At 44.1% G+C, this 144179-nt stretch overlaps 1 protein-coding gene across 1 annotated transcript; it reads left to right on the top strand.

Annotated features, from left to right (window-relative positions):
• The first annotated feature begins 48845 nt into the window (after positions 1–48845).
• On the top strand, positions 48846–91069 carry LOC137571038 (vomeronasal type-2 receptor 26-like). Its single transcript, XM_068279730.1, has 5 exons — positions 48846–48978; positions 56279–56871; positions 57376–57600; positions 72594–72717; positions 90165–91069. The coding sequence occupies exons 1-5, from the start codon at positions 48846–48848 to the stop codon at positions 91067–91069; spliced, it is 1980 nt and encodes a 659-aa protein (XP_068135831.1).
• Positions 91070–144179: the final 53110 nt, after the last annotated feature.

The raw sequence follows: 144179 nt of genomic DNA on the forward strand, positions 1-144179 counted from the left end.
ATCAGCCCCTAACCTGCCCCTTGCGGGCAATCTGATCACCCACCCACACCAATAGATCGCCCGCAGATCCGACATCAGATCACCTCCCAAGCGCAGTGTTTACATCTGTTCTCTCCTCCAAACACCCACTAATTACCCATCAATCACCCCCTGTCACTGCTACCCATCAGATTAGACCCCTATCTGCCCCTAGGGCACACAATCACCTGCCCACACCCTCAGAACGCCCTCAGACCCCAGCCCTGATCACCTTGCCAGTGCATTGCTTGCATCTATTCCCCCCTCTAATCACACCTTGAGACACCCATCAATCACCTCCTGTCACCCCCTAGCACACCTACCCATCAGATCAGGCCCTAATTTGCCCCGTGTGGGCTCCTGATCACTCGGCCAAACCCTCAGATCCCCCTCAGACCCCCTTCCGATCACCTCCCCAGTGCATTGATTGCATCTATTTTCCCCTCTAACCACCCCCAGAGACACCCATCAATCACCTCCTGTCACCCCCTAGAACTCCTATCCATCAGATCAGGCCCAATACAACCTGTCATCTAAAAGGCCACCCTGCTTATGACCGGTTCCACAAAATTCGCCCCCTCATAGACCACCTGTCATCAAAATTTGCAGATGCTTATACTCCTGAACAGTCATTTTGAGACATTTGGTTTCCAGTCTACTCACGGTTTTGGGCCCGTAAAATGCCAGGGCTGTATAGGAACCCCACAAGTGACCCCATTTTAGAAAAAAAGACACCCCAAGGTATTCTGTTAGGTGTATGACGAGTTCATAGAAGATTTTATTTTTTGCCAAAAGTTCGCGGAAATTGATTTGTATTGTTTTTTTTTTTCACAAAGTGTCATTTTTCACTAACTTGTGGCAAAAAATAAAATCTTCTATGAACTCACCATACACCTACCGGAATACCTTGGGGTGTCTTCTTTCTAAAATGGGGTCACTTGTGGGGTTCCTATACTGCCCTGGCATTTTAGGGGCCCTAAACCGTGAGGAGTAGTCTACAAAACAAATGCCTCAAAATGACCTGTGAATAGGACGTTGGGCCCCTTAGCGCACCTAGGCTGCAAAAAAGTGTCACACATGTGGTATCGCCGTACTCAGGAGAAGTAGTATAATGTGTTTTTAGGTGTATTTTTACACATACCCATGCTGGGTGGGAGAAATATCTCTGTAAATGGACAATTGTGTGTAAAAAAATCTAAAGATTGTCATTTACAGAGATATTTCTCCCACCCAGCATGGGTATGTGTAAAAATACACCCCAAAACACATTATACTACTTCTCCTGAGTAAGGCGGTACCACATGTGTGGCACTTTTTTACACCCTAAGTGCGCTAAGGGGCCCAAAGTCCAATGAGTACCTTTAGGATTTCACAGGTCATTTTGCGACATTTGCTTTCAAGACTACTCCTCACGGTTTAGGGCCCCTAAAATGCCAGAGCAGTATAGGAACCCCACAAATGACCCCATTTTAGAAAGAAGACAGCCAAAGGTATTCTGTTAGGAGTATGGTGAGTTCATAGAAGATTTTATTTTTTGTCACAAGTTAGCGGAAAATGACACTTTGTGAAAAAAACCAATTAAAATCAATTTCCGCTAACTTGTGACGAAAATAAAATCTTCTATGAACTCACCATACTCCTAACGGAATACCTTGGGGTGTCTTCTTTCTAAAATGGGGTCATTAGTGGGGTTCCTATACTGCCCTGGCATTTTAGGGGCCCTAAACTGTGAGGAGTAGTCTTGAAACAAAAATGACCTGTGAAATCCTAAAGGTACTCATTGGACTTTGGGCCCCTTAGCGCAGTTAGGGTGCAAAAAAAGTGCCACACATGTGGTATCGCCGTACTCGGGAGAAGTAGTACAATGTGTTTTGGGGTGTATTTTTACACATACCCATGCTGGGTGGGAGAAATATCTCTGTAAATGGACAATTGTGTGTGAAACAAATCAAAAGATTGTCATTTACAGAGGTATTTCTCCCACCCAGCATGGGTATGTGTAAAAATACACCCCAAAACACATTATACTACTTCTCCCGAGTACGGCGATACCACATGTGTGGCACTTTTTTGCACCCTAACTGTGCTAAGGGGCCCAAAGTCCAAAGAGTACCTTTAGGATTTCACAGGTCATTTTGCGGCATTTGATTTCCAGACTACTCCTCACGGTTTAGGGCCCCTAAAATGCCAGGGCAGTATAGGAACCCCACAAATGACCCCATTTTAGAAAGAAGACACCCCAAGGTATTCTGTTAGGACTATGGTGAGTTCATAGAAGATTTTATTTTTTGTCACAAGTTAGTGGAAAGTGACACTTTGTGAAAAAAAAAACAATACAAATCAATTTCCGCTAACCTGTGACAAAAAATAAAATCTTCTATGAACTCACCATACTCCTAACAGAATACCTTGGGGTGTCTTCTTTCTAAAATGGGGTAATTTGTGGGGTTCCTATACTGCCCTGGCATTTTAGGGGCCCTAAACCGTGAGGAGTAGTCTTGAAACCAAATGTATCAAAATGACCTGTGAAATCCTAAAGGTACTCATTGGACTTTGGGCCCCTTAGCGCAGTTAGGGTGCAAAAAAGTGCCACACATGTGGTATCGCCGTACTCAGGAGAAGTAGTATAATGTGTTTTGGGGTGTATTTTTACACATACCCATGCTGAGTGGGAGAAAGATCTCTGTAAATGGACAATTGTGTGTAAAAAAAATTAACAAATTGTCATTTACAGAGATATTTCTCCCACCCAGCATGGGTATGTGTAAAAATACACCCCAAAACACATTATACTACTTCTCCTGAGTACGGCAATACCACATGTGTGGCACTTTTTTGCAGCCTAACTGCGCTAAGGGGTCCAAAGTCCAATGAGCACCTTTAGGCTTTACAGGGGTGCTTACAATTTAGCACCCCCAAAATGTCAGGACAGTAAACACACCCCACAAATGACCCCATTTTGGAAAGTAGACACTTCAAGGTATTCAGAGAGGGGCATGGTGAGTCCGTGGCAGATTTCATTTTTTTTTGTCGCAAGTTAGAAGAAATGGAAACTTTTTTTTTTTATTTGTCACAAAGTGTCATTCTCCGCTTACTTGTGACAAAAAATAATATCTTCTATGAACTCACTATGCCTCTCAGTGAATACTTTGGGATGTCTTCTTTCCAAAATGGGGTCATTTGGGGGGTATTTATACTATCCTGGAATTCTAGCCCATCATGAAACATGACAGGGGGTCAGAAAAGTCATAGATGCTTGAAAATGGGAAAATTCACTTTTTGCACCATAGTTTGTAAACGCTATAACTTTTACCCAAACCAATAAATATACACTGAATGGTTTTTTTTTATCAAAAACATGTTTGTCCACATTTTTCGCACTGCATGTATACAGAAATTTTACTTTATTTGAAAAATGTCAGCACAGAAAGTTAAAAAAATCATTTTTTTGCCAAAATTCATGTCTTTTTTGATGAATATAATAAAAAGTAAAAATCGCAGCAGCAATCAAATAGCACCAAAAGAAAGCTTTATTAGTGACAAGAAAAGGAGCCAAAATTCATTTAGGTGGTAGGTTGTATGAGTGAGCAATAAACCGTGAAAGCTGCAGTGGTCTGAATGGAAAAAAAGTGCCTGGTCCTTAAGGGGTGTAAAGCCCACGGTCCTCAAGTGGTTAAAGAGAAACTCCGACCAAAAATTGAACTTTATCCCAATCAGTAGCTGATACCCCACTTTACATGAGAAATCTACTCCTTTTCACTAACAGACCATCAGGGGGCGCTGTATGACTGATATTGTGGTGAAACCCCTCCCACAAGAAGCCCCTCCCACAAGAAAAGTACGTACTTTTTTTGGCAGTTTCCTGTCTGTGAACCTTGTTGCATTGTGGGAAATAGCTGTTACAGCTGTTTCCAACTGCCAAAAACCATGCAGCAGCGACATCACCTGCCAGCAGTAAAATGTTCACTGGAGTTCCTCTTTAGCATTTCAGAAAAAAAAACAAAAAAAAAACATTTTAGAATTTTATTTTATAAGAAGTATTTTTTTTTTCAATTTTCAAAATGTCAAACACACAAATATGTTATATACGTAAGTATTTTTCAAAAAGACCTTTGTCAAACAAGGTAAACTAAAAAAAAGGAGGGTGCCAGTTCACGCACAGCAGCCACCACCAGTTCATGGCGCACAGCAGCCAATGCCACCTAGGCCACCACACTTCCCTTCTCATTCTTGGTTCTTCAAACACCTTGAGGCCTTGAACCCACTACAAAACGCTATCGCTAATCGCAGCATTTTGTATGAGCTGTTTGTAAGCGATTTCATGAGCGTTTTAGGGAGAAATTTTTAAAAGTGTATCAATTTGTCAGCGTTTGTGTAGTGATTAGCGATGAGCGTTTATAAGTCTGATCGGTCCTTTCAAATAATTTTAATTTTGTTACAGTGTGCTGTAACTTAAAAACGCCAGCAAAATCGCTCCGAGCAGGTTTTGATGAGCGATTACGCCAGTGATTATATACTTAACATTGAAGCACAAACGCTAACAAAATGCTGCATGTCCTGCGTTTGCGATTTTGCTAATCGCAATCGCTCCTGTGGAATTTGCACCATCCATTTACATTGGCAGAGCGTTCAGGGAAATCGCTAGTGATTTATCAAGCTCCCTAAACGCTCAAAAAATCGCTCTAGTGGGTTCCAGCTCTGATGGAGTTTCAGGTAGCCTGCATTCCATTGCTTGCAAGCCTCCACTGCATGGCTCTGCATTGGAGTTAGTGGTAGCACCACCATCACGAATGGCAGGCAGTCCTGCAGCCAGCCTGGCTGACACCAGCTCCTGTCGTAACATTTCAGGAAAAAAAAAAAAAAAAACGTAGAATTTTATTTAATAAGAAGTTTTTGTTGTTTTTCCAATTTTCAAAATGTCAAAAACACATATATGTTATATATGCATGTATTTTTCAAAAATAACTTTGTCAAACAAGGTAAGCTAAAAAAAAAAAAAGGCGGGTGCCACACCAGCCACCACCCTCCCGTCTCATTCTTGGTTCTTCAGACACCATGATGGAGTTTCAGGTAGCCTGGATTTCATTGTTTCCAGGCCTCCACTGCGTGGCTCTGCAGTGGAATTGGTGGCACCACCCCCACGAATGGCAGGCAAAATTATCATTGAAATTATATAAATATTACCTTGAAATTTTATATTTTTTATAAATGAATTTGTATTTTTTAATTTGTTATAAAGAACAAATTATACATAACTTATTTTGAAAGTTATATTTAGTAATAACTTTCACAAATAAGCCTAAGAAAAAATTAAAATTCAGCAGCACCCTGAGCCAGTCTGCCTCAGTTGAGCGCACTTGCAGCACCCGCACACCTAAGGGCCTTACAGACCTGTTAGCACTCAATCTCGGTAAACGCAGCGTTTGGTCTGTCAGTGTGAAGCGGGCATAACCCTTACATTACCACTCTGGACATTTTAAAGCAGCCCTTTTCCTCAAATGTAGGAATGTTCTGTGATTTCTGCACTATAGGAATTAAAAGCCGACTCTGCGTCAACTACGTAACTTTTGGTGGGACTTTTGGCATGGATACCCCTCTGCCATGCCCCTGTTCAGGTGTTAGACTCCATGAAACTAGTTTTCCATCACTTTTGTGACCAGAAACAGGGAAAATAGCCTGCCCATTGAAGTCTATGGAGATCGTGTGTGTGTGTGTGCGCGCGCGGGTGCGTGCGTGTGTGTGTATATATATACACACAACACACAGGGGCATAACTTTAAGGCTACGTTCACATCATGAAACGCGGATGGCCGTGCGTTCGGAACGCAACGCGTACGAACGGACGCCATCTACATTTCTATGCATTGCGTGGCTGATCCCATTCACTGAAAGTGAAAACTGAAAATGCCTTTTGGTAAAAAATGTGTGCAGCATGCGTTCCCGGACTGCACTGGTCCGGAACGCATGCAGTGTGAACATCAGTCTATGCAATTTCTGATGTCGTGCGTGTCGGCCTCCTGGACGCGTTGCCAAAACGTGGATGGAAACGCGTGCAGTGTGAACTGGGCCCAAAAATTGGTGCCTTGCATGCACTGTGTCCCCTCCCATGTATGTGTGCAGCTCCTATCTCTGCATATATTGCAGAGCAGCAGCAGAGCTTCATACCTCGTTTTGGCGGCGGGGCAGGACCTCTTCACTTCCTCTTCAGTGTAGCTGCACCATGTAGCCTATCACCTTGTGGCTCCGGGAGTCGCATCGGGTGATAGGCTACATGGTGTAGCTACACTAAAGAGGAAGTGAAGCGGTCCTCTCCCGCAGCCAGAACGAGGTATGAAGCTCTGCTGTCGCGCTACACTGCAAGGCGGGGGGCTGTGGTCGTTCAGGGGGTTCTGAAGGGGGGGGGGGTGATGTGCAATTTCAGTGTTTTTTCCATGGGTGCTATTTTACCTAGATATGCCTCTGCAGCAAGTCACGTACCAACTTGATGATGTCATCAAGCTGGGACCCATATATAATGGTAAAACTGCTCTAGTCCATAAGGAATAAACAGGTCTAGGAGAGAAAAGTGGTTAAGTGATATGCCTAATTAATTTCTAATGTAATGAAAATCTTTACTCAAGACAGTCAAAGTACTTCTGAACCTGGGTAAAATATTTTAAATAAAGTGCATGGTGGGCTTGTTTACCTTTTAACAAGTGTCCTGGCTCTGGTCTTTGCCATTTCCTGTCACCGGTCCTCATTGCTCCTGTGTCACCTGGAAGGTCCAAGCGGTGCATAGCTAATGGCAAGTGCACAGTGAAAAAAAGTGAGTGCTTGCTTTGTCCATGCTCACGTGGCGAGGAACTTGCACCATCACAGGTCCAGACCACGCACCGTCACAGGTCCAAACCATGCACCATCACAGGTCGAAACTACGCACCGTCACAGGCACCATCACAGGTCCAAACCAAGCACCGTCACAGGTCCAAACCAAGCACCGTCACAGGCACCATCACAGGTCCAAACCAAGCACCGTCACAGGCACTATCACAGGTCCAAACCAAGCACCGTCACAGGTCCAAACCACGCACCGTCACAGGCACCATCACAGGTCCAAACCAAGCACCGTCACAGGTCCAAACCAAGCACCGTCACAGGCACCATTACAAGTCCAAACCAAGCACCGTCACAGGTCCAAACCACGCACCGTCACAGGCCCAAACCATGCACTGTCACTGGTCCAAACCATGCACTGTCACAGGTTCAAACCAGGCACTGTCACAGGTCTAAACCAAGCACTGTCACAGGTCCAAACCAGCCACTGTCACAGGTCCAAACCAGCCACTGTCACAGGTCCAAACTAGGCACTGTCACAGGTCCAAACCAGGCACTGTCACAGGTCCAAATCACACACCGTCACAGGCACCATCACAGGTCCAAACCAAGCACCGTCAAAAGGGGAAGTTTCCTTGATTTCATATTTGACTGGAGGATTCAGTCAAATATGAAAATGACTAAACACCGGGAAAGGGGAGGGTTGGGGAAAGGGGGGCAAGACATTAAAGGGAACCCGAGGTGAGAGGGATACGGAGGCTGCCATATTTATTTGCTTTAAACAATACCAGTTGCCTGGCAGTCATGCTGATCCTGTGTCTATAATATATTAAGATCCTTAAAGAGTAACTGTCAGGCTGCAAAAGCTAATTTAAACCTCTATTCTCCTGTGTTAAACAGTTTAGAAGGAAGCCAAAAAGGCAATACTGAAGTTCAAAATCTCTCTTACTTTGATGTTTGCTGAACAGCAAGCCTCTTTATTCCCAAGCTCCTTAGGAGGCCGGCAGGCCGCATAACAGATACTGCAAAGCATGCTGGGGCTGCTTCTTCTCCCCACTGCACTCCCTTGGTCCTCCCCTTCATTTCCCTGTCCCGCCCTAAGGCTGATTTCACAGTGAGAAGTTACAGGCTCGTGTTACAGCAGCTTGTAACAGCAGCCTAACTCACAGCACTGAAAAATCAATGTGCTGTTCACAGGGCACATGTTCTGTTAGAGTATAATGCATGAGTCCGCTATTGTTCCTAGCCACATGGCTAATTAATGTTCACTGCACAGTAGTGTTGTCTGGATCATGAACCATTAGGATCTTTGATCCTGATCTTTTTTGTGAGTCGAATAATCAGGAAGCAGGGTAAGGGAGGATATTACATCACAATTGGCTTCATACAAGACAGACAAACATGGAACCTGCCATGAGCTGTCAGGAGTATCATTCTCTGCATATACTATATAAAAATTCTGTGAAATCCAAACGTGGATAGTGAAATGCATATGTAATGTAAGTAGAGCCAATATTTAGCTACTGATATATGTGTTTTTTTTCTCTGAGACCCTATACCTAACAGCTCCTCTTTAACAAGCATGCAGCAGAGCAGGTACTCTGACTAAGCTGACTCAGCTTTTCCTGGATTAGCCATATGCTTGTTCCAGGGTTTTGACTCAGACACTACTTATGCCAGAAGATCAACAGTGCTGCCAGGCAACTGGCATTATTCACAAGGAAATAAATATGGCAGCCTCCATATCCCTCTCACCTCGGGTTCCCTTTAAGCGGTACACCACCATGTTGTCCTATAGGCGTGGCAAGCATTTGTAAGAATCTATATTTTGGTTGCTATTGGCAACAGCACAACACACCTTTTGCTCCGGCACCAGCAACTCATCAGAGCTGCAACTCACAGCGACAGCATACAGGAGATAGAGAGGAGACAACCACCCTCACCTTTCAAGGGGTTTATTCAGCAATCAGGCATCTTGTGTTACATGTTGATTCCTTCAGAGTATAGATATTCTTTCCAATGTCCTCTGTACATCACATATATTGACAGCATACAGACAGGAAGCTAGTATTCTAACTAGGAAGCGTAGAGAGCAGGATAGCTGGAAAGTAAAGTAAAGTATCTGCCATCCTGTCTCCCTATTTTATATGAACATCAAAGAGTTAAATTCTGACACCACCCGAGCCATACCCCCAAGCCTACAATTGGCGGACATGGGCATGTGACCCACATACACCATTGCTTTATAACCTAGTTGCAAAGAATGCAATGTTTTGTAAATATCGGCTTTGTTCCGTTCCCATTGTCTAACTGTCAGGGCAGTTAGACCTGATAATACATTATGTGGCCTTCCACAAGGAACATGTTCCTTGTAACTGACTGCATAATTTCTCTCAGAGAAACTCTGCTTAAAAAGACCCTGCATCTCAAGTCTTTACTAGACTTCAGTACCTGAGACTAGAATACAAGTATTCTAACAGCATTCTGACAGCATTCTACTAAATACATGGATCCAAGGGTGTAACAATAGCCCCGGCGGGATGGGGGCAGTATCTGGGGTGCGGGAGCCGGGGGGTACCTGTCCTGTATGCAGTTATTGCAGCAGTGTAGTTATCCATTACCTGCTCCTGGTGGTGGCAACAAAAGAAAAATAATACAGGAGCAACAAGCGTGCAAGATGCATAATAATACTGCATTTAATGAATCCTCTTAAAGGGAACCTAAAGCGAGCCTTGGATATGTAAATCCTTTTAAACAATGCTAGTTGTCTGGCTGTCCTGCTGATCCTCTGCCTCTAATACTTTCAGCCATAGGCCCTGAACAAGCATGCAGCAGATCAGGTGTTTCTGAAAAGCCCCTTGGCATGCCTAAAGAGACTTTGCGCGCTAATACACGTGCGCAAAATCTAGCGCGAAATGCCGCACCGGGTGTGACTATAACGTCGCACTGGGTGCCCCTAAAACGTTGCACCGGGTGCACCCAAAATGTTGCACCATGAGATGTTTTAGGGGCACCCAGTGTGACGTTATAGTTGCACCCGGTGCAACACTTTGTGCGCACCGCGCTAAACTTTGCGCGCAATCAATGAAAGCTTTGGGCGTGCTAACTGCTTAGCACCCTAGTTAGCACCCTTTTGTGGATCGAGCCCATTGTGTGTAGGATTTAGCTTTATTGGAACAAATCATTCGCTAAAGGGGTGTATGCTTCAATGCACAGCCAGTGTTGTTATTTTGCATATCAAACTGCAGAGTATTTTCTCTGAAAGCAAAAAAATTATATGAAAAGCTGTGGTGTCACAGACAATTACAAATGTTTATATCAAGTTACATTTCCTCTGCTCTCTGCAGACACTTCAGTCAGAGACACGGGACGCAGGACTTTCTCTCTCACACACACAGGGTTAACAGATGCACTGTGAGGGAATTCCCCTCCCCTCATGGCTCTCTCTCCCGTCAGATTAGAGCAGACTGCCGTCAGTTTAGAGTGAAAGGAATTTGATACAGTAAACAAAAGAAATAAGCAAGTGAATTATATACATCATTATTTACCAGCACTTCAGGAACTCTTTCAATCCCAGGTAAAAAAACAAAAAACATGTTAATCAATAGTGTTCCTTTTAGAGGATTGGCAGAATACTGCTTAGTGCTGGCGGGGTCAATCTCTCGCAAGCAGTGACTGTAGTGCTAGTGTAGTGCAGAGACAGTCTCTTAACAGCATACATTTACATATAGTCAGCAAGTACTCCCACAATTTCAAAACAAGTATTTTTTCTGTATTTCAGAGAAAAAATAATACTGAATGCTGCACAAGAGAAAGGGATGTGTGCTCTGACCAGTCAACTCCTGACTTAAATACTGGCTGTCTCAAGTCTATTGACTAATTAAAATAACAAAGCGTTTGCATATTGCATTCACCCACCAGAATATACAGGATCTAAACTATCCACCTGCACTTCCTGTAGGAGTTGGCCCACGCAATATACATTGCATCTCAACAGGGGTGCCGCGTGTAGGCCTCCTTGTACTCCCAAGAAATGAAGGGCAGCGCAGACACCCCCACAAGGCATCCATTGCCCGGGAGCGCTGCAACTGCCCCTCAGGGAGGGGGAAGTGAGAGAACATGGCCGGTACACTCCCCGGACATGGCAGGTGCCCAGGGGGGGACCACCCATGCTGCCCCCCCAAAGGATAGATTCCCCACCTTTGCAAATTTACTTACCTGTGGTGCAAATTGCATGTCCTTGGAGCAAACACACCGATAGTTGGGTGAGGGGGGGCAGGGCGCAGACAAGCCCCCCAGATGCTGCCACCGCTGGGCGAGCCCATCCGCACCCCCCCCCACAACACCCCCAGGAAGAAAGAAACACAATTGTATGCTGCACAAGAGAAAGGGATGTGTGCTCTGACCAGTCAACTCCTGACTTAAAAAATAATACTGAACTTACTGAATACATAATTTGTACTTATCTTGTAACTAAACTATTCTAGTATCACCTTTCCTAGAATTAGGTAACGTTTGTGATCACCACATCGCTGCTCCTCCTCATCACTGCCAGAGGTCACTGCTCCTCCTCATCACTGCCAGAGGTCGCTCGCCCCCTGCTATGTGTAGCCTAGAGACCATTGATGATGTCCCGCAAGTGACGGTGCCTGGAGACTTCATGCTGGGAGGAATCATACAGCTCGCTTCAGCTGTGAGTTATACTTTCTCTATAGACCACGGCTGGGCCTACCACCAGTGTGACAAGTAAGTAAGAACTTTATATAAACCTAACATTTGAGAGTTCGGGTGGAAAGGGGTGCTCCATTTGTCCACAAGAACCATTGGTGGTAATGGCACCCTGTAGGTTGGGCCTGGACAATGGCAGTAAGGGGGAAGAGGGCGTCTCTTTGGACTGCAGCCCAACACTCCAGTCTTGAGAAGTCACAAGATAAAGCTGGCACACCATCTGTTGTTTCCGGGTGCTTGGTAAAGTGGCATAGGCAGTGCCACCAATTAGTACAGTTCACAGATATTACCAGCACACCAGGGGTTATGAAACGCACTTTATTGTGCCAGTTTCCACAAGAAATCCAACAATTGTTTCGGGGGCCACACAGGGTCCCCCTTTATCAAGGCATGTGGTTACATGGCATGTTAAAATCCAAATACATATAAACCTAAGTAATCCCCAATACCACACCCCTACAAACTAGTGACCTCATCATCACATAACAATGATTGACAGTAGTAAACATACTAAATGATCTGCAAGTAACAGCAATCTAAGATTCATTATCGTAATGTAATGTCATCAGTGCACTCTGTGCTCCTGTAGCTTGTGACCATACCTTATGGAGATGCCCGCACTGTGCCAGGTTACACTTGTTGCCAATCCTTGAGAAACTTTTGAATATTATCCTGCCCCCTCCAGCCGTTAGCTGTCATGTGTCCCATAGGCAACAGGCAAATGATTCCGCCCGCTGTTGTCATGAGTGAGTGGGAATCGTAATCCTCGCCTCCTGATTGGTTAGTGTCATATTGACGCGACAATACTCCATGGTCATGCGAAATTCCAGTCACATGCCTATGATGCGCCACGCGTCCATGGAAACCGCATGGACGCGGACGTCCCCACCGGCATGCGTAATAGACGTCGCGTGCCAATGACGCCGAACACATTCCAGGCAACGAAATGCTAACGACGCACAATGCGTCCATAGCAACCAAAGGGAAAACACTCTTGAGAAGTGTCCTCTAAAAGGTTACAACTTGTGGCGAGATTACACTTTTCCATGGAAAGCCTTGACCTTCCTCCTCTACGCACCCTTTAACCACTTCCCTGCTAAGGTTTTTTTTTACCCTCTGGACCAGAGCAATTTTCCCATGTCAGCGCTCCTCCCATTCATTCGCTGATAATTTTATAGCTACTTATCACACTGAAATGATCTATAGCTTGTTTTTTTCAACAACAATTATATTTTTTTGGGGGGGTGGTACATTTTGATAAGAATTATTTTATTCTAAATGCATTTTAATTGGTATAATAAAAATTGAAAAAGTTGATTATCTCTCAGTTTTGAAAATTATAGTTTTAAAATAAAACGTTCTACTGTGGATAAAACCCACACATTTTATTTGCCCATTTGTCCCGGTTATTGCAACACTTAAAATATTTCCCTGGTACAATGTATAGTGACAATATTTGGAAATAAAGGTGTATATTTTCCTGTTTTTTTGCATCTGTCACTAATTACAAGCCCTTAATTGAAAAAATTACAGTAATATACCCTCAGGACATACATATTTTAAAAATGTCAGTAACTATTTATGTAATATATGTGTGTGTATATACAGTGGGATGCGGAAGTTTGGGCAACCTTGTTAATCGTCATGATTTTCCTGTATAAATCGTTGGTTGTTACGATACAAAATGTCAGTTAAATATATCATATAGGAGACACACACAATGATATTTGAGAAGTGAAATTAAGTTTATTGGATTTACAGAAAGAGCGCAATAATTGTTTAACCTCCCTGGCGTTCTATTAAGATCGCCAGGGGGCAGCGCAGCGCTATTTTTAAAATATTTTTTTTTTCAAACGTGTAGCTAGCTACATGATGCCCACCTCCCTTCTGCATCCCTCCCACCCCTACGGCACTGTTAGCCATAAGGAAATCCCGTTCTGAACGGGATTCCCTTTAGGGCTTCCCCCGTCGCCATTGCGACAATCGTGATGACGTCATCGACGTCGTGACGTCATCCGGAGTCCCGATCCACCCCTCAGCGCTGTCTGGCACTGATTGGCCAGGCTGCGCAGGGGTCTCGGGAGGGGGGGAGGCCCTTACGTGGCGGGTAGCGGCGCATCGGCGGCGATCGTATACAACACGCAGCAAGCACAGTGCTTGCTGCGTGTTTTTAAAAAAAAATTATGAAAATCGGCCCAGCGGGGCCTGAGCGGCGTCCTCCGGCGGTAATGGACGTAAAAACTCGTCCGTATGGCCAATCAGTGCCAGACAGCGCTGAGGGGTGGATCGGGACTCCGGATGACGTCACGACGTCGATGACGTCATCACGATTGTCGCAATGGCGACGGGGGAAGCCCTAAAGGGAATCCCGTTCAGAACGGGATTTCCTTATGGCTAACAGTGCCGTAGGGGTGGGAGGGATGCAGAAGGGAGGTGGGCATCATGTAGCTAGCTACACGTTTGAAAAAAAAATATTTTAAAAATAGCGCTGCGCTGCCCCCTGGCGATCTTAATAGAACGCCAGGGAGGTTAAACAATTATTGCGCTCTTTCTGTAAATCCAATAAACTTAATTTCACTTCTCAAATATCATTGTGTGTGTCTCCTATATGATATATTTAACTGACATTTTGTATCGTAACAACCAACGATTTATACAGGAAAATCATGACGATTAACAAGGTTGCCCAAACTTCCGCATCCCACTGTATATACACACACATATATTACATAAATAGTTACTGACATTTTTATTTAACCGCTAAGGAGGTTAAATAAAATTAGGCAGGTGCATACATTTGGACACTGTTGTCATTGTGTTGATTCCAAAACCTTTAGAGCTAATTATTGGAACTCAGATTGGCTTGGTAAGCTCAGTGACCCCTGACCTACATACACAGGTGAATCCAATTATGAGAAAGAGTATTTAAGGGGGTAAATTGTAAGTTTCCCTCTTCTTTTAATTTTCTCTAAAGAGTAGCAACATGGGGGTCTCAAAACAACTCTCAAATGACAAAGATTGTTCACCATCATGGTTTAGGTGAAGGATACAGAAAGCTGTCTCAGAGGTTTCAGCTGTCTATTTCTACAGTTAGGAACATATTGAGGAAATGGAAAACCATAGGCTCAATTCAAGTTAAGGCTCGAAGTGGCAGACCAATAAGAATCTCGGATAGACAGAAGCAACGAATGGTGAGAACAGTCACAGTCAACCCACAGACTAGCACAAAAGACCTACAACATCATCTTGCTGCATATGGAGTCACTGTGCATCATTCAAACATTCGGTGCACTTTACACAAGGAGATGCTGTATGCGAGAATGATGCAGAGGAAGCCCACAGCACAAACAGAGCTGCTTGAGGTATGCTAAAGCACATTTGGACAAGCCAGCTTCATCCTACTAATATAATAAATGGGAAAGTTTGGATGTTTGGATGTTTGTTACTCGATCACGCAAAAACGGCTGAATGGATTTGAATGAAATTTTGCACACACATAGTACATTACCTGGAATAAAGTATAGGATACTTTTTATTCTCATAACCAAAAAGAGACAAATACAAATTTCACTGGAAAAGGTAAACTGCAGCCACTCTTACACTGTTACACTGGAGGTGTGTTTAGCTTCTAAGTGCACAATGGTTAATTTGCATATATTCAGCAGTGATGCCCTGGGAGACATCTCAGGCTCACTCCAACCTGAATTATCGCAAATTCTTTCTGTTTTAAGAAAGCAAACGTTTGTTTTTCTTAACATCTTAGTAAGGGGGCTTTTAGGACCATTGTAGTCCCTTACACACTCCAATGAGTTCTGGGTCACCGTGAGCTTGCTGGTTAGTCTGTACCTCTCGGTGTTACAAGCCCTACAGCATAGAGGCAAATTAATCCATGCCATGCACTGATGAGGATCAAACAATCCAAAACAGTCTGCATGCATGTTGGATTATTATGGCTCTGTACAAATTAACAAACTGACACATCATTGCATTCCAGCAGTTCTGGAGGTGTGTTTAGCTTTTAAGGGTAACAATGGTTAATTTGCATATATTCAACAGTGATGCACTGGGAGACATTTTAAGCTCACTCCAACCTGAATTATCGCAAATCTGTTTTAAGAAAGCAAGCTTTTGTTTTTCTTACACTGTTAATGGTAGGGTTCTCAAACTTTGCACAGTTGGTTGATTTTCAAAGGGGAATATTTCTGCCATTCTTGCACTGTTAATGGCACAAGCCTCAAGCCTGCCATTCTTGCACTGTTAATGGCACAAGCCTCAAACCTGGTATAGTTGATCATTGGGTGACTGGAGTTCAATTTCAGAAAGGGGGTGGAGCCACAAATAGCCAATCAGATTTGTTTCATTCCAATGCAAATTATTGTTGCCAAACACCGCAAAGCTCACAAACTTGGTAATTGAGTAATTGATTAATTGTGTGTTAGGGTTAGGAAAGTGGGCACAGCCAACACCAGCCAAATACATAAGCGGGCAACGCAGGGTCATAAGTGGGCGGAGACAAATACAAATTTTACTGGGAAAATGTAAACAGCAGCCATTCTTACACTGTTAATGGTAGGGTTCTCAAACTTTGCACAGTTGGTTACTGGGTGACTGGGATTAATATTCAGAAAAGTGGGTGGAGCCTACAAAAAACAATCAAAAATTACCTATTGATTTTTCAGGGGAATATTTCATTGCTGCCATTCTTGCACTGTTAATGGCACAAGCCTCAAACCTGGTACAGTTGATCATTGCGTGACTGGGGTTTAAATTTATATAAGGGGGTGGAGCCCCAAACAGCCAATCTCATTTGTTTCACTTTAATGCAGGTTATTGATGCCAAAGACCGCAAAGCTTACAAACTTGGTCATTGAGTAATTGTGTGTTAGGGTTAGGAAAAGTGGGCGGAGCCAACACCAGCCAAATACATAATCGGTAGGCGGAAACAAATACAAATTTCACTGAGAAAATGTAAACTGACGCAATTCTTACACTATTAATGGCAGGGTTCTCAAACTTTGCACAGTTGGTCACTGGGTGACTGAGATTAATATTCAGAAAAGTGGGTGGAGCCTACAAAAGCCAATCAAAATCCACCTATTAATCTTTAAGGGGAATATTTAATTGATGCCATTCTTGCACTGTTAATGGCACAAGCCTCTTGCACTGTTAATCACCTGTACCTGGTACAGTTGGCCATTGGGTGATTGGGGTTTAAATTCAGAAAAGGGGTGGAGCCACAGCCAATCAGATTTATTTTATTTCAATGCAAATTATTGATGCCAAAGACCGCAAAGCTCACAAACTTGGTCATTAAGTAATTTTGTGTTAGGGTTAGAAAAAGTGGGCGGAGCCAACACCAGCCAAATACATACCTGGGCAATGCCAAGTCATCAGTGGGCGGAGACAAACACAAATTTCACTGGGAAAATGTAAACTGCAGCCATTCGTACACTATTAATTGTATGGTTCTAAAACTTTGCACAGTTGGTCACTGGGTGACTGGGATTAATATTCAGAAAAGTGGGTGGAGCCTACAAAAAACAATCACAATTCACCTATTGATTTTCAAGGCAAATATTTAATTGCTGCCATTTTTGCACTGTTAATGGCACAAGCCCCAAACCTGGTACAGTTGATCATTGGGTGACTGGGGTTAAATATTTAGAAAAGGGGTGGGGCCACAAACAGCGAATCAGATGTGTTTCATTTCAATGAAAATTATTCATGCCAAAGACCACAAATCTCACAAACTTGGTCATTGACTATTGACAATTGTGTGTTAGGGTTAGAAAAAGTGGCCACAGCCAACAGCAGCCAAATACATACCCGGGAAACATTAGGACATCAGTGGGTGGAGAAAAATACAAATTTCACTGCTAGAATGTAAACTGAAATTTGGCACACACATAGTACTTTACCTGGAATAAAGTATAGGATACTTTTTATTCCCATAACCAAAAAGGGGGCGGAGACAAATACAAATTTCACTGGAAAATGTAAACTGCAGCCATTCTTACACTGTTACACTGGAGGTGTGTTTAGCTTCTAAGTGCACAATGGGTAATTTGCATATATTCAGCAGTGTTGCACTGGGAGACATCTCAAGCTCACTCCAACCTGAATTATCACAAATTCTTGCTGTTTTAAGAAAGCAAACTTTTGTTTTTTTTAACATCTTAGTAAGGGGGCTTTTAGGACCATTGTAGTCCCTTACACACTCTAATGAGTTCGGGGTCACCATGAGCTTGCTGGTTAGTCTGTACCTCTCGGTGTTACAAGCCCTACAGCATAAAGCCAAATTAATCCATGCCATGCACTGAAGATGATCAAACAATCCAAAACAGTCTGTATGCATGTTGGATTATGATGGCTCTGTACAAATTAACAAACTGACACATCATTGCATACCAGCAGTTCTGGAGGTGTGTTAAGCTTTTAAGGGTAACAATGGTTAATTTGCATATATTCAACAGTAATGCACTGGGAGACATTTTAAGCTCACTCCAACCTGAATTATCGCAAATTCTTTCTGTTTTAAGAAAGCAAACTTTTGTTTTTCTTACTCTGTCAATGGCAGGGTTCTTAAACTTTGCACAGTTGGTCACTGGGTGACTGGGATTAATATTCAGAAAAGTGGGTGGAGCCTACAAAAGGTAATCGAAATTCACCTATTGATTTTCAAAGGAGTGGAGCCACAGCCAATTAGATTTATTTCATTTCAATGCCAATTATTGATGCCAAAGACCGCAAAGCTCACAAACTAGGTCATCCTTGAGTAATTGTGTGTTAGGATTAGAAAAAGTGGGCAGAGCTAACACTAGCCAATTACATACCCGGGCAACGCCGGGCGTCCAGCTGATATATATATATATATATATATATATATATATATATATATACATATACATATATATACGTACATCCTACTAATATAATAAATGGGAAAGTTCGGATGTTTGGATATTTGGATGTTTGTTACTCGATCACGCAAAAACGGCTGAACGGATTTGAATGAAATTTGGCACTTCTCATAACCAAAAAGAGACAAATACAAATTTCACTGGAAAATGTAAACTGCAGCCACTCTTACACTGTTACACTGGAGGTGTGTTTAGCTTCTAATGGTAGAATGGTTAATTTGCATATATTCAGCAGTAATGCCCTGAGAGACATCTCAAGCTCACTCCAACCTGAATTATCGCAAATTCTTTCTGTTTTAAGAAAGCAAACTTTTGTTTTTCTAACACTGTTAATGGTAGGGTGCTCAAACTTTGCACAGTTGGTTGATTTTCAAGGGGAATATTTCTGCCATTCTTGCACTGTTAATGGCACAAGCCTCAAACCTGCCATTCTTGCACTGTTAGTGGCACAAGCCTCAAACCTGGTATAGTTGATCATTGGGTGACTGGGGTTCAATTTCAGAAAGGGGGTGGAGCCACAAATAGCCAATCAGATTTGTTTCATTCCAATGCAAATTATTGTTGCCAAACACCGCAAAGCTCACAAACTTGGTGATTGAGTAATTGATTAATTGTGTGTTAGGGTTAGGAAAGTGGGCACAGCCAACACCAGCCAAATACATAAGCGGGCAACGCAGGGTCATAAGTGGGCGGAGACAAATACAAATTTTACTGGGAAAATGTAAACAGCAGCCATTCTTACACTGTTAATGGTAAGGTTCTCAAACTTTGCACAGTTGGTTACTGGGTGACTGGGATTAATGTTCAGAAAAGTGGGTGGAGCCTACAAAAAACAATCAAAAATTACCTATTGATTTTTCAGGGGAATATTTCATTGCTGCCATTCTTGCACTGTTAATGGCACAAGCCTCAAACCTGGTACAGTTGATCATTGCGTGACTGGGGTTTACATTTATATAAGGGGGTGGAGCCCCAAACAGCCAATCTGATTTGTTTCATTTTAATGCAGGTTATTGATGCCAAAGACCGCAAAGCTCACAAACTTGGTCATTGAGTAATTGTGTGTTAGGGTTAGGAAAAGTGGGCGCAGCCAACACCAGCCAAATACATAATCGGGCAATGCCGGGACATCAGTAGGCGGAGACAAATACAAATTTCACTGAGAAAATGTAAACTGCAGCAATTCTTACACTATTAATGGTAGGGTTCTCAAACTTTGCACAGTTGGTCACTGGGTGACTGAGATTAATATTCAGAAAAGTGGGTGGAGCCTACAAAAGCCAATCCAAATCCACCTATTAATCTTTAAGGGGAATATTTAATTGATGCCATTCTTGCACTGTTAATGCCACAAGCCTCTTGCACTGTTAATCACCTGTACCTGGTACAGTTGGCCATTGGGTGATTGGGGTTCAAATTCAGAAAAGGGGTGGAGCCACAGCAAATCAGATTTATTTTATTTCAATGCAAATTATTGATGCCAAAAACCGCAAAGCTCACAAACTTGGTCATTAAAGGATACCCCAACTGAAATGTGACATAATGAGATAGACATGTGTATGTACAGTGCCTAGCACACAGATAACTATGCTGTGTTCCTTTTTTTCTTTCTCTGCCTGAAAGAGTTAAATATCAGGTATGTAAGTGGCTGACTCAGTCCTGACTCAGACAGGAAGTGACTACAGTGTGACCCGTGACCCTCACTGATAAGAAATTCCCCTTTTTTACCTCTTTCTTGCTCTCAGAAGCCATTTTCTGCTAGGAAAGTGTTTTATAGTTGGAATCTCTTATCAGTGAGGGTCACACTGTAGTCACTTCCTGTCTGAGTCAGGACTGAGTCAGCCACTTGCATACCTTATATTTAACTCTTTCAGGCAGAAAAATAAAAAAAGAAACACAGCATAGTTATCTGTGTGCTAGGCACTGTACATACACATGTCTATCTCATTATGTCACATTTCAGTTGAGGTATCCTTTAAGTAATTTTGTGTTAGGGTTAGAAAAAGTGGGCGGAGCCCACACCAGCCAAATACATACCTGGGCAATGCCAAGTCATCAGTGGGTGGAGACAAACACAAATTTCACTGGGAAAATGTAAACTGCAGCCATTCTTATACTATAAATTGTAGGGTTCTAAAACTTTGCACAGTTGTTCACTGGGTGACTGAGATTAATATTCAGAAAAGTGGGTGGAGCCTACAAAAACCCATCACAATTCACCTATTGATTTTCAAGGCAAATATTTAATTGCTGCCATTTTTGCACTGTTAATGGCACAAACCTCAAACCTGGTACAGTTGATCATTGGGTGACTGGGGTTAAATATTTAGAAAAGGGGTGGGGCCACAAACAGCGAATCAGATGTGTTTCATTTCAATGAAAATTATTCATGCCAAAGACCACAAATCTCACAAACTTGGTCATTGACTATTGACAATTGTGTGTTAGGGTTAGAAAAAGTGGCCACAGCCAACAGCAGCCAAATACATACCCGGGAAACATTAGGACATCAGTGGGTGGAGAAAAATACAAATTTCACTGCTAGAATGTAAACTGAAATTTGGCACACACATAGTACTTTACCTGGAATAAAGTATAGGATACTTTTTATTCCCATAACCAAAAAGGGGGCGTAGACAAATACAATTTTCACTGGAAAATGTAAACTGCAGCCATTCTTACACTGTTACACTGGAGGTGTGTTTAGCTTCTAAGTGCACAATGGTTAATTTGCATATATTCAGCAGTGATGCACTGGGAGACATCTCAAGCTCACTCCAACCTGAATTATCGCAAATTCTTTCTGTTTTAAGAAAGCAAACTTTTGTTTTTTTTAACATCTTAGTAAGGGGGCTTTTAGGACCATTGTAGTCCCTTACACACTCTAATGAGTTCTGGGTCACCATGAGCTTGCTGGTTAGTCTGTACCTCTCGGTGTTACAAGCCCTACAGCATAGAGCCAAATTAATCCATGCCATGCACTGATGATGATGATGATGATGATCAAACAATCCAAAACAGTCTGTATGCACGTTGGCTTATGATGGCTCTGTACAAATTAACAAACTGACACATCATTGCATTCCAGCAGTTCTGGAGGTGTGTTAAGCTTTTAAGGGAAACAATGGTTAATTTGCATATGTTTAACAGTGATGCACTGGGAGACATTTTAAGCTCACTCCAACCTGAATTATCGCAAATTCTTTCTGTTTTAAGAAAGCAAACTTTTGTTTTTCTTACTCTGTCAATGGCAGGGTTCTTAAACTTTGCACAGTTGGTCACTGGGTGACTGGGATTAATATTCAGAAAAGTGGGTGGAGCCTACAAAAGGTAATCGAAATTCACCTATTGATTTTCAAAGGAGTGGAGCCACAGCCAATTAGATTTATTTCATTTCAATGCCAATTATTGATGCCAAAGACCGCAAAGCTCACAAACTAGGTCATCCTTGAGTAATTGTGTGTTAAGATTAGAAAAAGTGGGCAGAGCTAACACTAGCCAATTACATACCCGGGCAACGCCGGGCGTCCAGCTAGTTTTGGAATAAGGTGCTGTGGACTGATGAATTATTTGGGCATAACAAGGAGCGTTATACATGGAGGAAAAAGAACACAGCATTCCAAGAAAAACACCTGCTACCTACAGTAAAATATGATGGTGGATCCATCATGCTGTGGGGCTGTGTGGCCAGTGCAGGGTCTGGGAATCTTGTCAAAGTTGAGGGACGCATGAATTCCACTCAGTATCAGCAGATTAAGGAGACCTATGTCCAGGAATCAGTGACAAAGCTGAAGCTGCGCCGGGGCTGGATCTTTCAACAAGACAACGACCCTAAACACTGCTGAAAATCCACTAAGGCATTCATGCAGATGAACAAGTACAACATTCTGAAATGGCCATCTCAGTCCCCAGACCTGAATATAATTGAAAATCTGTGGTGTGAGTTAAAGAGAGCTGTCCATGCTCGGAAGCCAACAAACCTGAATGAACTAGAGATGTTTTGTGAAGGGGAATGGTCCAAAATACCTTCAACCAGAATCCAGACTCTCATTGGAACCTACAGGAAGCTTTTAGAGGCTGTAATTTCTGCAAAAGGAGGATCTACTAAATATTGATTTCTTTTTTTTTTTTTTTTTGTGTGGTGCCAAAATGTATGCACCTGCCTAATTTTGTTTAAACAATTATTGCACACTTTCTGTAAATCCAATAAACTTCATTTCACTTCTAAAATATTACTGTATGTATCTCCTATAAGATATATTTAACTGACATTTTTTTATCATAACAACCAACGATTTATACAGGAAAATCATGACAATTGACAAACTTTTGCATCCCACTGTGTATATATAATACAGTGCTGCCCGTAAATATTCATACCCCTGGCAAATTTTGACTCAAAGTTACTTTTATTCAACCAGCAAGTTCTTTTTTGATGGAAAATGACATAAAACAGTAGGTGTCTCCCAAAAGATAATAAGAGGATGTACAAGAGGCCTTATTGTGGAAAAAAAATCTCAGCTTTTATTTACATTTGAGCAAAAAATGTCTAGTCCAAAATCTATTCATACCCTTCACAAACTGTCACAGTCTATGGAAAAATCCAAAGTTCTATACCATTCCAAATAGTCCAAGCTGTTCTAAAGCATCCTAATCACCCCGATTAATTGGGGACAGCTGTTTTATTCACTCAACTGGTGAATAACAGCAGCTCTTTGCAGTTGGTTTGTAGACAGTCATGGCTAAGACAAAGGAGCTCAGTGAGGACCTTCGGCTGTGCATTGTGGCTGCTCACAAGTCAGAAAAGGGCTACAAGGCCATTCACACTTGCGTTTTGGAAACGGCTGCGATTTTTGCCGGCGTTTTGCAGGAGTTATTTTTACGCAATTTCACGCAGAAAAATCACTGAATACTGCAGCGATTTTTCCGCAATCGTGTTTATCGCTTCTATAGCACTGAAACGCGATCGCGAGAAATTGCCTGAAAATGGTGCAGGCGCCGTGTTTGCGTTTCTCCACGTTTTTGGGTGATTTGCGGCATTTAGCGCAAATCGCCCAAGTAAGAACGGGCCCATAGGTTGTATTACAATAGTGCGTTTAAAAAGCGCTAGCGTTTGAGCGTCTTGACGAAATCGCAGGAAAACGCTAAAGTGTAAATGGGCCCTTAATGTTTTCAAACTCTAGTGGCTACAGTGCAAAGTATTATTAAAAAATACAAGATGTTCCGTACTGTGGAAAATCTCAGAGGACGTGGTTGGAAGCCAAAAATGCACCTGTGCTGGCCAGGAGGATAGTGAGAGAGGTGAAAAAGAATCCAAGGATTCCCACCAAGGCCATCCTGGTGGATCTGGGCTCTGCTGGTGGCAATACCTTAAATTAGACAATTCAACAGACACTGCACACTGCTGCGTTCCACGGATGCAGACCAAGGAGGACGCCACTTCTCCAGATAAGGCACACACAAGCTTGCATGGCCTTTGCAAATGCTCATCTGGACAAAGAAGAAGACTTCTGGTCTTCTGTGTTATGGTCAAATGAAACAAAAATTGAATTGTTTGGCCATAATGATGTTTCCTTCATTTGGCGTAAAAAAAAAAAAAAAAAAAAAAAACCTTCAACCCAAAGATACCACCCCCACTGTCAAACATGGTGATGGGAACCTAATGCATTGGGGTTGTTTTTTCAGCCAATGGACCAAGGAACCTAATCACAGTAAACTGCATCATAAAAAAAGAGTAATACATGAGGATTCTCAACGACAACATCAGGTAGTCTGCAGGGAAATTTGGCCTTGGCCACCAATGGACATTTCAGCATGACTATGACCCAAAACACACAGCAAAATGGTTAGCAGACAACAACATTAACGTTTTGGAGTGGCCCAGCCAGAGTCCTGATTTGAATCCAATTGAGAATCTATGGAGGGAGCTAAAGATCAGGGTGATGGCAAGAAAACCCTCCAACTTGAAAGATTTGGAGTTCATTGCTAAAGATGATGGGCAAAAATACCTGTGGATATATGCAAAAAGCTGGTCTGCAATTATAGGAATGCTGTAATAGCCAATAAAGGTTTTTCTATTGATTATTGAGAAGGGTATGAATCATTTTGGACTGGACACTTTTTGCTCAAATGTAAATGTATAAACATCTTTTTTTTCCCCACAATAATGCCTCTTGTACATTGTCTTATTATATTTTGGGAGACACCTACTGTATGTCATTTCCCGTCAAAAAAGTACTAGTTGGTTGAATAAAAGTAATTTTAAGTAAAACTTTGCCAGGGGTATGAATAGTTATGGGCAGCACTGTATGTCATGAGGGTATATTATTGTTGTTTTAGTATGTAAAATCTAGTAATTATTGACTAGACACCAAAAACTTACACCTATATTTCCATAAAATATATTATTGCCATACCTTGTACTAGCAACATAATGTAAATGGTGTGATAGCCAGGACTAATTAGCAAATAAAATGGGCTCTATTCACAAAGGGCAGGTCGGTAAAATAATTGTCTTTGGTAAAATACCTCATCCGGTATTTTACACTTTTTCTCCAAATTCACTTTCCCTCATGAGGCATAAGTTCGGTAACAATCATGCCTCAATTCGCTAATCAATGCTAGGTAAGTGTGACTTACCAGCATGTAGCCGGTCAGCGGGCAGGCATGGAGCTGTGTGTAGGACTCGGAGGTTTTCCCTACAGTGCAACCCTGTTATCCCTTTAGGCCCCATTCACACTGCACGCGTTGCCATCCAGATTTTGGCAACGCATGCAGGAGGCAGACACGCACGACAGTGCATAGACTGCACTGTCTGATGTTCACACTGCATGCATTCCGGACCAGTGCGGTCTGGGAACGCATGCTGCACGAATTTTTTTCCCAAAATGTGCGGCTCACCCATTCACTTCAGTGAATGGAATCAGCCATGTAACGCATAGAACCGCAGAGGTCCTTTCTGCATCCCGTCATTCCACTGGTGTACACCATTCAAAATAGTACATCTGTAGGTGAGCGGCTCTGAACTGTGCATGTACGAGTCCACGATCAGGCTTGAGCAGTACAGAGCAACTCCTCTTTGGATGTACTCGGGGACTCAAGTACTTCCGAGCCTGCCCATAGAGGAATGAAGACAAGGTAGAACATGTTGATTGAATAACTTTGCCTGGTAGACAGAGGTGGAACGAGGACACAGAGAGAGGACCTGGAAGGCTCTATATGACATCTTTATAGAGTGGGGGAGAGTTAGGTTGAGTGCATGTCTGTTGCTGCGCACTGCCTTGCCGCATGTGAACGCACTGACACAACAATTGTATCATGGCTAAATGGTGTTTGGCAAGCTTTGGAATCCTAATTTTTAGTGATATGGTTTACTGTTCTCCAGGACTGCCAGTTTTCATAATTGTGCCAAGAAGCTTCTTGGATATCTTAGAGACAGGAAGCGAAAGGCCGTCCTAATCACTGATGACATGAACAACAATACAAATCCAAGCAGCTTGTAACTCTTTTCCACTCATTCCATAACTATAATAAATATTTTTTTTAATGCATAGCCCCAGGAAATTAGACAGCAGGTCACCAAGAAACTTCATCACATACAAAAAAACTCTTCCACTCAAGGCCAGATTTATACTCTTTGAGCCCCTGGGACAAGTATGTTTTGGCTCCCTCATGAGCTGCAGTACCCCTCCCGTTCCATGTACAGCCCCCTCTTCCATATGTATCATCCATGTACAGCAGCCCCAGGGTAGTTTCTAGGCTAAATCGCACCCAGGGCAAGGGTGAAAAATTGTGCCCCCCCACCCCACCCCGTGGACTCCCGAACCCTTATACTTTAGGGACAGTCACACAGCCACAGGTCACAAGTAGATCTGCTTACTTACTAGTGACCAACCGCTCATTCAGGAGGAAGCAGGGACCAGGAAAGCACACAGGCAAAGAGAGCCTGGAAAGCTGACTCCTTCATGGGCACCGCGCACTGACAGCCTGCAGTACCGCTACAGGACATCAGGTGTCATCACGCGGTGGTGACGTGATGATGACTTGACGTCAGACGCAGGCAGTCCAAGAGGAGTCAAGGAAGGTGATCGCACTGGTAATCTTTCTTCTTCCATTTGGCTGAACCGCGCGTCACCAGCTCCCTAGCGGTTATATCCTTCTGCCTGCGCCCCCTTCTTCTACTTGCTGGTCTGCGCCCAGAGCTCTGTTAGGGATCACTTTCCCTTTGTCATATGCTGTCCCCATTTTCAGCCCCCTCTTTCATATGTAGGAACCCTTTTTCAAGTTCAATCGCCCCCTTGGGCAGCATCCGCCCAATGCCTGGGCCTTTGGAGCCTTTCCAGAATCTGGCTGTGCTTCAACTAAAGGTGTTTTAAAACAAAAGCAAAACGAGCATGCATAATTGAGCAATTAATATTGCTTTTAACACCAATATTGTACAGGAAGGGGGGATTGGTCATAGACCTAAAGCAATGGCTGAAAACAGGAGAAAAGGAAAACAGGGACCCCCTTTTAAATACGTATATTTGCACATCTGAGAACAAAGTCATTGGTCAAAAGGTCAAGAGTAAATGCAAAAAGTCTTTATTAATGCCAACACCAAACATTAAAAACAATTAAAAACAAAACAGCCATGCCTAGGCCATAGGCCCCATAGGCCCCTAGTATAATCAGTGTGATGCCTGAGCCCTGCATGAATAAAGGTACAGAAAAAAATATTTCAATTGTTACGTTTCTCTCAGGAGATGGCGGTCTCAAAATCTTCCAGTGTCAGATAAGTGTAAGAAGACATATAATCAGGGGAGAAGCGCACAAAAACCTTCCTTACATATAATTACGTCTTTCAATCTTCCAGAGTCTGTACCCAAAAATAAGGTGCTAGTGCTATAAGTGCAACATCATTACCAAAATGAAGGGGGTAAACTTCAAAAACCGTGCTAAGCTGTGCTAAGACACATAAAGTTCTACCACAAGGGCAAGTGTGCAGTCAGGAAAGGGAGGTAGATAAGAAGCAGTGAGGTAAGTAACAGGCAGAGTAAGAAAGAAAGTAGCGCAAGGCTCACCTCAATGAATCAGTACAAAGACCTAGGAGCGGCTGCATCAGCGCTACCCGCGCCGTCCTGAGAGGAACGTAACAATTGAAATATGTATTTTTTGTACCTTTATTCATGCAGGGCTCAGGCATCACACTGATTATACTAGGGGCCTATGGCCTAGGCACAGCTGTTTTGTTTTTAATTGTTTTTTAATTTTTGTAGTTGGCATTAGTAAAGACTTTTTGCATTTACTCTTGACCAATGACTTTGTTCTCAGATAGTGCAAATATACGTATTTAAAGGGGGTCCCTGTTTTCCTTTTCTTCCACTGAAGGTGGCCAGACATTAATTTGTATTTCCCGCAGCAGATTTGATGCCTGTGATTAGATCTACCAGAGATTGATGCCCTCACATGGCTACCCATTTAAAATGTTGATCATTTTCCAGCCACAATCAATCAAAGTTATTGATTTGTTCAGAAGGTAGTTCTTGTTGATATGGGGGTTGAGGCGGGAGCTCGGATGTGTGTAAATGTCCCAGAGCTGGCTGATGGGCCCCACAGGTCTTTCCCCAATTAATAGTGATCCCCCTTGGGCCCCCGCAGAGAACTCACAGCAGAACGCACACTCCTGTCGGGTCTGTGCATTCTCTCCAGTCTTCCATCTTCAACTCCCCGACGCCCCTGTGGCAGGTGAGTATGCACATGCTGCGACATCATGGAGAAGAGGCATCGGGGAGGTGAAGGTGAAGTAACACAGGGTGGAGCATGCAGTCCGGACCAGTGGTGAGTATGCACATGCTGCGACATCATGGAGAAGAGGCATCGGGGAGGTGAAGGTGAAGTAACACAGGATGGAGCATGCAGTCCGGACCAGTGGTGAGTGTGCTCCGCTGTGAGTACTCTGCAGGGGCCCAAGGTTTACACTTTTAACCACTTCTGCTTTCAGTGTGTTTTCCTCTTCTGGACCAGAGCAATTTTCACATTTCAGCGCTCCTCCCATTCATTCACCAATAACTTACCCGTATTTCGCGCCGTATAAGACGCTCCGGAATATAAGACGCACCCAGGTTTAGAGGGCAAAAACCAGGGAAAAAAAAATACTAAACCTGGTGCGTCCATATTCCAGGAGCGTCTTGTACATAACCTTGTGTGTCCTCATGTGTGCTCCTGTGCCCCCCATATCCTCATGTGTCCTTCTGTGTGTCCTCCTGTGCCCCCATGTGTCCTCCTGTGCCCCCATGTGTCCTTCTGTACCTCCCATGTGTCCTCCTGTGTGTCCTAATGTGCCCCCCATGTGTCCTTCTGTGCCCCCCATGTGTCCTGTGTCCTCATGTGCCCCCCCACGTGTCCTTCTGTGCCCCCCCACGTGTCCTTCTGTGCCCCCCATGTGTCCTCCTGTGTGGACCAAATGGACCAAACAGAGAAGGCAGAAACAGCTCGGGAGTATTTGGCTAATCAGAGAATGCAAAAAATGACAAAAAACCCACTACTCGGTAATCGGAAATCCGAACTCGAAAATTGAGAAACCGATCGGAAATGTGTGAAATCGGTAATCGGCATTGGCAGAAATCGGAGTTTCTGCAGAATCAGTAATCGACATTTCCGACCATCCCTAGTCACCAATTAGGCTTTCTTTGGGTGGTAGATTATACTAAGAATTTTTTTAATGCATTTTAACAAGAATAATAAGAAAAAAATGGAAAAAAAAATAATGATTTCACAGTTTTTGACCATCATAGTTTTAAAATTATACATGCTACCATAATTAAAACCTACATATTTTATTTGACCATTTGTCCCGGTTATCATATCATTAAGGTGCATTTTTTCAGTTTTGCGTCCATCACTATTTACAAGCCCACAATTTAAAAAACAATAGTAGCAGTTGCAGCGATCTTATAGATTTTCAATAGATTTTTTTTGCTGAAATCTACTAAAAATCTATTTGCAGTGTGTGACAGTAATCGATCCTTATCTGGTCAGGTTTTGATCAAAGAGGGATCTTTTGGCTAAATTGGCTGTAGCGATTAATGTGTGAGCATTTTAAGTGCTACACAGGACTAGGGAGACATCTGTGTCTGCAGTGGGGCAATAAATTTAAAATAATCTGTGAATGGAAATGTAGGTGGGGTTTGAGACATACTGTATATACTCAAGCATAAGACTAGAAATTTAGGTCTGATTCACTTCATAAAAGTATAGGGGGGTCGGCTTATACGCGAGTCACAGGCAACACTGAGCACACTGAGTAATGTGTGTACTAATAGTGACATTCCCATTTGTAGCAATTTACCCTGTGGTCAGTGATACTTTGAGATAAGAAAATGCCAAGAAAACACAGGTCTGAAAGTCCTGGCCACAACAATTAACAAGGAAAGGGGCAGGAGGGAAATACTGGGCTGCAGAAAGGGAAGAGAATAATTGCAGCACTTGGGGGCCTGGAAGAGGTATTGGCTGCACTTGAGACAGGAGGGGTTAATGCTTGCAATACTGTATGCAGTGCAGTCATTATCCCCTCCTGAGCCCCAAGTGCAGCCATTAACTTTGCTGGGTAGACTTATACTTGAGTCAATAAAAAAATGTCCAGCTTAAGAGGGTTGAATATTCGAGTCGACTTATGTACGAAGTCGACTTGTACTTTCAGGCTAACTGCTCATTATCTGCGGCATCTCCTGGCCTTCATGTTTGCTGTAGAAGAAATAAACCGAAGATCTGACCTCCTGCCTAACATCACCCTCGGATACACAATATATGATGCCTGTATGAAGGAAGATAAAGCTGTGCATAGCGCCCTGAGTATATTATCTGGGGTGGAGGAGGCCGTGCCGAATTACAGCTGTAACCAGAAGAGCAAAGTGGTGGCTTTCGTTGGGCACTTGGAGTCTTCTCCAACACGCTCTATAGCTGAAGTAAGCGGGATCTACAAATATCCACAGGTAATAACACTGAATGTGTGACAATTCTGCTATAACAAACAGTTTTTTCTAAGAGAGCTTCACTTTTTATTTAGAAGTTGTTGTTTTATTTTTGGATGATAGAAGTAAAGGTAATGATGGATTAACTGTAGAGGAATAACAATTATTATTATTTATACAGCACCATCGTCTTTAATGGCTCTGTAAAGCGTAAGAAACAAACTTGGGTGCAAAGAGGACAGACACTGATACATAATACAGAATCAGAAGAAACTTAGACCTCTCTTCTTTCTCATGTTGGTGGTTGATACTTAAAAAACAGCCGCAGGAACCATTTTCTCCCAGTATTTTGGACCAGAGTTGTGATTTCACCCTATAACCTCTTTTTTCTGCAATATACCATAAGAATTTTGGGGTACATTTTTTAAAAGGTTCCACATTACCCATTGCCTTGGGACTAAAACTTACAAACTGGACCCTCTGTCCCACTCCTACCTCTCCCAATGATATTCTGTCAGCCCACAATGTCTTCCTTTTCCAGCCTGAACTGCTGCTCTATAGCAAAGCCCCCAATGCATCTCTCCTAAATTCCATTCCTGAACAGTTTAATCAAGATGGTCCCTTTTTTGCAAAAACACAAGATCTTTGTGATTGTTTGTGATAAACCTGGAGAACATGAATTTCAGTAGGTACAAGGAGACTGGTAATTTTGGCATTTCTAAAACTCTAAACCTGATCCTGAGGAATTGATGGACTGTAATAATTATGTTCTAGGCTGCACCATGTGTGGCTGTACCAAGTCCTTCATGTAATGGACTAACTCTCCGATCGTGCCCGCGATGTTCCCTGCACTTCCAGGTCTCAGCAGTCGCCCGCTCACAATGACACGCTCGCTGAGAATCAGCGGGCACGTGACGAGCCTGGTGGGCGGCACAACATTCCCTTAGGCAGCAATACTCCCTCCGGGCGGCGGCATGGATAGTTTCAGCTGACTATTCAGTCATTTCAGCTGACTATTCAGTCAGCTGACATGCTTCTGATGTTGTTGTCAGTCAGCTGACACATAGAACAGCTATTGCGGCATGTCAGCTGACCTCCTTAATCAGCTGACACTCAGGCAGGAATAATGTGAGCTGTGATTGGTTCCTGTGTGCATGTGGCTGGCCACTGATTGGTTGATTGGTATATTTAAGCCTGCTGAGTGCATTTTTGTCTTTGCCCAGGTTAGCGTTAGCTGTGGCTGATTGTTGCTTGCTCTCTGAACCTGTTGATAATTTTATGGACTTTGACCTTTGCCTGTTACTGGATTCTCCCTGATTGCTGCCTGGACCGACCTATTGCTTGTTCCTGGATTTACCCTGATTGCTGCCTGGACTAATCTATTGCTTGTTACTGACCAACCTGTTTGCTGCCTGGACCGACCTGTGGATTGCCTCTTGGACCTTGAATTCTGCCTAGCCCTCTGTACTTCGATATATCTTATTTCCCGTGTATGACTTTGGATTGTTTTCTAGACTTGCTGTACTTCCTCTAGTTTGTTTGGCTCTGGTGGGTTATTTTCTACGATCAGCTCCATAGCAGAGGAAGAGGAAACAAGCAATAGGTCAGTCCATCAGTCCAGACAGCAATCAGGGAGAATCCAGCAACAAGCAATAGGTCGGTCCAGGCAGCAACCAGCCTGTTTTTGGGCACAACAACAATATTTGTAGGGATGTAAAAATAATTTATCCTTGAATCCATATTTAACCAGTTCCCGCAAAGCAGATGCATTAACAATTTCTTGTTTGAGACACTTTGCTGCAAAGAGGACATACAATTGCATCTGTTAGATCTGCAGCCAGGCACTCCCGCTAGATATTGTGTGTCGTGATTGGCTCAGGGAACACATGTTCTCTCTCACCAAAGGGCCAGCGAATGAGTGATCATGGCTTCAAGCCAGAAGCTATGTTCATTCATTAAAATTAAAGTAAATTGTTTAGCAATACAGTCTAGGATCAATTTAGGCAGAAGCCAGTTAACTTATCTGTATGTTTCTGGCATGTGGGAGAAAACCGGAATGCCCAGAGGAAACCCACACAGACACATGTGAAATATACTGTAAATAGACAAATAGTTTACTTAGACACTCAGCCTTTAATATATGTGTCATAATGGTAATATGGTTATTTTTGCAAATTAGGGCTTGTAATTATTGATAGAGCACAGTGAGAAAACAAAAGAACACAAAACAGAAAAAAAGAATCCTCTATTTCCAATAATATATTGATGTCATACATTGTACGAGGCACATCATTTAAATATTGTGATAGCCAGGACAAATGGGTAAATGAAACGCGTGGGTTTTATCTACAGAAGCATTGTTTATTTTAAAACTATAGGTGGTGGGATTGAATAGTGTATTTTTTCCATTATGTTTCCTTGTTTTTCCCTTTACAATGCATAGAAAATAAAGTCATTACTGAAAACAAGTATCACACACAAAAAGCCTAATTTGTGGCAAAACAAACAAACAAAAAAGTGATCGATCATTTAGGTGTGATAAGCAGTGATAAAGATATGGCCAAATGAATGGGAGGAGCCAGTGCTGGGCCGAAATTACGCATGAGCATAATTACGCATCGTAATTCAATGTAAATTTACGCGTAACTTACGGTCTTACGCGTAATTATTTACGCGTAAGCAGTTAAGTGGTATCGTAATTACGCTTTCTACCGTAATTGCTAGGTATGCGTAATTTACGAAGACTTACGCGTAATTACTAACGTAAAAACTCCTCTTTTCTAAGAGTAGCCAATCAGCCAACATCCTAAGCAACCAATAGTATCTTCTCCCGCCCTTCAGTATATAAGCGTACGTTTTGACGCATACGAATGATGTGTACGCAATAGCTGTCACATTGACGGTTATTGCGTACACATCGTCCGTATGCGTCAAAAAATACACATTAATGGGTATTACGGCACTACGCGTAACATCGTAGTGTAAGCGCCTACATTACGGTATCCTTACGCGTAACTGCGTAAGTTAACGCGTAATTACAGTGATGAACCGTAGATGATTTCCTACGCCGTAACCGTAATGGCGTAAAATTACGCGTAATGATCCGTAAGCGTAGATTTTTCCATTACGACCAGCACTGGGAGGAGCACTGACGGGATAATGTCTCTTGGCGGGAAGGGTGAAAGTGGTTAATGTTAATAGCATGCAGCCTGAACTTTTTAAAGAAAACCTGTACTGAAAATAAAAGTCTAAATAAGCATACACAAGTCATACTTACCTTCCATGTAGTCTACTCCTCAGTGTCTTTCTCCTGTCCCGCGTCCTATTTGTTCACTATGATCAAGGGAATTTTCCGTCCTCCATTTTGAAAATAGCCATTACCCCATAACAGCTTTCTGGTCAGCACACAGTTAAACTTGAGCCATATAGAAACATGAACATTACCTGGTACATCCGTTTTCCTCTCAGCTATAACTGACAGCAACTGATATTTTACTGACAGCAACTGATCTATTTCAGATCTGACAAAATATTGTCAGAACTGGATGGGATTATTGTCAGAAGAAAATGGTGAGCTTCTGAGAGGAACTGATGGCAAGGTAACTATGCAATGTTCATTTGAAGTTACCTCATGTGTTTATTTTAAATATTTTTACTCAGTACAGGTTCTCTTTAAGTTGCATATTGCATACGTGCAATTTGTATTCAAGGAAAAAATGTCCACTTTCGCTCCACTCTGCCGGTCTCTCAAATGTTTTAAGCAGAACAGCATTCAAACACAGCACTTTGTTCTTTAGTGGAATGCTCCTTAAAGACTTACGCGATGAGATTAAAAAGCTATTTTTACTTAAAGAGACTCTGAAGCGAGAATAAATCTCGCTTCAGAGCTCATATTTAGCAGGGACACTTGTGCCCCTGCTAAACCGCCGCATACGCGCCGCTGAACGGGGGTCCCTTCACCCCCAAACGCGACACTTGGTCGCAGGCTTGGTCGCTCCTGGAGGCAGGGCTAACAGCTGCAGCCCTGCCTCCATTTGCGTCCATCAGCCGCGCATCGCCGCCTCTCCCCCGCCCCTCTCAGTGAAGGAAGACTGAGAGGGGCGGGGGAGAGGCGGAGATACGCGCTGACAGACGCGCGTGGGGCAGGGCTGCGGCGGTTAGCCCTGCCCCAATGCGGAAGCGCTCCCCCGCATTACGGAGGGGATTTGGGGGGACAGGGACCCCCGTTAAGCCGCGGGATAGCGGCGTTTTAGCAGGGGCACACGTGCCCCTGCTAGCTATGAGGTCTGAAGCGAGATCTATTCTCGCTTCAGACTCTCTTTAACTGTGGCTACTTTCAGCCTCTAGATGTCTTCTGAGTCCCTCGCTGCAGCTCTGGTGGTCCCCCCTGTCCCACTGGCCGGCCGTAAAGCTCACTGACCCATCGATCGGTGGGTATGTGCATGCTGCCAGCATTGCATGAGCGTGTCCACTTCATAGGGTGTGTACTGCACATGTGCAGTTAAGCTGTGCAGGCACAGTACGTGCCTGATGACGTGGGCGTACCTACGTAGGTGGCCAGTGGGACAGCGGGGACGACTGGAGCTGCGGCGAGGGAATCCCCAGGTGATTCAAGGCCCAGGTAATTCAACATTGCTTTTTAATCTCACATCGTGAGTCCTTTAAGCTCCTGGGTGCATCCAAAAAGGTGATAACATTATCTTTTGTTTACATTCCTTTGTTTGCTATAATTAGAATCCAGCCAGCAGCATGCTGACACTGAACTTCTCACATTGTAGAACCAGAGAGCTGAGGAGTGATCACTGGATACATTATAATATATAAATATAGCAATTATGCAGTACAGTTCAAAAGAAGCTTTCAGAGCAGATAAACTGTACTTTGGGAATGTGGATGTTTTCTTATATTTATTATTATATTATTATTATTATTATTTTTTAAACAACAGACAATATTACTTGTGCTCAAAAGCAAATATGATAGCTGTATGGGTAATAAAAAGTAAGAAAATTCATTTTTATTTAACATTTTGTCAGAGTTCTATGCCACTTTAATGTGTCTTTTAGTGTATACCAAGCTAAATGTTGGCATACAGAGGTGCTAAGACAACCAGGGCCGGTTCTCTCATGAAGCAAGGTGAAACATTTGCATCAGGCGGCAGAGATTACAGGAGCAGCATGTTTGTACTGTGTTTACACTAACAGCATGAAGTCAGAGTAGGAGGAGAAGCGAAAGGAGAGCGAGGTGAAGAGGTCATCATTAGGGAAAAGCAGCTTGTTGTGCTGTGTGAGGAGTCTGACAGTGAGTGAGGAGGGGGAGGCAGGAGAGCATCATTGGAGAAAAGCAGCTTGTTGTGCTGTGTGAGGAGTCTGACAGTGAGTGAGGAGGGGGGAGGCAGGAGAGCATCATTGGAGAAAAGCAGCTTGTTGTACAGTGTGAGGAGTCTGACAGTGAGTAAGGAGGGGGGAGGCAGAAGAGCAGCAATGTTTCATTTGACTTGTACAGCAGAAGACAGGCGGTGGCACTGCTGTCCTGACTGAGGAGGAATGGAGGATGGCTGAAGGTGAGCAGTTTGTTTGTCACAGACTCGCAGCCAGCCAGTGTGCTATTGTGTTGAGCTGCAGCATGTCATATGAGAACATTAAATTAAGCTGAGTAAAGTGTGGGGTCCTGTGTGATCATTCCAAATCAGGGGGTAGTAGGGCGGGCATCCTCACAAGTTTCCTAGGGCAGCAAAACAGTCTAGAATTGGCCCTTTAGGCAACCAACAAATGATATATCTGAAGCAATGATTGCCAATCGAGCCAATATTGTAACGTTATTCAGGGACTGTCTGGATGTTAAAGCTGAACTTGTGTGATGATTTGGACCACACTTCCATTACATAACTTCAATTGAGAATTTAACACCCAAATAAAAACCCACAAATCAAAGGGTGTTTGACATAGGTCTTGAAAGACATCCCAAGCAGCAGTTGGTGCTCTGTGCAACTTCCTGGATTGTTTATGCCTTTAAAAAGCCCTGGCTGGAATTCTCGGCATGCAAGACCAAGTGGATTTTCCCAATTATGGATATCTTTGATTAGAACTTCTCCCACGCTTTCTTGCTCTCTCCTCAGATCAGTTATGGAGCGAAGGACCCCATATTCAGTGACAAGCGTCTCTTCCCCTTCTTATACCGCACAGTTCCCGATGAGAGATCCCAGCATAGAGCCATTGTCCTCCTCCTGAAGCATTTTGGCTGGAGCTGGGTGGGGATTGTGGTGGCAAGTGATGACAGCAGCCAGAGGTCCATCACGGAGCTCCACAAGGAGATCATCCACAGCAAGATTTGTGTGGCTTTCATGAAAACTATTAAGAAAAATTACGACTTAAACACAGAAAACAAATTGCATTTAATGCTTAAAACCAGCTGCAATGTTGTTATATTTATTGGCAATTCTAGAGATGTCCTTGATCTGACAAAATTACTGTGGCTTAAAGAAGATTTCAGGAAGGTCATCATCATGCCAGCCATAAGCTTTTTAATTTATCTTGAATACATGCATTTCCTGAATAGATCACTGCTGATTTCTCCTCCCAGAAGAGATATCCCAGGGCTGAGGGAGTTCCTGCTCAGTGCTGGCCCTCACAAATACTCACATATACGGGTTATGGATGAGATATGGCACACGTATTTGAACTGTCATATTGGAAATACCTCAATTGTTTACAGACCCTGCAATGAAAAGGACCTTCTCAGTCAGGTGGACTCTTCTCTCTATGATGTAAACAACTTTGCTTACACCTTCAGCATCTACTCTGCAGTCTATGCTGTGGCCCATGCCCTACATGACTTGATTTCTTATGGAGGACCCAGGCAATTACAGAGCTTCAGGGGATCACATCACCCAGGGAAGGTAAATATAAAAGGTCCATCAGCAAGGGCATTGTTAGGATCCTAAGAGGTCAGGGGCACTTTTGGGCACTCCAGATGAAAAATGAGTGTGGCCATGCACATGAATGTGGGTGTGGTCATGGGTGGAGCCATATTTGCATGAACTTAACAGTGGTCTAAGTAGGCCTGCCCAGCAAAATGTTATATGAAGCTCCCTCTCCATTAATACAAACAAAAAGCAGTATATCACATAAATAGGCACTTAAACATAACTAGGCAGAGTTACCTGCCTTCTGTGCTGGCTGGTTTGGCTTTCTGCTGGGTGAGCTAGCCTGACGCCAAGTTGTCTGGCAGCCCCCCGCCCCCATAGCATTCCCTGACCTTCTAATGGACCCCCTCCCATGCTTCCGCCCCACCACAACTCCCAGCATGTCCCATAAAAGAACTACAGCTCCCTGCATGTCCCCATAAAGGCATCGTGCCATGCTTGGTGCTGTGGTGCTTCTGTGTTGTATGCTGGGTACTGCGTGATGCCATGATGGATGCTGTGGTGTCTCTACTCTGCCTGGGGGACATCCAGGGCACCCCAAAATAGATCCAGGGCATGTCCCACTGATCTTTGGGGCTAGCAATGCCCCTGTCCATCAGTAGAACTAGGTCTACCTGATTCCATCTACTTTTGTGTTTAACCACTTGCCGACCGCCCACTACCTATGGGCGGCAGCAAAGTGGAACCCGCAAGGACCACAATACGCCGATCGCTGGGATGCACGCGCGTCTGCCGGCAATAGGCTCCGCCCACCCACGCCGTCAACCAACCGCCCGTTCGGGAGTGCCGGCGGGTTGTTAACCCCCGATCTGCCGCATAGTAAGCGTATAATATGCTTTGTAATGTATACAAAGTGTATTATATAGGCTGCCTCCTGACCTGGTGGTCCCAGTGATTGAGGGACCACCAGGGCCGGAGGCAGCCCCCCTGGTAAGCACACACACACGCACACTGATCTGGCCCCCCCTGATCGCCCACAGCACCCCTCAGACCCCCCCCTGATCACCCCCTCAGACCCCTGTTTGCACCCAATCACCCCCATAATTACCCCCTGTCACTATCTGTCAATTTTCTATTTCTATTTTTTAGAATAGGTCCTAAACTGCCCCCTGGAGGCTCCTGATCACCCCCCACACCCTCAGATCCTCCCCAGACCCCTCCCCCTGTGTACTGTATACATTTATCCTCCCCTGTAATCACCCACTGATCACCTGTCAATCACCCATCAATCACCCCCTGTCACTGCCACCCATCAGATCAGACTCTAACCTGCCCCTTGCGGGCACCTGATCACCCGCCCACACCCTCAGATCGCCCGGAGACCCACCCTCAGATCACCTCCCAAGTGCATGGTTTACATCTGTTCTCCCCATCAATCACCCATCAATCACCCCCTGTCACTGCTACCCATCAGATCAGACCCTAACCTGCCCCTTGCGGGCACCCAATTACCCACCACACCCTCAGATTTCCCTCAGACCCCCCCCCCCCCTGATCACGTCGCCAGTGCATTGCTTGCATCTATTCTCCCCTCTAATCACACCCTGATCACTTATCAATCACCCCGTCACCCTCTGTCACCACCTTTCACCGCTACCCATCAGATCAGACCCTAATCTGCCCCTTGAGGGCACCCAAACACCCGCCCACACCATCAGATTGTCCTCAGACCCCCCCCCCCTTATCACCTCTCCAGTGCAATATTTACATCTGTTCCCCCCTCTAATCACCCATCAATCACCCCCTGTCACCACATGTCACTGCTACCCATCAGATCAGACCCTCATCTGCCCCTTGCGGGCACCCAATCACCCGCTCACACCCTCAGATCGCCCTAAGACCCCCTGATCACCTCACCGGTGCATTACTTGCATCTATTCTCCCCTCTAATCACACCCTGATCACCTATTAACCACTTCAGGACTCAGCCTTTACCCCCCCTTAAGGACCAGCGCTGATTTCTGAGATCTGTGCTGGGTGGGCTCTACAGCCCCAGCACAGATCAAATACCAGGCAGAGCGACCAGATCGCCCCCCTTTTTTCCCCACTAGGGGGATGATGTGCTGGGGGGGTCTGATCGCTCCTGCATGCGTGTGGGTGGCGGGGGGGGGCACCTCAAAGCCCCCTTCACCGCAGGATTCCCCCTCTCCCTCTTCTCCCTCCCTGCCCCGGAGATCGGAGGCTGCACAGGAACGGATCTGTCCTGTGCAGCCTCTAACAGGCTCCTGCCTGTCATGTGACAGCGATCCCCGGCCGCTGATTGGCCGGGGATCGCTGATCTAGTACAACACTGCTACTCGCGTTATGAGTGCGCGGTCGGCAAGTGGTTAATCACCCCGTCACCCCCTGTCACTGCTACCCATCAGATTAGACCCTAATCTGCCCCTTGCGGGCACTCGAACACCCGCCCACACCCTCAGATTGCCCTCAAACCCCCCTTATCACCTCCCAAGTGCATTATTTACATCTGTTCTCCCCTCTAATCACCCACTGATCACCCATCAATCACCCCCTGTCACTGCTACCTATCATACCCATCAGTTCAGACCCTCATCTGCCCCTTGCGGGCACCTAATCACCCGCCCACACCCTCAGACCCCCCCGCCCCCCAATCACCTCGCCAGTACATTGCTTGCATCTATTCTCCCCTCTAATGACACCCTGATCACCTATCAATCACCCCATCACCGCTACCCGTCACATAAGACCCTAATCTGCCCCTTGCGGGCACCCAAAGACCCGCCCACACCCTCAGATCGCCCTCAGACCCCCCTCCCCAATCACCTCCCCAGTGCATTATTTACATCTGTTCTCCCCTCTAATCACCCACTGATCACCCATCAATCACCCCCTGTCACCACCTGTCACTGCTTCCCATCAGATCAGACCCTAATCTGCCCCTTGCGGGCACCCAATTACCCCCTCACACCCTCAGATTGCCCTCAGACACCCCCCCTCCCTGATCACCTCCCCAGTGTATTGCTTGCATCTATTCCCCCCCTCTGATCGCACCCTGAGACACCCATCAATCACCTCCTGTCACCACCTGTCACCCCCTAGCACACCTACCCATCAGATCAGGCCCTAATGTGCCCCGTGTGGGCTACTGATCACTCAGCCAAACCCTCAGATCCCCCTCAGACCCCCTTCCGATCACCTCCCCAGTGCATTGATTGCATCTATTCTCCCCTCTAATCACCCCCTGAGACACCCATCAATCACCTCCTGTCACCACCTGTCACCCCCTAGCACTCCTATCCATCAGATCAGGCCCTAATCTGTCCCCTGTGGGCTTCTGATCACCCCGCCAAACCCTCACCCGCCCCACCGCAGTGACAGAATTTTTTTTTCTGATCACTGCTGGTCTCTACGACTTAATTGTGGCTGAGACCAACCGTTATGCCACACAATACGCAACCGCCAATCCAAGAAGCTACTATGCCCAACCTTTTCAGTGGAAACCACTCCAAGTTTCCGTACGTAACATTTTTTTCGGGCCTTCTCCTTAACATGGGTCTAGTCAAAAAGAATGTATTGCGGTCTTATTGGTCTACGCACCCAATACATCACATGCCCATGTTCTCTGCTGACATGTCCAGGTCACAATTTGAGAACATCCTGCACTTTCTGCACTTCAGTGCCAATACAACCTGTCATCTAAGAGGCCACCCTGCTTAAAAATTCGGCCCCTCATAGACCACCTGTAATCAAAATTTGCAGATGCTTATACCCCTGAACAGGCATTTTGAGGCATTTGGTTTCTAGACTACTCCTCACGGTTTTGGGCCCCTAAAATGCCAGGGCAGTATAGGAACCCCACAAGTGACCCCATTTTAGAAAGAAGACACCCCAAGGTATTCCGTTAGGTGTATGACGAGTTCATAGAAGATTTTATTTTTTGTCACAAGTTAGCGGATTGAGATACAATCGCTGGGAAAATGCTACATGTAACATATTTCTGGAAATCGCAAACGTGCCGCAATGCTGCAGTTAGAGTAATACAATGATACTACTTATGCAGCAACCCTTTTCTGATCGACCGAGGTCATCATATTGCAAAGCCAAAAACACTTTGTATATACATTTTATGGATAAGTGTCCCTCACAAGGACACTCGGTGCCACACATCATTTTAGTTTGCACAGCTCAAGCTTTATGGAGATAATAACTTTTTCACTGTAGATACAGTATCTACAAAGAAGAGGTGTGGGTGTCAGCAGTGGTAATTAATTGCTCCACCTTGATGTGACATTGAAGAGTTAACACAGTCAGGCCCCCTTTATACTTGGGCACTCTTTTTTTGCGTTGCATTACCCTTTCTGCACACAAGGCAATGCGAAAGCAAAGAAAGTGTATGGAGCCCAGGACACAAATCATGTCGGGTTACGCCAGAAGTATCCGATTCACATCCGACGCGTCTCAAAGCCATCAGCGTGTTACTGTGCGACTTCGGCAGCAAAGGAATGCATTGAAGTCAATGGGTTTAATTCGCTAAGACAAATAGCATGCCTTATCAGAGTTGGCATGCCTTATCAGAGTAGCATAGCGAGTGCTCACCCTACCCTGAGCCCCTGCGGGTCCAATCACTTTAAAAGGACATTATCCCCGTACTTTGATTGTCCCAACAGGATGCCTGTCACTTGACAGGAAACCTGAACGTTTATAGCGCTCGCTATGCTACTCTGAAAAGCATGTTATCTCTGATAAGGTGTGTTAACTCTGATAAGGCATGCCATTTGTCTAAGTGAATCAACCCCAATATGCAACACATAAATGTTAAACATAGCTCCCAACTGTCCCTCTTCTGGAGAGACAGTCCCTCTTTGGGGTCCCTGTCCCTCTGTCTTCCTCATTTGTCCCTCTTTCAGGACTGATGTACAGATCTATGTAAATATGTGTATTTTTCTACTGAAAAATGTGTTAAATTGATTCTAAACTTTATTTCCATCCTTTAAATTGATACATTCCTTATTTTCAAATGTTTTAATGAAGGAAAATGAACCAGCATAGAAAGGACCAATGTGGTTTGAATTATAAAATAACACATTTTTCTTATGAAATCTGTTATGCGTGACTAGGGGTGTGTCATGGGTGTGGTTAGGGGTGTGACAGGGGCGTGGTCTAATTGTCGTATATCACAATGTTGGGAGGCATGTGTTAAATTTGTTGGCGGTGGCAGTGTGGCGCGCATGTGCAGCATGACGCAAATACGGCGGAGAAGAAGAGAATCCCAGAGACGTACTTCATGTCCAGCAGGGGGTCACTGGGCGAGGGGCGGCAACAAACAGAGAAGGGGGTGCGGGAGGTTTGTGGGCGGGGCTATGCATATGACCCTTTCAGTGCACTCTGCTGCAGGGTTATATGAATCTTGTTTTCAGCAGTGCAGTGGGGGGCGGTGCCTCGAACTCGAAACGCTTCACTCAGGTATAAAACCGGCCTCTGTGTTTGGAACATGTACTTTGAATCTTAAAGAGAAACTCCAATCTAGAATTGAACTTTATACCAATCAGTAGCTGATACCCCCTTTTACATGAGAGATATAATGATTTTCACAAACAGACCATCAGGGGGCGCTGTATGACTGATTTTGTGCTGAAACCCCTCCCACAAGAAGCTCTGAGTACCGCGGTACCTTTGGCAGTTTGTTACAATGTAACAAGGCTCACAGACAGGAATTAGCTGTTTACAGCTGTCTCTAACAGCCAAAACAGCTAGGAGCAGCTACATAACCTGCCCTCAGTAACAATGTCACCATGTAATACATGTCAGAATGTAAATCGGGGAGAGGAAAGATTTTACAATGGGCCAACACTGACTAAATCATTTATACATAATTATTGTAAGAAATGAAGCACTTTTTTTACTACATTATTTTCACTGGAGTTCCTCTTTAAAGGACATATTTATTTCCTTTTAAACAATACCAGTTGCCTGGCAGCCCTGCTGATCTATTCGGCTGCAGAAGTGTCTGCATCACACACCTGAAACAAGCATGCAGCTAATTTAGTCAGATCTGACAATAATGTATTGGAACACCTGGTCTGAAAATGCTTGTTTAGGGTCTGTGGCTAAAAGGATTAGAGGCAGAGGCTCAGCAGGGCTGCCAGGCAACTGGTATTGTAGTCTATAATGTAGCGCTATGTAGACCAAGGGTAGCTCTCTTCAATGTCTCTCATGCAGGTCCACACTCCCCTTTGCTGTGGTGTAATTCCACCTGTATTTGCACTCGCGTGCAGAGGCACAAAAAGGGGAGGGATCCTCTCAGCGCAATATCCACAAGGTTTTAATGGAAGTAGTAAACAAATAAAAACGAGTACGGTCACTCACATAAAGAGGGTCCTATTCCAACTAGGACCCCTCTCGGCTGTAATGGCTTCCCACCTTAGTGGTACTCTGGACCTGTACTGTGCTGCGATCACGCTGCCCGCTCTCGGCCCGACTAGTTTTGTCATCACCATAAGAAACAAATTTCCGGCACTATCACCAGGCTAGTCTTCAATAGGTTTAATGGTATCAACAAATCTTCCATCCATTTCAAACATTGTAAGATACACTTCACATACCCATATGATCTTTCTACCGTGGGGCAATGTGGGAGCAGCGTTCCGCCTGACGACCGTTTCACTTGGTGTAAGCTTCCTCTGAGGCTCCGTGCGCTCTCACCGTCCTCAGGGGATACGAGAATGGGCGGGCAACGGTGGCATTATATAAGGACATTTTTTTTTACCTTCCCATGGCCGCAGGATCAATGATGCCGGCGCCTCCGGCGTTCGCAAGTGCCAAGACCTCACTTCCTGTTTGGTGGCCATCTTGTTTCCGGCCGGCGGTGGTTTGTTTGCGTTCCACCGCTGGTAAATGCCAGCACTAGAGGAATAAAGGAGATCCCGTTCACCTTTTATGTGCAAAAAGTAAGCGAAATTATTAAAGATTCATTGGGCTTCATTATCTTGAAGTAAACATTTTCAAAAAGGGGTTAGAAGTGTCTACAATATTGATACTTCGGAAAGCCATCAGCCGTGGGCAGTCCTTGACATAAATGAATAGCATAATTATATAAAAGGCATGATTTTATAAAAAGAAACAACACATAAAATATAAAAAATGAAAAGTAAATACAAATTGCTTCTCTACACAGTTAATATTAATAAAATTACAACCCAATAAAATTTGACAAATACATGTTTCTCTAGAGCAGCATAATCTAATATAGGAAAAAAGTGCATTGCTGCCATCTAGTGCAGACTTTAGTAAATAATCTTCAAGTATTTTTCACAAGGCAACTGGTATTGCTTAAAAAGGAAATAAATACAGCAGCCTCCATATTCCCTCTCGCTTCTGTTGCCCTTTAAGCACGTTTTCCACTATGGCCCCGATTCATAAACAGCAGTGCAATAAAAAAATCTTGTAGGAAGTGAGTTCCGCACAATGTAGGTAGAGTCGAAATACCTTTATTGGATCAAACACATGACAAGCTAAAATCCATCACCACACGCTGACATGTTTTGGGCGTTACACGCCCTTAATCATAGCATAGGTGCATGTGAACAGAGGTGACCTATATAAGGGATAGGACCACACCCAATATCACATGATCAGGCCCCACCCACAAAAAGGTGTATACATAAAACTTGAGGAACATCCTCAACAGTGTAATCAATACATAAAAACATATAACACAAAGATAAAATGTAAGTACACATGATTAGACACATTACAGTTTCACGCAGCAATTAAAGTACAAAAAATAAATATATATGAATCTGACAAGCAGTTACATACATAAATATGCACACCAGGGACAGTACACCCAAATTAAGTAATTGTATTGAGGTCCCATCTGGCGTTAAGGCCTCTTGGCGAACGCGTCCCTAATTGGAAAATCCAATAGGCCTCCCGAGTGAGGAGACGCTTATAAACGTCTCCCCCCCTGGGGGGCCTCTGGACACGCTCAATACCTTGAAATGAAAATGAAGCCATATCACCAGAATGGACCTCTCTAAAATGCTTGGCCACATTGGATACCTCCGTGGTCAACCATCCCGCTCCCCTATAATGCTCCCCTATACGCTGTCTGAGATGACGTGTAGTGCAACCCACATATTGAACATGACATGAGGAGCATGAAATGAAATAGACCACGAACTGTGTATGGCAATTAATGTACTGTTTCATAGGGAAAATGTTTCCATTTGAATAAGAAGTGACAGAACGGGCAGATTGATGTACAATACAATAATTACAAGTAGAAAAATTACATTTATATGAGCCACAAGTGGTTAACCAGCATGGACGCGAGGAACTGCTGGAAAACAAACTGGGAGATAGAATACTCCCTAGTGTAGGGGCCTTTCTACTAGCAAATTTGACACCCTGTTTAAGGATCACATTAAGGGTGTCATCAGCCTGCAGCACAGGTAAACATTTTCTTATGATCTGTGTAATCTGTGTGTATTCCTGGCTATAAGCAGTCACAAACACTGTGTCTCTTTTCGTCTGTGATGCCATCCTTCGAGAACCAGATGTCAGAAGGTCTTCTCTTGTTCTCAAAATGGCCTGCTTCCTTCCCCTCTCTATCATCCATTTTGGATATCCACGCTCCGCAAGACGAGCACCCACAGCGCCCAACTCCGCCCCAAGGGCCGCGGCGTCAGAACAATTCCGGCGCGCCCGAATAGCCTCCCCCACCGGGACCGCACGGATAGTGTGGGACGGGTGACAGCTATTGGCCCTCAGGGTGGAGTTGCCGCCGCAGGGCTTGCGGTACGTGCTGGAGACAACAGAGGCCGAGGAAGGATCTCCTCTAAGAGTAAGGTCAAGGTAATTGACCTCTAGGGGTGACCACTGGAAAGTGAACACAAGGTTCAAGTTGTTGACATTAAGAAACTCAACGAACTGCTGAGCTTCGTCACACGTGCCGTCCCAGACGACCAACAGATCGTCAATATATCTGCCATACCACACAACGTGGCTCGAAAAAATGTTAGAGTCACTGAACATGTGGAGCTCCTCCCACCAGCCCATATATAAGTTAGCTAGTGAGGGAGAAAATTTCGCTCCCATCGAAGCTCCACACAATTGTAAATAAAAATCAGAATCAAAAAGAAAATAGTTGTGGGTAAGCAGATAATGGACAGCACATGCGACGAAGAATTGGAGATCCGAAGAAAAGGCAGAATATCTGGCCATATGGTATTCTAAGGCTTCCAGAGCGAGAACATGGGGAATACATGAGTATAAAGATTTCACATCAATGGCAATCCAACTGTATTTTTCTTGCCATTGAAAATACTGTAAGCTGCTAAGCACATGTTTGGTGTCACGTATATAGCCCGGAAGTCGTCGTACTAAAGGCTGCAAGTGTTCATCCACCCAATTTCCCAGGCGCTCCCCCAGAGAGCCAATTCCAGCCACAATTGGCCTGCCCTCTGGGGGGAAGCCCTGCTTGTGGATCTTGGGTAGATGATGAAACACTGGCAGAACAGGAGAGGGAACGGCCAGATATTCTGCCAACCGTTTGGAAAGCACTCCTAGACTTTCGCCTAAAGACAAAAGTGCCTGAAGTTGTCTGCCAAAATCTATAGTGGGGTCATCTTTCAGAAGAGAATAGGTGGATATATCCTGGAGCTGCCTTAGTGCCTCAAAACGGTAAACTTCCGCATCTAACACAACCACTGCCCCACCTTTGTCAGCATTCCTGATAACAATCCGTGTATTGTCTTTAAGGGAGGAAATGGCCTGTTTCTCTGCAGAAGAAAGATTACCATGAATATCAGGAATACTGACAGAGGCAAGCTCAAGTAATTCTCTTTCTATGACCTCTTGAAAGGTATCGACAGGGGGGCTACGGGCAGCTGAAGGGTAAAATGCTTGATTGCGGATAGGCACAGGCCTGACTTCATTCTCCGAAACCAAAGGCACCGTCTCTGTAAGCAATTGCTCTAAGGACAAAAGAGACTTAATGTCTCTGAAATTCCCTATGTCAGGAAAGGCTAAGTCCCCATTACCCGCAATATCACCAGCAACACCATCCGCTGTCCTTTCATCCATAAAATGCTTTCTCAAAAGGATGGACCTAACAAATCTATTTACGTCCAAAAGTGTGGCAAACACATCAAAATGTGACGTGGGGGCAAAGGAAAGTCCCCGTGAAAGTAATGAGATCTCAGAGGAGCTCAAAATGGAGGCAGAAAGGTTAACAACAGTATGATTGTCAAATGCTGTTGGAACTGGGCTCTGTTTCTTATGCTTTATACCCCCTCTTCTCGTACGTTTCGACCTTTTTTCTTCCTGTATCTGTTGAACCTCTTGTGGTGGATGGGCAGAGAGAAAGAAGACTGCTGGTTTTTTGCCAGTGAGTCGCGGGAGGACGACCCCAGGGCAGGATGCATGACAGGATGTGTACCTCCCGCAGCTCCATGCATCAAAGCAGCAGAACCATCTGATAATTCTGACTGAGAGTCAGATGTGTCAGGCGAGCTAAATGTAACTTTCTTAGAAGGTTTAGTTCTAAGACGTCGAGTTGTAGGTCTAGGTGACCGGAAGGTGGCCTCCCACCGCCCCCACTCATAAACCACACCCTTTTTATAGTCATTAACGTCACGAAGGTACTTAACCCGTTTGGTATCAGTGATCAAAGACTCCAACCTTGCCACGTTATCTAAAAGCTTTTTATTCAAATCTTCATATTGCTGTAACTTGTCGAGTTTGGAAAGAGTCTGTTTGACCTCTGAGACCTGCAGCCTCAGATCTACCAAACGTTGCTCCTCATATACAATAATCAATTTCATCAATTTTATTGAACAATCACTCAAAATAGCATTCCACTCTAAGACAAAATTATCCGAATAAATAGTAGTGGGAACCTTCCTAATCCTCAAACCGCGAGGAATTATTTCATCTGCAACATACTGCTTGAGGCTGGTAAGGTCCCACCACACCTTAGTCTCTTTTAACATAAGGTCCTCCAATTGTGCAAAAGCAGATTTTAATGTTGCCTCCGAATTGGTATTAAGGGAGGCCCCCAGATGTCTGGAGAACACTGCTGCAAACTTAGAGGACCGTTCCGGATCATAGTCCAAGTCACCAAGGGAAATTAAGTGACTGTCCGAGGAGTCAGGGTTCGGTATTGAACAGGGCACAGTTGTAAGGCCATTAGGCAGTGAAAGCGGGGCAACCTGATCTAGATTGCTGTTAGATGGCAAATAGCTCCCCGTGTGAGAAACACTAATTCCTGAATGTGATGCAAGTAATGGATTGTGTGAACCAGCACTGGGCCCCAATTGACTGACCTGAGAGGTGGATGTGGCAGTCCCATGAGATGAATCCATCACAGCCTCAGGATCCTGCATATTGTTCAGAAGGCCCCGAACCAACTGCACACAATGTGGGCGAACCTCCAAAGAGGGTTCCTGTGCACCGGCGGAGGAGGGCGAGGTAGGCAGGCTGTCCAAAGGAAGGAATCTACCTGAAATGCGGCGAGGTGCGAGCGAGATGCTCTCTCCCAATGCCAGGGTTTCCAATGACAGCCTGCGGGAAGCAGTGAGCTTTGATCGTGCGCCCAGCTCTGATGTCATCACAGGCGCGCCGGAAGCCGGAAGGATCCGTCCAGCATCAGCTTCCTCCGGTATAGGAGACCAGCGCAACCCTCCAGCAAGAAGATCCCCACCCGGCAGGAGAGCCGCAGAGAGGCTCGAGGCACACTGAACAGCATCCACTGGAGGAGGAGCCGGTGTCAAACGCCGAGCAGGTAGATCCTCCACGCTAGCAGTAGATATAGGAGATGTCAATATATCGGAAGTCTGCATTGCCGCTGTTGCTTGCGCTGCTGCTATTTTGCGGACATTGTCCAGATTACGTTGCACAGCATGAATGGAGGATACTACCTTTCTGGAGGAGGTAGTGGTTGGCAACCCTTTGGTAGGTGCACTGTCTCTGGTTGAGGTGCATAAAGTAGCATTGCTGCGTAAAGCTCTTTGTTCCGGTTGAGCCATACCAAGTGGTGATGGTAGCTTCACTGTGTGCAATAAATCACATGGAGGGAGCGGAAGACAGGCAGAAAACTGAAGTGGGTGGAAATCCGCTCACAAACCTCCGTCCACCGACAGTGCAGGAAACTGGGTTGCTTGGACCCCAAGTACAGGTTTGTAGGAAGTGAGTTCCGCACAATGTAGGTAGAGTCGAAATACCTTTATTGGATCAAACACATGAAAAGCTAAAATCCATCACCACACGCTGACATGTTTCGGGCGTTACACGCCCTTAATCATAGCATAGGTGCATGTGAACAGAGGTGACCTATATAAGGGATAGGACCACACCCAATATCACATGATCAGGCCCCACCCACAAAAAGGTGTATACATAAAACTTGAGGAACATCCTCAACAGTGTAATCAATACATAAAAACATATAACACAAAGATAAAATGTAAGTACACATGATTAGACACATTACAGTTTCACGCAGCAATAAAAGTACAAAAAATAAATATATATGAATCTGACAAGCAGTTACATACATAAATATGCACACCAGGGACAGTACACCCAAATTAAGTAATTGTATTGAGGTCCCATCTGGCGTTAAGGCCTCTTGGCGAACACGTCCCTAATTGGAAAATCCAATAGGCCTCCCGAGTGAGGAGACGCTTATAAACGTCTCCCCCCCTGGGGGGCCTCTGGACACGCTCAATACCTTGAAATGAAAATTAAGCCATGTCACCAGAATGGACCACTCTAAAATGCTTGGCCACATTGGATACCTCCGTGGTCAACCATCCCGCTCCCCTATAATGCTCCCCTATACGCTGTCTGAGATGACGTGTAGTGCAACCCACATATTGAACATGAACATAACGTGGCGAGGTTGGAGTCTTTGATCACTGATACCAAACGGGTTAAGTACCTTCGTGACGTTAATGACTATAAAAAGGGTGTGGTTTATGAGTGGGGGCGGTGGGAGGCCACCTTCCGGTCACCTAGACCTACAACTCGACGTCTTAGAACTAAACCTTCTAAGAAAGTTACATTTAGCTCGCCTGACACATCTGACTCTCAGTCAGAATTATCAGATGGTTCTGCTGCTTTGATGCATGGAGCTGCGGGAGGTACACATCCTGTCATGCATCCTGCCCTGGGGTCGTCCTCCCGCGACTCACTGGCAAAAAAACAGCAGTCTTCTTTCTCTCTGCCCATCCACCACAAGAGGTTCAACAGATACAGGAAGAAAAAAGGTCGAAATCTTACGAGAAGAGGGGGTATAAAGCATAAGAAACAGAGCCCAGCTCCGACAGCATTTGACAATCATACTGTTGTTAACCTTTCTGCCTCCATTTTGAGCTCCTCTGAGATCTCATTACTTTCACGGGGACTTTCCTTTGCCCCCACGTCACATTTTGATGTGTTTGCCACACTTTTGGACGTAAATAGATTTGTTAGGTCCATCCTGTGAGAATCTGCTCAGCTGCCTGCGCAGGCAGGCAGCCTTTTGACCATTGTTTAGGTTTGCATGCTGCAGGACTCTGGAACAGAGACCCGTCTTTCCATTGCAAGTTCTGGTCTGTCCTCTTGCTGGGGAATTTGCATACATTCGTTATGCAAATCCCCTACCTGCCTTCTTTGATGACTGGCACTATAAGAGCTTTATGTTTCCCAGAAGGCTTGGCTGGTCATTTCCCTTCCATGGTCTGTTCCTGATGGACACTGCTGGAGTGTCAGCCATTGCTATCTAGTATAGTTAATTCCTGGGGGTTGCTTTAGGCTCCCCTTCTAGCCCAGTCAGGTTGTATTATCTGTATTGCCTGTTCTGTCTGTCTGTGGGGTGCTAACCAGGGCAGCGGTTGCTACTGGTAGGCCCTTCTGTTCTCTCTCCTGGGATCGCGCTAGCCACTTTTCGCTAGCGCTGTGGATCCTTCTGTTCTGTCTCCTGGGATCGCGCTAGCCACTTTTCGCTAGCGCTGTGGATCCTTCTGTTCTGTCTCCTGGGATCGCGCTAGCCACTTTTCGCTAGCGCTGTGGATCCTTCTGTTCTGCTACTCTGTCTTCCTGAATCGCACTAACCGCTAGCGGTAGCGGTTGTGGATCTTTCTGATCTGTGTTTCTGCTTGGATCACACTTGCTCTGACGGAAGAGCGGTGGTTCCTTTCTGCCCAGTTCCTGTTTCACGTGTGTCTGTCTTGTCTGATTCGAATGCTTGCTGTAGGCTCGGTGAGGTAACCGTTAAGCAAGCGCTCGCGTTCTCTGTTTCGTGTTTGTCTGTCCTTGGTTAGTTAGGCGTGCTTGTCTCTGTTGTGCGTAACACGCGGAGACCGCGCACGAACGCGTGCACTGTTGCGAATGAGTGCAGTGTTCGCGTTCAGCTAGCTTTGTTATTTTCTTTATCTTTCTCTTTGTATGATTTGCTGTGCCTTTGCTACCCTTGTGCTCTGTCCTGCTCAGTCTTGTGTCACTATTGGCAATCGGCATTCTTGCGATTGCGTTTCCTACTTCGTTTCCGCCGTTGTGTGTTCGCCGTCGCTGGGTGGCGACTAATTTGGTGGGCACACATTGGTTCTGTCCTTTTGCTCTGTTCCCTGTGGGCTATCCAGCCCTGCCTGATTGTACCTTGTCCCGGATCTGTACAATTCCCATTTGGCATCTGTGGCTGTGCAGCGGCTGTGTTCACCTGCACTCCACAGCGCCATCTGCCAGTGGGAATTGCCCTCTGCGGGTGCATAGCACCTAGCCTGGGTGTCCGCAATAATACGCTTGTGGAGGAAATCCGCCGCGTCAGCGCACGTCTGGTACGCTGATCACGGAGACGATTCCACAATCGTTACAGAATGACCAGCCCAACCAAAATTCCCAGGGCAGAGGGAACCTTTGATTTGCTTCAGATATCATTACCTGAGACAAAAGCGTATGTGGATCCTATTATAGGTAGGATCGCACACTATATTAAGGCAGTTAAAAAATCTGTTCTCGTTCCTGATCCCCACCCATATGGAGATTATCTAGACACCGGGTTGTTTGAACCACCATTCGCCTCATGGGAAATCGGGGCCTTGGTGGAAGAATTTGATTTTGATTGGAAAACTTTTTGCGATTTTTATATCGCAAAAAGCGCGGATGTCCTGAACAATTGTCTTGACTCTATGTACCTTTTGATTGACTCTGATGAATGTGATGAGTGTGTTGTGGATCTGGTGATGTTTGTATGGCAGACGATTTTGGATGAATTACACACACACCAATCAATTGATCCCAATAAAGAGGTAAAAGTTTCCCGTTCTGTTCCTGCTCCAGTTCCGTCTGTAGACTGTGCGCACTATGATTGTTCATCCTTTGTTAAGTGTGCATGGGAACCCCCGTTTGAGAAATGGGAGATCGAGCTCCTGGTCTATGAATTAGAATGTGATTGGAGATCGTTTTGCAATCATTACCTTTCTAAAAATGAAGCAGTTTTGTATGCGTGCATTGAGTCTGCGTGCACATTAATCAAGACTGGTGAATGTATCTCTGACTTTGTGACTCCGCTGTTTGACGTGTGGAGAATGATTTTGGATGAACTACATGCGCTTCAATCTGCTAATTCTTGTAAAAACACATTGTCAACGGACAATTGTTCCAATCCTCTGGATTTAAAGAAAGTGAGTTCTGAATGCATTTCCTTTCCCAAAGCTACTGAGTGTTTGAAGCCTGAGTGCAAGTCGTTCAGAGCAGTTGCTTGTGTGGAAGTTGAACCAGTGCGGTCTGATGTCGCCACCGCACGTATGGCTGCAAAAGGTCTGTGTGGGCCTTTGTCTAAGAAAGACAGATATTTTCCCTCAGGTTCTCTGAGATCGTCCATTTATGAACCTACTATGGGGAAAATTCCTAAGTTATGCAACTTTACGAAAATTATTGATGTGTCTAATAAAGTTTCTCCTGTTGTTGTCGCCACTTCTTTTGCAAATGAATCTATGTCTTATTCTGTTCATACCTGTGAAGACCTGTTGCCTAATGACAGTTGCTCCAGTGTTTCTGTCCTAGATGCCTTGCAGTCTGCTACGCAGATCGCGGAGGTTTGCGCTATGGAAGCATCAGTTTCGCAACCTAAAGCGATCTTGGATCCGCAAATTTTGCGTTCTGTCTCCTCGGATTCGACATCGTTAGCCGAGTCTAAGAGTGAGACAGCACTTTGGTTTTACGAATCTGACTCTGAAGCATTTTTGCTGGGTCCAGAGAAGGTTTCTCTGAGCCTGCCCTGTACCATGAATAACAATATGATGTCTAATCACACTGACATTTGGGAACCCCTTTCTTGCTTTGAAGAAAGTTCTGACTCTCCACCCTGTACTCTGGATGAGTCAATATTGCCTTGTACAATATCTCCTGCCCTGCCCCTAGAGGCTCGTCTAGGTATTGCTGCTATTTTTACCTGTCTTTCTGCAGTTTTGGAGTTGCAAGCTAGTTTGACTGCTACGCAGAATTCTGGGTGCAGCGAGATTAAAGTTAGGGAGTCAGTGTGTGGCCCAGTGAATATTCCTGTATGTTCCACTCATGATGATGAAATTCAATCTCAGTTTATGGTGGAACCTTCCTTGGGACATCTGCCCTGTCCACAAGATAAAGTTCCAGTTTTGCCCTGTAACATGGATAGTTCAGAATCCTTCCTAGAAAACTTGAAAAATGATGTTCCTGAGGTTTTGTTCGATGTTCTGGAGGTCTCTGAGTTCCTCCCAAAGGGTGCAGAACTTGTAGGAGATGTCTCCTGCCCCCCAAGTCCTTCTGAGGTGTTACCCTCTTCCGTAGGCATTGTTGCCTTGCTGGCTACCTTTTCAGCTCTGATGGAGCTTCACTCATATGTAGTCAATGATGATATTATTGTCACAGAAATTTCAGAAGTTGTATCCGAGTCTTCTTTTGAAAGTCTAGTGCCTGTGACCTCCACTCATGATGATTCTCTGCCCGGTACTGGTTTTGGTCTTGTCGTGCCGGACTCTGAGGTTGGCAGTTCCCCAACATGTCCTGAGGTTTCTCCTGTGCTGGTGTACCCCAGTGTGCTCTGTGACCCAGAAAGCCCAAGTGTGCCTCGGTTACCAGCGTACTCAGATGCTTCCTCGGTGGAGACATGCTCTGATATGGCCTGCCTGCTTGCATGCCCAGAAGTGGTCCCTGAAAGTCTTGATCTTGGTGGGTGTCCTCGTAATTCTGAACTCGGAATTGTCATTGGTTCCATGGGGGTTCTTGGTAATTCTCCATGTGAGCCTGGTGATTGTTCTGCCCTCTTGGGATCTCTGTGGAGCTTCAAAAGGTTCTGGGAGATTCCGGGAGAAATTTTGCTTGGTACCCTGGATAAGATCAACGGTGGCTTTTGTGTTGTAAGGGACACTTCGAACAGGTATTGCGGCAGGTTTGGTATTCTTGGACGCTCCTTGGAAGGTGGTGGGTATTGTCTGGAGGGTGTCGATGGCTTCTTCTCTGGTGTCCACAGTCCTGATGGGTGTTACGCTGAGACTTGTAGTGCTGATGGGCATGTTTCGGTGGCTTCTGCTTCCGATGAGGTCGGTTTCGGATGGACTGACTCTGGAATTGGGCCTTGTCGGGCTGCCCCGACCTTCATGAGTCTTCAGTTAGAGTTTTGTGATGATACCAGTTTTGAGGGATGTCTGGAATCCATCCCTAGAGGGGGGGGTACTGTGAGAATTTGCTCAGCTGCCTGCGCAGGCAGGCAGCCTTTTGATCATTGTTTAGGTTTGCATGCTGCAGGACTCTGGAACAGAGACCCGTCTTTCCATTGCAAGTTCTGGTCTGTCCTCTTGCTGGGGAATTTGCATACATTCGTTATGCAAATCCCCTACCTGCCTTCTTTGATGACTGGCACTATAAGAGCTTTATGTTTCCCAGAAGGCTTGGCTGGTCATTTCCCTTCCATGGTCTGTTCCTGATGGACACTGCTGGAGTGTCAGCCATTGCTATCTAGTATAGTTAATTCCTGGGGGTTGCTTTAGGCTCCCCTTCTAGCCCAAACCAAAGACCAGCTGTCTTTGGTTAGTTAGGCGTGCTTGTCTCTGTTGAGCGTAACACGCGGAGACCGCGCACGAACGCGTGCACTGTTGCGAATGAGTGCAGTGTTCGCGTTCAGCTAGCTTTGTTATTTTCTTTATCTTTCTCTTTGTATGATTTGCTGTGCCTTTGCTACCCTTGTGCTCTGTCCTGCTCAGTCTTGTGTCGCTATTGGCAATCGCCATTCTTGCGATTGCGTTTCCTACTTCGTTTCCGCCGTTGTGTGTTCGCCGTCGCTGGGTGGCGACTAATTTGGTGGGCACACATTGGTTCTGTCCTTTTGCTCTGTTCCCTGTGGGCTATCCAGCCCTGCCTGATTGTACCTTGTCCCGGATCTGTACAATTCCCATTTGGCATCTGTGGCTGTGCAGCGGCTGTGTTCGCCTGCACTCCACAGCACCATCTGCCAGTGGGAATTGCCCTCTGCGGGTGCATAGCACCTAGCCTGGGTGTCCGCAATAATACGCTTGTGGAGGAAATCCGCCGCGTCAGCGCACGTCTGGTACGCTGATCACGGAGACGATTCCACAATCGTTACAGAATGACCAGCCAAGCCTTCTGGGAAACATAAAGCTCTTATAGTGCCAGTCATCAAAGAAGGCAGGTAGGGGATTTGCATAACGAATGTATGCAAATTCCCCAGCAAGAGGACAGACCAGAACTTGCAATGGAAAGACGGGTCTCTGTTCCAGAGTCCTGCAGCATGCAAACCTAAACAATGGTCAAAAGGCTGCCTGCCTGCGCAGGCAGCTGAGCAGATTCTCACACATCCTTTTGAGAAAGCATTTCTATGGATGAACGGACAGCGGATGGTGTTGCTGGTGATATTGCGGGTAATGGGGACTTAGCCTTTCCTGACATAGGGAATTTCAGAGACATTAAGTCTCTTTTGTCCTTAGAGCAATTGCTTACAGAGACGGTGCCTTTGGTTTCGGAGAATGAAGTCAGGCCTGTGCCTATCCGCAATCCAGCATTTTACCCTTCAGCTGCCCGTAGCCCCCCTGTCGATACCTTTCAAGAGGTCATAGAAAGAGAATTACTTGAGCTTGCCTCTGTCAGTATTCCTGATATTCATGGTAATCTTTCTTCTGCAGAGAAACAGGCCATTTCCTCCCTTAAAGACAATACACGGATTGTTATCAGGAATGCTGACAAAGGTGGGGCAGTGGTTGTGTTAGATGCGGAAGTTTACCGTTTTGAGGCACTAAGGCAGCTCCAGGATATATCCACCTATTCTCTTCTGAAAAATGACCCCACTATAGATTTTGGCAGACAACTTCAGGCACTTTTGTCTTTAGGCGAAAGTCTAGGAGTGCGTTCCAAACGGTTGGCAGAATATCTGGCCGTTCCCTCTCCTGTTCTGCCAGTGTTTCATCATCTACCCAAGATCCACAAGCAGGGCTTCCCCCCAGAGGGCAGGCCAATTGTGGCTGGAATTGGCTCTCTGGGGGAGCGCCTGGGAAATTGGGTGGATGAACACTTGCAGCCTTTAGTACGACGACTTTCGGGCTATATACGTGACACCAAACATGTGCTTAGCAGCTTACAGTATTTTCAATGGCAAGAAAAATACAGTTGGATTGCCATTGATGTGAAATCTTTATACTCATGTATTCCCCATGTTCTCGCTCCGGAAGCCTTAGAATACCATATGGCCAGATATTCTGCCTTTTCTTCGGATCTCCAATTCTTCGTCGCATGTGCTGTCCATTATCTGCTTATCCACAACTATTTTCTTTTTGATTCTGATTTTTATTTACAATTGTGTGGAGCTTCGATGGGAGCGAAATTTTCTCCCTCACTAGCTAACTTATATATGGGCTGGTGGGAGGAGCTCCACATGTTCAGTGACTCTAACATTTTTTCGAGCCACGTTGTGTGGTATGGCAGATATATTGACGATCTGTTGGTCGTCTGGGACGGCACGTGTGACGAAGCTCAGCAGTTCGTTGAGTTTCTTAATGTCAACAACTTGAACCTTGTGTTCATTTTCCAGTGGTCACCCCTAGAGGTCAATTACCTTGACCTTACTCTTAGAGGAGATCCTTCCTCGGCCTCTGTTGTCTCCAGCACATACCGCAAGCCCTGCGGCGGCAACTCCACCCTGAGGGCCAATAGCTGTCACCCGTCGCACACTATCCGTGCGGTCCCGGTGGGGGAGGCTATTCAGGCGCGCCGGAATTGTTCTGACGCCGCGGCCCTTGGGGCGGAGTTGGGCGCTGTGGGTGCTCGTCTTGCGGAGCGTGGATATCCAAAATGGATGATAGAGAGGCCCTTTTGAGAACAAGAGAAGACCTTCTGACATCTGGTTCTCGAAGGATGGCATCACAGACGAAAAGAGACACAGTGTTTGTGACTGCTTATAGCCAGGAATACACACAGATTACACAGATCATAAGAAAATGTTTACCTGTGCAGCAGGCTGATGACACCCTTAATGTGATCCTTAAACAGGGTGTCAAATTCGCTAGTAGAAAGGCCCCTACACTAGGGAGTATTCTATCTCCCAGTTTGTTTTCCAGCAGTTCCTTGCGTCCATGCTGGTTAACCACTTGTGGCTCATATAAATGTAATTTTTCTACTTGTAATTATTGTATTGTACATCAATCTGCCCGTTCTGTCACTTCTTATTCAAATGGAAACATTTTCCCTATGAAACAGTACATTAATTGCCATACACAGTTCGTGGTCTATTTGATTTCATGCTCCTCATGTCATGTTCAATATGTGGGTTGCACTACACGTCATCTCAGACAGCGTATAGGGGAGCATTATAGGGGAGCGGGATGGTTGACCACGGAGGTATCCAATGTGGCCAAGCATTTTAGAGTGGTCCATTCTGGTGACATGGCTTCATTTTCATTTCAAGGTATTGAGCGTGTCCAGAGGCCCCCCAGGGGGGGAGACGTTTATAAGCGTCTCCTCACTCGGGAGGCCAATTGGATTTTCCAATTAGGGACGCGTTCGCCAAGAGGCCTTAACGCCAGATGGGACCTCAATACAATTACTTAATTTGGGTGTACTGTCCCTGGTGTGCATATTTATGTATGTAACTGCTTGTCAGATTCATATATATTTATTTTTTGTACTTTAATTGCTGCGTGAAACTGTAATGTGTCTAATCATGTGTACTTACATTTTATCTTTGTGTTATATGTTTTTATGTATTGATTACACTGTTGAGGATGTTCCTCAAGTTTTATGTATACACCTTTTTGTGGGTGGGGCCTGATCATGTGATATTGGGTGTGGTCCTATCCCTTATATAGGTCACCTCTGTTTACATGCACCTATGCTATGATTAAGGGCGTGTAACGCCCGAAACATGTCAGCGTGTGGTGATGGATTTTAGCTTGTCATGTGTTTGATCCAATAAAGGTATTTCGACTCTACCTACATTGTGCGGAACTCACTTCCTACAAACCTGTACTTGGGGTCCAAGCAACCCAGTTTCCTGCACTGTCGGTGGACGGAGGTTTGTGAGCGGATTTCCACCCACGTCAATAAAAAAATCTTGTCGGGAAAATACCGCACTCGGTATTTTCCCGGTCTGTGTGCTAATTCATAAAGATTTCCCCAGCTGCCCTTGGAGGTCGGTAAATTACCGCAGCCCATTGAGCGGTAGAGTAGAGAAGTGTCTGGATTCTCTCTTTGTCCTGCAGAAATGACTCACACAGCCGGCTCTCTCCACTGATGACTCAGACAGATGAGTCACACAGTCTTTCCCTGCCTGCAGAAATGACTCACACAGACGGCTCTTTCCACTGATTACTCAGACAGATGAGTCACACAGTCTTTCCATGCCTGCTGAAATTATTCACACAGAGGGCTCTCTGGCTCTCTCCACTGATGACTCAAACAGACTTCGGCTCTCTCCACTTTTGCATTCATCACAGCTGTCGGTAACTTGTTAAGACCTCACTAGAGGTGTCGGTAACTACCGCCAGGCTTACCGCTTGTTGAAGGCTTTATGAATTGACATTTGCTGACAATTTACTGACATGTGTTGTCGGTAACTGCAGCCAAGTCGGTGATTTATCTCCCTGGTCGGTAATGTCAGCTTTTCATGCGGTAACAGCCTTTATGAATTGACACTTTGCTAAGTGGTCGGGAAAGTCTGCTGTTTTCAGCATTACCGCATGAGGTAATGCTTTATGAATCGAGGCCTATGACAGAATACTGACATTTCTTATTGTCTGTTTTGCTGCAATTGGCAAACTGATCCGATCCACTTGTCACTTTGCAACAAATCTGCTGCAATTGGAACCCTTGCAGTAAGTGGAGTGCACACTGAAAAAAAGGGGAAAGATCCACTCAACTGGTCTATAAAAATCTGATATTTATTCAATCATGAAAACAATGAACAGGGCAATTCAGCTGAATTGTCTTGTCCAGTGTTTTCATGATTGTTTCATGATTGAATACAAATCAGACTTTAATGCTGGGCATACACGGCGTCGAACAAGGCTATTATCCGACGTGTCCGATCACCGCGGGATCGAGTCCGCGCTCGATACCCGCAGGCAGACAATAGCGGCGAATCGAGCGGAAGATAAGCGCCGGCGGGGACGAGCGGGAATCGATACGGCGGCTAATCGGTGGCCGGATCGACCCGTGTATGCCCAGCATTATGGACCAGTTGAGAGGATCTGTTCCCCTATTTTTCAGTGTGTTCATGGTCTGGCTGTCCTTGGTCCAGCTCCTGGCTATTCGGGTGGTTTGGTGAGCGGTGTTCTTTTTTATATATTGAAGTGGAATGCACTATTATTTATGTATTATTACTATTATTTAGTATTAGCTGATGGCCTGGTGTTGCCTGGGTATGCATTTGGCTGCTGCTGCTTTTCTAACCCCAACACACAAACAGTCAATGACCAAGTTTGTGAGCTTTGGGGTCTCTGGCATCAGTAATTTGTATTTTCCCATTGAAATGAAACAAATCTGATTGGCTGTTTATGGCTCCACCCTCTTTTCTGAATTTGAACCCCAGTCAACCAATGACTAACTGAGTCAGTTTTGAGGCTTGTACCATTAACTGTGCAAGAATGGCAGCAATTTAAATATTCCCCTTGAAAATCAATAGGTGAATTTGTATTGGCTTCTGTATGTTCCACCCACTTTTCTGAATATTTATACCAGTGATAAACTGTGCAAAGTTTGAGGACCCTGCCATTAACAGTGTAAGAATTTCTGCAGTTTACATTTTCCCAGTGAAATGTGTATTTGGCTCCGACCACTTTTTGTAACCTGGACACCCAGTCACTCAATGATAAATGCAATGTGATGTGTGGCAGAGGAGGGGATGAATGGACAGTGGCATGAAGAGGAGCAGGTAAGGGAGCCGTTTCTATAAGTCCTGGGCAAGAAATAAAACTTTACCAGACAGTTTATTCATCTTGCTTTTTTTCAGTGCAATTTGAAAGTCCATTTTCTTTTCCCTCTAGCTCCACCCATTTTTAAAGAACCTTTCCTTTAACACCAGCGGTGGTGACCTAATACACTTTGATGAGAAAAGGAATTCACCCGCACAATTTGATGTGCTGAACGTTATCACATTTCCTAATAAAACAATAAAAAAAATGAAAATTGGATATTTAGCTGGAGATCACAATGGTCATCGGCTTCTATGGACCAACTCAGCGATACACTGGGATCCCAAATTCAACCAGGTGATTATATCCAAGCAGCGTATGACACAACAAAACATGGCAGAGAGAAGGTCGAGCAAATTTAAAGGATACCCAAACTGACATGTGACATGATGAGATAGACATGTGTATGTACAGTGCCTAGCACGCAAATAACTATGCTGTGTTCCTTTTTTTCTTTCTCTGCCTGAAAGAGTTAAATATCAGGTATGTAAGTGGCTGACTCAATCCTGACTCAGACAGGAAGTGACTACAGTGTGACCCTCACTGATAAGAAATTCCAACTATAAAACACTTTCCTAGCAGAAAATGGCTTCTGAGGGCAAGAAAGAGGTAAAAAAGGGGAATGTCTTTTCAGTGAGGGTCACACTGTAGTCACTTCCTGTCTGAGTCAGGACTGAGTCAGCCACTTACATACCTGATATTTAACTCTTTCAGGCAGAGAAAGAAAAAAAGGAACACAGCATAGTTATTTGCGTGCTAGGCACTGTACATGCACATGTCTATCTCATCATGTCACATGATCCTTTAAGAGTGTGAAAAAAATATATCCTAATCAAGTCAGCTCTATAACAATCCCTTATTAAAGCGGAATATAACCCTGCATTTCAACTTTGCTCTAAAACATTACTTACAGTATATTATATGCAACCAGCATTTTTTTTTTACTAGACCAGCACTGGAAGGGTTACACAGTGCTTTAAAGTTCCTGGAGATTTCTGCAGACGCATCTGAAGCTGATATAGATACATTTTGTTTACATAAATGTATCTAAGTGTTGAATGTGACTCACTCTCTGACTGAGAAGGAGTTGGAGGACAGCCAAAGAGTGTGTAACATTTCTCAATAGATACATATAACTAAATAGAATGTAACAATCTGAACTTCTGCATATCTCTCCACGGAGCTTTAAACCTCTGTGTTTAACCCTTCCAATGCTGGTCTAGTTAAAAAAAAAAAAATGTTTTTTGCATATAATATGCTGTAAATAATGTTTTAGAGCAAAGTTGAAATGCAGGGTTATATTCCGCTTTAATATGTGCCTATGAAAAACACAACATCTCCAAACCTTCCTAACGAAAGATTTTCATGGATGTGTCGTCCTGCTGCAGCCTCCTAAATAGTTCAGTGGAACATAACGTGTTGGAACATGACTTCCTACTTTGTGCAGGAAGATGGGGGTTTGAAAGTGATCCACACACCAAGTAGCGACTTATGTAATAAAGTAGCGTGAAGTAGTACTAATAGATAAATAAAATAAAGCATCAATAGCTTAAAACAAAAAGTTCAAAAGGCGATAATACTATTTAGAACATACAAATAAGGAGTGTTTGTACCCCAGCTGAGAGTGGAGCTTAGTTGGGACAACTGATGTACAAAACTTTTTCATCTGTTTTGCTCTGTTTTCACCTTATCTGTTACTTTTTTAAAGTGGACCTGTACTCTTTCAAAGGACTGAAGGAACATATAGAGAAATACACCCTGTATGTATTTAGAGAGTTTAGCCTGTTTAATTCACCCTCATTTCTGTCTAATCACAAGTATAATTTGATCTCTCCCCGTGTCACGTGACTGCCATGGCAGAGATGGCAGATAAGCTCATTTGAAAGCACAGGCTGTTAACAATATGCCTGCTTCCATGAAAGCAGGAAGTAGACACACTGCAGATTTATTGCAGGATTAGTATCAGCTGTAACAAAAATGTTTTTTTTTTTTTTTTAAAGATCATTATTCTGTTGTGTATCTTTTAGAGCAGAGAGGACATTCTGAGTTCAGGTTTTCTTTAACCTCTTCACCTCAAAGGGTTTTTCTGCTCAAAAAAGCAGAGCAGTTTTCACCCGTCAGCGCTCCTTCCATTCATTCACCTATAACTTTATTACTACTTATTACAGTGAAACAATCTATATCTTGTTTTTTTTGCCACTGTGTAGGCTTTCTTTGGGGGGTACTTTTTGCTAAAAATTATTTTCTTCTAACTTAGTTTTAATAAGAAGAATAAGAAAAAAATTGAAAAAAAAACATTATTTCTCAGTTTTCAGCCATTATATTTTCAAAATAAAACATGCTATCGTAATTAAAACCCACACATTTTATTTTCCCGTTTGTATCGGTTATTGCAACGTTTAAACTTTTTCCGTAGTACAATGTATGGCGCCAATATTTCATTTGGAAATAAAGGTGCATTTTTTAAGTTTTGCGTCTATCCCCAATTACAGGCCCATAATTTATAAAGTAATTGTAGTATACAGTTTTTGTATACATATTAAAAAAGTTCAGTCCCTAAGGTAACTATTTATGTATTTTTTTTTAATTTTGTAATTTTTTTTTTAATAAAAAAAATAAATAAAAAAAAGGTAACTTTAGGGGAGTGTGGGAGGTCAGGGGTTAATAATAATAAAAAAGGTAACTAGGGATAATAAAATGAAAAAAAAAAAAAAGGGGGATGTAATATTACAATTTGGCCACAAGATGTCCTCAGTAGTGACTTCAGCTCCGTACTGTTTGTACGGAAACGGAAGCACTACGCGTCCGGAATGAATGAATGGCCGAGCCGTCTGTATAGACGGCTGCAGCCATTCACACGGGGAATTAGATCAATGAATGGGATTTGTTTTCTCATTCATTGATCTAGCGGCGGGCGATCGGCGGTAATGAGCGGCGGTACCAAGCGCGGGGGGGGCGAGCGGGGGGGGGGGGGGCGTGACGGGAGGGACGTAGTACCTACGTCCCTGCACAGTTTGCAGGGACGTTTGCAGGGACCTAGTTACTCGTCCCGGGGGAGGGGAAATGGTTAAAGTGGATCCGAGATAAACTTTGGCTCATTGCATAATTGTGTTCCTTTCCTATTGTTTATAGGGCATTCCTCAAGCCAAATACGTTTTTGTTTTAATGCTCTAATTCCCTATAGGCTAAATAAACCACGCCCACAGGTTTTCAGAGAGCCTTGGCAGTAGCAAGGGCTCATGGGAGCTCAGTCTGGGCAGGAGGTGGAGGTATTACTAGACAGAGATTTCAGAGGCAGAGGGGAGGAGGAGGGGGAATTAGTTTTCTTTGCTCAAGATGCAGATAAGCATGCCTCTGTGTAATGTTTACAAACAACATGGCTGCTGTCATTGTATCACAGGAAGAAATAATCATTTTCTATTAAAGCTGTTTGCAGCTAGATTTGCTGTGCAAACTATCTAAACTTTAGATAAGATATATAGACAAGTTACTTGTTATAGTTAGTTTTTCATCTCGGATCCGCTTTAAGCTCTCAAAGAGCAAAAAAAAAAAAAAAAAATTCAATTAAGGTAAGAAAAGTAATATTGAAATGAAGTTTATCAGGAACAACTTATTTGAGTGATTATTTTGCTTGTAAATGTGCTGAAATGTCATTTTTATTAATTAGGTGATACATAAGTCATGTATGAGAACTTTTGTTAACCTCCTTAGCGGTATGGACGAGCTCAGCTCGTCCATTACCGCCGGAGGGTGCCGCTCAGGCCCTGCTGGGCCGATTTAGTTCAAATAAAAAGGTGCACACGCAGACGGCACTTTGCCAGCCGCGTGTGCTACCTGATCGCCGCCGCAGTGGCGAAAGAGGGACCCCCCAGCCGCCCGAGCCCAGCGCAGCCGGAACAAACAGTTCCGGCCAGCGCTAAGGGCTGGATCGGAGGCGGCTGACGTCCATGACGTCACTCCGCTCGTCGCCATGGCAACGAGGAAAGCGAAACAAGGAAGGCCGCTCATTGCGGACTTCCTTGTTACTTCTGATCGCCGGAGGCGATCAGAAGTACGCATCGGGAGCGCCCTCTAGTGGGCATTCATGCAGCCCCTCCCGCAGCTGCCCTGGCGATCTTAATAGAACGCCAGGGAGGTTAATAGATCCCATAATACACTGCATAGGTCTCACAGAAAACCATAAGGCCCCCTTCACTCTACAGGGAAAGATGCAGCATTTTGTGGAACCCATGAGAACACAACATTGAAAAGTGACTGCATCCTATGTTATTAATAGGATGCATTCAGATTGTCCACCGTACTGTGAATCCAGCGTGCCCGGACTGGACAGCTTATGCAAAGTCCTGACCTGCTGTCCTGTGGATTCGGTACCGCCGCTGCCTTTCAGACCAATGCAGGGGATACCAGAAGAAACATTGGTTTGCAAAAGACCCATAGGGATCCTACTGCAACAGGGACAATTCTCATTGGTTCATGGTTGACCAATGCAAGTGGACCAATGAGAATCCTTCATTTCTAGGTATGATTCACATTGATTTTTTTACAATCCAACAAAGAGCCCCATGCTCTTGTGGCATCGAATCAGTTTTGGGACAGCATAATGCAAATGATGCAGCAGGAACGCAGTGCTGAGTGCCGCACTATTTCCGCATCCACTGCTCTTGCATCTGGACAGATAATGAGGCCTTTAGCTTGAAGTGTTGTCAACTTAAAGATCTAGTACATTTCTTCTGACTACAATTGTTTGCTAAATCCATAGCTTCTATGTCTTGTTCATGAAAGTTTTTTGAATGTTCTGATAGACCATGTGACTGGAAACCCTTTGACATGTTTCGTCTGTCAAGACATAATCGGGTTCTAAATGGCTGGGTGGTGCGGCCAACATACTGCATGCCACATGGACAAGTTATCAAATATGTACAAAAAGTACTGCATCTCCCAAGGGATCATTTCAGTTAGGAGGCAGGTAGAGGACACTGTAAGAATCTGCACAGTTCCTGCAATGTAAAACCTTAATTCACTTTAAGAACCACTGTTTTAGCAGAAACCTATATTCAGAGTTCTCCCTTAAGACATATAGAGAATCATAATTCTAATGATTTTAGCAAACATTTTGATATATATAGTGGCGGGATAGTGTACTGGTTCAAGAGAACCAGAGACGAAGCACCCGCATGTATTTTACCATATATATATCAGTGGGAACATGCCAGTAAACACCTACTCTGCGCTTTGTTTTTTTTTCACTTTTCACTGCTCAGTCTTCTTGTTAACAGCTCTGATAAGAATCCCGACTGAGCATTCAGTCTAGCTTTGCCCCGTAATGATTATAGCTGAGTCAGTCTTCTGTGATGTCTTTTCAAGCCCAAGTCTGCCCCCTCCTGGCTCAGCTTTCCTGCTAGGAGGATACATAACAGGAAATCAGAGCCACAAGGGGGCAGGCTTGGGCTTGAAAAGACATCAGAGAAGACGGACTCAGCTATAATCATTACGGGGAAAAGCTAGACTGAATGCTCAGTCGGAATTCTTATCAGAGCTGATAACAAGAAGACTGAGCAGTGAAAAGGGAAACAAAGAGCAGAGTAGGTGTTAATTGTTATGTTCCCACTGATATATATATGGTAAAATACATGAGGGTGCTTTGTCTCAAGGGCACTGCCTTTGACATGGGAGACTAAGGTTCGAATCCTGGCGAGGGTCAGTACCTATTCAGTAAGAAGTCCTTGGGCAAGACTTCCTAACACTGCGGTGGCCCCTGGAGCATGCCCTTAGTGGCTGCACCCATTGAGGAGAAAAGTGCTATACAATATTAGGATTAGGCTATATAAAATGGTCAACTATGGACTTTATATCTTCAGATAAACAATTCTACTTTCCAAAGCACTGATTCTGAGAAATCAGAGTACATGTTAGAGGAAGCTCCCAGTTTGGTCTGGAGCTTCCACAGCTATTCAGCTTGTGTCCTGTCAAGTCACTCAATCCTGGAAGCCAAAAGAAAGCTCCTAATTGACATGCATAACACACCCACGGCCCACCTAGAGTGGGAGGTTACTAGTTAACCCTTACAAAATGAAGTTTTTCTGTTTATAATAACAAGCCCTAGTTTCATGGGTACTTTTTACTTCACTTAAACTTTCTTTTCTTGCACTGTAGCCTAGTCCAGCTTACGTCTGATGATGGAACTTAAGGTGGCCACACACGATACAATAAAATGATCCGATTTTACGGCAATTCGATAAAAACGATCGGATCTCCCAAAAAAAAATCGAAAGCTTTTTTTTCAATCGACTGAAAAATCCAATCGGATTTCCCGTTTTCTTCGATTTTTATCGATCCGGAATGCCAGATGTTTTTCTTCAATCTTTCTAAAGATTGTATGGTGTGTGTTAGATTGTCAGTTTATTAATATACACACCCTAGCAATTTTGTCATAACTGGGGAAAAACTGGGGAAAAATCATTTTCATCATTTTTATCATAACTGGGGAAAAATTTAACATACGTGTGTGGTACATTGGTCAGATTTTTTTTAAATGTTACAATCAGTTAGAAAAATTGATTGCAATTCTTAAATTGAACAGATATTTAAAAAATTGTATGGTGTGTAGCCACCTTTAGCCTAGTTTAGTAATGTTGACTTCTGATTGCACAGCCACGATCTGCAATGATATTTATATTCCTGCTGTAATGAAGAGTGCTGACAACATGAGCACCTTGTGTTTCTGATTGAAGCCAATACATTATCTAAACTGCTTGCAAAGCGTCCATGGTCTACATTGATATATCTGCTAACAGCAGGGTGAATGTCAAGCTGATACAAGACTAAGTGTGGTCATTGGATCGCTGGGGCTGATGTGGTAACCACCAACCACTACACCAAATATTACAGGCAGCACCACTTTTATCTCAGTGATGGATAATGGAGTGAGGGATCAATTATTTTACCTGGAATAATTGCCAGTAAACATACAGCCTTTTTTTTAACAGATTTCGGACTGCAGGCTCTGGTCTCTAAGGAGCAGAGCCTTTTGTTTGTTTGTTTACTTCCTGATCACCTGTCTATGAATGGGCCTGTGAACTGCACCACCGGATGTTGGTATAGCACTACCCCCAAACACTCAGAATTTTCAAGATTTTTACATGTAATGTCTTTAAAGTGAACCTGAAATGAAAATAAACGGAGGAGATGAACAATTGTAACTATCCTCCTACTTTTTATTTCGATATGCCAGTTTGTTATATTGTTTTGTCTCTGCTTAATAATAATAATAATAATAATAATAGTAATTGCAGTATTTGGATTTGGGGGCAATCAGGAGCACACGCAGGTTCTTGGCAGCTTACAACCGTGTGAATTGCCCAAGTAATAAAAAAAAAAGGAAAAGTATAATCTCACCTGGCTTTCAAATATGTTAAAATGTGTATACGGTTAGAAGGAATTATATGTGAGCTTCCTGAGGTGTGTGCAAGCTGATGCATATATAGCCTTTATTAAACTTGGCTTCAACCTTTCTATCTTCTGATCTTATGCTGTACACATGATTAACTTTGCTGGGTAGACTTATACTTCAGTTAATAAATTCCAACTTAAGTCGGTCAAATATTGGAGTGGACTTATACACGAGGTAGACTTATATTCAATGATTTACGGTAATCTCATGGGGAGTTATAGAGTGTGTACATATCCACACTGCTCCTGATCAATAATGGGATCAATTTTCCCATGATAACTCTGCAAAATTGATCCTGTTATCAATTGGGATCAGATCGGGCATGTCGAAAATAATTGACCAATCCCATCAATTGGATGGGAAATTGCTTTATGTGTACTTAGCATTAAAGTGAGATGAAAAAAAAAGATAATTAAATCATGCAATTAGAAATTACTTATTTAGCTTACCTATCCTGTTTCTTGGGTTCACTGTCAGATTTAGCGGAAATCTGTACTCTAAAATTCTTACAATAAAAAGCATACCATTCTATTCCTTATGTTCTCCTGGGACCCTCTGTGCTGTTTCTGCCACTCCCTGCTGCAATCCTGGCTTGTAATTTCCAGTTTTAGGCAGTGTTTACAAACAAAAGACATGGCTGCTAACCAGCATGTGATAGGCTGAGAGAAGCTCAGTCTGTGACTCATACAGAGCCTGGAAGGGGCGTGGCGAGGGTGTGTATAGCTTATTCCTATCACAAGCAGAGCAGCACATTCCTGCTTGAGCCGACAAAGCTGGCAAAGGAAAGAAGATTAGATTATATAACAGAGATAATACAGCCACTGTGCACCTTGGAAAGGCTGCAGTAAGACAGACCACATTAGAACAGGTATAGGAACTTATAGGATAGAAGAAATGAAGCTGAAAATTTTGTTACAGAGTCTCTTTAAAGAATATTTCTGCTAGTTTCCCTATTAACCTTGCCTCTGAGATACCAAACTGACATCCCTGTTCTTTTTCAACTCAGTTCAGCGACTCCTTCCCTAGCGCCACAGCTTACTGTTCCTCCCATGGCAAACATCACCTAGGCAACAGACATAATACAATACAATAACATTTGTAAAGCGCTTTTCTCCCATAGGACTCAAAGCGCATAGTTGTGTCTCAGATTAATACAGGGTTGCAGGCTGGATTGTGTTACAGAGGAGATAGTCAGATGTTCATGAATGCCAGACTAAAGAGGTAGGTTTTCAGTTTAGACTTAAATGCTTCCAGGAATGGAGCTGTCCTGATTGGGTGTGGCAGGGAGTTCCAAAATGTAGGGGCAGCATGACAAAAGGCTCTGTCTCCAAAGGTTTTGAGGTGGACTCTGGGGGTGACCATGGTGTTACGTCCTTTTGATCTAAGATTGTGGGGGGTGTGATGCAGTTGCAACAAGTCCTTCAGGTATTTAGGGCCCAGATTGTGCAAGGGTTTGAATGTCAGTAAGCCGATCTTGAACAGAATTCTCCATTTTATCAGTAGCCAGTGGAGTGAGCTCAGGGTTGGTGTTATGTGGCAATGGCGGGGTTGGCTCGTTAACAGCCTTGCGGCGGCATTCTGTACTAATTGCAGGCGGCGTAAGTCTTTCTTATGCAGGCCTGTGTAGAGGGCGTTGCAGTAGTCTAACCTTGATGTGACGAAGGCATGGACTAGGGTTGGAAGATCCTCTGAAGGAATTAGGTGTTTAATCTTTGCAATATTCCTTAGATGAAAGAAGGAATGTTTCACAACTGCTGAGATTTGATTCCTGAAGTTTAATTTCCCATCAATCTGTACTCCCAGGCTGCGCACACAGTCTGAGTTTTTCAGGTCTGAGTTCCCTATCCTTAGCGGATTTGGTTGAGACTGGGGCTGCTTTGCTGTTGAGCCCTGGCCCTCGATAACAAGAACCTCAGTTTTGTCAGCATTAAGTTTTAGCCAATTAATATTCATCCACTCCTGAAGCTCAGCTAAGCATGAGTTTAGTTGTGGAGTAGGGTCTGTGATGCCAGGTTTGAATGACAAATATAGCTGGGTGTCATCAGCATAGCAATGATATGTCAGGTCATGTTTTTGTATGATTTCTCCAAGTGGCAGCATGTATATGGTGAAAAGTAAAGGGGATAATATTGCGCCCTGAGGTACACCGTATTTTAGTGGTACAGGGTTGGAGAGGAAGGGCCCTAAGGCTACCCTTTGTGTTCTGCCAGCCAGGAAGGAGTTGAACCACTGGAGAACAACACCATCTATGCCACAGTACTCTTGTAGCCTGTTGAGCAAGATTTCATGATCGACTGTGTCAAAAGCCGTTGACAGGTCGGGCAAAATCAGGATGGAACATTGACCCTTGTCTCTTGCAATAAGCAGATCATTGCAAATCTGGGTGAGGGCTGTTTCACAGCTGTGATATTTCCTGAAGCCAGATTGAAGAGGGTCAAGGATGTTGTTTCTGGAGAGCCTGGCTTCAAGTTGGAGGTAGACAGCCTTTTCAATAACTTTTCCCAGAAAGGGGAGGTTAGAGACAGGTCTGTAGCTGTTTAGAGCATCTGGGTCTAAGGATGGTTTCTTGAGTAGTGGCCTGACGATTGCTTCTTTCAGAGTAGAGGGAAACCACCCTTCTTGTAAGGCACTGTTGACTATTTTCTGGAATGCCAGTGTAAATAGTTCAGGGCATTTCAACATGAACTTAGTGGGGCCAGGGTCCAGATTGCAGGTAGTCTGGTGAAGGTTTGAGAGGATATCCAAGATGTCTTTTTCAGTGATTACCTTAAAATCAGACCATGGTGGTAGGCTATTTTTACATCTGTTATATGGCTCTGCATGGGTTTCTGGGGCTGTGAATTGAATGGCAGATCGTATGGAGGAGACTTTGTCTGAGAAGAAGTGGGCAAATTTCTTGCACAGTTCCTGTGAAGGTCTGATGCTGGATTTCCTGCAAGATGGATTGCAGAGACTGTCAACCGTGCGGAATAGTTGGGCAGGTCTGTTGGCTGCATTTGCAATTTCGTGAGACAGGAATAAGGACTTCTTTTTGTGAATCGCCATTTGATATTTTTTCAGGTGAGCAATTAGGGAAAGTTTGTCATCAGGGGACTGGTGTTTGTGCCACCTTCGTTCCAGTTTGCGTCCCTGTTTCTTTAGTTCCTTTATAGAGTTGTCAAACCAGCGAGTGTGATGTAATGGTGCGAAACGTTTAATCTTTAAGGGAGCTATGGCGTCAAAAGGGGCTGAGACATCGTGGTTATATTTAAGGACCATGGATTCAAGGCCTAAGTTGTGATCTGTCAGTCCGCCTAGATTGAGGCTGTTCTGAAGGTGTTGGGGTGTCAAACCTTTCAAGGAACGATATTTTATTAGTTCTTTCACTTGGTGTTTTGTAGCCGGTGCTGTAAAGGAGAAGTGGACAGTGTGGTGGTCTGACCAAACTACTGGATCAATTTCAACATTGGATATTCGGAGTTCTGAATGGAAAATGGGGTCCAAAGTGTGTCCTTTTTTGTGGGTAGGGAGGTTGATGGCTTGAGAGAAGTCCAGTTCATTCATGGAGAGAAGTAGCTTAGATCCTAATTGGGAAGAGTGTGTATCGACCCATGCGTTAAAGTCTCCCAGAATTATCCACCTAGGTTGTTTCAGTGTTATGCAAGATACAAGTTCTGCTATTTCCTTGAGAAAAGCTGAGCCGCCATCAGGGGGTCGGTAGACAAGCAGTATGTTTATTTTTTTCCCAACTGAGAGTTCGGCTGCCAGACATTCAAAAGAGTGGGTGGGGGGTACAGCGAGGGCTTTAATATTCAAACTGGATTTGAAGCACAGAGCTAATCCTCCTCCCTTGCGGTTTTGTCTTTCGCAGTGTAAAACTAAGTAATTGTCTGGTACCGCAGCCGCAAGAGTGGGTCCTGAGTTCTGATCCAACCATGTCTTTCAGTGACTCACATCACTGTGTAAACTCCTCAAGGGGAGGAGGGATTCCATTACCTACTCCTCATAGCATCCTTATCTAATTTGAAATAGGAAGCTTTCCGTTATTTACATTCTGAGATAAGCTTGTTAATGTAGCTAAATAAAAAAAAAAAATTCTCAACAATTCCACTGGCACTGCATAGTTCATGCAGTTAGGCAAAGACACACTGGCCAAGTGTACCTAGAAAACAAAATGGAAGGACATATATGGATCCATTTTTTTACTTTTGAATATTACAATCCGCTTTAACTAAATACCCAGAAATATGATGAGAAAGAAGGGTGAAGCCAAGCCAAACTTCATCTAAAAAGTCAACATTTCCATCAGAGTTTTCCAGATTTCTGGGGGAAAAGAAAAATAGAAGCAGTATTTGGTAGCTACTTATCTCCCACAGATTAGATTTATCTTGAAGCATTTTTACTTTTCCACAGATGCCCTCTTCAGTGTGCACTCCCAGCTGCTTCCCCGGATACAGGAAGGTCCCTCAGGAAGGACAACAGAGGTGCTGCTACAACTGTGTGCCCTGTGCAGAGGGCGAGATCTCCAACCAGACGGGTGAGGAACATCTGTGTCAATGTCTGTAAATTCTCAGTCAATGGACATCAGAATATTAAAGGGGAAGAGAATTAAAAGAAAGCCTTTTTTTTTCTACTTGGCAATTTTTGATTTATATATTGGAACTTGAGCAACTCAAAGCAATGGAAGTTAATCTATGTTGTCCTTCAAATGTAGGACAATTAATTTTAATGTGGAAATAGAAATGTAGTGACTAGGGATGAGCTTACGAGTTCCACAGGATTTCAATTTCCTGGTTTCCTATCAGATATCAGCTATTTGAGGCGGAAATCAGAGTGCAAAAATGTTTAGGCTTATCACAAGACTCCAAAATATTAGGCCAATCAAAAAAAATTGGAAGTGTACCGTGGTTGCTAATCGAAAATGCAGATTACACATATCATACATTTGGAAAAAAAAATAGCAGAAAAAAAACTGACTAAAATAGCAAACACAAAGACACTTTTCGGATTACAAAATTTAATTGGCAATCAACATTTCGAACCCATCCCTAGTAATGACCCCCTAAGCATAAGTTATTCATTGCTACTCCTGGGGAAATCAACACATGAAACACCAGTGCTGTGGATCCCTTCTCAGACATGTTCTTTCTCAGGCTTGTTGGTCATTTGGGTTTATTTCTAGATTTTTTCTATGGGGATCCCAGAAAAACAGGATTGTTTCTATTGATCAGAAACCTGAACGCTTATAAATTATGGTCCAATATTTCTCCATTTGCATGTGTTTTTTACTAAGTGGACAGAAATAACATGTTTTTTTTACTCTCACTGAGTTTATTAAAGTAAGTTAACAACTTACATCAATAAGCAGTATAATTGATAATATAAAAAAGACTATCAAAAAATGTGCATGGAGAACATATTGACCAATGATCTGTTAACAAACCAAAACCAAAAGAAACATAACAAGCAGTTATATAGGCATTACAATTTAGACATGTACATAATGAAAGAAGTTACATGTAGAGTAGATTCAGTGGAAGAGCCACCTAAGGTATTTCAGTAGTACATTTTGAGTTGGGATCAGCTTACTATGCTGATACAAGAGGTTGAGGTGCAAGGCTGAGACACCAAAGTGCGCCCCTCCATCCCTCCCACCCCAGCTGTCACACACTGATTGCTATTAGACTAAGAGGTGCCTTAGGGCCCCCAACCCCCCAAATAACTTAATCTTTAGCTATCTGGCTTGAAGTCACTGCCATGTATGCCCTTTTCTTATATCTCTCTGCTTCAAACAAAATAGGGGAATAATAGCTCAGTGAGTTGGGCGCCCCCTCCTACACTGCACCCTGAGGCTGGAGCCTCTCTTGCCTCTGCCTTGGCCCGGCCCTGTTGAGGTGCGGGCCACACTTAGAAATAATCCAGCAGGAACATAATTTGTAAAAGGAAGAATAAGTGTCCTTGAGAAGGCTTGTAAGACACTCGTCAATACAAAAACAAATTGCCTGATTCAATTTACTTCTCCTAAGTTTTCTCCTAGGAGATCATTTTTTATTTTCTGTTTAAAATCACTTTTGCACTCTGCATGCAATTGAAAAACTACTAAAAAGCAGGTGAAAAAGTACTGGCAACATTATTCTGAGTATTTTATTGCTTGCTTCCTGTTAACTTAAAGTGGTCTGAAACTCCGACATAACATTCAATAAAAATGTGTTTTCCTACTTTTTATTACTCACACAGTTATCATATTTGCTTTTGTGCACAAGGAATACTGTCTGTCTACAAATTACAAGTTTCCAAAGTGTAGTTTATTGTACCCTGAAAGCTGACATTGCATTTTATCCAAACTGCTTTTTATTATGTATTTGTAACGGTCATGTGACTTGTCTTGTCTTCCTAAATCTTGTCTTCCTATACTATGTCTATGCCATGTGTACCACAAATAATTCCGAATACAGCTCTTGCTGTATTTGGCGAAATAAATTTGATTCTGATTCTGACGTCACAAATGACACTACTTTACTGCCCTAGTAATGCAGGGGAAGTAGAGAGTTGGGACTCCCTGAGAGTGTATTACTGAATACAGCAGAGTACGGGATTCAGGCTGTGGGCACTCACACAATATATGAAAAGAACGGATCTTGCAGGCACCACCAGTATAATTATAGCTTTTTTATTGGTCACATCAGACTGCGCAGAAGATACAACGACAGACCGCTGTTTCGAGCAACATAGCTCTTTATCAAGTTGTCAAATACTGCATAAAATCATCATACAACATACAAACTTATATAGTGTCTATAAACCAATCACAGTGTAGCACCAAAATCCTCCAATCAAAGAGCGCCATGTCAAAGGTGGACCTGATGGAAGACTGAACAGAGAAGGAAAAAACCTCCCCTTTTAGCAATAAAAACAACTTTATATGGATGTAAACAATACGTGCGCATGGCATAGGCGGTATACAACGCCGCCCATCAGCACTATCTCACCTCCCTTGTTGCTATAGAGACAGGAGCGTCGTAATAGACTATACGAATGTGATGGCATATATCCTTACTGCCGCAAACTGCAGGGGCACATCCGTCCCCCCAGTATACCACATCCAGATATATATACTGGCATGAACCCGGCAACAATAGAGATTAAATCCAAAATAATTATAGACCTTTCTTTATTGGAAAAAATCACTAAAATTAGCCCAATCGACGCTTGTTCAAGATTAGAGTAATTCCAGTGATACACTTATATTAAAATAATAATTAAAATCAACAAGCCTCCCATAAGAACACCTGCACTTTCAACCAATAGAGAACGACAAATCATAATCCAAATTGAGACCCCCAGTTCCCAATACCCCCAATTGGTAGGTAGGGAGAAAGAACTTTCTAGACCAGAAGCCTTCTGGATCCGTAAATTGGGGGTATTGGGAACTGGGGGTCTCAATTTGGATTATGATTTGTCGTTCTCTATTGGTCGAAAGTGCAGGTGTTCTTATGGGAGGCTTGTTGATTTTAATTATTATTTTAATATAAGTGTATCACTGGAATTACTCTAATCTTGAACAAGCGTCGATTGGGCTAATTTTAGTGATTTTTTCCAATAAAGAAAGGTCTATAATTATTTTGGATTTAATCTCTATTGTTGCCGGGTTCATGCCAGTATATATATCTGGATGTGGTATACTGGGGGGACGGATGTGCCCCTGCAGTCTGCGGCAGTAAGGATATATGCCATCACATTCGTATAGTCTATTAGGACGCTCCTGTCTCTATAGCAACAAGGGAGGTGAGATAGTGCTGATGGGCGGCGGTGTATACCGCCTATGCCATGCGCACGTATTGTTTACATCCGCCTGAAGGCGGACTCTCCCTTTGCTGAGGTGCGCATGACTATGCGGATATCCTTCCGCATACGTCACGAGGGAGCGTCAGAGGACGCCTGACGCTCTGATTGGTCGGCGGCTTTGCGGAAGCGACGGGCTACTCCCGTCCGTAGGACGTGTGGCAGGGAGGCGGACCCTCCTGTGATGCGGCCTGCGGATTGGTTACTTTTGGCTACAGGCTTTTTAGCCTGCTACGAAGCAGATATGTGGCGACAATGGAGATATATATACAGGTACAAGTAGCGCTATTGAATTCTATATGCGCACCTTATATTAAGTAATAGTACTCTGTATAAAGTTGGTTTTATTGCTAAAAGGGGAGGTTTTTTCCTTCTCTGTTCAGTCTTCCATCAGGTCCACCTTTGACATGGCGCTCTTTGATTGGAGGATTTTGGTGCTACACTGTGATTGGTTTATAGACACTATATAAGTTTGTATGTTGTATGATGATTTTATGCAGTATTTGACAACTTGATAAAGAGCTATGTTGCTCGAAACAGCGGTCTGTCATTGTATCTTCTGCACAGTCTGATGTGACCAATAAAGAAGCTATAATTATACCGGTGGTGCCTGCAAGATCCATTCTCTGCATTTGACGGCTCTGGTGGTGTGGAGGGCCGACTGCTTGGGCACACCATCTCTTATACATGGGTGCTGTCTCAAACTTCAATTCTGCCTACACAATATATGAAAGGATGATACAGGAGGATAGTCAGATTTTACGCCAGGTCATACAAAATATATCGATAACAGGTTTGCTAGGATGAGACAGACGGATAGTCGAGAGTTCAGGCCGGGTCATACACAGATTATCAATAACAGGATTGTAGGTTAAGGCAAACGGATAGTCTAGAGAGCAGGCCCGTCATACACAGATATCACTAACAGGATTGTAGGATACGGCAAACGGATAGTCTAATATTCAAGCTGGGTCATACACAAATATCAATACAATACAAAGTTCTGTGCAACTACAGTCACTAGAGCCTAGTAGCGGCAAAGCTCACGCTATAACAGGCATGGAGCCGCGTACCGGAAGTTTATATACACACCGGCCGCGTCACTTCCGGTACGCCTGCCGCCTGGTCGCATAGGGAGGACGCGTACTCTGACGCGTCTGTCCCGTGCAACCCTTGGAACGCATGCGCCTTCGCAGAGCTGCCAGATGAGACGCCATGGGACGCAAGCCAGCGCCCGGATCGTCGCAGGCGTGCGGACCAGGTAGTATCATTACATTTATTTATATGGATATCTGGTATATCAATTTGCTTAACATAAATTCCCACACTCACATATCCAACAAAATTCAAAAAATTTAACAAGTATCTCAAAGGACTTGAAGCACTAGTCCTAAAATTCAACCATCAATTGCAAAAAGTCCCACTACATCAATCCTCACACCTAGCTTCAATGTATAACGCAATGATTAGTGAGTGATTAAGTCCATCAATAAACAGTTGTCTAATGACCTAGGTGCTCAAGTCCTAGAACAGGAACGCAACCTTATGGCACTGTTTCAGAGGAGCCCTCTTAATTCCTACTTGGGAGTATGATTCTGCATACATTCCTATAGACACATTCTCCATAACAATCCAAAGACAAAAGTCCTGGTTTACAAGTCCTAAATTCAAAAACGTCCTAAAATTGCAAATTCGTGTGTTCTTATTGCACCAGCAAGTATTATCCTTATTGAGAAAACGATTATGCTCACCAAACTCTAGTGGCAATCATAACAGTTGGCAATCAGCGTGTGTGGCCCAGCCAGTAAATCTCATCCGATCCTCCTGTGTCTCCAACCGTGTTCCAGCCGTGCATGAAAGGGAAAAGAACTCTATGGCGTAGTATGTTTATGATTTCTCACCACAAAGTGCTCATCACACACCACCTCATATAGCGTGACCCAGCACCTTAAACTTCTCCACATGCAGGCGCTCCCATAGCGATACACTAACCTCTTACCAAATACTGTGGCTGACCCAGTGCGACCAGCATAAGCGTTTGTTCAGCAGCTTAGATCCCCTTCTACAGTACACGTAGTCCCACAGCACCGTAAACTCAGACAAATGCTTGCATAGCGTGATACCGTTTATTCCAAGTAAAAATAATATAAAGTTGTACTCACAATGCTTGAATAAAAATGCGCATCGCAATAAAATCCACGTGGTTAGCACCTCCTACCGTGGTGATGGTTCCGCCCAACTAGTTTCGTCACGGATGACTCATCAGGCGCCCCTAGCATTTGTCTGAGTTCCAGGTGCTGTGGGACTACATGTACTGTAGAAGGGGATCTAAGCTGCTGAAAAAACGCTTACGCTGGTCGGATCAGCCAATTTTTTTGCTGAATGTAGTTTATTTAAAGGAATGAAATGGGCCATTTTGCTAAATCGGTCTACCACGACCCAAATGACCGTATACCCTTTGGAGGCTGGTAAGTCCACAATAAAGTCCTTGGACACATTTGTCCAAGGTTTGGATGGGATAGGTAAGGGCTGGAGTGAACCACTTGGCGCAGTGCGAGAAACCTTACTGCGAGCACAGGTGGAGCATGCGCTGACATATGCCTTGAAATCTCGTGTCAGAGATGGCCACCACACCCATAGAGATAGGAGCTCCAGTGTCTTGGTTTCTCCGGGGTGGCCTGCTGACTTGTCATCATGGAAGTGTTGCAAGACTTTGAGCCTCCATTGAGGGGGAACAAAAATGCAGTCGGCAGGTTTTCCCGGGGGAGCATCACCTTGAAAAGAAGAAAGAATGTCCATTAAATCTTTGTCTGGCACAGGGGTAGTCACAGCTGCAATTATGCATTATGTAGGCACAATAGGTTCAGAAGCTTGAATTTCAGCGGAATCTGGACCCAGGTTTATACGTAGTTGTAAACTTAAATCTGGAGAAAAACATAGCCCATCGAGCCTGCCTAGGATTCAACCTCTTAGCAGACTTGATGTACTCCAGATTCTTGTGGTCGGTGAACACCGTGACTGGATATGCTTCACCCTCCAGCCATTGTCTCCATTCCTCAAATGCCCACTTTATCCCCAACAACTCAGTTTCCGATGTCATAATTCCGCTCTGCGGAAGAAAATTTCTTAGAGAGGAAGGCGCATGGGTGCAACCTCTTGGGAGTCCCAGCGTATTGAGAGAGGACAGCTCCTACCCCAAGCTCGGAAGCGTCAACCTCAACAATAAAGAGCCGTGAAACATCTGGGTGCACCAGGACGGGTGCTGAGCAAAAGGCTTCCTTCAGTGCTTTAAAAGCGAAGTGAGCCTAAGTGGACCACTGACTAGGATCAGCACCCTTTTTGGTCAAGTCAGTTAACGGTGCCACTTTAAGAGAGAACCCTTTAATAAATTTCCTGTAGAAATTTGCGAGCCCTAAGAACCTCTGTAGTGACTTCAAATTAACAGGTCGCGGCCAATTGAGAACTGCTGAGACTTTTGCTGGGTCCATGGTTAGACCTGAATCTGAGATGATGTACCCCAGAAAAGGAACCCGATGGGTCTCAAATGTGCACTTCTCAAGCTTGGCATATAAATGGTGCTCTCTCAATTTTTGCAACACTGCCCGGACATGATCCCATTGTTCTGAGAGGGAAGAGGAGTAAATTAAAATGTCATCCAAATAGACGATGAAAAATCTTCCCAGAAAGTCTCTGAAGACGTCATTGACGAATTCTTGGAAGACTGCAGGGGCATTGCAGAGTCCAAAGGGCATCACCAAATACTCATAATGCCCGTCATGAGTATTGAATGCAATCTTCCATTCATCCCCTTGACGGATTTGAATGAGATTATAGGCCCCCTGAGATCTAATTTGGTGAACACCTGAGACCTGTCCAAACAGATCATCAATTAGTGGAAGAGGGTAACTTTTTTATGCTGATCTTGTTCAGACATCTGTAATCAATACAGGGTCTGAGACCACCATCTTTCTTCTCCACGAAGAAAAACCCAGCCCCTGCAGGAGAATATGAAGGGCGGATAAACCCCTTCTCCAAGTTCTCCTTGATGTATTCCCTCATAGCCGACCTTTCAGGAGCTGACAAACTATACAAATGACCCAGAGGAAGCATAGTTCCTGGCAACAGGTCGATGGGGCAGTCATGTGGGGGTAACTCATCTGCTGCACGGGCGAGAACACATCAGAAAAGGCCCTGTAAACTTCTAGTATCTGCTGGGAGATTAGTACTGAGAAGAGGTAAAATGCTGAGACGGTTCTTTTGACAGAACCCAGACCAGCTAACAAGTTGTCCCGAGTGCCAATCCAGGACTGGGTTGTGTCGTCTCAAACTGGGCAAACCTAGTACTAATGGAGTAGAGGGCACATTCAGCAGGAAGAAAATGATTCTTTACGAATGTAAAGCCCCAACTTTGAGGTGCAATTCTGGGGTTACAGCCATGGGAGAAGCTAACTGTAAGGGTGAGTCATCAATGGCTGTAATTTGTATGTGTATGCACAAGAAAAAGAGTTGACTCTTGGGTGCATGTGAGGTAGAAAATTCCGTACTTTATTATAACACTAAATAATAATAATAAAAAGCATTAGAGCATCAATAACCACATACAATGACATATAACATAAACATATTAAAAAATGGAGGCAAGGAAAGTGCTGTGCATAATGGGAAATAAATGGAGAAGGGCCTGCAGTCCCCAAACTCCACAGGACCAAATGACCCAAGGCCTGTATTGACAAAAGGCTTGTTGAGACCTGCTTCAATATGGCGTCTGGACCTGATGGCAGGTATATATATATCAGATAATGCAATTCAACCAGCCCAGCAGGCTAATAACACTTTTGAGCTGAACACAAGGCTCCCAAGCTAGGCAGTTCATGAATGATTCCCACTCGCAGAATCTCCAAAAGTAGCAGAAGCCAATGGGGAGTCCAGTTCAGTGCAGCATGCTGGAGCAAGCAATAGATTTAGCATATTAGCATGGTAAGCAGAAGCAAGTTCATTATTAAGCCAGCATTTTATATTGCTTAAACATAGTTCATAACTTCAGTGCAAGCGATATTGCCAGACATAGGTTACCCGTCCTGGGATGAAGTCAGGTCATGTAGTTTGAAGTGATGACACAAAAAGCACAAAAGGCGCTTGAGAGTCCGTCCTAGCACAGCAACAATCAAACCTCCATATAGGGGGGAGGCCTGTAGCTCGACATGTTTCGCTGCTATAAACAAAGCAGCCTCATCAGGAGCAAGCGAACCCCGAGGAAAAATGGTAGATACTGGATAGTGAACAACTCACCCTTAAATCCATTACAGCTCCGTGAAAATCCACCTCCCAAAACGCCGCCGTCAGGTCACACCCACCTCCGTAAAGCACGTCTTCCGTGCTCAGTCATTGGCTGACGCTCGGTGACAGTGCTGTGCGTGCCAGCGCCAGGAAGAAGTCCAAGCGTGCGCTCCACGCTGTGCACACGCCTCCAGACCATCCCAGGGGCGGCATTCCGCACATTGGAGGAGGCAGAAATCCATACACGGCGGCAGGGGGCGGAATCCGGAAAAAACACACACACAATGAAACACACATATATATAGACCCTACCAACCCACCAATCTATAATGTTGCATTACATATAGTCCAAATGCTGGCAAACCGTCACTCCAACGCCAGAATAACTGAACAAAACAGCAAGGGGAGGCCAGCAAGTGACTACAACAGAGAAGGAAAAGAGGGGATGTTGGCCAAACAACAAATAATACAAGATAAATGGGGATATAGACAGGTACAGGGCCACGTAAAAATGGACTCTTAAAGGCACAAGTGCAGACACGCACACCTATGCTAGAACCTAGGGGCATGTAAATCAGCAGGAGGAAAGGGCACACCAGGGCACGAAGGTAAGCACAAATACAGGTACATAGGCATAACCAGGAACATGACAGTGAAAAATAAACCCGCGCAATTACCGACAGTGGACCGCACGGTCCCACTATCTCGGCAAAAACGCACGATAATTGACGCTATCATTTAAACCCATTCCCTTGGTAGCATTAAGGTTATATATCCAACGCGACTCCAATTGGAGTAGCTTTTGATCTATGTCTCCTCCCCTGTTTTGTCTATGGATTCTATCCAGACCCACAAAATGTACGAAACTAGGATCTCCTCTGTGATCCAAGTTTACATGACGTGAGATGGGGGATTTGAAATTACAGCATCCAATATCACCAATGTGATCTTTAATTCGCTCTTTAAACGCTCTATGCGTCTTGCCGATATAGAAACGGCCACACCTGCAAAATAGCAAATAAATTACACAAGTGGTGTTGCAGTTGACAAAATGGCGCAAAACCCAGCGTCTCCCGCCAGGCAGGACTACCTCAGAACCGACCAGTAAATACCGACAGTACACACAGCCTCCACAACTAAAGGTCCCTCTAGTCGTGCAGTGTTGGAATCGAGATTTGCGTACAAAATGGCTAGACGTTATGTTTTCCTTTATCGTTCTGGCACGTCTAAAGGTTAACTGTGGCCTGGCCGACACGAATTCCTTTGCCAAGGCATCCCCATGTAGGATATGCCAATGGCGTCGGAGTATACGGTCCAACTGGTCTACCTGGTCGTTGTACCTGGTGACCAGTCGCACCTCACCCCCAGAGTCTATTCTACATTCCCCAGTGGAATGTTTTTTGTTCCTAATCAGCTGACCACGATCTGAAGATTTAGCCCGTTTGTAGGCCTTTTTAAGCCATCTATCTTTATAACCTTTTGCCCGAAACCGATCACGTAAAAGTTTAGCTTCTTTTTCAAAAACGTCATCCTCCGTGCAGTTCCTTCGAAGGCGGAGGTACTGCCCGGTCGGTATTCCCCGTATGACATGTTCAGGATGTGAGCTATCTGCTCTTAGGAAAGCATTGGTCGCAGTACTTTTCCTATACAATTGGGTAGTAATATAACCGTCCTTGTTGATATTAATGCGAATATCCAAAAATGGAATTGTCTCTTTATTGAACTCAAAAGTAAATTTCAGATTGCGGTCATTTTGATTAAGCAAAGCTACGAATTCTTTTAATAGATCCTCGCCCCCTAGGATCTATTAAAAGAATTCGTAGCTTTGCTTAATCAAAATGACCGCAATCTGAAATTTACTTTTGAGTTCTATAAAGAGACAATTCCATTTTTGGATATTCGCATTAATATCAACAAGGACGGTTATATTACTACCCAATTGTATAGGAAAAGTACTGCGACCAATGCTTTCCTAAGAGCAGATAGCTCACATCCTGAACATGTCATACGGGGAATACCGACCGGGCAGTACCTCCGCCTTCGAAGGAACTGCACGGAGGATGACGTTTTTGAAAAAGAAGCTAAACTTTTACGTGATCGGTTTCGGGCAAAAGGTTATAAAGATAGATGGCTTAAAAAGGCCTACAAACGGGCTAAATCTTCAGATCGTGGTCAGCTGATTAGGAACAAAAAACATTCCACTGGGGAATGTAGAATAGACTCTGGGGGTGAGGTGCGACTGGTCACCAGGTACAACGACCAGGTAGACCAGTTGGACCGTATACTCCGACGCCATTGGCATATCCTACATGGGGATGCCTTGGCAAAGGAATTCGTGTCGGCCAGGCCACAGTTAACCTTTAGACGTGCCAGAACGATAAAGGAAAACATAACGTCTAGCCATTTTGTACGCAAATCTCGATTCCAACACTGCACGACTAGAGGGACCTTTAGTTGTGGAGGCTGTGTGTACTGTCGGTATTTACTGGTCGGTTCTGAGGTAGTCCTGCCTGGCGGGAGACGCTGAGTTTTGCGCCATTTTGTCAACTGCAACACCACTTGTGTAATTTATTTGCTATTTTGCAGGTGTGGCCGTTTCTATGTTGGCAAGACGCATAGAGCGTTTAAAGAGCGAATTAAAGATCACATTGGTGATATTGGATGCTGTAATTTCAAATCCCCCATCTCACGTCATGTAAACTTGGATCACAGAGGAGATCCTAGTTTCGTACATTTTGTGGGTCTGGATAGAATCCATAGACAAAACAGGGGAGGAGACATAGATCAAAAGCTACTCCAATTGGAGTCGCGTTGGATATATAACCTTAATGCTACCAAGGGAATGGGTTTAAATGATAGCGTCAATTATCGTGCGTTTTTGCCGAGATAGTGGGACCGTGCGGTCCACTGTCGGTAATTGCGCGGGTTTATTTTTCACTGTCATGTTCCTGGTTATGCCTATGTACCTGTATTTGTGCTTACCTTCGTGCCCTGGTGTGCCCTTTCCTCCTGCTGATTTACATGCCCCTAGGTTCTAGCATAGGTGTGCGTGTCTGCACTTGTGCCTTTAAGAGTCCATTTTTACGTGGCCCTGTACCTGTCTATATCCCCATTTATCTTGTATTATTTGTTGTTTGGCCAACATCCCCTCTTTTCCTTCTCTGTTGTAGTCACTTGCTGGCCTCCCCTTGCTGTTTTGTTCAGTTATTCTGGCGTTGGAGTGACGGTTTGCCAGCATTTGGACTATATGTAATGCAACATTATAGATTGGTGGGTTGGTAGGGTCTATATATATGTGTGTTTCATTGTGTGTGTGTTTTTTCCGGATTCCGCCCCCTGCCGCCGTGTATGGATTTCTGCCTCCTCCAATGTGCGGAATGCCGCCCCTGGGATGGTCTGGAGGCGTGTGCACAGCGTGGAGCGCACGCTTGGACTTCTTCCTGGCGCTGGCACGCACAGCACTGTCACCGAGCGTCAGCCAATGACTGAGCACGGAAGACGTGCTTTACGGAGGTGGGTGTGACCTGACGGCGGCGTTTTGGGAGGTGGATTTTCACGGAGCTGTAATGGATTTAAGGGTGAGTTGTTCACTATCCAGTATCTACCATTTTTCCTCGGGGTTCGCTTGCTCCTGATGAGGCTGCTTTGTTTATAGCAGCGAAACATGTCGAGCTACAGGCCTCCCCCCTATATGGAGGTTTGATTGTTGCTGTGCTAGGACGGACTCTCAAGCGCCTTTTGTGCTTTTTGTGTCATCACTTCAAACTACATGACCTGACTTCATCCCAGGACGGGTAACCTATGTCTGGCAATATCGCTTGCACTGAAGTTATGAACTATGTTTAAGCAATATAAAATGCTGGCTTAATAATGAACTTGCTTCTGCTTACCATGCTAATATGCTAAATCTATTGCTTGCTCCAGCATGCTGCACTGAACTGGACTCCCCATTGGCTTCTGCTACTTTTGGAGATTCTGCGAGTGGGAATCATTCATGAACTGCCTAGCTTGGGAGCCTTGTGTTCAGCTCAAAAGTGTTATTAGCCTGCTGGGCTGGTTGAATTGCATTATCTGATATATATATACCTGCCATCAGGTCCAGACGCCATATTGAAGCAGGTCTCAACAAGCCTTTTGTCAATACAGGCCTTGGGTCATTTGGTCCTGTGGAGTTTGGGGACTGCAGCCCCTTCTCCATTTATTTCCCATTATGCACAGCACTTTCCTTGCCTCCATTTTTTAATATGTTTATGTTATATGTCATTGTATGTGGTTATTGATGCTCTAATGCTTTTTATTATTATTATTTAGTGTTATAATAAAGTACGGAATTTTCTACCTCACATGCACCCAAGAGTCAACTCTTTTTCTTGTGCATACACATTGTCTAATGTTGACATGGTGCATGTGAGATGTCTATAAGGGCCTAATTCTCTTTCTCTTTTTAAGTTTAAAGGGGTATTCTGCCTACCTTATTAAAGCAATTACTTTTCACGGCTGTAATTTGTAGTGGACTACATAAGGGTAGTGATGGGATGTTTAATTGTTTGGCCAGAGATACATCCAAGAAATTCCCTGCAGCCCCACTGTCAATAAAAGCTTGCCCTGTTATCCCCTTCTCCTGCCAATCAAGACAAAAAGGTAACAAAAATCATTGTTCTTTAAGAGGAATTACCTGCCCGCGTAGGTGAACTTCCTGAAATCCACCTAGGCACTGGAGTTTCCCGACTTCTTCTCGGGACAGGTACGGACCATATGACCGGCACCTCTGCAGTTAAGACACAGGCGCTGGGATCTTCTCTGTGTCTTTTCGGCCGAAGAGAGTTTGGAAGACCTGATTTGCATGGGTTCTTCCATTGCCACAGGAGGGATTGTGGTACCAGTGACTATCGGACTGACATTTCCAGCTACAGATTGTTCCAGACATCTTTGACGTAGCCGACGATCCACCCTGATAGCTAGAGTAATGGCTTCGTCAAGTGACAGAGGTGGTGGATAATTAACTAAATGATCCTTGACTGTCTCTGTCAGCCCAAAAATGAATTAATCCAGTAGGGCAGGATACTAACCACCTTCTGAATTCTGAGGCGTAAATTTCAGCTGTATTTTTTCCCTGCTTCAGACCCCTAATTTTATGTGAAGCAGTGGCGGTGACATCTGGGTTAGAATACAACACGCTCATGGCCTTAAAGAACTCCTCTACAGAGGAAAGAGCTGGATGTCCCAGCGGGAGACTGAAAGCCCATGCTTGTGGATCTCCCTGCAACAAGGAAATGACCAGGGCCACCTTTTGAGTTTCAGTTCCCGAGGCTCTGGGCCTTACAAAGAAATACACCATACATGAGTTCATGAAGTTACTGAAAGCACTATGATCCCCTGAAAACTTTTCTGGAAGGGGGAGTTTAGGCTCTGGCGCTTGAATTAATGGAGGAGGTGCTGCTGGCTCCTCAGGAGGTGCGGGTGGAGCATTATCATCAGCCTCATGATTTACATCAACAGCCACAGTACATGTGCCAGAGGGGTCACCATATCAGTGAGACCCTTGACCACCTCTGTCAATTGGTCTATCTGTTGCCGTAGATCCTCCATATATAATTATATTTTGGGCCTGTTATAATGTAACGGTCGTCTGACCGTGACGTCACAAATGACACTACTTTACTGCCCTAGTAATGCAGGGGCAGTAGAGAGTTAAGACTCCCTGAGAGTGTATTATTGTATACAGCAGAGTACGGGATTCAGGTCGTGGGCACTCACACAATATATGAAACAATGATGATACAGGAGGATAGTCAGATTTTACGCCAGGTCATACACAATATATCATAACAGGTTTGCTAGGATGAGACAGGCGGATAGTCGAGAGTTCAGGCTGGGTCATACACAGATTATCAATAACAGGATTGCTAGGATAAGGCAAATGGACAGTCAAGAGTTCAGGCTGGGTCATGCACAGATTATCAATAACAGGATTGCTGGGATGAGGCAAACAAATAGTCTAGAGATCAGGCCGGGTCATACACAGATATCAATAACAGGATTGTAGGATAAGGCATACGGATAGTCAGGAGATCAGGCCGGATCATGCACAGATATCACTAACAGGATTGTAGGATAAGGCAAACGGATAGTCTAATATTCAAGCCGGGTCACACACAAATATCAGTACAATACAATGTTTTGTGCAACTACAGTCACTAGAGCCTAGTAGCGGCAAAGCTCATGCTATAAACAGGCGTGGAGCCATGTACCGGAAGGTGTTTATATGCACACCGGCCGCGTCACTTCCGGTACGCCTGCCGCCTGGTCGCATGTGGAGGACGCGTACTCTGATGCGTCTGTCCTGTGTGACCCCTGGAATGCACGCGCCTGCGGAGAGCTGCCGGAGGAGACGCCGTTGGATGCAAGCCGGAAGTGCCTGGATCTTCGCAGGCGCGCGGACCAGGTAGTATCATTACAATATTAACATCTTCTAATGAGCTTTTCTGAACTGTGTGTATGTGTCTGAAACACAGAGAGCTCCTTTCGACTTGTTACACTGTGTTTACACACATTGTAACAACATTGGAATGTAAACAAAGATACTGTTATCTCTAGTTTGGATGCGGATTGAAGCTGAATAGCAGGACAAAGTGCTTTTGTTTAACCATTTCAGGGATGTTTTGCTAAAAAAAAATCTGGGATAGTAGCTTTCAAGCTATGAGGAATCTTTTAGAGCAAAGTCGAAATTTATAATGTGAAGATATCACCTAGTGGGCTCTTTTACACTACCTGTGATTCCGATTTGCAATTTTACATGCAATTCAGACTGCTGCGTTTTGGATGCGATTGAGCTCTACTATAATGAGTATAGTAGCCTGACCCCACCTGCTCCAAATCCATTAGTAAAGCTGATCTTCCAAAGAACCAATGAAGATGATTTCAAACATACTTAAATGTTAGCACTAATGTATGCAAATTGTTTAAAGCAAATAAAAAGCAAACCTAAAAAGTCTCTGGATGCTATAGATCGTCCTGCTCCTCTCTCCATGAACTCGGTTCACTGCTGTCCCCTTTGAAATTCCAAATCTTCGGGAGTATTCAGAGGGTTTTGGAAGCACTTGTGTCCTTAAAGGGAAGGTCCAAGCAAAAAAAAAAAATTAGTTTCTCTTACCTGGGGCTTCTACCAGCCCCATGTAGCCATCCTGTGCCCTCGTAGTCACTCACTGCTGCTCCAGTCCCCCGCTGGCAGCTTTCTGACCTCGGAGGTCAGGGCCACATTGCGTACATTTTTACGCATTCCAGCTAGTGCAGGAACAAAAATTTACGCGTTGCACCACTAACGCGTAAAAATGTATGCGTTAATGTTCCTGCACTAGCGGGAATGTGTAAAAATGTACGCAATTTGGCCCTGACCTCCGAGGTCAGAAAGCTGCCAGCGGGGGACTGGAGCAGCAGTGAGTGACTACGAGGGCACAGGATGGCTGCATGGGGCTGGTAGAAGCCCCAGGTAAGTGAAACTCATTTTTTTTTTTTTGCTTGAACCTTCCCTTTAAAGCGGACCTGAGATAAAAAACTGACTATAACAAGTAACTTGTCTATATATCTTATCTAAAGTTTATATAGTTTACACAGCAAATATAGCTGCAAACAGCTTTAATAGAAAATGATTATTTCTTCCTGTGATACAATGACAGCAGCCATGTTGTATGTAAACATTACACAGAGGCAGGCTTATCTGTATCTTGATCACTAAAACTGTGAAAAAAAACCTAATCCCACCTCCTCCCTCCTCCCCTCTGCCTCTGAAATCAATGGCTAGTAACACCACCTCCTCCTCCTCCTCCTCCTGCCCAGACTGAGCTCCCATGAGCCCTTGCTACTGCCAAAGCTCTCTGAAAACCTGTGGGCGTGGTTTATTTAGTTTATAGGGAATTAGAGTATTAAAACAAAAAAGTATTTGGCTTGAGGAATGCCCTATAAACAATAGGAAAGGAACACACTTATGCAATGAGTAAAAATTCACCTCGGATCCACTTTAAGTGCTTTTACAGATGGGTGTTTTTTTTTGTGTGTGTTTGTGTCTAATTTTCTTTTTAGGTTCGCTTTAGTATTACTTTTAGTGTTTTATGCAAACATGTACACACATTCTGTGTTTTCAGACCTGAGACACACTATGAGTGGCAAAATCGCCACAATCATGATTTTATAAAATCGTAATCTTGGCGATTTTGCTCAGATTTTACAGTGATTTTAATGCATGGGAGTGGGTTTTTTTTATTTTTTTATTCTGTTTTAAGTCGACAGTGATGACTGTCAGAAAATTGTTCACGGTGTGTGTCAGACCTAAGTCAGCCAATAGCACACAAGGGGCTTAATTCACAAAAGGGTGCTAAGTGTTAGCACGCCTGTGAAAAGCCCCTTAGCGCACGCAAAGTACCTTTGCGCGCACTAATGTTCGGACAAAAATTATCGCTCACAAAAAGTAAGTCGGTGCACTGAAAATGTCGCACAGTGCACACAAAAAGTCGCATCGCCCGCGTGCATAAGCTCTTTTGCCCGCGGGCGATGCGACTTTTCGCGCGCACGATGCGAAGATTCACACGCACCGGTGCGACGTTACCAGTGCACCGACTTAGCGCAAATTTTTGTGCACGATAACTTCTTAGCGTCCTTGTTTGGACGTCTTAAGCCTTAAGACGTCCTACCTGACTTAGCGCCGGTTAGTGAATCGAGGCCAATATAGGCAACACATACAATGTCTGTATAACGCACTTTAAGTCTAATAGGTTAGAACGTTTGATAGAATTTGCCTATTAAAGCAATGCAAATGTTAGTGAATATGCCCATTATGTGATAACTCTAGGATGTGTCACTTCTATACAGATATGGAAAAATGCATGAGATGCACAGAAGATCACTGGCCCAATGAAGTAAGAGACACCTGCATTCCAAGACCAGTTGAGTTTTTATCCTATGGAGATGGACTGGCCGTGTGTTTTCTTGTGTTTTCTCTCTTCTTCTGTTTTTTAGCAGGTGTTGTGTTAGCGATATTCATCACCCACAAAGACACTGCAATAATAAAAGCCAATAACCAGAACCTCAGCTTCATCCTCCTCCTCTCGCTGGTCTTCTCCTTTCTGTGTCCTCTGCTGTTCATTGGACATCCCACCAAGATTTCCTGTCTCCTCCGACAAGTGACCTTTGGAAATATCTTTACCCTGGCCGTCTCTTCCATCTTAGCCAAAACAGTCACCGTTCTCTTGGCCTTTAATACCATCAAACCAAACAGAAGAAGAAGTAGCATGTTAGGAAAATATTTCCCTGCTTTTTTCCTGATCCTTGGCTCTTTTGGACAGTCAGTGATATGTGTCTTCTGGTTAAACTTCTCTCCACCATTCCCAGAATATAACTCCCATGTGGAGGTTGGCAAGATTATATTACAGTGTAACGAGGGTTCTGTCACTGCTTTCTATACTGTGATTGGCTACATGGGATGTCTGGCAATGATAAGCTTCATTGTAGCATTTTTAGCCAGAAACCTTCCAGATACCTTCAATGAAGCTCAGTACATCACATTCAGCATGCTAGTCTTCTGCAGTGTTTGGATTGCGTTCATACCAGCCTATCTCAGCACCAAAGGGAAATACATGGTGGCTGTGGAGGTCTTCTCCATCTTGGCCTCCAGTGCTGGACTCCTGAGCTGCATCTTCATCCCCAAATGCTACATCATCCTGATGAGACCAAAGCTGAACACTAAGACTGGTGTAACGGTCAGAAGAACATTATAAATAAATAAGCTGGAATTGTGCACTGAGTAAATAAATGCCTAAATACAGTGCTGCCCAAAATTATTCATACCCCTGCCAAGTGTTGACTTAAAGTTACTTTGATTCAACCAGCAAGTACATTTTTGATGGGAAATGACATAGATAGATGTCGTTGAGCAAAAGTGTCCAGTTCAAAATTATTCATACCCTTCTCAATAATCAATAGAAAAGCCTCAATTGGCTATTACAGCAATCAAACACTTCCTATAATTGCAGACCAGCTTTTTGCATGTCCCCACAGGTATTTTTGCCCATTCATCTTTAGCAATGAGCTCCAAATCTTTCAGGTTGGAGGATCTTCTTGCCATCACCCTGATCTTTAGCTCCCTCCACATATTCTCAATTGGATTCAAGTCAGGACTCTGGCTGGGCCTCTCTAAAACGTTAATGTTGTCTGCTAAACATATCTTCACCATTTTTGCTGTGTGTTTTGGGTCATTGTCATGCTGAAATGTCCACTGGTGGCCAAGGCCAAGTTTCTCTGCAGATTGCCTGATATTGTCATTGAGAATACTCATGCATTGCACTTTTTTCATGGTGCCTTTTACTGTGATTAGGTTCCCTGATCCACTGGCTAGAAAACACCCCCAAAGCATTAGGTTCCCACCACGTTTGACAGTGGGGATGGTGTTCTCTGGGTTGAAGTCTTCTCCTTTTTTTGCCAAATGAAGGAGCCACATTGTGACCAAGCAATTCAATTTTTGTTTCATCTGACCATAACACAGAAGACCAGAAGTCTTCTTTTTTGTCCAGATGAGCATTTGCAAAGGCCAAGTGAGCTTTTGTGTGCCTTATCTTGGGAAGTAGCGTCCTTCTTGGTCTGCATCCATGGAACCCAGCCGTGTGCAGTGTCCGTTGGATTGTTTGCCTTGAGAAATTGCCAGCAGCAGAGCCCAGATTCACCAGAATGGCCTCTCTCACTATCCTCCTGGTCAGCACAGGTGTCTTTTTTGGCTTCCAATCACACCCTCTGAGAATGTCCACAGTGTGGAAAATGTATTTTTTAATAATACTTTGCACTGTAGCCACTGGAACTTGAACACGTTTAGAAATGGCCTTGTAGCCCTTTCCTGACTTGTGAGCAACCACAATACACAGCCGCAGGTCCTCACTGAGCTGCTTTGCCTTAGCCATGACTGTTCACAAACTAACATTAAATGAATGTAGGTATGCAAACCTTCCAACACAGCAGAGAACAATGAACATGTGGGTGCTACAGTCAGTAAACCAGACCTACTTGAGGTCTTACAAAATCATAAATATACAAGAAATGACCGGCACACCAAGCTGTTGTATTGCTTAAATCTTGTATTGTATAATATGATCACAAAAAACACAGATTTGTCACAAAATACAATGGGCTGTGGACAGCAGATCACAGCCCAGTAAGTGTGTACAATGATAGTGGTTACAATGATAGTACAAAGCTGAACAACAAAGGCAAGTACAATCCGTGGATCATTACATGTAGAACATACAATCACTGCATCAAGCTAGCAGCAGCTAGAAAACGTGCAGGGAGCATGTGCAAGGAGCAAACACTGAATCTAATCTGACTAGTGACACAATAAGCTCTGGCAGCGTTCAAATAATCATGCAGTGATCGTCAGAAGGAATGTCCATATTTACCCTTTGGACATTCCTTCTGACGATCACTGCATGATTGTTTGATCGCTGCCAGAGCTTATTGTGTCACTAGTCAGATTAGATTCAGTGTTTGCTCCTTGCACATGCTCCCTGCACGTTTTCTAGCTGCTGCTAGCTTGATGCAGTGATTGTATGTTCTACATGTAATGATCCACGGATTGTACTTGCCTTTGTTGTTCAGCTTTGTACTATCATTGTAACCACTATCATTGTACACACTTACTGGGCTGTGATCTGCTGTCCACAGCCCATTGTATTTTGTGACAAATCTGTGTTTTTGTGATCACATTATACAATACAAGATTTAAGCAATACAACACCTTTTTGCGACGGTCATTTCTTGTATATTTATGTTCACAAACTAACTGCAGAGAGCTGCTGTTTTTCACCTGTTGAGTTGATTAAAACAGCTGTTCCTAACTAATCAGGGTAATTATGATACTTTAGAACAGCTTGGACTATTTGGAATGGTATATAACTTTGAATTTTCCCACAGATTGTGACAGTTTGTGAAGGGTATGAATAATTTTGGACTGGACACTTTCAGCTCAAGTGTAAATAAAAGCTGAGAAATGTTTTTATTTCACAATAATGCCTCTTGTATATCGTTGCATTAAAGGGGAACTTCAGCCTAAACAAACATACTGTCATCAAGTTACATTAGTTATGTTAATTAGAATAGATAATAGGTAATATAATCTCTTACCCACCCTGTTTTAATAGAACAGGCAAATGTTTGTGATTCATGGGGGCTGCCATCTTTGTCATGGGGGCAGTCATCTTTTTGGTTGAAAGGAGGTGACAGGGAGCAGTAGACACAGTTCCAACTGTCCTGTGTCCTGATAACCCCTCCCAGCTGCACACGTTAGGCTTTAAATGTCAAATTCAAAATGTAAAAAAAAAATTGCACCAAAACAGCAGAACGAGAACAACAACATCAGAAATCCCATCATGCTTTGCACAGCATCAGGTGAAAAAAGCCCGGGCAGTTTTCTTCTGTGCAGCTAAAAATGAGGCTTGGATAAGAGAAAGAAAGTTCTGATGCTGTGAAACTGTTGAAGAAACACCAAGCCTTTTCAGTGCTGCTGAGTCGATTTTTAGTCCGGAGGTTCACTTTAATCTTTTGGGATAACTTTAAGTCAAAATTTGCCAGTGGTATGAATAGATATGGGCAGCACTGTACGTAAACAGATTAGTTACTTGCTACTAAATTTACAATTCTTATTGAACTGATTTATGTTTTATAAGCAAACAAAAATATTTAAGAGGTCCCTATGTTATTAATTGCAGCATATATTACAAGTGTTTAGGACCCCCTATGCTAGTGTGATTATTCTAAAGCTATACAATCAAAACAAATGTTAAATGTTCATCATTATTGTTTGCTTCTGGCTATGGGGTGGAATTTTCAAGAGCAGTTTTAGGCAGTGAAAAAAAGAAATCAATGTGCACAAACTTTTTGGTGATTATTTTGTGTACATATTTACATAGTTATTTGTGGTCAAAAAAAGACATACGTCCATCGAGTGTAAATAAAAAATAGAGATTGGTAAAAAGGGCCTGTCGATTTAGCCATTATTCTAATATTGAGGTTATTATGGCTGGTAAGATAAGAGCCAGGAAATGCTGATAATAGAACCTCGAAAATGTACCAATATCCTACTATTTCCAATACCACATAGTAGAATATCCATAATGTTACCAATATTCTGTTATCCTCCACTGTAACCTAATGCTCACACTAACCCTCCCCTACTCCTAACAGTAACCTTCCCTCTATATAACAACAATAACAATAACATTTCTGTAGCGCTTTTCTCCCATAGGACTCAAAGCGCTTAGGCTCTCTCAGATTCAGTGATTGGCAGTAGGGTGAAGTATTCACACAACAAAAATTATACTTCTGCAAATGCCAAACTGAACAGGTGGGGTTTCAGTCTGGATTTAAACACATCCAGATATGGAGCTGTCCTGATCTGCTGAGGTAGGGAGTTCCATAATGTAGGGGCAGCATGACAGAAGGCTCTGGGACCAAAAGTTTTCAGGTGACTCTGGGTATGACTAGATTATTAGAACCTGTGGATCTGAGATTGCAGGGTTTGCTAGGCAGCTGCTACATTTCTTTCATGTATCCAGGGCCCAGATTATTCAGTGATTTAATTGTCAGTAGGCCGATCTTGAATAGGACCCTCCATTTTATAGGTAGCCAGTGAGGGGAGTGCAGGACTGGCGTTATGTGGCAGTGACTGGGGTTGGTTGGTTAACAGTCTGGCAGCAGTGTTCTGTATCAGCTGTAGGCGGTACAAGTCCTTGTGTAGAAGGCTTGTGTAGAAAGCATTGCAGAAGTCCAGTTGGGATGTAATGAAGGCATAGACTAAGGTTGGCAGATCTTCTGGGGGGGTGAGGTGCTTGATTTTTGTGATGTTCTTCAGGTGAAAATAGGATGATTTCACCACAGCAGAGATGTGAGTTCTAAAGTTTAGATCAATTAGAACTCCCAGGCTACGCACATGATCAGAGCTGCGTAGATCCGTGCCTCCTATTCCCAGTGGTGAAGACTGCAAGTTAAGTTGTTTTGTTGTCATGTGCTGCCCAACGATCAGGAGGACTTCAGTTTTGTCTACATTTAGTCACAGCCAGTTGTCACTCATCCATTGCTGTGGTTAGGCTAAACAGGCATTTATAGTAGGAGTTGGGTCTGTCACACCAGGCTTGAATTATAATGCCTACAGAGGCTCTAAGTTTGGTCAGACCATCACAATATCCATTTCTCCATTACAAAACCAGTTTCAAAACGACAAGCAAAAGATCTCACAAAACACCTTTTTTTTTTGTCCACCCCGGCATGTTCAGAACAACCTAAATCTGGATGGACTAACAGAACGCAGCCTAGACCTGGACTCCATGGTCCATAAATAACTGCGGTGTATCATTGCTGCTGACACTATTGCTCCCTTATGCATCAAACGTTCCACACCATTACCTCATGCACGATGGTTCGACAACCTATTAAAGGAACTAAAGAGGGACGCAGCCTGAAAGGACAACGGCACAAACATCAGTGCTCAAATGAAAAACACTCCTTAAGGGCCCATTCCCACTACAAGCACTTTTCTGAGCGCCTTGTGATTAGAGCTTTTTAAAAATCGCTTTCATTAAACTCGCAGTAAAAATCACGTAAAAATCACCACGCTTTTGCGATCGTGTATGTGAAAATTGCAGCGATTTTTAGAGCGATTTTAATGAAAGTGAATGGGAGTGATTTTCAAAAAGCGCTAATCAATCACAAAGCGCTCAGAAAAGCGCTTATAGTGTGGATGGGCCCTTTTTCTTTATTTTAAGCGGAATATAACCCTGCATTTAAACTTTGCTCTAAAACATTATTTACAGTATATTATATGCAACCAGCATTTTTTTTTTTTTTTACTAGATCAGCATTGGAAGGGTTACACAGGGCTTTTAAGTTTCTTTAGATTTCTGCAGACGCATCCGAAGCTGAAAGATACATTTTGTTTACATAAATGTATCTAAGTCTTGAATGTGACTCACTCTCTCTGACTGAGCTGGAGGACAGCCAAAGTGTGTAACATTCAACACTTAGATACATTTATGTAAACAAAATGTAACTATCTGAGCTTCGGATGCATCTGCAGAAATCTCCAGGAACTTTAAAGCACTGTGTAACCCTTCCAATGCTGGTCTATTAAAAAAAAAATGCTGGTTGCATATAATATAATGTAAATAATGTTTTAGAGCAAAGTTGAAATGCAGGGTTATATTCCGCTTTAAAGAATTACCAGGCAATACTCAACAAGAAAAAATCCTACTTTCTATCACAGGAATTTGCAAAAGCAGCCAGTAAACCTGCCCAGCTATTCCGCACAGTTGACAGTCTATGCAATCCATTGTACCTAATATCACATCCACAAAGGACCTATGTGAGAAATGTGCCCTTTTCTGTACAAAATCTCATCTATTCGGTCTGCTATTAAATCCATAACGCCGAAAACCTACACAGAGCCTCATAATCACTATTAACCAGTTCCCCACCACAGGTTATTTGCCACTAAAAACCAGAGCAATTGTCACACATCACACTCCTCCCATTCATTTGCCAATAACTTTATTGCTGCTTATCACACCAAAATAATATATATAGTTTTGTTTGTTTTTCGGCACAACTTAGGCTTTCTTTGGGCAGTACTTTTTGCTAAAAATTATGGGGGCGGGTCAAATAGTACCATGTGCTCGCCACTCCGGACGAGAGCAAATACCCGATCTTCGCCAAATACTGCTCGCCGGCAAAGCGTTCGGGCCTTCTCTAAAATACAGGTGTATTTTTCCGTTTTATTTTTTTTTCGTACTATATCAATAATTACAAGCCCTAATTTACAAAAATAATAATGATATACCCTAATGACATAAAACAGAGTCTCTAAAGTAACTATTTATGGATTTTTTTAATGTTTTTAATCAGTGTTTTACTTTGATAATTATAGGGGAAATGTATGTTTCTCTTCTGGGGGGAGGTTTTCATCCATCTCCTCCAAGATTGCAAGGCATAAGAACAGCTTCTTCCCCTCAACTGTCAACTCACTTCATGCACCCTTCCCCCCCCTCCCCCCTATGCTGTTACTGACAATCATGTTTGCACTGCTGAACTTTTCACATAGTAGTGGTTAGTTTCTGTGGTAAATGCTATGTTTGTGTATTATGCTACTGATTTCTCTGTATGTGAAGCAGTGTTTTATATTTGTCTCCTTTTCTGCTCTTAACCACTTCAGCCTACAGCTCATTTTAACTTAAAGGATACCCGAAGTGACATGTGACATGATGGGATAGACATGTGTATGTACAGTGCCTAACAAACAAATACCTAGGCTGTGTTATTTTTTTTTTTCTTGCCCTGCCTGAAAGAGGTAAATATTAGGTATGTAAGTGGCTGACTCAGTCCTGACTCAGACAGGAAGTGACTACAGTGTGACCCTCACTGATAAGAAATTCCCCTTTTTATCTCTTTCCTGCTGTCAGAAGCCATTTTCTGCTAGGAAAGTGTTTTATAGTTGGAATTTCTTATCAGTGAGGGTCACACTGTAGTCACTTCCTGTCTGAGTCAGGACTGAGTCAGCCACTTACATACCTGATATGTAACTTTTTCAGGCAGAGAAAGACAAAAAGGAACACTGCCTAGTTATTTGTGTGCTAGGCACTGTACATACACATGTCTATCTCATCATGTCACATGTCACTTCGGGTATCCTTTAACACCAAAAGCCATGTTTACCTGTCAGCACTCCTTCCATTCATTTGGCCATAACTTTATCCCTGATTCTCACACACGAATGATCTATATCTATTTTTTTTTTTTTTTTGCCACAAATTAGGCTTTTTGTTGGCAATACTTGTTTTCAGTTATTACTTTATTGTCTATGCATTTTATAGGCAAAACAAGAAAAGAAAAAAAAAGGAAGATAAAATATTCTAGTTCTCAAATTCCATCCTCTATAGTTTTAAAATAAGCAATGATACTACAATAAAAAAAAACATTTTATTTGCCCATTAATCCTGGTTATCAAAACATTTACATTACATTCATAGTACAATGTATGGTGGCAATATAATATTTGGAAGTATTGGTGTATTTTTCATTTTTCTTTTCTGTTCGTGTCCTGGCAATTGCAAGCCCTTAGGTAACTGAAATAACAGTAATGTAATAGGCAACTAGTAATAATATTAGGCAACTAATAATGTGTGTATATATATAGTGATATATATATATATATATATATATATATATATGCGCAAAAAAAGTGGGATCAGCGCATCACCAGGCCGCCTCTGAATGGCCTCTGCTCAGAGATGCGCTGAGCCCCCCCAGAAACTGCAAACGCACCTTGAACCCAACCAGAGGCTCTGCATATACACCAAAGGAAAACTATTAAGTGGGAGCAGCTGACCAGAAATAAATCAATCAAACATAGCAAAGAAATGAACAGCGCTACTTAAAAACAGATGAGTGCTTACCTGCAAAAAAGTGCACACCCCACTCATGGGATTCAAATACACAATGAGCATACACATGACCTGTCTACCACTTGGAGGATGTTAGTTTCACTAACAATTTGCAATTTGTTAGGTACTTGTCCCTCCCACTGTCGAAGAAGTCTTTCCTCCATGTTTTTAAGTAGCGCTGCTCAGCTCTTTACTATGTTTTAATTTATTTCCGGCCAGCTGCTCCCACTTAACAGTTTTGCTTTGGTGTATATGCAGAGCCTCTGTTTGGTTCAAGGTGCGTTTGCAGTCCCTGGGGGGGCTCAGCGCATCTCTGAGTTGAGGCCAATCGGTGGCGGCCTGGTGATGCGCTGATCCCACTTTTTTTTTTTCTACGCAATTTTCAATTTTACTTGATAGCGCGCCCAGGCTATGCATATGCATAGGTATAATTTAGTTAGTGTTAGGTCCCCTCCCATGGAGGAAAGACTTCTACGACAGTGGGAGGGACGAGTACCTAACAAGTTGCATGCAAGCTGTTAGAGGAAACCAACATCCTCCAAGCGGTAGACAGGTCATGTGTGTGCTCAGTGTGTACTTTATCCCATTAGTGGGGCTTGCACACTTTTGCAGGTAAGCATTCATCTGTTTTTAAGTAGCGCTGCTCAGCTCTTTACTATGTTTTAATTTATTTCCGGCCAGCTGCTCCCACTTAACAGTTTTGCTTTTGGTGTATATGCAGAGCCTCTGTTTGGTTCAAGGTGCGTTTGCAGTCCCTGGGGGGGCTCAGCGCATCTCTGAGTTGAGGCCAATCGGTGGCGGCCTGGTGATGCGCTGATCCCACTTTTTTTTTTCTACGCAATTTTCAATTTTACTTGATAGCGCGCCCAGGCTATGCATATGCATAGGTATAATTTAGTTAGTGTTAGGTCCCCTCCCATGGAGGAAAGACTTCTACGACAGTGGGAGGGACGAGTACCTAACAAGTTGCATGCAAGCTGTTAGAGGAAACCAACATCCTCCAAGCGGTAGACAGGTCATGTGTGTGCTCAGTGTGTACTTTATCCCATTAGTGGGGCTTGCACACGTTTGCAGGTAAGCATTCATCTGTTTTTAAGTAGCGCTGCTCAGCTCTTTACTATGTTTTAATTTATTTCCGGCCAGCTGCTCCCACTTAACAGTTTTGCTTTTGGTGTATATGCAGAGCCTCTGTTTGGTTCAAGGTGCGTTTGCAGTCCCTGGGGGGGCTCAGCGCATCTCTGAGTTGAGGCCAATCGGTGGCGGCCTGGTGATGCGCTGATCCCACTTTTTTTTTCTACGCAATTTTCAATTTTACTTGATAGCGCGCCCAGGCTATGCATATGCATAGGTATAATTTAGTTAGTGTTAGGTCCCCTCCCATGGAGGAAAGACTTCTACGACAGTGGGAGGGACGAGTACCTAACAAGTTGCATGCAAGCTGTTAGAGGAAACCAACATCCTCCAAGCGGTAGACAGGTCATGTGTGTGCTCAGTGTGTACTTTATCCCATTAGTGGGGCTTGCACACTTTTGCAGGTAAGCATTCATCTGTTTTTAAGTAGCGCTGCTCAGCTCTTTACTAGAATTTAGTTAGTGTTAGGTCCCCTCCCATGGAGGAAAGACTTCTTCGACAGTGGGAGGGACAAGTACCTAACAAATTGCAAATTGTTAGTGAAACGAACATCCTCCAAGTGGTAGACAGGTCATGTGTATGCTCATTGTGTATTTGAATCCCATGAGTGGGGTGTGCACTTTTTTGCAGGTAAGCACTCATCTGTTTTTAAGTAGCGCTGTTCATTTCTTTGCTATGTTTGATTGATTTATTTCTGGTCAGCTGCTCCCACTTAATAGTTTTCCTTTGGTGTATATGCAGAGCCTCTGGTTGGGTTCAAGGTGCGTTTGCAGTTTCTGGGGGGGCTCAGCGCATCTCTGAGCAGAGGCCATTCAGAGGCGGCCTGGTGATGCGCTGATCCCACTTTTTTTGCGCAATTCTCAATTTTACTGGTAGCGCGCCCAGGCTATGCATATGCATAGGTAGAATTTAGTTAGTGTTAGGTCCCCTCCCATGGAGGAAAGACTTCTTCGACAGTGGGAGGGACAAGTACCTAACAAATTGCAAATTGTTAGTGAAACTAACATCCTCCAAGTGGTAGACAGGTCATGTGTATGCTCATTGTGTATTTGAATCCCATGAGTGGGGTGTGCACTTTTTTGCAGGTAAGCACTCATCTGTTTATAAGTAGCGCTGTTCATATATATATATATATATATATATATATATATATATATATATATATATATATATATATATATATATATATATATATATATAGTGATTATTTGCTAGCTGGGGTGGGGGGAGGGTTTTTTGGAAAGGATTCATTGTATTATTTTTATTAATAAAAATGTTTGGTGTGTGCAATTTTTTCACCACTAGATGGCACTAGAAACTCTAGCCTGTTTTTTTTTTAACTTTACTTTTAACTTTGCGTCTTTATGAATTGACATGGCCCCTGATCGAGGTCATGTCCATTCACTACAGACACTGCGATTGGTTCAGGGAACCCTCAGTTCCCTTACCTAATCGCCGCTACAGAAACGCCGCCGGGTAATAGTAGGGGTCGCGCACACTCGCCACCATAACATTGGATGAGAATACGCATCCAGATCCAGTTCTGTCTATCTGGACAACTATAGTTGTTTTTTTCGCACAGCCTTTTATGAATTGACCCCTATGTGGATCACACATCTCTCACCGAGAGCAAACCATTTCTGTCCATACAATAGTTAATTGCTTTGGATTCTTGCAGAACTATTTTGGTGTACATTATTCTAGTAGTTTGACAGGTGTATGTTCTCTGTTCTACGTTAGTGATTTGTTTGTACTGATGTCATGTTTTTATGCTTTTTTGACTAAAAATAAATAAATAATTGGACTGCTTGCTGCACATTTTTGCACCACGCATGCATTAAAATTGCACACAACATTGTGAAAATTCACATAGGTAAAAGCACAAGCAACATTTTAAATTGCTGTGGAAATGGGGCCTAAAGCTTTTGTCCCCTTTGGGGCATTGCAACAGTGGATTGCAGTGGAGGGTTAAAGTAGCATTTCATATGTTATGTGAAGCATACAGTACATGAAAGGTAAGCTTCACTGCAACTGCAAATAAGCACATTGGTTTCAATCCACTAAGGGCGCTGACACACCAAAAAGCGTTTTGAGGGTCGTTTTTATTAAAAAAAACAAAAACACAAAAACACGATTGTGGCTATTTTGCCGTGATTTTATTGTAAGCCAATAGAGGAGTTTAAATCGAAAACGCCTTTTTCTGTGTCAGGGTTTTTCAGAATCCACTTAGATTTTTACATATGCAGTGATAGTTTGGTAATTTGCATAGCAATTCGCTAAAATTTTTACCCCAAGTGGAATTTAACCACTTCACCCCGCAGGCTATTTTACCCTTCCCACTAAGAACTAATATAATTGGTTCGTTTTAAAATAAACAATGCTACTGTAGGTGAAACACACATATTTGTATTTGCCGATTTGTCCTGGCTATCACAACATTTAAATTATGCCCCTAGTGCAATGTATGGCAACAACATGCGGTCTTTGGAAATTAAGGTTTTATTTCTGTCGTGTTTTTGTACCCTATCAATATTTACAAACCCTTATTTGCTAAATTAACAGTAATATACCCTCAATATAATATATTCTCACGTTTTTTAATATGTGTGTTATATACATAATAAAAACTTGAGTCCCAAAGTAACTATTCATGTTTTTTTTTTTTTTTTAAATGTTGGCTTTTTTTTTGCATGTGTTATTTTGGTATCTATGGGGGAGGAACAGGAGACACATGGGTTAATAGATATGGGGGGGGGGGGGGTATGCTGTAATGTATGAATGTAATTTTTATTTCTGTTCAATAGATGTGCTTTACAGGATTAACCGTGTTTTTTTATCTTTTAACTTTCATTTTAATGAAGATGTCTCCTGATTAGATCCATGTTTGTTCATTTCGTTTTAAAAGAGCTTTATTGAAAAATAAATCAACATGTTGACAGTCAGAAAATTGCATATACAATCAAGTAACTAAACCTGTTTGTGACATAAACAAGTGAAAACATCAACTGATATTTCAGTCATAATATCAAAATAGTATTATAAAACACTAAAATGCATGTCAGTCAGGTTTGGAGAGTACCCCCGTGAGACTAAGTAATCTACAAGATAAGTATAGCAACCCCCAAGTTAAAAAAAATGTTATAATACATTTCGTCTAGAGTATATTTAGTACTGCACATTCAAAGCACCACCATTTTAATTTTTTTGACCTATGGAGGATGCACGTGAAATGAGTCTTGTGTAATAAAATGCTGAGTGAATTCTAGAGGGCTTTCCCAAATTCAAAGTTCAATGCCCGAGGCCATATCAACACTGTCAGCCACATCAAGATAGGGTTGCCAGGGTTTTGTAAAATGATGTTCAGTATCAGATAAGCAAGCATTGATTTTCATCTGTATGCTATGTGGATTTTGACGAAGGCTACTATATGTTGTATCAACTTACGGGTGGCCATTGTTTTGGTTTAAAGAGACTCAGATGAGTCATGTTGCCATTTTTTTAGTTACCTGGGGCTTCCTTCAGCCCCATAAGCATGGATGTGTCCCTCGCAGTCCTCCTTAGCGCCTTCGTTGAGCTGCAATCTTCTCCGGTAAGCGGCTCAGTGACGTCAGCGGGGGGCCTGAGCTGCGTATCGGGGGTTGATTGAGGCTGGAGGATTCTGTGAGGACTGCGGAAGGACTGCGAGGGACGCATCCATGTTTATGGAGGAAGCCCCGGGTAAGTAAAAAAACGGCAACATGATTAATCTCTGAGTCTCTTTAAGTCTCAGGAGGAAGACCTTACCATCTTTATATATTGTGGTCTTGAATATTCGAGAGAGAAATTTGGCAGTTTTCTGCCATATATGGGAGGCTTTGAGACATTTCCACCAGATATGCAACATTGTACCAGGCAGTAAGCACCTTCTAAGGCCTAGTGCACACCGATGTGGAAACGCTTGGGTAATGTATTTCAGTGGGCTGGTGCACACCAGAGCGGATACTCCCGGGCTGCAGCATTTTTTGGATTTCGGAGGCATTTCTGCCTCCAATGTTAAGTATAGGAAAAACGCAAAACGCTTGATAAAACGCCAGATCAGAGCGGTTTTCCAGGCGTTTTTGTTACAGTAGCTGTTCAGTAACAGCTTTACTGTAACAATATCTGTTATCTGCTACACAAACAAAACGCTACACAAAACCGCAAAACGCTAGCAAAACACTTCATAATAAGAAAAAAACGCTTCAAAAACCGCTGGCGTTTTGCGGATCTGCTAGCGGTTTTTGGTGTGCACTAGGCCTAAAGCAGGATTTAGAAACATGATAGTAAATTCTATGAAGAATGGAAGGAACCCAATAGCTTCAACTCCATCGCAGTAGTCTACCAGATACCCTTTTGTGACCGTGACCAAACACTGAGATCACTGGGCCATCTGAATATCCAGGTCCTACTCCCACCTATGTATAATAGTCTATAATTCCCCAGGGGCTGGTTAAAGGACACCCAAGCCGAAAACAAACAAATGAAATAAAACGATTGTATCATCTTCTTTTTCCTAAAAATGACTTTTTAAGATATTCCAGTTTTCTTTTTTGTTTAAATATACTTTGTAAGTTTTAACTGTTTTATTGTTTTGCGCAATTACACATTTATTGACGTATGCCAGAGCTAAAATCTATGAACTAGTGATCCTTTTTATCTCTTTCCTGCTCTCAGAAGCCATTTTCTGCTAAGAAAGTGTTTTCTAGTTGGAATTTCGTATCAGTGAGGGTCACACCGTAGTCACTTCCTGTCAGGACTGAGTCAGCCACTTACATACCTGAAATGTAACTCTTTCAGGCAGAGAAAGAAAAAAAAAGAACACAGCATAGTTATTTGTGTGCTAGGCACTGTACATACACATGTCTATCTCATCATGTCACCTCGGGTATCCTTTAAAAAAACCCTTATAGCCAAAAGATAACACCCTTCCTCAGTGAGTCCTGGCCACATATCTGTTTGTAAACTGAGGGTAGACAGTCACCTCCTATTGTGGAAGTGGAAGATCTGGATTGTTCTGAAATGTTCAGATGGTGGAGGTGTAGTAAATGCTGCCTGTGTTAGCTATTGTCCACTATTCAAAAGGTTGTGGAACTTCTGGACAGGGAGAAGGCCTCTGTTTTTCCATCACACAAAACCCAAAGGATCAGCTCCGATAGGAAAGTCGGATTCGTGAAAAGCTCTGTCAATGGGGAAAGAGTGGTCTGAAGTCTATCTAAACCTAGCTTGGTGCCACATTTTAAGGCCCCGTTCACACTTGCGGTTTTTTAAAAACCGGAACGGATGTCCGAACCGCACCGGATCCGGACCTGATCCGTACGGTTCCTATCCGGATCCGGTCTGTTTGCATCCGTTTTCCGTGCGGTATGAACACGGTTGTGGTCCGGATCCGTTTGAGATAACAAGCTGTATAATAATACCTGGGGTCTGGGAGGTCGGCAGAAGCTCTGGGGTCGTTGTAGGGCCTCACCTCCTCGTTATCAGACGTATCGGACATGTTGCTGCCGGGGAGCTCCAGCGTGAGGTCACTGCTGCTCCACTCTGTGGGCGCTGGGCCCATGTGTCCCCGTCCAGGATGGCCGCTGTAGCATGGAGGAAGCATGGGAGGTGGGGTGGAGCGTCCGTTTTTTACGGCCAGTGTGTTGTGCGCTCTCCGGTTCTCATTACTTTGTATTGGCCGGATGCAACAGTCCGGCTCCGCTCCGGATACGTCTGCCGGAGGAGCCGGGCCAAAAAATAGCGCATGTTGGATCTTACGCCGGATCCGGTCCGGCTCCGGACGGAACGGACGCATGTGAACTGACGCATAGACTTTAATTGCTGTGCCGTGCATCCGTTCCGTCCGTTCCGCATGCGGTCCGGCTCCGGCACGGCGATTCCGGACGGCGACCGCCAATGTGAACCGGGCCTTAGAGAATGGGCTGTGATTGGAGACATTTTCTTGATAGATTAATAACAGTGGTCAGATGCCCATAAAATCCCCTTCCATGTTTATGGGGAGAGCATACAATAAGGGGAGCTGAGCCAATTGAAAGGCCCTGTAGTAATGCAAAATGTTAGGATGCAATATTTCCTCATCTGCCTTGTACCACTGAATTACTTTCCTGGCGATATGATGTCTTTTATAGGCCCAGATTAACTGAAATATATGTCGTTAAAGTTTATATTTATCACTCAACTTAATTTGTTTAGGTAACACTAAAAAAATATGTAAGCTTGGGCAGGAGGGTCTTCTTAATTGAGGCAACACTACCTGCCCAAGGAATTGTAGGGAATTCCGAGGAGATGATGTCCCTATGGAGACTCTCCAGAGTAGCAGTGCAGTTCCACCTATTGAGTGTGTGTTTATCATTACTACATTTAATTCCTAGGTAAGTGCAATCTTTTAAATTCGGGCACTGCTCGGGGTCCCTTTAAAGGCTTCCTGTGTATAATGGCATACTGTATCAGCAACAGGGTTTTTCTAATGCTATCAGAAGCCTGTCGATAGGGTACAAACCCTACCTGTTTTCAAGCAGCCAAGGCTGCTTGAAAACAGGTAGGGTTTGTACCCTATCGACCTGATTCAGCCTGATTCAGCCTCTAGGCTAGTATTGCCGTTTATAACTTATAATGAAGATTAAAGAGACTCTGTAACAAAATTTTCAGCCTCATTTCTTCTATCCTACAAGTTCCTATACTTGTTCTAATGTGGTCTGTCTTACTGCAGCCTTTCCTAGTTGCACAGTGGCTGTATTATCTCTTGTATTATCTCTGTTATATAATCTAATCTTCTTTCCTTTGTCAGCTTTGTCGGCTCAGGCTGGAATGTGCTGCTCTGCTTGTGATAGGAAGAAGCTATACACACCCTCTCCACACCCCCTCCAGGCTCTGTATGAATCACAGACTGAGCTTCTCTCAGCCTATCACATGCTGATTAGCAGCCATGACTTTTGTTTGTAAACACTGCCAGGATTGCAGCAGGGAGTGGCAGAAACAGCACAGAGGGGCCCAGGAGAACATAATGAATAGAATGGTATGCTTTTTATTGCAAGAATTTTAGAGTACAGATTCTCTTTAAGAAGTGAAATAAGCCTGTAATTTTTAAAGTTTAGCGCATCCTTCCCCGGTTTGGGTATAAGGTTATATATGCAGAGAGGAACTCTTCAAGCGACTAGTTACCCTTCCTAATATAACTGAAGCAGTAAGTCAAGTGGGGATAAGGAGGCCTGCTACTTTTTATAGTGAATAGCCGAGAGGCCGTAAGGCCATCGGGCTTTTACCCGCTTAAGCTTCTTAAAGAGAACCAGAGATCCTGTAAAGAAAAGAAGTTATAAATACCTTGGGCTTCCTCCAGCCCCATAAGCGCTTATCGATCCCACGCCGCCGTCCAGCGCTTCCCGCAGCTAAGCCGCCAGTCGGAGCCAGTCTAGCGTAGCAGAGGTGCGCTCTTTGCGTATCTCTGCAGCACTGTATGGAGAGATACGTAGAGGGCGCACTTCTCCTGCGTAGCCCGGCTCTGATGATGTCACTGACGGGAGCCGGTTCTCGTAGTTGCGGGCAGCGGTGGATGGCGGCGTGGGATCGATCAGCGCGTATGGGGCTGGAGGAAGCCCCAGGTCTGTATAACTTCTTTTCTTTACAGGATCTCTGGTTCCCTTTAAATCGCTTTTGCTACCTTCTCCTGATCCATGGGTTCATTGAGCTGTTTCCTAGCATCATCTGATAACCTGGGAAGGTGCAGCTTTGACAAAAAGTTTCAGGTTTGTTGAGAAGGTTGGGCCTCAGTAGTAGCATATAAGGTGGAATAGTACTTCCCAAACACATTGTGGAATTCTTGGGGGTTTCTATTGATCATCCCTTCCTGGGATCTGATCTGGTAGTGTTGATCTTTTGTTTATGTCTCAACTTCCGAGCTAACCAGGTGTCTGGCTGATTTGCTTTTTTATAGTACTGGGCTCGGGTCCAAGTCACAGCCCTCTCCACCTGTTCAGACAGTACTATATCTAACTTTAATTTGATAACTTTGGTTAGATGAATAGTGGGTTGTTGCTGGTTGTGGACAACTAGGCCTCGGAGTCTATGTGACAGGGCATTATAGGCTTTGGAATGGCTTTTTTCTTATTTGGGAAACCTTGGCTAGAAGTCTATCTCTATTGGTTGCCTTACGGGCCAAACAAATAGTATGTTTAGATATATTATCTATGTCAGGGTTGGGCAAACTTTAAGTGTGCCGGGCCGCATGCTGCGGACTACATTCCTTGATTACCAACCCCTCCCTGCAGAGTTGCGAGCGGGCGGTGGGGGACTTGAAACTCACCTTGATCACTGATTCCTGTGCCAAAACTCCATAGCAACAGGGCGTCACATGAGAAAAAGAGAGACCACCAAGAGCCCAATATAGTGTAGTATGTCCTGGTAATGTATAAATGGAAGAGTAATAATATTAATTTAATACTCACAAACCAGGGTTACCAATTAGGCAACCACTGTCAAAGCAGGTGGGGAGATTGTCCTGACCCCACTCAGGATTAAAAAGTCGCTCTCTGTAGAAGAAGGAAGGGTACAAACCTCCACCAAGGGTGGGCTAGATGTAGATAAGACAACAGAGGAGTTGCTGGTTGTGGACAACTAGGAGTAAACAGCATCTGCCAGTATCATCAACACTGATACTGGCAGATGCTGTTTACTCCTATCTGTTATTGCCTGATGAAGCGGGTCTGTAACCCAAGAAACGCATTGCACTTTATTTGGAGTATCCAATAAAATTGTTTTGACTGAAAATCCACAGTCGTATGTTCTGCTTGGAGGAGGTAAGTCCACCACTACCTCCTCTTTTACCAAGATGAGTTTTTAAGTTCTTTTAGTGTTTTTTATCCTGTTGTCGCCTCTGTTGTCTTATTATCTAGGCATGAAGTGACATTGGGACGTGACGACCGCCTAACGCCTCTCGCAAGATTAGCAGGGAGTGAGCACTCGCTCGAACGCACGTTCCCTGCTGTAAACAAAGCGGGGCCACGCAATCAGCCTGCCAGCCGCGATTGGAGCTGGCAGGCTGAAATAAAGAAACAAAAACAATAAACATTTGTACAGCGATGCGATCAATTTTAATTAATAAAACAAAATTCTGCAGCAATCAGAGACCACCAAAAGAAAGCTTTATTAGTGGCAAGAAAAGGAGGTAAAATTAATTTGGGTGCTAAGTTGTATGGCCATGCAATAAACTGTTTAAGTTTAAATGCTGAAGTTTCAAGTGCTGAAAAAAAAAAAAAAAACTGCCTGGTCACTAGAGGGTATAACTCTGGTTCTCAAGAGATTAAACACTCCAGTCCATATCAGTCAACATTGGTTGAAGTGTGAGATTTTCTAATATATAATTTTAAAGGTCGGAAAGGTCTGATCAGGATGAGTAGATACTGTATGTACAGGGATGATCTCCGAATAGATATTAGAGTAGCTACCTACTCAAAATCATTTGAAATTGAAACCTTAATTACTGCAGGTGTGGGGGCAGGTGAGAGATGGTTAACTTACCCAGGATGCCGTCTTCTTGTACATCTTTCAAATGCGTCCCACGCCAATTCCCGTTCACGTGACTACCACACTTTCTTCTTCTGGTTTGAAGGAGGAAGTGTGGTAGTCACGTGAACGGGAATTGGAGCGCGGCATGGGACACATTTGAAAGGCGTACAAGAAGACAGCATCCTGGGTAAGTTAACCATCTCTCACCTGCCCCCACACCTGCAGTAATTAAGGTTTAAATTCCAAATTATTTCGAGTAGGTAGCTACTTGAATATTTATTCGGAGCTCATCCCTGGATATGTATAATTATTAGAAGCTTGTTCGGGATAGATCCAACCAAAAATAATATAGCTGCCAGCATTATCAGAGATTTGAGTCTTAAAGAGTACCTGAGATGAAAGAAAGCAAAAGATGTATACATACCTGGGGCTTTGTCCAGCCCCGTCAACTCAGATCACTCCCTTTCCGCCGTCTGAAGCCTCCTAGATCCTCTGGTAGCGGCCTCGTTATCTTCGGCCAATCAGAGCAAGTTGGCGCAGGCACAGTACGACCAAGCACGCTCCCCCGTCTCTCTCCCGGCGACGAGAGCACATTGGTGTGGGCGCACGTGGCCGGATTGCGTATGCACAGTATGCCCAACTGGTCGCCGAGGACGGGGCTGCTACAAGAAGATACAGGAAGCTTTAAATGGTGGCGAGGGAGCGACCCGAATGGAGGGGGCTAGAGGAAGCCCTAGGTATGTAGAAAACATTTCCTTCCTTTGGTACACTTTAAAGAGAACCTGTAACAATGAAAAGTTCCCCTGGGGGGATACTCACCTCGGGGGGGGGGGGGGGGGGGGGAAGCCTCAAGGTCCCAATGAGGCTTCCCCCTCCCCTGTAGCTGCAGGCAGTCCAGCACTGGCTCCCCCGAAGTGTCCCGGAATCCTCCCTCGACAAGCCTGACAAGCACTTATTTATTTACCTTTCCTGGCTCCAGCGGGGGCGCTGTTGTGGCTCTCCGCACGGAGATAGGCGAAAATAGCCAATCTCTGCCAGGTCTGCTCTACTGCGCAGGTGCAGGAGACTTGCACCTGCGCAGTAGAGCGGCCTGGCAGCGATCGGCTATTTCCGCAGAGCGGAGAGCCGATACTGTTCCTGCTCTGGAGCCGGGAAGGTAAATACTTACATCCCCGCTGTTCGGGGAGCTTTATCGCTGCCGCCGTGGGACCGAGGAGGACGGGGGAAGCCTAAATAGGATCCGGAAGTTTCCCCCACCCGAGGCGAGTACCCCCCATGGGTGGTTTTTTTCATTACAGGTTTTCTTTAAGTACAACAGGGAAAAGGTCCTTTAAAGGGACACTTAAAGATAATCTGTATTGTTAAAATTGCACAAAAGTAAACATACCAGTGCGTTAGGGGACATCTCCTATTACCCTCTGTCACAATTTTGCCGCTCCTCGCCGCATTAAAAGTGTTTAAAAACTGTTTTAAAAAGTTTGTTTATAAACAAACAAAATGGCCACCAAAACAGGAAGTAGGTTGATGTACAGTATGTCCACACATAGAAAATACATCCATACACAAGCAGGCTGTATACACCCTTCCTTTTGAATCTCAAGAGATCATTTGTGTGTTTCTTTCCCCCTGCAGCTATCTTCCACTGAAGTGTCAGGCTGTTTCTTCCTGCAGAGTGCAGACAGCTGTGCCTGTATGTAATTCCTCAGTATGTGAAAGCCCAGCCAGCTCAGAGGAGGATTTATCCAGCTTGTAAAAGATAAGAGAGAAGCTGCCCTAATCTAAATAATACACAGGCAGTGTGCAGAGAGGGGCCTGGAGGGGGGAGATGCATCACAGAACCACAACACTGAAGAACTTGGCAGCCTTCCAGACACAGGCCGACAAGTCTGACAAGAGAGAGATAAGTTGATTTATTAAAGAGATGGTGATAGTAGAACGTGCTGCAGTAAGCCAGAACACATTAGAATAGCTTTTGGAACTTATAGGAGGATAAAAAACAGGATGCAATTTTTGTTACGGAGTCTCTTTAAGTCAAACAAAAAAAATTAGTTTTACTCACCTGGGGCTTCCAATAGCCCCCTGCAGCTGTCTGGTGCCCTCGCCGTCTCCCTCCGATCCTCCTGGCCCCGCCGGCAGCCACTTCCTGTTTCGGTGACAGGAGCTGACAGGCTGGGGACGCGAGTGATTCTTCGCGTTCCTGGCCACAATAGCGCCATCTATGCTGCTATAGCATATATCATATACCATATAGCAGCATAGAGGGTGCTAATGTGTCTGGGAACGCGAAGAATCACTCGCGTCCCCAGCCTGTCAGCTCCTGTCACCGAAACAGGAAGTGGCAGCCGGCGGGGCCAGGAGGATCGGAGGGAGACGGCGAGGGCACCGGACAGCTGCAGGGGGCTATTGGAAGCCCCAGGTGAGTAAAACTCATTTTTTTTGTTTGACTTAAGTGTCCCTTTAATCAGGATCATAACCGCTTTGTGTTTTTTTTTTAAGGGGCACAAAAATTGTAAAAGGTGGTATAATTTTTGTGGAAGTACCGTGGAGACAAACTTTGCAAGAAATGGGATTCTTGCAGTGATACAATGTCAGCTGAGAGTCTGCAATAGTCCATGAGGACTCTTCTTTTAACTGGGGGATTAAAGCCTGTGAGACAGTACTTTCATAGAGGGCCATCTACAGTATAAGCAGGATGCTGTGGTCTGGCCAATCTAAGCTGGGGTAAACACTAACACTAGAGTACTTCAACTGCTTCTCACAACCTGACTGATGATAAATATGTATAGGAGAGACATCTATCGGGAGAGTCAAGCTCTAATGGTGTTTATTAGCTATTGCGATAGGAATGATAAACACACCACTAACCTTTATAACTATAAGGAGGCAACAATATAACCTGTGCGGACGAGGGTACTATCATATACAACTATCTAGCGATTCCCACATTAGTGAAAAGATTGGGAAGAGCTAATCATGGTTCCGCAACTCTGGCATGTTATACTGTTGTTATACCCAACAAACACACAGTCTCAGAAGCTGCCATCCCATCCCATCAACTTTCCCCCTCATCTCCCATAGCAATTCAGAAGGGCACCCAAGGTGACTTGCAACGGCATATATAGCTAGAAAAATAAAGTCATGCCACATGCAAGAGACAATATGCAGGTAGTTAGTGCCGCTGATACAACACCTATGTTATCGCTAGATATGGAAAAAGCAAGCAAAAAACCCTGGCCATGGAGAGACATCCATGGCTACCATAATAATAATATGAAAATACCAGTATGCAGGTCCAAACACAATATAATGCAACAAATCTTTATTAGGGGCATATCCACCATAAAAACAATGAAAAAAGAGAGTAACGGAAAGCACACAGGTGTGACAAGTAATGAATAAATGAAAGTCAGTAATACTAAAACCTAGTATAGCGCACCACCACTAAATACTAATATGCAATGCAAATATCTTCCCTGAAACCACACTCGTAAATGCTGCAGCATCACTGGAATGAAGGGGTGTTCAATGAGCAGAGCCGGAACAAGGTCCTCCAATACCCAACGCTGAGACACCAAAGTGCGCCCCTCCATCCCTCCCACTCCAGCCGTCACACACTGACTAAGAGGCGCCACAGGGCCTCCAATCCTCCCATCACCTTAATCTCTAAATTATCTGGCTTGCAGCCACTGCCATGTATCCCCTTTTCTTTTTTTCTCTCTGCTTCATACACAATTAGGGGAATGGTCGCTGAGTGAGTTTTGCGCCCCCTCCTACACTGCACCCTGAGGCTGGAGCCTCTCTCACCTCTGCCTCGGCCCTGGCAATGAGAAACAAATGAACAAGTGGATATCAACGGTCACTCACCCAGAAATCAGCCAAGTCACACTTCGCGCACCTGCTCACGCGTATCGCACTACAAGTGCTTCTGCAGCACAGCAGAGGTGAGACACAGCATTTTCTGCTATTTTTATTATACACAGTGCAAGTTCAACATGCCCAAAAAAAAAAAAAAAGACATCAGCTCAAACTCACAAGTATGTCGTGAAAATGACCACTATCATGAAATATTTCATTTTTAATACCCCCACAGTAGTTACACCAAGCATACAGAAGATTCCCTGTGTCATTTATTTCAATATCTAGTATAGTCCTTTAACCACTTGAGGACCGTAGGCTTACACCCCCCTAGTGACCAGGGTATTTTTTACAATTCAGGCGACTGCAGCTTTAAGAGCTTGCTGCAGGGCCATACGAATTAGTACACAAATGAATCACCCTGCCCTTTTCTGCCCACCAACAGAGGTTTATGTTGGTGGTCTCTGATCACTGCTTTAATGTTTATTTATTTGTTGTTATTTTTTTTAATAAATTTGGCTGATTTTCTCTCCCCACGCCAGCCAATCACAGCGATTGGCTCTCATAGACATCAGCCTATGAGAGTCGATCGCTCTCTGAGCCTCCCAGAGGGACAGCCGAGTGACACGGCTGTCCCCAGTACAATGCTGCTGTAGATCGCAGAGCTGTACAGTGTAAATAGACGACGGTTTCCCCATCTAACAGTCTGTTAGCGACAATCGCCGCTGGCAGACTGATACGGGGATGCGTGGGCAATCCCCTGCAATCTCCTCTCCCCAGGACTTGACGCTAATTGGCATTAGGCAGTCCTGGGGAGCCGCCTCGTTCACGCCAATTGGCGTTAGATAGTTAAACAATCACACGTCACTGTATCCTATATATGTCAGTGCCAGCACTTGTGCTGATGGACTTCTGTAACTATGATCCCTTCATAGGGGTAACCTTGTCAGGCGTTGTAAATAACAGATAGCCAAATCCCTGTGAAAACTCACCCGCCTAACCGCTATTCCTCCTTCTCCGATACTAGAGAAAGGTCCCCGCACTCTCCCTGTGCCCTGCAGGCATTCGGGGAGGCAGCTCTCTGTGCAGCGCGGACACTGCTACGTAATGACAAGCTGGAGGATACAGTGACATGGTAATGTTTAAAGGACAATACTAGAAATTGAAATACATGACACAGGGAATCTTGTGTGCTTTCTGTAACTACTGAGGGAGTATTAAAAAAATGAAATGTTTTGCGATAGTGGTCCTTTTAAGGATACCAGAGATGGGGCCACAGGAATAAAATATACATACCCGGGGCTTCCTCCAGTCTGATCGTTCCCACGCTGTCTTCTTCTGACTGCCGGTTCACCCACTAAAGGCCCTGGAAAATCCGTCAAGCGGGGGCCAGGTGGTGCATGTGCAGTCCGGCCGGGCGTGCAACCGTCTTGCTCCAGTCGACCTGGAGCGTTTTCCACTCCTGACAATGTGAATGAGGCTGGCCTGCACAGTCGGCCCCAGAACCAGAGGCCAGTAGTGAGCGAACCGGCGGTCAGAAGGATGGCATGGGAACAATCAAGCCAGAGGAAGCCTTAGGTACGTATATTTTATTCCTCTAGCCCCATCTCAGGGTCACTTTAACCATGTGCAATGGTTGTACCCACTTCCCCACCCCCAACACAAAATGGGAGTTTAGAGGAGTCATCAGCCATAATTTACTTCCCCCCCTCTACTTACCCGGGGCTTCCTCCAGCCGACATGCCCCACACTGCAGCTCCGTTCTCAGCCGTTGGTCTGGGGTCCCCGCCAGTGCAGAAGGCAACCTCGAGGTCGTCTGTACTGCGCCAGCACGAGTGCCACTATCAATCAAGCCCACGTTGTCCGCGGTGTACTGCACAGTTGCATAACCATTGCACCTGCACAGTACACAGCAGACGTGGACTTGATTGACAGCGGCGATCGCACAGGCGCACTAGAGGATGCCCTCTGCACCAGCGGGTCAGGCGGCTGCGAGCGGAGCTGCAGCGCGGGACATCAACTGCAAGGGGCTGGAGGAAGCCCGGGTGAGTAGAGCGGGAGAGGTGGAGCTATTTATGGCTGATGACTCCTTTAAAGGAGTCATCAGGCAAACTGTAAACCCCCCCCCCCCCCACACACACACACACACACTTACCCGGGGCTTCCTCCAGCCCATTGCAGATGACACATCCGATGCTGCTCCACTCTCAGCCGTTTGACCCAGGGTCCCTGCCCATGCAGAGGCTGTCTCTACTGCACCTGCGCTGATGTCAATCTAGCCCACGGTGTACGGCGCAGTACACTGTGGACATGATTGACAGCAGCGCTTGCGCAGGCATACTAGAGGAAGTTGCCCTCTTCATCGGCGGGTACCCCGGGCCAAACAGCTGAGAGCAGAGCTGCGGCATCGGATGTGTCATCTACAATGGGCTAGAGCAGGCATGGGCAAACTCGGCCCTCCAGCTGTTACGGAACTACAAGTCCCACAATGCATTTGCCTTTATGAGTCATGACTGTGGCTGTCAGACTCCTGCAATGCATTGTGGGATTTGTAGTCCCTTAACAGCTGGAGGGCCAAGTTTGCCCATGCCTGGGCTAGAGGAAACCCCAGGTAAGTAGAGGGGGGGGGGCTTCACAATGACTTAGTTTGCTTGATAACTCCTGTAAAGGGAACCTTAACCTTGGGATAGAAAAAAAAAAGTTTCCCTTACCTGGGGCTTTCCAAAGCCCCCTGCAGCCATCCTGTGCCCTCACAGCTCCCCGAGTGTCCTCCGGTCCCCCACCGTGGCTTAGTTTAGTTTTCGGCCGACTGACAGTCGGTTCCCGGCAACGCGTTCTCTTCTTCGCCTTCCCCGCGGTCAGGTGCAAGTGTATTGCGCATCACATGCTTGACAGCGGGGAAAGCGAAGAAGAGGACGGTAGGGGGGAGCGCTCTCCACCGGGGGCCTCCTCTGCTTTTACCATCTGCCGCCAATAAATGTTCTTAAGGTAAAACGAGCACCAGTGCCCGCCTTCTTTCTTATCTTTTGGATGAAGAAGAGGACGCGTTGCCGGGAACCGACTGTCAGTCGGCCGAAAACTAAACTAAGCCACGGTGGGGGACCGGAGGACACTGGAGGAGCTGCGAGGGCCAGGGCCGGGCCAAGGCTGGAGAGGCTCCAGCCTCAGGGCGCAGTGTAGGAGGGGGCTCACAATTCATTCAGTTGTCATTCCCAATTGTGTTTGAAGCAGAAAGAAATAAGAAAAGGGGATACATGACAGTGACTGCAAGCCAGATAACTAGAGATTACGGTGTTGGGGAGGTTGGGGGCCCTGGGGCACTTATTAGTCTAATAGCAATCAGTGTGTGACGACTGGGGTGGGAGGGATGGAGGGGCGCACTTTACTGTCTCAGCCTTGGGTGCTGAAGGACCTTGTCCCGCCTCTGGCGAGGGCACTGGACGGCTGCAGGGGGCTTTGGAGAGCCCCAGGTAAGGGAAACTTTTTTTTATCCCAGAGTTAAGGTTCCCTTTAAGGTCTGGCAGAGATCTTGTATATTATGACAGCAGGTTATACAGTGATAGGCTGCAGCTATACACAGCCTGGCATACATAGGTACAATGTCTCATAAACAGGCACACTGCTGTCACCATATCTCTGTCCACACATTATTACAGGAATCAGCCTGCGGTAATATATATATATATATATATATATATATATATATATATATATATATATATATATATATATATATATATTCCCCTCTGCACACACAGCCGCCTCACTCTCTCCCCGCACCGAGGAGCAGCAGAGCAGTGATATCTGCATATAACCCCATCTAGAAATAGAGGGGTCCCCGCACAGCCCCTCACCCCGCAGCGTCAAACAAGCAGAAGCGCAGCCGCCATAACCACCCTCTCCCGCCCCAACCACGTGGCCACCGCGATTTGCCGCCAGAAAGTTAGAGGATCAACCAGCTCCGCCCACACTACACGCGGCTATCCCCGCCTCTGCTCGCTCAAACCCGGACGGCTCCGCCCCCCTTCCCACTGAAACTAGGCTGAGGCTGACTTAGGGCCGGTTCACACTTGCGGTTTTGCAAAAACCGCACCGGATGTCCGGACCGCACCGGAGCCGGATCGGACCTGAACCGTACGGTTCCTGTCCGGATCCGGTCCGGTTGCATACGGTTTCCGTGCGGTATGAACACGGTTGCGGTCCGGATCCGGATTCTTAAAGAGTACAACCTGTATAAAAAAAAAAAAAAATTTTGGGGTCTGGGAGGTCAGCAGAAGGGGGACCTGTGGAATCAGGCCCTCTGCTGTTTAGCACTCACCTCCACCTCCGACATGCTGCCAACATCTCTGGATCCGGATCCAGCTGTGCTGCTCCACTCCAAAATGCTTGCCCATGTGTCCCCAGCCAATATCGCCGCAAAAATCCGCATAGGAAGTGGGGTAGAACATCCGGATTTTTTGCCAGTGTGTTGTGCGCTCTCCGGTTCTCATTGGTTTCCATTGGCCGGATGGTGCAGTCCGGCTCCGCCCCGGATACGGCTGCCGGAGGAGCCGGACCAAAAAATAGCGCATGTTGGAACGGACACCGGAGCCTGGATCCGGTCCGGCTCCGGTCCGGACGAAACGGACACATGTGAACCCTGGCATAGACTTAACATTGCTATGCCGTGCGTCCGTTTCGTCCGGCCAGCATGCGGTGCAGCTCCGGCACGGCTATTCCGGATAGCCACCGCTAATGTGAACCGGGCCTTACGTCACCGTCCGCCCGCCCATCTCTGCAGTTCCCCCCCCTGTCCCGTCACGTGCTCGGCTGTAGGGCGCGCGGTCACATGCTTGCTCAGCTCGTCCTCGCGCGCTGCATGGCGGATCACGCTCATCTATAGCAGTCTATAATTATCAGTGCTGGGCGCAGCGCATTGTGTGCGGGGGAAGTGCAGCTGCTCGTGCTGTGTAATGATGAGCCGGGGGAGCGTGCGTGCTGCTCACATGGGGGAGAGGTGGCCATGTAGTGCCCGGCCTGGGGAGGGGAGACTCCATCCAGCCTGTGCTTCCATGGGGGAGAGGGATGTTTTGTATACTGCCAGCCTGAGAAGGAGAGATCTGCCTGGCTGTATACTGCAGACCGCACTCCACGCAGTATGTGCTTCCATGGGGGAGAGGGGGTGTATAGTGACAGCTGTAATCTCTGCACAGTGCCCTGAGCTGTTGTCCTCACATGTTGCACACATTACAGGTGCTGCTGCTGGCCACCCTGTCCCCCAATGTGGCTCCTGCAGAGCACAGACAGCTTGGAGATATAGGGGAGCATGCAGGGGCGATACAGCACTACCCTGCCCCCCAATGTGGCTGCATGTAGCCTGGAGATAGGGAGGGGTGTGCAGAGGAGATGAAGCGCTGCATAGACTGCACATGCATGCACAGAGTGCTGCACAGACTACCTATCCCCCAATGTGGACGCATGCTGTGACCTCCTGCAGAGCACAGGCAGGCTGGAGATATAGGGGGACGTGCAGGGGATAGAACCCTGTCCCCCAACGTGGCCACATCTACAGAGGGGAGCGTGCTGGGGCGATAGAGTGCTGTACAGACATCCATGTACCCCAGAGCGCTGTACAGACATCCAGAGCGTGCTGGGGCGATAGAGCGCTGTACAGACATCCATGTCCCCCAATGTGGCCACAAGTAGAAAATGTTCAGCAGGAGGCACAGATAGCCTGGAGATATGGGGTGTGGGGCATGCAGGAATAATAGAGCACTGTACAGACCCTCCCATGTGGCCACATGGAGTTACGTCATGCATGTAGAGAGCATACAGCAGGATGCACAGCCTGGAGATTGGGAGATGTGCAGGAGTGATAGGGTACTGTACAGTCCTCCAGCTGCGGCATAAAAGGCCTCACGTTATATATGCAAATGGGATGATTTCCTGTAAGTTTAATGGCTTACTCCACCCATAACTGTATTTGGTGTTTATACACAGCAGGTTATTTTTGTGGTCTGAGAAATTTGATCCCCTAATTTAGTGTTGCCTTTATGGGAGTTGGGAGTAGCAAAAAAAGCAGGAAAATGTATTCCAGCGAATACCGCTTAATGTAAAGTGGTGAGAGTTTAACAGCAGCTTTTGTTAAGTGAACAAATATTAATTCACCAATTAATCTCTAGGATTATTATTATGTATTTATATAGCAGTGACATCTTCTGCAGCACTGTACAGAGTACATAGTCATGTCACCGACTGTTCTCAGAGGAGCTCACACTCTAATCCTACCATAGTCATAGTCTAATGTCCTACCATATTATTATGTATTTATAGAGCACTGACATCTTCTGCAGCACATTACAGAGTACATAGTCATGTCACTGACTGTCCTCAGAGGAGCTCACTATCTAATCCTACCATAGCCATAGTCTAATGTCCTCCATATTATTATTATGTATTTATATGGCACTGGCATCTCCTGCAGTACTTTACAGAGTGCAGAGTCATGTCACTGACTGTCCTCAGTGGAGCTCACAATCTAATCCTGTCATAGTCTAATGTCCTATCATATTGTTATTATGTATTTATATAGCAGTGACATCTTCTGCAGCGCTGTACAGAGTACATAGTCATGTCACTGACTGTCCTCAGAGGAGCTCACATTCTAATCCTGCCATAGTCACAGTCTAATGTCCTACCACTATTATTATTATTAAGTACTTTTATAGCACTGACATCTTCTGCAGCACTTTACAAAGTACATAGTCATGTCACTGACTGTCCTCGGAGCTCACAATCTAATCCTACCATAGTCTAATGGTTTACCATAATATTATTCTGTGTTTATATAGAACTGACATATTCTGCAGCACTTAACAGTTTACATAGTCATGTCACTGACTGTCCTCAGAAGAGCTCACAATCTAATCTCACCATAGTCTAATGTCCTACCATATTATTATATTATGTATTTATATAGCACTGACATCTTCTGCAGCACATTACAGAGTACATAGTCATGTCACTGACTGTCCTCAGAGGAGATCACAATCTAATCCTAACATAGTCTAATGTCCTACTATATTATTATTGTGTTTATATAGCACAGACATTTTCATTAATTCATTTTTAATGCATATATTTTATTTGGGTAACTATAGGAGTGTGGGAGGTAAGGGGTTACATTTATGTATGTGTATTTATATAAAAAAAAAAAAAAAGTGTATTATCTGGCCACAAGATGTCCTCACGCATAATTTTCTGGTGCATTATTATTTAGTATTTATATACCGCCATCATCTTCTGCAGCGCTCTACAGAGTATATTGACTTGTCACTTAACTGTCCCTCAGAGGGGCTTACAATCTAAATCCCTATCATAGTCATATGTATAGCTCACTCCACTGGCTACCGATAAAATGGAGAATTCAGTTTAAGATTGGCTTGCTGACATTGAAATCCTTGCACAATCTGGGCCCTGGATACCTGAAGGACTTGTTGCAACTGCATCACACCCCCCACAATCTTAGATCACAAGGACGTAACACCATGGTCACCCCCAGAGTCCACCTCAAAACCTTTGGAGACAGAGCCTTTTGTCATGCTGCCCCTACACTTTGGAACTCCCTGCCACACCCAATCAGGACAGCTCCATCCCTGGAAGCATTTAAGTCTAAACTGAAAACCTACCTCTTCAGTCTGGCATTCATGAACATCTGACTATCTCCTCTGTAACACAACCCAGCCTGCAACCCTGTATTAATCTGAGATACAACTATGCGCTTTGAGTCCTAGGGGAGAAAAGCTCTTTACAAATGTTATTGTATTGTATAGTAGACTAGGGTCTAGGTTCTCAATGTGTGGTACTTCTGATGGTTCCAGGGGGTACTAAGGCTTGGTATACTGAAGCAAGAATAACAAATTTAGCATTTTAGAAAATGATAAATCTTACTTAAACAAATTAGTGTTTTAGCTAATTAAAGCAATAGTAGATGATTGGAAAATGTTTAGAACCAATTATCATGTACTACAATTAAATATACATTTGTCAAGGAGTACTTGTGTTAATGTTTACTATGCTTGGGGGTACTTGGTGAGTACAGGGTTTTAAAAGGGGTACATACCAATAAAATGTTGAGAAACACTGGTCTAGGGCTAATTTAGGGGGAAGCCAGTTAATTTATTTGTATGTGTTTGGTAATTGGGAGCAAATCAGAGTGCCTGGAGGAAACCCACACAAACACGAGTGCCCAGAGAAAACCCACGCAAACATATGGAGAACATACAAACTGCTTGCAGACTTTGTCCTGGCTAGGAAACGAACCAAGAATCCAGTGCTGCAAGGCGAGATTGTGTGCTGCCTACAAAGCATATGTGTGGAGGATGCGGGCAGCATTCCCGCTGCCTCGTGTACTATCAGTACGCTAATAGGAAGTATTGCGTGCACATGTTACTTTTACTATTACAATTACTGCAGCCATCTCATTGATGCCAGCCATCACTGATTCCGGCACTTAGATTGGTGAAAGGGAACACAGTTCCCATTCATTGATTTCAGGGTTAGCGGGCGTCGACACGTACCCACGTGCAATGTACTTTTCATAAAAAAAAAATGCTTTGTGCGTGTGTGATAAAATCAATATACTGCACTGATAACCTTACATAGACCATTAGGTCGTAAATTATTAAAATGGATTGTGAAAACAAACAAAAAAAAATCTCTTAATCCAGGAGCTGCAAGGATTGAGGGTCATGGTCATCTTCTTGATTTAGCCGCTGCTCCTATCATAGGTACAAGGTACGGCTTTACCTACTTGCTGGTAAAAATGTACTTTTACTGAGGGTTGTGGTCATCTTCTTGACTTAGCCGCTGCTCTTCTCATAGCTACAAGGTATGACTTTGCCTACTTACTGCCAAAATGTACTTTAACTGGGGGTCATTTTGAAAGTTGTGAATACTGTCTTTAAAGAGAACCCGAGGTGGGAATTACTTTTACTATTGGGGCACAGAGGCTGGTTGTGCGCACTAAGACCAGCCTCTGTTGCCCCATCGTGTGCCTCCATGTCCCCCCTGCTCGCCGCTATACCCCCCGCATTGCTGGCTGTGTCGCCAGCTCAATGTTTACCTTGCGCTGTCAGTCAGCGCCGCTCCCCCGCCTCCTCCGCATCGGCGCCACCCGCCGCGTCACTTCCCTCCTATCAGCGGGAGGGAAGGGACACGGGCGGGTGCGCCGATGCGGAGGAGGCAGGGGAGCAGCGCTGACTGACAGCGCAAGGTAAACATTGAGCTGGCGACACGCTGCGTGTCGCCAGCAATGCGGGGGGTATAGCGGCGAGCAGGGGGGACATGGAGGCACACGATGGGGCAACAGAGGCTGGTCTTAGTGCGCACAACCAGCCTCTGTGCCCCAATAGTAAAAGTAATTCCCACCTCGGGACCTCTTTAAGTTTAGCAATTATTAATTCTGAAATCATCACATCTGTGAGTTTCTAAAAAAAAACCTGTCTTATGGAAGGTGTGGAGACCTCCAGTTCCTGGAAAGGTGACATTTTGCTAGTGAAGCCACATATAGCATACATTTTTATTAAGCGTAATTTACACCCTTTGGTTGATTTCCTAGATGAAATACTGTTGGGTCAGGATCAAGCTCTAAAGATACAACCTCTTGTTGATGTTAGCTGAAATATTGGACCAAAAGCTTTGTGCTAATGGACAGGCCCACCAAATGTTCCATGTGTTTCCCTCTAAATAGCATCCTCTAAAACGGGTGTCAAACTCATATACAAAGTGGGCCGAAATTGTACACTGGGACCTAGTTGCGGGCCAACCTCAATGCTTACTGGCCACCATCATCATTTATAAAGTTCCCAGGTGTCTAATGGCTCCCCTCCAACATCTATACACTTCCCTGGTGCCTAGAAGCCTCCACCCTCCCTATACAGTGCTTTAGTTTTTAGTGCTTTCCAACCAATATGGCTTCCCTGGTGTTCTAGGGCTTCACCTCCATTATAGTTTCTTTGGTGGTCCAGAGTGGGCCAAACATAATGCAAAGTGGGGAAACCACTTGAGGGACAAATTTAATAGCTCTGAGGGCCAGATTTGTCCCACGGGCCGGAGTTTGACATGCATGCTCTAAAACAATATTTACAATGATTTGGGTTAAACCTGGATGACACTGATGGGGTGATATGTGACCTGTGTAATAACCTATAAGATGTTTCTTACATCTAATAATATACGTTATATTTAGGGTGGTAAGACAATGAGTCCATCTAGCATCTGAAAGCATTTTGTTCATGTCTGATTCCCATCCTAAGATAAAACCTGGTTTAGTGCGTTTGGAGGCACAGAACAGAAGCCAATACACATACGACTTTGATCGCGAAAGTAGAGAAAACTAAAAGGCGTAGGGTGACGATTTAGGTGTCACCAGAAAGAGGAGAAAGAGAGCTTTAAAATGATATCCATCTTTCCATAGTTATATTGTATTACACAGGGCGACTTTTTCTCAAAGTCAGCAGCTCCATTCAGCAGGAAAAAGTCGCCCTGTGTAATACAATATAACTATGGGAAGATGGGTATCATGTTAAAGCTCTCTTTCTCCTCTTTCTGACGACCCCTAAATTGTCGCCCTACGCCTTTTAGTTTTCTCTATTTTTGCACTAGAAGTCACGGCCGCGGCAATTTCGATCGCGAAAACTAAAAGGCGTAGGGCGGTGGTTTATATATCATTGGAAAGAGAGCTTTAAAATGATATGCATCTTTCCATAGTTTCTGCACTGCTCGGAGTCCCTTTAAGTTAAAATGAAATACTTGCCTTGTTTTATAAGCTTCACGGGGGGGGGGGGGGGGGGGTCGGGGATACAATTATCTCTTTTCATTTGGTCAAATATTAGTTTGGCTGCCTTGGTGAATTTCCCTATGGTGGTAAAATCATGTGAAATCCACCATTTAAAAGCTTCTAGGTCAAGTCTCAGGGGGGGAAGTCTAGGTTGCCTATAAGGCTTGTAAGAGTGGTGGGACTGTAGTTTATATACAAACCTCACGGTTTTCCACATTTTAAATGAATGGGCCGTATATGAGGAGGAGGAACAGAGTTTTGTGAGATTGTTCAAAGAGGACCAAAGTAATCCTTAAAATGGTACAGGGCTTCAGTAGATCAGATTCTAATTTAACCCAAAATGGTGCCAAGTTACCGGCATAAATGGCTGGAATTTGCGCCAATTGAGTAGCCTTATAGTTTGAGTTTAGGGACTCCCAGACCTCCCTCAGAGTGTGAGACTGTCTTTGACCCTAGGGCGCTTATAGGCCTACACAAATTTCAGACGTTGTTGAAGTTTAGCAATGTGTTTACCATTAACAGCTATAGGGAGTACTCTAAAAAGTATAGTAGCTTAGGGAATAGGGGCGTTTTGATCCCAGTGATTCTCCCCTAAAGAAGAGGTGAACAGTGCCACCTAGTGAGATCCTGGTCTAGCTGGTGCAACAGGGGAGGAGCTCTTTACAAAGGATATTGAGGCATCTTGGCTCGCAGGTAGTTTATCCATTTGGTATTGATAGCCAAGGGTGTCAGCCAATGTCTTGCTTGAATAGTCTGGGATATTGAGTCATGAGCTCAGTTTTGTTTATCCCAGAGATTTTGTCAAACAATGATAGGGTGTGTAGTGATTTAAGGATGGAGGTGTGGGAATTTGACTGTTACTATGACATCATCTGCAAAAAAGGAGCATTTGTAAGTTTTTTTTGGGCCGATGTCTATACCTAGTATATTGAGGTCTGCTCTTATGGAGTTGACCAGGGGTTCTATTAATAACACGAAAATAGTGGGCAACCTTGTTGTCTCTTGTGATTTTAAATGGTTGTCTATGTTGCTGGAATTTTTAGATATGCGCTAGGAATGGAATATATGCGTTTTAAGACATTTAAGAAACAGCCCTTCAAACCATAGTGGGGTAGGGCTTTAAACTTATAGGGCCAGCTGATGACGCCATATGCTTTCTCCATATCCAGAGAAAGCATTGCAGTTGGTATTTTCTTGGAGGAGGCATAACGTTGGATGTGTAATATTTTCCGTATGTTGTCAGCAGCTTGACTACCAGGCACAAACCCCACCTAATATTTGTGTAAAAGACGAGGTAACGCTTCATTTAGCCTGCTAGCCAGGATTGACGTCAATATCTTATAGTCTGCATTTAGCAGAGGTATGGGGTGGTAGTTCTTAGGGAGTTGGGGGATCTCTCTTGGGTTTGGCAGTACAGTAATTGCTGCTTGGAAAAATTCTGCTTGGGAGGATTTGTCATCTAATATTTTAGCACTCCTCTCAGTTGTCTCCCTACCGCAGCTCTCCATCTTAGAACCCCCAGAAAGATAAAAACAATAATCTCTTCGCCCAGTTCTTATTCGGTGGAATTATTCTAGCTGCACACACAATTAATGGAAAAATAACTGCTTTTATAATTAACACCTTTCCTCTAAAGCAGCACTGTCCAACTGACGGTCCGCATCTGGCCCGCCAGGCCTCCAGCTGCGGCCCGCTCGTCTCCCTGAGTTGCAGGCATGGCTTCCGCTATAGGCGCCATGCCTGCAATCTCAAAACGCGCACTTTCCCGTGTCCCCGCTGGCCTGCATCAGCGCTGTCCTCTCCTGTGTCCCCGCTGGCGCTGCCTTATCTCAGACCTCACAGATCGCGGCGACTGAAGAGAGCAGAGTGCGCATGTGTAGTACCCGCATACACGGAGTACCGCATGTGAAGTTTCTCCGCGCGGGTGCTATGCGCATTCTGCTCTCTTCAGTCGCCGCGATCTGTGAGGTCTGAGCTGAGGCAGTGCCAGCGGGGACACTGGAGAGGACAGCGCTGACAGGTAACGGGGACTGGACAACTCACTATCTAACTTGGGGGGCACCTGTCTATCTAACATGGGGGGCACCTGTCACTATCTAACTTGGGGGGCACCTGTCTCTAACATGGGGGGCACATGTCTCTAACTTGGGGGGCACATGTCTCTATCTAACTTGGGGGGCACATGTCTCTATCTAACTTGGGGGGCACCTGTCTCTATCTAACATGGGGGGCACCTGTCACTATCTAACTTGGGGGGCACCTGTCTCTATCTAACTTGGGGGGCACCTGTCTCTATCTAACTTGGGGGGCACATGTCACTATCTAGCTGGGTGGCACCTGTCACTATCTAACTTGGGGGGCACCTGTCTCTAACTTGGGGGGCACATGTCACTATCTAGCTGGGGGGCACCTGTCACTATCTAACTGGGGGGCACCTGTCACTATCTAACTGGGGGGCACCTGTCACTACCTCAGCTGGGGGGACACCTGTCACTTCCTCAGCTGGCCACACCACAGCATCACCGCCAGCCCGGCCACAGCATCACCGCAAGGCCTTTCAGCCCACACATCATCCCCAATCCAGCCAAAAACACTATTGCCAGGCACAGCAGCCAGTAGAGGAGAATTTAAAAGCCAGGTGAGAGGTGTCAACCATATTAAGGGGGCATTCTGCCTATTTATGTGAAATGCTGTCTATTTATGTGCCTCATGATTGCTGAATTTGTCTTCTTGGGTGCCTCATGATTTGTTGGGGGCATCATGATTGATGAATTTGTCTTGTTGGGGGCCTCAAGATTGCTGAATGTGTCTTGTTGGGAGCCTCATGATTTGTTGGGGGCCTCATGATTGCTAAATTTGTCTTGTTGGGGGCATCATGATTGCTGTTGCCACTTTGCGATAAAGTGAGTTTTGGGTTGCAGTTTGGGCACTCGGCTTCCAAAAGGTTTGCCACCACTGTCCTGATCTAATGTCCCACATTGCTAACTTCATGTAAATTTGTCTCCACCCGTGGCCATACCCACATTCTGGTCCATGGCCACACCCATTTTTCGGCGCGGCGCGCTACGCAGAACGGTACCCTTGTTTTTCAGCGCGCGCAACTTCAATGACCTCTGGAATTGCATTTTGTGGGGATCTGCTGCCAATTGCATTGCATTTTGTGGAAAGTGCTGCCAATCTAATTGTCCTTTAATTGCATTTTTTTTACTGCGGGGGGGGGGGGGGGGGGGGACTGCGGCTCCAGCAAGAACCTTCGGCCCTCCACCATGGGGTCAGAAAAAAAAAATGGCCCTCCATGCCCATGAAGTTGGACAGCACTGCTCTAAAGGAAAGGCGCCTTAACTTCCAAAAACCTAGTTTCTTTTTGATTTTGTCAAACAACTGCTGGTAAACCACCTTCCCCTTTAGAGTAGGATCAAAAAGAATCGCCAACACCTCCACCTCTTTAACCTTAACTACCCAATCCACCACCATCTCCACTTCCTTTCCTAAACTACATACTCTACACTTTTCCCAAATACCTACCATACCTGGCACCCTTCCTATTGGCCTTCACCACATCACCTTGTGACACACATACAAAACAAATATCATCCATATAGGATAAAACTTTCAACCTTTGTCTGCCACTTCCAGGTATCATCATCCCCTTAATTGCTACCTCCCTCTGGACAGATCTTAATAAAGGCTCAATATTACAAATAAACTCCAATGGAGACAAAGGACACCCTTGCCTAACCCCCCCAAAATGTCTCATTTATTATGCCATTCACAACCAAACAACTAATCCCATCATACAACCCTCTAATCACTCTCAACAAACACTCTGGGAAACCCAACCTCACCAACACCTTAAACAAAAATCATGTTTCACCATATCCTATGCTTTTTCCAGGTCAACCATTTCAACAAGTGCCAGATTATTTCAATTAGCATAATTGACATCTCAAAATCAAATTCTGCGAAGTTGTTCAACCTGGAATAGCACGTTTGAGCACACCCAATCAAATCACCCACCACCACTTTCACGTTATTAGCTACAATCTTAGCAATCGCCTTGTAATCAACATTCAGCAATGTGAAGGGTCTCCAATTTCTTATATCCCTCCTATCACCCTACTTGTACTGCATTCCCACAACAAGTTTTTTTTTTTTTTCATGAACGTAGCTCCTACGTCCAGCATGCATGTTTGGATGTAGAAGCTACGTTTCAAAAGCTAAACTGGTTAAATTTGCCTCCTCCCCCTCCTATCTCTCGCTTTCATCACACTACACATCCTAAAGAATTTAGCCTACCCTTCACCCAATCCCACCACTCCAAAATATTTACAAAAACATTTATTTTTATAAGCTACCCAATGCCCCCAATTATTACAAAAACTACCCACCACCCCCTCAAACTCCAATAAGGACATTTTTAATTTCCATATGCCCTTACAAAATTTTACATTCTCCCCAACCACCACCTCCACCCAAATTACATTGTGATCTGAAAAAGAAACTGGGAATAGCTGATATTTACAAAAGTCTGTATATTTAACCACTTCCCAACTGAGGGGTTTTACCCCCTGACCACCAGAGCAATTTTCACCTTTCAGCGCTCCTTCCATTCATTCGTCTATAATTTTATCATTACTTATCGCAATGAAATGAACTATATCTTGTTTTTTTCGCCACCAATTAGGCTTTCTTTAGGTGGGACATTATGCCAAGAATAATTTTATTCTAAATGTGTTTTAATGGGAAAATAGGAAAAAATGTGGGAAAAAAATTATTTTTCAGTTTTCGGCCTTTATAGTTTTTAAATAATGCATGCTACTGTAATTAAAACCCATTAAATGTATATGCCTATTTATCCCGGTTATAAAACCGTTTAAATTATGTCCCTATCACAATGTTTGCCGCCAATATTTTAGTTGGAAATAAAGGTGCATTTTTTTCAGTTTTGCGTCCATCCCTAATTACAAGCCCATAGTTTATAAAGTAACAGTGTTATACCCTCTTGACATAAATATTTAAAAAGTTCAGTCCCTAAGGTAACTTTATGTATTTTTTTTAAATTGTAAATTCTTTATTTTTTTTTTAGTTACAAAAAAAAAATTGGGGAGTGTGGGAGGTAAGGAGTTAATTTTTTGTGTAAAACAAGTTTATTTGTGTGTAAAAAATGGTTAGGGTGTAGTTTTACTATTTGGCCACAAGATGGCAACATTACCAATTTGTTTCATGCGACCTGCAAGCGTCCTTCCGGATGCTTGCAGGAAGTAGAAAGAGGCTGGGACTTTGTTATTTTTTCACAATGATCGCGCTGCTCAGCCGAGCGGCAGCAGATCATTGCGGGGCTTAGATCAACGAACGGGAATGGATTTTCCCGTTCGTTGATCTCTGGGCGAGCGGGAGGCGGCGTGTTTACTAGCGGCGGGCGGCGTGTTTACAAGCGGGAGCGCGGACAGCGGCGGGAGTGCGCAGAGTACGGATTTCTCCGTCCCTGGGGGTGAAAGGATGGAAAAAGGGGCGGAAAAATCCGTACGCGCGGGGGTAAAGTGGTTAAACCCCAAAACCAAATCATTATTAGATTTGACAGTTCCTTAAGAGAAAAGAAAGTAAATCTTGGTGAATATTTCACCTCTTTAAAAACATTTTTATTTTTTATTTGCCATAAAAAAGGAACAGATAATTATACATTAGTTTTGAGCAGTTGTCATAACAACATAGTTACTGATTTGATTAGGTGAGTATTAGTTACAGGCATTTGGTATATTTCCAAAACATAACAGAACATAACAAAACAAAACTGAGACTAAGGGCCATATGCAATTCGCTTTTTCACCTGAGTTTTCTCCTAGGAGATAATTTTTCATCTTCAAATTAAAATACCTTTCCAGCACTTTTCAACTAAAAAAGTACCAAAAAGTAAGTGAAAAAGGACTAATAAAATTATTTTGAGCATTTTCTTGCTTTCTGATGGCTTAAAATGCATTTTATTGACAAATGTAAAAATATCACCTAGTAGAAAACTCATGTGAAAAAGTTAATTGCATATGAGCCTAAGTCTCATAATACTAACTATAACTGTTGCTATATTGGGTATAAGATGCCATATACTCCAACAGGACCAGGATTGGGAGGGTATTCAGGGATCAGCAATGAAATGATTATTCCTGGATATGTCGTAGCTTCTTTTCCATATTTAAGTTCGAGGCAAGTTGGGCTATTATTTGTGTTAGTGTTGGGGGTGACGGTACTCGCCAGTTTGATGCAATCAGGTGTCGGGTGATACAGAGTATTTGAGTAATTTCCAATCTGTGTGGCGTTGGTATTTCTTCCAGTCCCACATGCAGTACTGCTAGCTGTGGAGTTAGGTGAAAGGGAGGCCACACCGTAGTTGAGATAAAAGAGTTCACTTCTAACCATAGGGCCTGTATTGGTTTACAGTACCAGAATATGTGAGGTCATGTTCCTAGGTAGTTACAGTTTCTCCAACAGTCTGAGGAAAGTTCGCTGTTGAATTTAGATAGGCGAGAGGGAGTGGAGTACCAATGCAATAGTATTTTCTGTAGCGTTTCCCAGTGGGAGTTGCATTTTGAGTATTTAGTTACCTGTGATAATGCTAGTTGTACTTAGTTTACTGAAATGTCCACTTTCAACTCATAAGACCAGTATTTCACATATTTTAAGATATAATTGTCAGAGGATCCAAGGACTTCCGAGTAGCATAGGGAGATACCTTTTTTTCTTGTTGTTGCACCAACAAATTGGGCTATGGCTTTGGGGAACAAGGGTATGCTCCCTTGTATAGAATGCCAGAGATGATTGAGTTGGTTATATGAAAGGAATTCAGATGAGGGTAAAGAAAGTTATTTTTGTAATTGGGGGAAGGGTTTTAATTCCCCATTTATTAGTAAGTCCGTAAGATCTGGGATTTTAGTTTTGGTCCATTTAGTGAAGTTAACATTGTCCAAGAGGAAGGGACTCAATGATAGAGGAAGTTTGGGGGGTATTAGGTCTTTTTTTCTTTTTTCATGTTTTTTGAGTATATACCGCCATGATGTCACTGTGGCTTGTAAGGTGGGATGAATAGAGCTCTGTTTTGATTGTTGGATTAATTGTGCCACTAGGAAGTCACTTAGGTCTCCTGCTATAAAACTGCTTTCCAAGTGAGCCCATCGAGGGGCCTCTGCTGTCTTAGACCACCAACATTTAGACATCTCAATATTACAAGCGTGGTATAGCGATAAAATACATGGAATTCCTAACCCACCTAGTTTTCTAGGAAGTGTCATAGTTTTGAAGGATGTTCTGTGTCTTTTCCCTTGCCAAATGTAGTTTGCTATTAATTTGTGGATATTTTTAAAAAAAAGTCGTGGGGATTGGGATATTAATTGTTCTGAGGATATATGTTAGCTTAGGCAGTGTTTGCATTTTAAAAGCAATTATTCTACCAGCCCAGGAGAGATTGTATGATGCTTGATCTATAAGTTCTCTTTTTAGTTTGTTTAGAAAGGGTATATGATTGGCCTTGTATAAGTCTGCATTTTTCCTTGTGAGGTTAATCCCTAAATATGGGATAGAGTGGGATCCCCAGGAGAAAGGATAGTTATTCGTTATCGATTGGGCCGTTTGTTTTGTAATATGCATGTCTAATATATAAGATTTAGATTGGTTGATTTTGTAATATGATACACCAGAAAAGTCTTCTATAGTCTTCATTAGAGGGGGGAGAGAGGCTAAAGGCTCAGTGAGTGCTATTATTGTGTCGTCTGCAAATAGCCCGATTTTGTGGGATTGTTTATGTATCGTGACTCCTTTGATATGATCGGAACGTATTGTTGTTGCTAATATTTCCATTACCAGCGTAGAGATCAGGGGGGATAGAGGGCAGCCCTGGCTGGTACCATTGGTTACATAGTTATTTTGGTTGAAAAAAGACATACGTCCATCGAGTTCAACCAGTATAAAGTACAACACCAGCCTGCTCCCTCACATATCCCTGTTGATCCAGAGGAAGGCGAAAAACCCTTACAAGGCATGGTCCAATTAGCCCCTAAAGGGAAAAATTCCTTCCCGACTCCAGATGGCAATCAGATAAAATCCCTGGATCAACATCATTGGGCATTACCTAGTAATTGTAGCCATGGATGTCTTTCAATGCAAGGAAAGCATCTAAGCCCCCTTTAAATGCAGGTATAGAGTTTGCCATAACGACTTCCTGTGGCAATGCATTCCACATCTTAATCACTCTTACTGTAAAGAACCCTTTCCTAAATAAATGGCTAAAACATTTTTCCTCCATGCGCAGATCATGTCCTCTAGTCCTTTGAGAAGGCCTTGGGACAAAAAGCTCATCTGCCAAGCTATTATATTGCCCTCTGATGTATTTATACATGTTAATTAGATCCCCTCTAAGGCGTCTTTTCTCTAGACTAAATAAACCCAGTTTGTCTAACCTTTCTTGATAAGTGAGACCTTCCATCCCACGTATCAATTTTGTTGCTCGTCTCTGCACCTGCTCTAAAACTGCAATATCTTTTTTGTAATGTGGTGCCCAGAACTGAATTCCATATTCCAGATGTGGCCTTACTAGAGAGTTAAACAGGGGCAATATTATGCTAGCATCTCGAGTTTTTATTTCCCTTTTAATGCATCCCAAAATTTTGTTAGCTTTAGCTGCAGCTGCTTGGCATTGAGTACGATTATTTAACTTGTTGTCAATGAGTACTCCTAAGTCCTTCTCCAAGTTTGATGTCCCCAACTGTATCCCATTTATTTTGTATGGTGCTAGACCATTAGTAGGTCCAAAATGCATGACTTTACATTTGTCAACATTGAATTTCATCTGCCATGTATGTGCCCATATAGCCATCCTATCCAGATCCTGTTGCAATATGACACTATCTTCCTGAGAGTTGATGATTCTGCACAATTTTGTATCATCTGCAAAAATAGCAACATTGCTCACTACTGCATCTACTAGGTCATTAATAAATAAATTGAAGAGCACTGGACCCAGTACAGACCCCTGTGGGACCCCACTGCTAACAGTCTCCCATTTTGAGTATGATCCATTGACCACAACTCTTTGTTTTCTGTCCATTAGCCAGTTCCCTATCCATGCACACACACTCTTCCCCAGTCCTTGCATCCTCAACTTTTGCACCAGACTTTTGTGGGGAACAGTGTCGAAGGCCTTTGCAAAGTCCAAGTATATCACATCTACAGCATTCCCAATATCCATATTAGCATTCACTACCTCATAAAAGCTGAGCATGTTAGTCAAACAGGACCTGTCTTTAGTAAACCCATGTTGATGCTGAGAAATAAGATTATTTTCTACTATGAAGTCATGTATAGTATCTCTTAGTAACCCCTCAAATAGTTTGCATACAACTGATGTTAAGCTTACAGGTCTATAATTTCCTGGATCTGATATTTTGCCCTTCTTAAATAATGGGAAAACGTGGGCTGTACGCCAATCCACTGGGACTCTGCCAGTTGCAAGAGAGTCACAAAAGATAAGATAAAGGGGTTTATCTATAACTGAACGTAATTCCCTTAGGACCCGAGGATGCATGCCATCCGGGCCAGGTGCCTTGTCTATTTTTAATTTATTTAGTCTTGCCTTCACTTCTTCCTGCGTTAAGTATTTAATATTACAGTTAGAAGATTGAGACTCTTCCGCCTCTGTAATTTTCAACAGTGCTGTTTCTTTTGTGAAGACAGAAGCAAAGAAAGCATTTAACTCTGCCTTACCTTGGTCATCCACCATTGAGTCCCCACCCTCATCCTTTAGGAGTCCTATACAGTCACCTTTCTTTTTTTAGAGTTAATGTACTTGTAAAACTTTTTAGGGTTAGATTTGATATCCCTAGCGATTTGTTTTTCAGCTTCAATCTTTGCCTGCCTAATTTCTTTTTTACAATTTTAGTGCACTCCTTATAATTGCTTAGTGCAGCCTCGGTCCCCTCCTGTTTTAAGACCTTATAGGCATTATTTTTCCTCTTTATTTTATCATTGACCTTTATATTCATCCATAGAGGCCTTTTTTTATTCCTAGATATTTTGTTTCCATATGGGATATACGTACTACAATATTGATTGAGAATAAGTTTTTAAAAGCTTGCCATTTCCCTTTAGTGTCTTCCCCTTGTAGTACATTATCCCAGTTCACCAAACTTAGTGCCTGCCTGATTTGATTGAACTTTGCTTTTCTAAAATTCATAGTTTTAGTGGTCCCGCTGCCCCGTGGCCTATCAGTCACCAGATCAAACGTTATCATGTTGTGATCACTATTTCCCAAATGTTCTTGAACCTGCACATTTGATACATTATCTGGTCTATTAGAAATGATCAGATCCAGTAACGCATTCCCCCTAGTTGGTTCAGTTACCATTTGAGTTAAGTAATTGTCCTGTAGTGCTGCCAGAAATCTGCTGCTTTTACCAGAATGGGTAGCCTCAATACTCCAGTCAATGTCTGGAAAGTTGAAGTTGCCCATAATTATGACCTCATTTTTACTTGCAGCTTTTTCAATCTGCTGCAGTAATCGCAGTTCTGCAGCTTCATTAATAAGAGGTGGCCTGTAGCATACCCCAATAAGCAATTGGCAACTTTTATTTCCACCATGAATATTTACCCAAACGGACTCCACATCTTCGCAATCTTCCTCCATCTCATCATTGAAGACAGCTGTAAGAGAATTCTTAACAAAGAGACAAACCCCTCCACCTTTCTTCCCTGTTCTATCCCTCCTAAACACATTGTATCCTTTTAAATTAGCTATCCAGTCATGGCTTTCATCCATCCATGTCTCGGTTATTCCCACAATGTCATAGCCTTTGTCATTCAGAATGAACTCTAGTTTGTCTATTTTATTTGCAAGGCTCCGAGCATTGGTTACCATGAACTTTATATTTTTACCACCACATTTACCAATTTTGTTTACATGAAATGGGCTACTTGAATTTTTACCAACCTCCTTAATCTTTACACTGTCCCCACCCCCTATAATGTTAGGTTCCCACTGTCTTTTTACCTCATCTTGTCTACGTATTGAGACTTTATCCTCCCGCCTCCCCCCAGATCCTAGTTTAAAATCTCCTCCAACCGTTTAGCCATCTTCTCCCCCAATGCAGCTGCACCCTCCCCATTAAGGTGCAGCCCATCCCTGCTGTAGAACCTGTAGCCGACTGTAAAGTCTGCCCAGTTCTCCAGGAACCCAAACCCTTCCTTCCTACACCATCTTCTCAGCCACTTATTTAACTCCCTAAGCTCTCTCTGTCTTTCAGATGTAGCACTTGGCACTGGCAGTATTTCAGAAAACACCACCTTGGAGGTCCTTGCTTTAAGTTTATCTCCAAGTACCTGAAAATCATTTTTGAGGACCTTCCATCTCCCACTAACTTTGTCATTGGTGCCAATGTGTACCATGACAGCCGGGTCTTCCCCAGCCCCACCCAGTAATCTGTCAATTCTTTCCGCTACATGCCGAACCCGAGCACCCGGGAGGCAACAGACTGTACGGCATTCACGGTTTCTTCGACAGATTACCCTATCTGTTCGCCTAATAATTGAATCCCCTACCACCAGTACCTGTCTAGCCTTAGCTGCACTCCTATTCCCTTTCTCTTTGCAGCAGTCTGCCCCTTGGTTGCTAAGGAGCACATCCTGCTGCAGCATTGCTACTCCAGAATCCTCCTCCCCAATATTACGCAAACAAGCATACTTATTAGTGAGGGACAACTCGGGACTAGCCTCCCTACCACTTTTTCCCCTACCCCTTCTAACTGTGACCCAACTAGCGGCTGCCTCTGCTTCTTGGTCCGGCTGTACTCCACCCGCCTCATCTTCAACGGTTCCATCCAGTGTCTGGATCGTGAGATCCAAGCTCTTCTCCATGTTGTGTATGCGTCTCAGTGTTACGAGATGCTTATTTAGCTCTGCGACTTCCGCCTCAAACTGAGCAACACGCACACACCCAGGGCAACAGTAAACACCCTCAATCCGCTGATCAAGGCATGCATACATGTCACAGGATGTACACTGTACAGCATAGTCCAACATGATGACTATTAGGGTGGAGTCGGAGGAGCGCGCTGACGTCACGACCAAGAAACAGGGAAGCCGGATGGTAATGTGCTGCTCCGTTTGTCTGCGGCTGGAGCGAGTGCTACCTCTGTAACCTGGCGTTTTTATATTAAATTGGATTTGCTTTTATATCGGGGTCTTCTCCTTGGCTGACTGAAAGAGGCCTGATATGCAGTGGTGAAAGACGCGCTTCTGGTGAGTGCTCCCACAAGGGGGGAAAAGTGAATGTGATCCCTAGTTGAGGTGGTGGCACTACCCCCAGGAGTGCAGCACAGGGTGCTGGATTTAGTCTGTTGTAGACAATGCTGGGCACTATGTGCACTTTGTGATTTGTATTACAGGGTTGATGAGCAAGCGCAGTGATTGTTTTTGGGACATACTGATTAAGGTGAAGTGACTTTTCGTTGCTGCGATCCCCTGAGTGTGTGAATATTATATCCAGTGGAGCGCAGTGTATTTCCGAGGATTTTGGTAACATGATGACTATTGTGTGGGGAAAAATTATTTAAAGTAAACTGTGGCGGTAAAAGATAAAACGGGAGAGTGAGTGTAGCTGGGGAGGAGGAAAGGGAGAGTAAGTGAAGTTGGGGAGAGAGTGAAGTTTGGGGGGGAGGAGGGGCAGGAGGGGTGGAGGGGGAGTGAGTGAAGTTGGGGTGGTGTCCTCAAAATTTAAAGACTACACCACAACGTGCCTAGCACATTCTAACCAATGCAAAAAACCGCAATATTAGTTGAAGGTTTTTTTTTTTTTTTTTTTTTAGTCCTTACCTACTTCCTCTCACCACTTTGTGCCTGTGTTGTAATGGCTGTTTTTAACGCCTATGCCACTTGTGTCGAAGCCACTTAGTGAGCAAAGCAAGCTCAGTACTGAGTCTTGAAGCTGACCAAATACCTCCTGTTGCAGCTAGTCCCTCCCCCTAGCTAATTGCCTGCTGCAAAGCAAACTAGAGGGAAAAGAAAAAAAATGTACTTTTAAAAACTGACACTTGCGGCTTAATATCAGATGAACCACAATACACAATCCACCAGATATCGCAGTAGCAAAAAACAATATACAAACAGCAATGTAATATAATTAGTGCTCACAATTCCCAGCAGTGAAGTGAAGCAGCCCTCCACCAACTGGTGATTTTAAATTCTTTGGATAGGTATCCCGAGGAGGCTACTTTACCTGTGGGGCAGGAGTAGAGTGCCATGATCCCTTGTTGGATTGGTCCTATGATCCCAAATTTGGATAGTGTGGCTGAGAGGAACTTCCAATGCACCCTGTCAAATGCCTTCTCTTCATCTAGGGATAGATACAGAGAAGGCACTTTATGTATCTCAACGTAGCGTAGGATGTCTATGAATCGTCTGGTGCCATCATTTGCCTGCCTACCTTCGGTGAAACCCACCTGGTCAGGGCTAATTATGTTGGGTAGAATCGGAAGTAGTCTGGAGGCTATTATTTTAGCGTAAAGCTTTGTATCTCCGTTCAGAAGGGAGATTGGTCGGTAATTGGCTGGGTTGCTTTCGTCTTTTCCCTGTTTAGAAATTATTGAAATTTGCGCTTCTAGGAATTCCTTAAGGGGAGACCCCTTCATCATAAGATATTTATACATTGGGCCTAGGTGTGTGTGGGGGGGGGGGGTAGGATATTGGCAAAGGATTTGTAATAAAGGTTTGTGAACCCGTCAGGTCCAGGGGCTTTGTTTGGTTTTAAACTTTTGATTGCTTGTTGTATTTCAGTAGGAGTGATGGGGGAATTAAGGAGATCTAAATGTTTTTTATTGATGGTTGGCAATTTAAGGGGCTCCAAGAATTTTTTGATGGACCCCTCTGTGGGTTTGGGGGTGGCAGTATCATCCTGTAGGTTATATAGTGAGCTGTAATAATCGCTGAAGGCATCAATGATTTGTTTAGGGTTATATAATACTTCTTTGGAGAATGGATGTGTAATGCGTTTTGATTTGTGCTTTGGCTTGTCTGGTTTTTATAATAGAAGCCAGCTTTTCGCTTGCCTTATTGTTTTGTGAGTAGGAGTTTAGTTTGGCTTTGGCTAGTAGGAATTGGTACTCGTCTTGGTCACCGGAGCCCTAGTGGTCAGACCGCAAATTGCCTTCTAATCGGTTTCAACACACAGACCATGCAAGCTTTGGTTGCGATCTTTGCGCAGAAACCGACAGAAATTTGGGCAGCAGCCCGACCAGAAGGGAGCCTGTGAGGTATGGTAATTACAACTTTAAACGCTAGTTCAGGGTATCTGCCACCACCTCTGTTACCATGGGACAGAGGAGCCCGTTGACTGTCTGAGCCTAGATCTACAAATAAAAACTGTTAAAACACGCTGTATTCTGTCTAGCCAACAACAAACAATAGTAGCGTCTCTTCAGAGACCTGGGATCAGTTCTGTGTGTGCTGAATAATAGGGTAGCTAGAACAACAACTGACGATAGCGTCGGTTTATTGAAAGCAATATAAATAATTAATATATACAGACAATTATTAAAATCAACAATTATTGAAACATTAATAGCCAGTATGAAAAGAAAAGGAAAAAAAAAATACTTAGTTCGTGGAAGATGTCCTTTTGTGGGAAGAATCATAAAGTCCAAGCAAAATAGTTTCAAGTTCCGCAAAGTTCTTTGTTTCAGAGCAAAATTCAAAGTTCAGCAAAGTTCTTTGTTTCAGCTAAGTTCAATCAAAATGGCCACCACTTGTTCCTCACGGTGGCCGTGTGTTCATGAAGGTGGAAAAATGGAGGACTAATTAGCCCGGGCAGCTCCTGTACTTTTAATGGAGCTGCTTTCAAAGGCGGGCTTCTAAAGTCGGCCCCCGGGCCGGACTATGGTAATCACATCTGGGCAGGGGCTTCCACAAGCCCCATAACCCTGACATTTCCCTAGACCGACCTACGCGGCCGGCACACAAATAATAATTACATATTCTCGATCCCCAGAACCTACCGATTAATATGATACCTTGGATGCGGGTGTTAGGGCGTATGGTTACCGAGGGGTCCATAACTCCTTAACCGAACGAGGTATGATTATGATTTGTATACCAAGATGTTGGTCCAATTTCAACGAATCCGAATACACTCCTCCCACCTCTGGGTGATACTCGTTTTTTTCTTTAATAAGCAGAAACCATACATCACATGCATCACCATTTTAAACCATGGAGACGGTTTGGCTGGGTAGTCTGATCTTCTGCTGTGAGCTCATCCTGTCTTTTCCCAAAAGGCAGAGTGAGCTCTTTGCTGGCTAATTAACATCTAGGTGTCACCTGGTTCCCAGAACAGAAAAGGGAATTCATGCCTCCATGTTACTCTGCCTTCCACAGGGAATATGTCCAAGCTAATTAACACCTCCCCCCAGGCTTTTACAGGGATTCTCTCAGCTAAGACAAATCCCCCAGCTGTTCCTAGTCAGAGGGAGGCTACACATCTTGGTTTAACGATTTGTGTCGCAAACCGACCACAGTTGCGTTTTGGCCGACTGGGCATGGCCCGGCGTCAGTCTTGTAGCGTCATGACACAGTTGGAATCGTTTTAGATTGGTTGGCTGTGAAGGGGATTTCTTAGAGAGTTTCTCAAAGTGCTCAATTTGTCCTAGTAAGTTTTGAGTGTGGGCTGTTTGTTTATTCCTGATCGTGCCTAGTTTTATTAAAAAGCCTCTGATGTAGGCTTTATGCGCTGCCCATAAGGTCGGCGGGCTTACTTGATTGTTGTCATTTATCTGGAAGAAGTCTTTTAGTGCTTCTTTTATATTATTTTTGTCTGATATAGATGCAAGAAGGGAGTCATTCATCTTCCAATTATTAAAAGTTGGGGGGCTGATGGTAACTTGGAGGTCCCGAGTGATTGGGGCATGATCAGACAGGGTGATAGGGTGTATTTGGGATTTCCGGGCAAATTGTAAAGATGTACTGTCTAGCAAAAAAAAAAAAAAATTCGTGACCAGGATTTGTGGATGCTAGATTGGTGAGTATAGTCCCTTTCATTCGCGTGTAATACTCTCCACAGGTCGTATAATTTTTCTAGATAGAGCATTTTTTGCAGTGATGGTATTCTAGTTCTATGTATGTGAGAGGAGTCAAGCTTTGGGTCGATACATATATTAAAGTCTCCCGCTATGATAAGGGTTCCTTTCTTGTGTTTGATTTTATGTGTAAGATTTCTAAAGAATTTGAGCTGTCCTGAGTTAGGGGTGTATGCGTTCACTAACGTGTATAATGTGTTATTGATTTCACATATTACTATCATAAATCTTCCTGCGTGGTCTTTTATGACTTCTATATTTTTACCTGTTAGTTTAGAGTTGAAGGCTATCAGTAATCCCCCTTTTTTTTTGTTGCAAAAGTTGCAAAATTCAATTGTGGGGAAATTTTTGATTTTGCAGTAAGATTGTGTAGTATCAAGCAGGTGGGTTTCCTGAGCTAGGAGAATGTCCGCTTTTAGCAGATCTAGTTCCCTGTTAAGGGCATACCGCTTCTGTGGTGAGTTTAGCCCGTTAAGGTTAAGTGATGCCAGCCTAATTGTCATGGAGTTAGGTGGTGATAATGCGTGAGGCTAGTTAGTGTGGCGATCTTCAAATACTCCTCGTGTTCAGAGACAAACATAATGGCCTTGTGGAGTTGTATGCAAACCAGGTAATATAGCAAGCAATATTCACGGTCAATATAGCATAGAGAATGTATGATAATATAAAGCAGAAACAATAACATATTATACTATAGAGAAAACAACAAGGAACGTTCAAGTCGCACCAAGGTGGATGTGTGGCGACTTAGGATCAGGGGCAAGTTACACTCCCGTGTGGGAGGAAATTGGATCAGGCTTGTTTGGGTTTAAAGAGAATCTGTATTGTTAAAATCGCACAAAAGGAAACATACCAGTGTGTTAGGGGACATCTCCTATTACCCTCTGTCACAATTTCACCGCTTCCCGCCGCATTAAAAGTAGTCAAAAACAGTTTTAAAAAGTTTGTTTATAAACAAACAAAATGGCCACCAAAACAGGAAGTAGATTGATGTACAATATGTCCACACATAGAAAATACATCCATACACAAGCAGGCTGTATACAGCTTTCCTTTTGAATCTCAAAATATCATTTGTGTGTTAACCTTCTGTCCCCTTCTTCTCTCATGCACTGAACATTACAGGCTTCCTGCAGACAGCTCTGCCTGTGCCTGTGTTTGTAATCCCTCAGTATGTGTCAGCCAGCTACTTTCACAGAGGAGGATTTTTATCCAGCTCTCTTCTATTACTGATAAGATAGCAGAGAAGCTGCTGGCTTATGTAAATAAAACACACACTAGAGCAGTGGTCCTCAAACTAAGGCCCGCGGGCCAAATGCGGCCCCCTGAGGCTTTTTTACCGGCCCCACACACACAAAATGTATTACTTATAGATGCAGTCAGCTGCATCTTTAATTATTGGTTGTCCACATATACAATAGCCAGACATCCATATGGAAGCCAGAAAGCAGTTATTCGCTGGTTTCCAGTCAAATTCCACATCAGGTGACACTGCTGTCCAATTGGATTGCAGGGTGTCACCTGGCTATGCTTCACTGTCTGGCCCACAAAGACTTCGACATCATTTTATGTATACTCTGGCCCCCCAGCAGTCTGAAGTATGTTGACCCGGCCCTCGACCCAAAACGTTTGGGGACCCCTGCACTAGAGTGTGCATAGAGGAACAAACCAGCACTGAAGAACTTGGCAGCCTTCCAGACACAGGCCGACAAGTCTGACAGGGGAAAGATACATTGATTTATTACAGAGACTGTAATAGTACAAAGTGCTGCAGTGAGCCAGAACACATTAGAATACGTTTAGGAACTTGTAGGATGGTAGAAAAAAACGTTGTAATTTTTGTTACAGAGTCACTTTAAGTTCCCAAGGGTAAAAGGCAATTGGGTTGTAAAGGATAAAGTTTGGGTCGATCACCCAGGCTGCTGTCCTTTTCCTTTCTTATGCCAATCAAATGGGTTGGGTTTGGAGTCTTTGTCACGGTATGGGAGAGTATCAGGTTTGATTTTCCATTCTTTGAAGAGCTGCAGTCCTTCTTTGGTGTTTCTGATCACGTGAGTGATGCCTGCTTTAGTGATAAGGAGTTTTAGCGGGAACTCCCATTTATATCGGATCTGATGATTGATTAATGTGGCCGTTATTATTTTCAGATCTTTCCTGAACTGCAGAGTTGCTTGGGAGAAGTCTGGAAAGATCGCTATTTGTTTATAGGCCTCAGGTAGTGTCGGAGGTTTACGCATAGCAAAGAGGATAGCTTCTTTGACATGGAAGAATGCTATTCTCAGTATTACGTCCCTGGGTATGGTATTTGCAAGTTGTATTGGCTTGGGGACTCTGTGTGCCCTGTCAACTATTAGCTCTCTGTCTGGAAGTTGTGGAGCCAGTGCTTTGAATAGTTTTGTCAGATAGGGTTTGAGCTCATCTCCAGTAATTGTTTCAGGGATCCCTCTGATTTTTAAGTTCTGTCTTCTATTTTTATCCTCCATGTCAATCATTTTTAGCTTCATCAGAGAGATATCATCAGAATTGGTGTCGACAGTGTCTACCATTTTATTCTGTTCCACTCTGAGAGCTGCCACTCTGTCCTCTGTGCAGGCAATTCTCCCCTCCATATCTGTTATGCTGGCCTGCATAGGGGTTGTTATGGAGCAGATTTCTGCAGCTAAAGATTGTTTAAGTGTAAGGAGGCATCACCTTCATACAGGCCTGTGTGAGGGGTTGTTCACTTGGAACTCTTCTAATGGGCAGAGAGCTGGTGCAGGCAGAGCGGTAGGGCGTTCTTCCTGTGGCGATGAGGCAGCGTATTCTGTGACAGCCTTTGCTTTGTTTTAACCGGGCTGCGCAGGGACGGAGAGGCAGTCTCCTCATCCGAGCCAGTGTCGTGGGAGTTGTCGGAGCTTACCGCTGTGGCGCCTGCAGGAGCCGGCTGATCGCTCTCTCCTGGCTTGGGAGGCGGAGAGGAAGGTCCGGCGCAATCTTGGGACCTGTTCGTGGAGTGAGGCCGGCGCTAAGGAAAGAAGTCTGTGAGCTTCTGCGGGCGCCCGGAGCTCTTTTTCCACTTTCGGGAGTTCTCTGACTCCATGGGCTCCTCTTCCTGGTGTTCGGGTGGTGAGGGAACCATTTGAGGGCTGATTAGGGCCGTTTTGGAGCAGCTGGGGATCGGAGAGCAGAGACTAGGCGACCATCCACATGCGCCGCAAGCCACGCCCCCTTAAAAACCTCTCTCGCTTCAATTCTGGAATTCAAATTTTTCTTGAACTATCCAAACCCCTCTCTCCTCCGTGATCAGATTCAGATCACCTGCGATAATTGTATCCCTAAAGATAAACGCAATGTGTGCAGAAACTTCACGCTCTCTTGCTTATCCACCGGAGCATACACACAAAACACTCACCTCCTGCGCCAAATACCCCATCAAGTACCCAATCAAACAACCCGGTAAAGTCACCGTAACCCTAATCACATTCATATCCCTATTTTTAAACAACACACCCATGCCATCACTCTGACAGCCAAGTGCTACTGACCACACGGCCTTCCCGTCCCACTCCACTTCACTGGGGACAGCCGCCAGAGAACATTCCTGTAATAGGATGACATCAGCATCAAAGATGACATCAGCATCAAAATGGTGTTCTTTTCCAAAAACACACACACACACGTGTATCTGTTAGGAATGTTGAAAGGGGGCAATTCTGAGGGACAGGAGGGGGTTACACAGCGGAGAGCCTTCAATCTTCCAGGGTCCATCTTCTCAGTCCTGCTCATATTTACCAAGAAATTCCTACCCTTTCTTAAGTCTTATGTCATCCCCACATGTTTGGCATTTCGTGGTCGCGTTCTGGTTTCAACAAGTGCCGGATTATTTCAATTAGCATAATTAATGACATCTCAATAAAATCAAATTATCCAAAATTCTTCAACCTGGAATAGCACGTTTGAGCACACCCAATCAAATCACCCACCACCACTTTCACCTTATTAGCTACAA

The sequence above is a fragment of the Hyperolius riggenbachi genome, chromosome 4 (genome assembly GCF_040937935.1).
Source record: "Hyperolius riggenbachi isolate aHypRig1 chromosome 4, aHypRig1.pri, whole genome shotgun sequence".
Classification (NCBI taxonomy): Eukaryota; Metazoa; Chordata; class Amphibia; order Anura; family Hyperoliidae; genus Hyperolius; species Hyperolius riggenbachi.

What these genes read in the sequence shown, in the direction of transcription:
- LOC137571038 (XM_068279730.1), top strand. Translation starts at nt 48,846, where the DNA reads ATGCTCTCTCCCAATGCCAGGGTTTCCAATGACAGCCTGCGGGAAGCA. An exon ending in ATGAACACTTGCAGCCTTTA is followed by an intron (nt 56,872 to 57,375) that starts GTACGACGACTT and finishes TTCATTTTCCAG; the next exon opens with TGGTCACCCCTAGAGGTCAA. An exon ending in CGAGATCTCCAACCAGACGG is followed by an intron (nt 72,718 to 90,164) that starts GTGAGGAACATC and finishes ACTTCTATACAG; the next exon opens with ATATGGAAAAATGCATGAGA.